This window comes from Salvelinus fontinalis, chromosome 23, assembly GCF_029448725.1.
Source record: "Salvelinus fontinalis isolate EN_2023a chromosome 23, ASM2944872v1, whole genome shotgun sequence".
Classification (NCBI taxonomy): Eukaryota; Metazoa; Chordata; class Actinopteri; order Salmoniformes; family Salmonidae; genus Salvelinus; species Salvelinus fontinalis.
The window spans coordinates 31,038,663-31,182,841 of NC_074687.1; the positions used below are offsets into that span (position 1 = coordinate 31,038,663).

Here is a 144,179-nt window from a genome sequence, read left to right on the forward strand (position 1 = left end):
AAATGCTAAATGTTTTTAGGCAAAAAAATATATATAAATATCCTATGTTGTGCAGGATTGTGAGGTTATGTTGAAGATAAAGACCTGTTAGAGATGTGAACATATAAAGTAAAACTTTTTCTAACACATGGGAATGATAATTAGCCTAAGTTTGTAGACACATCAAAGAGGCGTCACTACAGACACGGGGTCGATCCCGGGCTGTATCACAACCGGCCGTGTTCGGGAGTCCCATAGGCGGCGCACAACTGGCCCAGCGTCGTCCGGGTTAGGGTAGGGTTTGGCCGGGGTGGGCCATTGTAAAATAAAATTTAAAAAAGAGAAACCGACGCCTCTTATAGTCCTATGTCCAAGCAACCAAAACAAAAGAAAACCACACTTTTTGAAAGATTCAGTGTCATTGTTGCTAAACGTTACATCGGAACATTCCACAACCATATTGTAAAACACTACACATAAATCTTTCAGGAGAACGTCCTACAGCAAGACAATGTTTCCAAACGCAGTTGTTGGAATGTTTAACAGTTCCAAAAGTAGCCTATCCTTGTTGGAAAAGTAATGACTCCAAGATCACAAAAGAAAGCATGATTTACCCAACCATATGGAGTTATGAAAGATTCCATTTCTGAAGCCCCACGCTTGGACTTCCTTCAAGAAGAAGCAGATGGCCCAGATGACAGCGAAGATGCGCATCCTCCTCCTGAACAGAACAGAGCTGTGCGCTGCGGGTTGATATCCTCTCGCCAGCTGCTACCGCTCGCGCTGTGCTTGCTGCTCATCTGGCGACTGGCCTTTTAAATAGACTGCCCCAGCGGAGCGCTCTGCCAAATCGAAGCGTCAAGGTAATGAGAATACGTTGCCCAACACTGAGAAGTGACCATACATAGATTTATGGGAATTTACCAGTGGGGGACCATGGCCTGTGTTGGATTTAAAAGAGTCTGTGTCAAGCATTAAGACATGATAGGTTATACAGATGTTTAATGTGTCACTGACTTTATGAGTTAAGGCATAAAGACATCCATATTCATCACAAAACAATGTGTTCATGCAAAAGAACACACTTCTTTAATCATTTTTTTAGGCCTATAGGGGACACAATGGCTAAAATGTCCCCATTGATGTTTCAGCTACCTTATCACCCTCTTTGGTCAAGTGCCACTTAACTAAAAAAATACCTGGTTGTCAGTGGCAACTGATTAATAGAGGGTAAGGTTATCTGATCTTCTGCTTTATCTTACCAAGGCTTAGACCATAAATATTCACAGATTTATTGCTGGAAGTATGTTGTTGAAGGGTGCACTTTAAAAAAGGATGTGCTACTGTATGAAAATAACATTTCCATTTATCAGGTTGCCTAGATAGGTTTCCAAAAAAGTTGATATCTAGTATCTCAGAGGTATAGGAGGCACAGAGGCCTATTTGGGGTGTGGGACTTTCTTTCATGCTAACCAGGATAATTACTGCAGATCTGATGTCAATAGATAAAATGGTAACATATATATCCTGGTATTTAAAGGCTAAAATGGTGGGTATTAGAAAATTATCTGGGAATGATCTGTCTACCAATGCTGCTTAGAAAGGCATTTATATACGGTCTAAGAACCTTTCCCTTCAACCATCAAGATGAATCTTTCTATTGGTTGGTATGTTAACACTAACATATAAATAATATCAGGCCAGTATTTTCCAGACCAGAGAACTTTGAACACTGCTGGCTAAGAATGAGGCCGTTTGACAAGGTTGTTCAAGACTACTATGATATTCAAGTGTGGGTTATGCTATGATATTCTTTGGGTTATTCTGACATTCTGCAATTGACCAATTTTTCAGTATTCAGCAATCTCAGCATAATCTGAGTTTGAACTTGTTGGAGTCAGCGCTGAAGGCAATGATGATTCTTCTGAACTGGTTCCAGACAAGTTACAAGAAATGAGCTGAACCTTCTCAATTCCCCCAAGTGTCTCTTCCATTTACACCCACACATGGAAACTCTGGCTCAGACACAGTAATTGCCATATTGGATACTGTCGAAATTTTAAAGGACTTTGATCATCGTTATATATAACATACAGAACCATTAACCACAATTACTCACAGCTTAGGCAATAAAGTTGAATGGTAAATGATCTGCCCTGTTTACATTTTTCATTGAATTGTGTGTTTTGTAACAGTTTGCCTTCAAAATTGAAAGGATCAGTACTGGTATGTGTTATCCTCAAACACAGAATCTCAGAGATAACATGTCATTAAAGTGTTGTAATTACATGATTATTATAAGATAAAATTAATTTGACACAAAAAAAAAACTTTAGGTCTTAGTTTCCAGCTGTTTTCAACAGGCAGAAATCCTACTAAGGTTGGTCTCTATGCGGTATGAAACTGAGGAGCTGGTCTCGCTTTGCCAGACATCACACTGTATACTCTTTAGAGACTGAGAGGCTTGAGAAGACACTTAAACACCTGGGGGTGGGGCTACTAGAGAGTCAACTCTGACCCCAGTTGAGGGATTTGGATCCTTTGGTACAAGTAGGGCGGTGGTAAGGGCATGGTAGGTTGTCTGACCACTGCTGTACTCAATGGTGTAAAGTACTTAAGTAAAAATACTTTAAAGTACTAATGAAGTCTGTTTTTGGGGTATCTCTACTTTACTATTTATACTTTTGACAACTTTTACTTTCACTCCACTACATTCCTAAAGAAAATAATGTACTTTTTACTCCATACATTTTTCCTGACACCCAAAAGTACTTGCTACATTTTGAATGCTTAGAAGGACATGAAACTGGTACAATTCACACACTTATCAAGAGAACATGGTCATCCCTACTGCCTCTGATCTGGTGGATTCACTAAACACAAATGCTTGATTTGTAAATTATGTCTGAGTGTTGGAGTGTGCCCATGGCTATCTGTAAATTTAAAAAACAAGAAAATCATGTTGTCTGGTTTTCTTAATATAAAGAATATGAAATTATTTATATATTTACATATACTTTTGACACTTAAACCAAATACTTTTAGACCTTTACTCAAGTAGAATTTTGCTTGGTGATTTTGAATTTTACTTGAGTCATTTTCTATCAAGGTATCTTTACTTAAGTATGATAATTGGGTACTTTTTCCACCACTGACTGTACTACAATTTACCCCTGTGCTTGCCCTCACTATACTTTCCCACAGTCCCTAATGTCCTTTAAATCTCAGTATTTTAACCGTGTTAAAACTATATCCACCCTCCATTCCTACAAATACACACACAAGGACAGCTTTTTAAATACTTGTTAATTCTCTGATTCTCCCATTCTCTCATTCTCTCACTATGTCATCTTGTGCTACTTTGGGTCATAAGACAAATGCAGTGTCTCATGTATATCTGCAGTATGTGGTAAACAGATTATGTAACTGTATTATAATTATAGCCTCCCACACGGTCTGGTAATTGGGTGTGTGTGACAATTATACTGTACAATATTTACATCTCACTACATGTCAAACACATTCTAGGCTTGACACATTCTAGGTTCTTTTCACCATCCGGACTCCCTCTGGCAGGGCCCGTGCGGCCATTGTGTACTATAGCCCAGTAAAGCCATGACAACATGAAACACAGGAGGTCGGGTGTAGAAGAGAGAGGGATAAGGGAGTCTTTGTTTGCAGGCTGCTTTTACTGTGTTGCAGCTCCATGACTTAACATCCTGCCGTCGTTGCGTGCCAAACTGGTGGTGGTGCGCTGTCTCTCTCTTTCACATTTTCTCTGTTGGTTCACAACACACAGTCTGCAGCTTGACACATACCTGGATTCAAATAGTATTTGTTTTCTTTCAAATACTTTGAATGTTTGATTCAGCCTGCTAGAATGCCTGGTGGGAGTATTCAATTGTTTCCATTGTGCCAGTAAAGCTGAATCTAGCGCATCTTAAGTATTTGAATGAAAACAAATATTATTTGAACCCAGGACCGAAGACCATATGGCATGCGGACAGTGAGTCAAACATACAGAATCCTTTCTCTATAGTATATTATTAATCCACCAGGCCAAGGCCGGTCCCTCTGTGTTTGCCATCCCGGATGAGAACATGGGGGATACTGTAGCTAAAGACTCATCTGCCATAGTGTGGTTTTTCCAAGAGAGGAATTCAACAGAAAGTCAGCAGCAACTTGTCTTTTGACAGATTAAATTCCTTTTAACACATGTATAATAATATACATTTTTTTAAGATCCTGGGTTGTATGATGCAAATTCATGTGCAAAAATGTAACACAGGGCAATGGGTGCACATGTGCTTTCCCTCAAACTTGTCAGAGGTTTATTTTCTCCAGACCATCTGTAACACTGCCAGTGGCAGACGTTTAGAGTTGATGTCCGTGCACCCGCAAAAATCTAATTAGCATAATAAAAGAATCCCCATAAAAATCTGTCAGTTTAAGCTATCTCAATCCACTATATCGTACCTCTGCATCTGCGGTGAAAGGTGACAGAGCTAGAGCCGTGTTTTGTCATAAAATAGTCTGTAGCGTCCGAATGGTTGGGCCTACAAATGATTATTCTATTGCTCTACGTTTTGCTCTACAACCCCCACAAGCTTCTTGGGTCTGAAGTCGATAACCTGATCTGTCACAGGTCAGGTTTTCTCCCTTGAGTGTGCTACTTGAGGTTGCCACTGGAGAGCACCCTTTGGTTACTTCTAGTATCCAAGCAGCAATCAGACATTTGTTTCAATTGGCAAAGCTTCACCCAGGAGATGAGGGTTTTTGATCACCCCATCAGTGGCGGGAATGCTGCTCAAACACTCATTGTGCTTCGGCAGTGCAGCCGGAGCGTAGCTGATTACGCTGTTGACTTTTGGACGCTCATCGCTGAGAGTGGTTGGAATATAGAGACACTTCAATCAGTCTTTCTGAACAGACTCCGCGAGGCCCTCAAGTACGAACTAGCTTCCCGGGACAACCCTGACACTCTGGAGGAGATTATCATTCTGGCCATCTGGATTGACAACCGGCTTCAAGGGGTTCCGAGTTGGTTCGAGTGTTTTGTGCCTCATTGAAGGAGTCGATTCTTCATTTGTTCCACTGCCGTATGCTGGGCCAACTTGTCCTGTACCCCGTCAGGGTTCTTAATTTGGCTATGGTTCTCCTTCATATCCTCCGAGAGGAGGGCTGTATTCTCTCTCAGGTCCAGAGACTGCAGCAATGAACAGTTATATTGAGGAGGCGCTATGAGAGGAAAGGAACTATGATGTTGGCAATCAGGAGCTTATTGTGGTCAAACTGGCTTTGGAGGAGTGGCGGCACTGGTTGGAGGGCTCGGAACATCCCTTTACGATTTGGACTGACTACAAGAACCTGGCCTACATCCAGGAGGCTAAACGCCTCAACCCCCGACTCGGTTCAGATTCACCTTATCTTACCGTCCGGGGTCTAAGAACGTGAAGCCGGATGCCCTTTCTCGCCAGTTCCCCAGCTTCAGTGAGGATCGCCCGCTTGAACCCATCATCCCCAGGTCGCTCATCCTCGCGCCGGTGTCCTGGGCTATAGAGACTGTAATGAGGGAGGCACAAGGTAGGGAGGCAGTTCCAGACGGCTGTCCACCTAACATACTTTTTGTTCCTCTTGGGGCACGGTCCAAGGTAAATCAGTGGCATCACTCATCGCGTCTCACCTCACACCCGGGAGGGCAGCGAACGCTAGAGTTTTTGAGGAGGTGGTTTTGGTTGCCCTCGGTGGAGGCGGACACTCGGATCTTTGTGGCTGCCTGTCCGACATGTGCCTGGAACAAGACTCCTCGTCAGCAACCTCTGGGGCTTCTTCATCCACTGCCAACACATTCTCAACCCTGGTACCATCTCTCTATGGATTTCATCATGGGCCTTCCATCCTCAGAGGGACACACAGTCATTCTGGTCATTGTGGACCGCTTTTCCAAGGCGGCACATTTCATTCCGCTGCCTCAGCTTCCATCTGCCTGTGAGACTGCTCAGCTAGTCATTCAGCATGTTTTCCGCCTTCACGGACTTCCTCTGGACATAGTCTCTGACCGGGGCCCCCAGTTTGCCTCCAGATTTTGGAGGGCATTCTGTACTCTTCTGGGGTCATCAGCCAGTCTGTCCTCAGGTTATCACCCTCAGTCCAATGGTCAAACTGAGTGGGTGAACCAGGATCTGGAGACCGCCTACGATGCTGTGTGTCCGCCAACCCCGCCACTTGGAGTCAGCACCTTCCCTGGGAGGAGTATACACACAACTCTCCAGTGTTCCTCCACTGGCTTGTCACCATTCCAGGTGTTGTACGGTTACCAGCCCCCCCCTGTTTCCAGATCAGGAGATTGAAGTGATGGTTCCGTCCGCTCAACGCCTCATCTCTCATTGCCGCCGGACCTGGAAGAGGGCTCGGTCAGCGCTCCTGAGGTCCTCAGCTTAGGTTCAATGACAGGCCAACCGTCATTGCCGCCCGAGTCCCCTCCTGCGTCCAGGACAGATGGTCTGGTTGTTTACTAGGGATCTGCCTCTATCTGCCTCTGGAATCTAGGAAGTTGGCTCCCCTATACGTTGGGCCATTCACGGTTCTACAGTGCTTTAATCCAGTGGCCTATCGCCTTCGTCTTCCCTGGTCCATGAGGGTTCATCACACCTTCCACATCTCCAAACTCAAGCCTGTGGTGTTCTGTCCTCTGGTTCCGGCCACTCGGCCTCCACCTCCGTCTTGCATGATTGCAGGACAGCCAGCCTACATTGTGCAACGTAACCTCTCCAGTCGTCAGTTCCGGTGAGGGACACAGTATCTCGTGGACTGGGAAGGTTACAGGCCTGAGGAACGTTCTTGGGTTCCGGCCCGGCACATTCTGGACCCCGGACTCATTCAGGACTGTCACAGGTCAGGTTTTCTCCTTTGAGTGTACTACCTGAGGTTGCCACTGGAGAGCACCCTTGGGTTACTTCTAGTATCCAGGTGACCTTGATTGGGCTTATTGGGATCACCTGCTGGATGACTATTTAGGTTCTTCTGTGGACTGGGCCAGTTGCTCAGGTCTCATGATTTGTTTAGTGTTCTCGTGTTCCCTTGCGTTGTTGTTTTGCTTTGAAGACCTTAAGTAAATACTCTAAAATAACATAAAATTGCCTAGAAGGCCAGCATCCTGGAATCGCCTCTTCAATGTTGACGTTGAGACTGGTGTTTTGCGGGTACTACTTAATGAAGCTGCCAGTTTAGGACTTGTGAGGCATCTGTTCGTAAAAGTAGACACTCTAATGTACTTGTCCTCTTGCTCAGCTGTGCACCGGAGCCTCACACTCCTCTTTCTATTCTGGTTAGAGCCTGTTTGCGCTGTTCTGTGAAGGGAGTAGTACACAGCGTTGTACGAGATCTTCAGTTTCTTGGCAATTTCTCACATGGAATAGCCTTCATTTCTCAGAACAAGAATAGACTAACGAGTTTCAGAAGAAAGTCCTTTGTTTCTGGCCATTTTGAGCCTGTAATCAAACCCACAAATGCTGATGCTCCAGATACTCAACTAGTCTAATGAAGGCCAGTTTTAATTGCTTCTTTAATCAGTTTTCAGCTGTGCTATCATAATTGCAAAAGGGTTTTCTGATGATCAATTAGCCTTTTTAAAATGATAAACTTGGATTAGTTAACACAACGTGCCATTGGAACACAGGAGTGATGGTTGCTGATAATGGGCCTCTACGCCTATGTAGATATTCCATTACAAATCAGCTGTTTCCAGGTACAATAGTCGTTTACAACATTAACAATGTCTACACTGTATTTCTGATGAATTTGATGTTATTTTAATGAACAAAAACAATGACATTTCTAAGTGACCCCAAACCTTTGAACGGTAGTGTACATGTCGGTTGTTTTGCTCCGGGACGACCACAGACCTCACAAAACTAATCTGAAGGTCCCCAGGTACCAGTTAAAAAAAAGTTTGGAAGTATATATGGAGACTGTTTAGTGGCAAAAATAAGGGGTTAAATACATGTAAAAAATACATAAGTTTCCTGATCTATCTTTCAGATATATAGGACAGTCACCTCAGAACAAACTTCCTTTTTATTTATTATCTGTTGTTCCATGTAGTGAATCTGTTATTCAATGCATTTGTATGGTCTAATAGCGGTAAAGCCAAAATACAATTTTCATCAAATCATTTTTTTCTTTTTTTCTTTGATACTTCAAGGGGTCTTAAAATTACAAATGAAATAGATAAATTATCCTTGGTATGATCTTAAAACAATTCCATATTGGGCCGGTTTCACAGACAAGGCTTAAGCCTAGTCCCAGACTAAAATGCCTGTTTGAGCTGTCTTAACTCAAAGTGACTTGCACAGACTTATCTTAAAATAGTTGTAGATTTAGCCTGTTCTGGACTAAACAAAGCCGATTGCAAGAGGGAGGATTAGAGCTACTCCAGGACTAAATTGAAGCTTAAATGAATCCTTCAAAGAGGGAGGTTTAACTTCTGCTTACAACTCTTTGTGAGGGAGCATGGGCTATTTGGAATATCTAAATGAAAACCAACATGCACTACAGAGGCCAGCCACACAAGTACCTGTGGATAGGAGTAATCCATTAAATTACTTTCAAGCTTTTCGAGACCGCTTTCATATGTACAAAGAAAATGCATTGGAGACAATATATTTTCTTGAGCCTAGACTTTCCTCTCTGTCTAAAAGAGAAAGGCCTTTACCCAATTCTCTCCAAGTTCTGATCACTTTGAGGATTTTGGAATCTTTCATTGTGAAACTGGTGATTTGTGTGGTGCCAGTGAAGCAACTGTGTGTAGAATAGTTCACAACGTCTGCAGGGCCATTTGTGAACTGAGGAGTCTTTACATCAAGTTTCCTGATGCTACTGACCAAGCCAACTATAAAGTGCAATTCTATAAATATGGGCACTTCCCAGGAGAGATTGGCTGTATAGATGAATGTCATGTTCCCATTAAGTGTCCATCAACTCCTGATGCTGAGGAGTACAGGAACCGTAAGAACTGGTTTCCATCAATGTTCAGGGTGTCTGCACTCCTAATTTAGAGTTTTCAAACATTGTTGCCCGTTGGAAAGGTGCAACTCACGATTCAAGGATTTTTCTCACCTCTTCATTGTGTGCTGAGTTTCAAAGAGGTGACAGAGGATATGGTCAGAGTAACTTTTTATTCACTCCATACATAAATCCCACAACAGCTGAGCAGCAAAGATACAACACAGCTCATATCCGCACGAGAGCGATGGTTGAGCGTATGTTTGGAGTATGGAAAAATAGATTCCAATGTTTACGCAATACACTTCGTTTCAAGCCAAGAAGATGCTGCAAGGTGTCATTGCTACAGCTGTGCTGCACAACTACCTGAAGCGGCACTGCTGTCCTCCGATGGAAGGTCAAGATCAAGCAGATATGCCCATGGCTGAGGCAGGCAATGACCAAAGAGGACTTGCACACAGAGTTGCTTTCACATTGCAGCATGTCAACTAGATGAGATACATTTTAATATGGAATGTATTCATTATGGCTTATTTTTGCTTTGATAATGTTGGTTCTGTACAAAATTCAAATAGTGTGCAGCAAAATTAAATGAGTGACTAAATCAAGGCTGGTTTAAAATGTAGTTTGTGGTGATTAAAATATTCTCACTCATGTATATCCAAATGACAAAAAATAAAATGTTTTAATCATAATTGTCTCATTACTGTATAATTTTTGGATCATACTGCTCTCTTCCAACTTCATATCCAATTTAACCTGTATAATTCTTATTTTCATTTCATGTTCTTCCTTCAGATATTTAATTTTATGCTCATGAAATTCTCTGGCTAACTTTTCATGCATGGTCATTTTTTTTGTTCTCTGCTGAAAGGTGGTGGCAGCATCTTCTCTCAGAGATGCTATAGCAGATGGAGGGTACACACTCACTGTGCACTGGCTCTTTCAACCTGTTCAGATTCCCTTCCTCTGGAAAAAGAACACAGTTAGAAGCACAAATAAACTCATATGGTCCTTAGAATGAAAGAAGAATAAAGATTGACACAGACAGTGGAATATATTTACCAAAGGAAGTAACCAATTTACATTCTTTGGTATATGTACCATTTGTGCTCAGTTCTTCATCTGAACTGTCCAAATGGTCATCGTCTGGTATACCATCCAGAGGTTGCTGGTGCCCTATTACTCCAGACAGCAAGTCACTAAATTCATCAGTTTTGTCTTTTTTTGGTGGTCCACCACCAGTAAATCGCTCTCTTCTGATCTCTTAATTCTCTTTTTTAAAGCCAGTTTAAGGTTCTTCCACAGAGTCTATAAAGGCAGATATCATTAAATATAAGTGATGTCACAAAAATATGAATATGAGAAATACTGATATAATGAAGATATTTTACCTGAAGTTGCTGTACTCTTCTTGTGTTTACATTTTCATTTGCATTGAATTCACTGCAAATTGCAGCCCAACCACTCTTTTTCTGTTTTAGTAGCGTTTTTTCATACTCACTAAAGTTTTTTCAACTTATTATTTTTGCCTCTGCCATTGTCTCAAGATTCACACCAGTAATGGTGTTTTCTATTCCAGTCCAGGTTTTTATGAGCACCATTAGACCAACAGCATGTGCTCGTACTTAACATAATCAGGTTTAACCCAGGTGTTCTCATTTAGGTTTACTTACCTTACTCGAGGACTCCATAGTCTCCGACTAACTAAGCCAAGTTCATGAAATCTACTTAAATGTCCTAGTTTAAATAGTACACATTAAGGACTACTCCTAGTGTAACAGTATAACTTTAAACCATCCCCTCGCCCCGACCCGGGCGCGAACCAGGGACCCTCTGCACACATCAACAACTGACACCCACGATGCGTTGTTACCCATCGCTCCACAAAAGCCGCGGCCCTTGCAGAGCAAGGGGCAACCCTACTTAAAGTCTCAGAGCAAGTGACGTAACTGATTGAAATGCTACTAGCGCGTACCCGCTAACTAGCTAGCCATTTCACATCCGTTACACTCACCCCCTTTTCAACCTCCTCCTTTTCCGCAGCAACCAGTGATCCGGGTCAACAGCATCAATGTAACAGTATAACTTTACGGCGTCCCCTCGCCCCGACACGGGTGCGAACCAGGGACCCTCTGCACACATCAACAACGGTTGCCCACGAAGCATCGTTACCCATCGCTCCACAAAAGCCGCGGCCCTTGCAGAGCAAGGGGCAACCCTACTTAAAGTCTCAGAGCAAGTGACGTAACTGATTGAAATGCTACTAGCGCGTACCCGCTAACTGGCTAGCCATTTCACATCCGTTACACTAGCTTAATCTAAACCCTGTCTGGGAGACCGGCCCATAGTTTAGTAGAACCCCTCCCCTGGTTTAGATTATTATGTTAACAAAAGTATCAAGCACTTACTACTACTTCACTCCATCCAGTAGATGGCAACAAAATACACTTTATATTAGAGTGTGGGGAGTCAGTCATTAAACATTAGGTTACTCCAGAGATGTCATGTACTGTAATGTCCAGCATGTGGAGCCACATGATAACAGATATCTGCCTGCCTCACTGGAGAGGGCTACGGCATGGTTTTTGCATGGATAGTTTTACATCTATTCTCTATCGTATCTGTTAGGTCGATCTACACCTGTCATTTCACTCCAAGGACATATAAGTGAATCTGATATGAACTAAGACACAAATGGTCAGGATAATGCTGCCTAACTCGGGTCAAAGGTTATGTTACCGCTGTGTTAGTTTAACTGGACCTGTTTGATTGTGTGTGTGTATTTGGGTGTATCTGCGTGCATGTGTGTCAACATCTATGAAAGTAGATGTAATTAATGTAATTTATCGCTCACATCTGGAATGATGCAGGCAGACAATACAAGCATTCACAAGCAGGGGGACAATTCAAATTAGCAAAAGCATGACGTTCTGGTAAAATAATGTGCTCGTTATGGCTCACAGGGCCTTTGTGATGGATATTTGTAACATGCTTTGTTGAACACTACATCATAGTTGGCATGATGGGCCTGGGCATGGGAGCACAGCGGGATAAGCATGGAAGCGTGTGGATGCCAATGGTGTGGACAGGAGCCCGGTGATGATTGGCACACACTGCCTGCATGCGTGTTAAAACCTCCTGGTCCCTCTATTGTCTTTGGTACGGACATGGGAACTAGGCCATAGTTTACAGAGTATTTACATCACAAAGAGATGCTAATCCCTACTGAACAACCCTTCTTACTGCAGAACCTTTTTCCCCTGGACCCTCCAAAGCTGTGAAGAAGAGAGAAAGCTAGCTATGCTTGCTGCAACAGTTGCATGACCCTGTCAACGTTTAATTCCAGAAGAATGGGTTAATAAATTGGCTTAATTATATTATTACAGTAGCTTAGTTTGACTTCATGGGGGGTCTGACACTATTTCCAATGTGTCACATAATTGTTCATTGTGACTGGTCTAGAGAAAGGCCTTTGTGCTGCTGAAACGTCAACATAAAACCCTCAAATATATCCCTTTTTTGTTTTGTTTCTATAGTACAGTATGAAGTTCTATAGTGGATAAGCTTTACTGTGAAGTGTTCATCTTCATCATCCTCTACACCCCTTAAACTGAACTCTGGACCTCGGCCAGTTCCACTGCGTTTTTTCATTGTTGCCCTCTAATCAGGGACTGAGTTAGACCTGGGACACCAGGTGTGTGCAATTAGTTATCAGGTACAACAGAAAACTAGCAGGCTCAGGACCTCGTAGGGTAAGAGTTGAATTACCCCCCCCCCCTCCCCCCCTACAGCATCGATAGGACGTAAGTGTTTTAGGGCATGTCCAACTCATTCTGCGGAGGGCCGAGTGTCAGTGGGTTTTCGCTCCTCGCTTGTACTTGATTGATGAATTAAGGTCACTAATTAGTAATGATTTCCCCTCACCTGGTTGTCTATGTCTTAATTGAAAGGAAAAAACAAAAACCCAGACACTTGGTCCTCCATGGAATGAGCTTGACACCCGTTTTAGGATAGTGACAACTATAAATCAAATCAAATTGATTGGTCACATACACATATTTAGCAGATGTTATTGCGGGTGTAGCGAAATGATTGTGTTCCTAGATCCAACAGTGCAGTAGTATCTAACAATTCACAACAATACACAGACATGTAAAAGAATGGAATTAAGAAATATATAAATATTAGGATGAGCAATGTCGGAGTGGCATTGACCAAAATACAGTAGAATACACTATATACATATAAAAAGAGTAAAACAGTATGTAAACATTATTTTTTTTATTTATTTTTTATCCCATTTTCTCCCCAATTTTCGTGGTATCCAATCGCTAGTAATTACTACCTTGTCTCATCGCTACAACTCCCGTACGCGTCCTCCGAAGCCGTACTGCTTCTTAACACAGCGCGCCTCCAACCCGGAAGCCAGCCGCACCAATGTGTCGGAGGAAACACCGTGTACCTGGCCCCCTTGGTTGGCGTGCACTGCGCCCGGCCCGCCACAGGAGTCGCTGGAGCGTGATGAGACAAGGATATCCCTACCGGCCAAACCCTCCCTACCCCGGACGACGCTATGCCAATTGTGCGTCGCCCCACGGACCTCCCGGTCGTGGCCGGCTGCGACAGAGCCTTGTCGCGAACCCAGAGACTCTGGTGGCGCAGTTAGCACTGCGATGCAGTGCCCTAGACCACTGCGCCACCCGGGAGGCATGTAAACATTATTAAAGTGACCAGTGATTCCACGTCTATGTATATAGGGCAGCAGGCTCTAAGGTGCAGGGTTGAGTAACCGGGTGGTAGTCGGCTAGTGATGGCTATTTAACAGTCTGATGGCCTGAGATAGTAGCTGATGCACTTGTATTGACCTCGCCTTCTGGATGGTAGTGGGGTGAATAGGCCATGGCTCGAGTGGTTAATGTCCTTGATGATCTTTTGGGCCTTCCTGTGACATCGAGTGCTGTAGATGTCCTGGAGGGCAGGCAGTGTACCCCCGGTGATGCGTTGGGCAGACCGCACCACCCTCTGGAAAGACCTGCAGTTGCAGGCAGTGCAGTTGCCGTACCAGGCGGTGAAACAGCATGACAGGATGCTCTCAACTGTAAATCTGTAAAAGTTTGTGAGGGTCTTAGGGGCCAAGCCAAATTTCTTAAGCCTCCTGATGTTAGAAGCACTGACTGGATACATTTAAAAGGTGTTAGAATGGGAGAGAGTTGACTTTGTGTATGTGCTTTCCCCTTTTTTGATAAGATACATTATGACAGATAGTTGAGTGATGAGTTAGAGTTGTTAAGTGGAATTTCCTCCCGAGGAATAAAATGGTAGTGTCTTGCTTTTGAGAAGCTTATTTAACATTCCTCTAATTCCAGTCGTGTCAGTGATTGTCAGTTATTGACAATCACGGAGTGCAGTTTGCCTGGCCCCAACCAAACTGATGCATCACGTGGTCGGGGCCCCATGCTGTTAGTGCAGTTAGCAACAGCAATGAAAATAGCAGACACATCCAGATGGTAAATAGCTTGTGCTGCGAGTTGTCTTTTTAGCATCCAGTGTTTCTTGCGGTCAGTGCTCTCCCTCAGGCTGTAAGGATTAGAGACGGTACTGGGTCATCTTGACACATCTGAGGTGAGATGGGAAGTGGAGAAGAGGAACAAGACAAAGAGTGGAGGGCTGGAAAGAGGATGTGTAGTCTAAAGAGAGCAAAAACATGAGAAAGAGGAAAGGGAGCAATACAGACAGCAGAGAAAGAAAAACGAAAGGGGGACATATGTGAATGAAGAATAGAAACATGGTAGAAGTCTAAGGTCAGCTGACCAATGGGAGCAGCTTCAGGTTTATCAAAGTGTGATGAGCGGTAAGGGGATGGGTGCATGGAAGACACACTTTCACACCACTAGTCTGCTACCCTCCTCCAAAATACACACACACACACACACACAGATTTCCAAGCTTATCTACTTCACTTCTCTACACACTAAAGACTATTGTAGGAGCTCCCTCCCTGCTCACAATAACATTGGAAAATACATTTCAATGATGTAACAATGATGTAATGCCGTTTACATCTAACATCTTATCCAGCATGCATTTCCCAATCATGTGCACTGAGGAGTGAATGGTATCTATCAGGAGTCACTGATGTATTGGTTCCATTACCATTGACTTCTATTTTCAACAACCCATTCATTGCCCCTCCTTATACCCCTCCAGACCCACAGTCAGTCTACATCACACTCCGGGCCAGCTCGATTGTGCTTAATTAAAGTATTGATTGTGTTAACAAGGCTAGATTTCCAGTCCACAGAGGCTACCTGCTGATTGGGCCTGATCATTCTGAAGCCTTAGGCATTATTTCCTTTACTGTTCAACAAACAAGTGCACTGACTGTACTGGAAGTCCCTATAGCCTCCATTTTAACTGTGCCCTGTGTCCCTGTTCAGAAGGCAGAGATACTAAATGAACACGCTAACCTACTTTTTCCGACAGCTGAAACCTGGACTGAGGCTGGGCCCTGCCTCGCGGGGGATTAGGCCCCCACCAAAACACCAAGAGGGGGGGGGGGGGGGGATTTATGACCTCACTTCAGGCTGAAATAACAGCCCCTCCAGTCCCATAGACATGTTCCATATCCCAGCGTTAGTCCCACCCCGTTCCCTGTATACTTGGGATCTTCCAAACTATGAAGTTAGCAGGGAAATAGAATGCATTTTCCAGCTCATGTGAACCATCAAGTTCTCGGGAAACTGAATAACAAATTGTGTGAACACATATTCCATGTGTTTATTGACATTACTTTGGGTTATTAGTTCTATGAGTCTTATTTGCAGCTCTGAAAAAAAAATCTGAATTTATGCAACTAATTTAGCTGCTAAAATACAAATCTGGGTTAGCTGAGGAGAGAAGCACATGGTGAGGGTTGTCATGGGCGACAGCAGAAACCAAGATGTAAATGACAGAATCAAAGGGATACCAGACCACCTTTCCTCTGTGTTTCTGTATGATGGCAGTAGACTGCTGCTTATTGGTTGAGAGTGAGAACAGATGTGTTTGAACACATGAACGCACAGACACAGCTTCCCTGGCACCTGAGGTCTAAGCCAAAGACAGACCCCCAATTCATTCATGCCTCTCTTAACATTCAGTCACCCTCCAATACTAGCAGTTCATTTCGCTCAAAAAATAACAAACTGGCTGTTTATTTTTGTTATTTGGAAATATGCTGCTGCTAGGAAGTATAGTTTCATGATTTATGTACAGGTGAAACTATGCATAGGAAAACAAATACAAGGTGGAGGATTCTGGACAAGGGTGGGGGAAATATTGCAAGAGGGTCACCATGGGAGTAAAAGTCAAATAAATGGGATATATTTGCTTTTAAGTCATCCATTTATTGCTGTTTTGTGAATACCTGCTCTGTGTGCAGAATGACATATACACATAGTAGTGTTGTAAATCTATTGGTTTCTAATGGTGAATTATCAATGCTGTACAGGAAAGGTCTGGGCTAATGCATTTCCTCACATGGTGCCAAGACACACAAGTAAGCAGATTGTTTTTATGGGATTCTTATTGCGTTTGGCACACACACATCCGTAAACGTTAGTGCGCACACTCTTTTCATCCATCGTCTCCCGCTCTCTCTCGCACACTCTCAAGCCCAGCTCACCATCACAAAAAAGGCCATGGAACACATTTAATGAGAAGTCTTCCCTCCCATCTCATACTGTAGCCCTTTCATAACTCCAGTGGCATGTTTTAGCCTGCTTCTTCCTGTTGGAATGGGTGAGGGAGAGTTATGTCCCATGTCAACAGAGCTTAGAGACGTTCCCTGTCTCTACGCCCACCCACACTCACAGTGCAAGTAATGTAGCCATGACAGAGAGCAGGGTTATTCCAGTCATACTGAATAGTAGCCTGGTCCCAGATCTGTTTGTGCTGTATCCAAATGTATCTATTTGTTTGGCAATGACAATAGGTGCTGACACGGCACAAACAATAGATCAAGACTAGAGAAAGAAGTGCATATGGAGTGTAACAACAACAATAATACAAACACAATGAGAATAGATGGAGATTCTTAGTCACTTTGAGAGTCTCCTAATAATATCAACTATTGTGCAAAACAAGGGTAAGAAAACTACTGCTCTTTTAATGTTAGTACCATGATGCCAAAGTCCACAAAAAAATGTGATGTTATTATCTCATAAACCTGAAAATCTCCTGCTGATGTACATTAATTCATATTTCCATTTGTTATGAAGGAGGATGCATAGTGAGTGTCAGGAAAGACATTTTTAAGAGTAAAAAAAAATATACATACAAATATAAGTCGATGCCTTGGCTGTCTGTACAATGAATATTGCTGTTTATGTGAAGGAGATGTTATGGTTTATGACAGCGTTTCCCAAATTCGGTCCTCGGAACCCCAAGTGGTGCACATTTAGTATTTTTCCTTAACACTACACAGCTGATTCAAATGATCAGAGCTTGATGATTAGTTGATTATTTGAATCAGCTGTGTAGTGCTAGGGCAAAAAACAAACATCTGCACCCTTTGGGGTCCTGAGGCAGAGTTTGGGAAACCCTGCTTTGTGATGTGAGGTTGGCAATTTAACACAAATTGTCAGTGACAGATAGGGTTTCATTGTTCTGTCTACATAGTTCATTCTGCTTATATAACATCCACTTGTTAGCTAGAGAGATGACGCAGAGGATCACAGATTATTGTCTCTGTCCTCTAAACAATTTCCAGACCAGGAGAATGTTGTTGCTTGTCCTCTGGGCTGTATTCTACTGACATCAGTAAATCATACAGAGCAGCCTAGAGCTTTAAGTCATATCTCATTACTTCATGGCAGTTGGTCACTTTGTTTCTCCTCAGTCAGAGAGAGAAAAAAGTAAGGCCACAGTCCCCAGAAACAATCCAGACTACTACTTTTACTTCTGTTTGTCATGTCCTTGGCAGATCAGATAGATGGTTAAGTTTATTTAATCATTTCCCACCCCTCCTGGTTCTCTACTTGGACCGGTCCTGCCGTGCCCCCGCCCCACCAACACCCCCATGGGGAGGTGGTCAGTGGGCTGCTCCGTTGTAAGACTTGCCATACATAATGAAGTCTGTCTCTATTGGATGGCTGGAGATGTGCTGCTTGTAGACGGGGTTGGAGGCCTTGAGAGAGATAGAGATGAAAGACAGCGAGAGAGAGAAAAGGGGAGAGAGTAACAGAAAGTTTGAAAAATTGGTCAGTTCATTAACATGCACATGTTGAGGCAGGATGGACATTTAAGCTACAGCCTCAGAATTTTGGAACAGCTCCTGATGAGGTGGCGGATGGTCTCCTGAGGGATCTCCTCCCAGACCTGGACTAAAGCATCCGCCAACTCCTGGACAGTCTGTGGTGCAACATGGTGTTGGTGGATGGAGCAAGACATGATGTCCCAGATGTGCTCAATTGGATTCAGGTCTGGGGAACGGGCGGGCCAGTCCATAGCATCAATGCCTTCCTCTTGCAGGAACTGCTGACAGACTCTAGCCACATGAGGTCTAGCATTGTCTTGCATTAGGAGAAACCCAGGGCCAACCACACCAGCATATGGTCTCACAAGGGGTCTGAGGATCTCATCTCGGTAGCTAATGGCAGTCAGGCTACCTCTGGCGAGCACATGGAGGGCTGTGCGGCCCCCCAAAGAAATGCCACCCCACACCATGACTGACCCACCGCCAAACCGGTCATGCTGGAGGATGTTGCAGGCAGCAGAACGTTCTCCACGGCGTCTCCAGACTCTGTCACGTCTGTCACATGTGCTCAGTGTGAACCTGCTTTCATCTGTGAAGAGCACAGGGCGCCAGTGGCGAATTTGACAATCTTGGTGTTCTCTGGCAAATGCCAAACGTCCTGCACGGTGTTGGGCTGTAAGCACAACCCCCACCTGTGGACGTCGGGCCCTCATACCACCCTCATGGAGTCTGTTTCTGACCGTTTGAGCAGACACATGCACATTTGTGGCCTGCTGGAGGTCATTTTGCAGGGCTCTGGCAGTGCTCCTCCTGCTCCTCCTTGCAGAAAGGCGGATGTAGCGGTCCTGCTGCTGGGTTGTTGCCCTCCTACGGCCTCCTCCACGTCTCCTGATGTACTGGCCTGTCTCCTGGTAGCGCCTCCATGCTCTGGACACTACGCTGACAGACACAGCAAACCTTCTTGCCACAGCTCGCATTGATGTGCCATCCTGGATGAGCTGCACTACCTGAGCCACTTGTGTGGGTTGTAGACTCCGTCTCATGCTACCACTAGAGTGAAAGCACCGCCAGCATTCAAAAGTGACCAAAACATCAGCCAGGAAGCATAGGAACTGAGAAGTGGTCCGTGGTCACCACCTGCAGAACCACTCCTTTATTGGGGGTGTCTTGCTAATTGCCTATAATTTCCACCTGTTGTCTATTCCATTTGCACAACAGCATGTGAAATTTATTGTCATGGTCACAGTTTGATTTCACAGAAGTGTGATTGACTTGGAGTTACATTGTGTTGTTTAAGTGTTCCCTTTATTTTTTTGAGCAGTGTATTATTCACAATGATGGCCTAGGAACAGTCGGTTAACTGCCTTGTACAGGGGCAGAACAACAGATTTTTACCTTGTCAGCTCAGGGATTTGAACTAGCAACCTTTTGTTTACAAGCCCAACGCTCTAACCACTAGGCTACCTGCACCCGCATATGGGGTTCAACCAGGACTGTTACATTTGTAACTTAATGAAGACATTTTAACAATGGAATTTAACCTATTGTTAGGAAAAAAAAGATGGAAAAAATGTAGAATGAATCATGCAATATTAGGCCTACTGATTATTTCTCAGTATCTACTTGCAAGCTACTGACAGCCTGTGAGCTACCGGACATACATTTTTCTGCAAAGATGCAACCTTTGGTAGACTGATGAAAGGCTACTCTGAGTCAGTGGGTGAATCTCAATTGCATACTTCTCATATCTCCTCAAACCCCATTGAATGAGAAAGCCAGAGGTCCCTATCCTCTGACCTTTTCCTCCAATGTGTTTTGAGGAGAATGGGAGAGGGGATGCAAGCAATTGAGATTATCTCATAGGCTGCGATACAGTTTAGCCTAACCAGACCTGCACGTGCTCATCATGGTTCTTATAGGCAAAGTGAAATGACAAAATTGCATTCTCTTGTTTCTTTAACTCTCATCGTAGTTCTTGTGTGGTTTTTATTCATACTTAAATGTTTTATTATATTTTCTAAACTCAGCAAAAAAAGAAACGTCCTCTCACTGTCAACTGCATTTATTTTCAGCAAACTCAACATGTGTAAATATTTGTATGAACATAAGTTAACAGACATAAACTGAACAAGTCCCACAAATGTGTGACAAACAGAAATTGAATAATGTGTCCCTGAACAAAGTGGGGGTCAAAATCAAAGTAATAGTCAGTATCTGGTGTGGCCACCAGCTGCATTAAGTACTGCAGTGCATCTCCTCCTCATGGACTGCACCAGATTTGACAGTTCTTGCTGTGAGATGTTACCCCACTCTTCCACTAAGGAACCTGCAAGTTCCCGGATATTTCTGGGGGGAATGGCCATAGCCCTCACCCTCCGATCCAACAGGTTGGTTGCCATGGCTCTTCGCTTGCCATGGCAGAACACTGACATTCCTGTCTTGCAGGAAATCACGCACAGAACGAGCAGTATGGCTGATGGCATTTTCATGCTAGAAGGTCATGTCAGGATGAGCCTGCAAGAAGGGTACCACATGAGGGAGGAGGATGTCTTCCCTGTAACGCACAGCGTTGAGATTACCTGCAATGACAACAAGCTCAGTCCGATGATGCTGTGACACACTGCCCCAGACCATGACAGACCCTCCACCTCCAAATCGATCCCACTCCAGAGTACAGGCCTCGGTGTAACGCTCATTCCTTCGGCAATAAACGCGAATCCGACCATCACCTCTAGTGAGACAAAACCGCGATTTGTCAGTGAAGAGCACTTTTTGCCAGTCCTGGTCCAGCGATGGTGGGTTTGTGCCCATAGGCGACGTTGTTTCTGGTGATATCTTGTAGGCCTGCCTTACAACAGGCCTACAAGCACTCAGTCCAGCCTCTCTCAGCCTATTGCGGACAGTCTGAGCACCGATGGAGGGATTGTGCGTTCCTGGTGTAACTCGGGCAGTTGTTGTCATCATGTACCTGTCCCGCAGGTGTGATGTTCAAATGTACCGATCCTGTGCAGGTGTTGTTACACGTGGTCTGCCACTGAGGACAATCAGCTGTCTGTCCTGTCTCCCTGTAGCGCTGTCTTAGGCGTCTCAGTACGGACATTGCAATTTATTGCCCTGGTCACATCTGCATCATGCCTCCTTGCAGCATGCCTAAGGCACGTTCACGCAGATGAGCAGGGATCCTGGGCATATTTATTTTGGTGTTTTTCCAGAGTCAGTAGAATGGCCTCTTTAGTTTCCTAAGTTTTCAGAACTGTGACCTTAATTGCCTACCGTCTATAAGCTGTTAGTGTCTTAATGACCATTCCACAGGTGCATGTTCTTAATTATTTATGGTTCATTGAACAAGCATGGGAAACAGTGTTTAAACCCTTTACAATGAGGATCTGTGAAGTTATTTGGATTTCTACGAATTATCTTTGAAAGACAGGGTCCTGAAAAAGGGACGGTTCTTTTTTTGCTGAGTTTATATTATTAGTATTACTACATTGTTGGGAAATAGCTCAAGGTAAGAATATCACTGTACTGTTTTACACCCGTTGTATCCTGTGCACGTGGGGAATACAACTTTGAAATACATATTTGTTCCTACCCCAGTTCCCACATATGGCTTCAGTGGTATGATACATGGAAACTGTTCCAAAAGTACATTAGATGTACACCACAATGAGATGAAAGACAACAATACATTCCACAACTTGGCATTTCAAATGGGATGTGCTTATATCCTATCCTTCTCATGCAAGTCTCATAACTTATATAGACCTACTCTTGTCCCAAAACAGTCATCACAGCAATTCACACAGCCTTTCATTTGATAGATAGTGTAATAGATAGTCCTCATTGACTTCCATAACTAATGTGGCTCAGTCACATTTGAATTCAAACTGTTTATATGTACAGTGCCTTCTGAAAGTATTCATACCCCTCCTTGACTTATTCCACATTTTGTTGTGTTACAGCCTGAATTCAAAATGTATGTATTTTCTCACCCATTTATCTACACACAATACCCCATAACGACAATGTGAAAACATGTTTTTCGATTTTTGTTGATCATTTATTGAAAATGAAATACAGAAATATTTAATTTACATAAGTATTCACACCCCTGAATCAATGCATGGTAAAACCACATTAGGCAGCAATTACAGCTGTGAGTCTTTCTGAGTAAGTATTGAGCTTTCTACACCTGGATTGTACAATATTTGCCCATTATTCCTTTTCAAATTCTTCAAGCTCTGTTAAGTTGGTTGTTGATCATTGCTAGACACCCATTTTCAAGTCTTGCCATAGATTTTCAAGCTGATTTAAGTCAAAACTGGTACTAGGCCACTCAGGAACATTCAATGTCGTCTTGGTAAGCAACACCAGTGTATATTTGGCCTTTTGTTTTAGGTTACTGTCCTGCTGAAAGGTGAATTAATCTCCCAGTGTCTGGTGGAAAGCAGATTGAACCAGGTTTTCCTCTGGGATTTTGCCTGTGCTTAGATCTATTTAGTTAATTTTTAAACCCCCTAGTCCTTGCTGATGACAAGCAAACCCATAGCATGATGCAGCGACCACCATGCTTGAAAATATGAAGAGTGGTACTCCATGATGTGTTGGATTTGCCCCAAACATAACAATTTGTATTCAGGACATGAAGTTAATTTCTATGCAGCATTACTTTAGTGCCTTATTGCAAACAGAATGCATATTTTGGAATATTTTCATTATGTACATGCATCCTTCTTTTCACTCTTGCCATTTAGGTTAGTTTTGTGTAGTAACTACAATCACTGCCATTAAACTCTTGAACTGTTTTAAAGTCACAATTGGCCTCCGGCAATGGAGTTAGGAAGGACGCCTGTTTCTTTGTTGTGAATGGGTGCATTGATACACCATCCAAAGTGTAATTAATAACTTCACCATGCTCAAAGGGATATTCAAGGTCTGCTTTCTTTTTTGTGAGGCATTGGAAAACACTCCCTGGTCTTTGTGGTTTAATCTGTTTGAAATTCACTACTCAACTGAGGGACCTTACAGATAATTGTATGTGTGGGGTAGAGAGATGAGGTAGTCATAAAAAAATTCTGTTAAACACTGTTAATGCACAAAGAGTCCATGCAACTTATGTGACTTGTTAAGCACATTTTTACTCCTGAGCTTATTTAGGCTTGTCATAACAAAAGGGGTTGAATACTTATTGACTCAATACATTTCTGCTTTTCATTTTTTATTCATTTGTAAACATTTCGAAAAATATTATTCCACTTTGACATAGTGTGTAGGCCAGTGACATCAAAAATATTTATATTCAGGCTGTAACAACAAAATGTTGAAAGAGTCAACTTTCTGAAGGCACTGTAAATCACTGTTATAAATAGGATAGTCATCCTCCTCACCATCTCGTAACGTGCGCGGCAGCGTGCGCTCTGGAAGCGGGCAAACTCCCGCCGGTCGTGCACGGTGATGACCAGCTTCCAGATGGCTAGCAGCACAATGCCCACCAGCAGGATACTGCCCACCACCGCCAGGAGGACCGTCATGGCATCCGGCGCTGCGCCACACTCTGGAGACGGGAGGGGAGACAAACAAACAAAGATTATTAAAAAGCAGATATACACAGGAACTAAGAAAATGCACAAAGAAATATATAAAGAGACATATACACTGAACAAAAATATAAACACCATGGTCAAAGTGTTGTTCCCATGTTTCATGAGTTGAAATAAAAGATCACAGAAACGTTCCATACGCAGAAAAGGCTTATTTCTCTCAAATGTTGTGCACAAATTGTTTACATCTCCGTTAGTGAGCATTTCTTCTTTGCCAAGATAATCCACATTTTCAAGGGGGGATGCAATTGCAGGAATGTCCACCAGAGCTGTTTCCAGAGAATAGAATGTTAATTTCTTTACCATAAGCCGCCTCAAGAGTGGTCTATGGTCTATGGGGTTATGGTATGCGCAGGCATAAGGTACGGACAACGAACACAATTGCATTTTATCGATGGCAATTTGAATGCAGTTACTGTGACGAGATCCTGAGGCCCGTTGCCATGCCATTCATCCACGTTTCAGCATGATAATGCATGGTCCCATGGATCTGTACACAATTCCTGGAAGCCGAAAATGTCCCAGTTGTTGAATGAACTGCATACTCACTAGACATGTCACCCATTGAGCATGTTTGGGATGCTCTGGATCCACAGGCCACAATCAACAGCCTCTATGCTAAGGAAATGTGTTGCGCTGCATAAGGCAAATGGTGGTCATACCAGATACTGACCGGTTTTCTGATCCACGCCCCTATCTTTTTTTAAGGTATCTGTGAAAAACAGATGCATATCTGTATTCCCAGTCATGTGAAATCCATACATTCCTAGACAGTCCTAGTTAATGAATTAATTTAAATTAACTGATTTCCTTATATAAACTAACTCAGTAAAACCTATAAAATTGTTGCATTTATATTTTTGTTCAGTGTGATGTGTATATATATATATATATATAATATTATATAAGAGAGAGGGATAGATAGGAATATAGACAAAGGGAGATGCAAGAAAGAGTCAAACAATTATACAGAATAGCTGTTAAAAAACAGATCTAATATCATAACCCAATTGTCCAATAGAGTGCATGTCCACAAGAGGCCTAGACTGACACTCTCCATATAATAACAAACAGACATGGTATACACTATTTCATACTGCAACACATGGCCTTCTCTGTTATTGTTTTATCCTCCATTTCTTTGAATGTGAAGAGAAGCAGCTGGCTGATATGTTATGTCCATGTCTTCTGTAGCAGTACTGACCTGGCTCTTTGAGCGCGGTGAGGACTGACATGCCATTGGCGTGTTCAGAGTACATGAACTTCATCACACACTCGTTCTCCGTCTTGTACAAGCAAAGGACAGCGTTTGGGTCATCCGTTTCTGTAAGAGGACAAAAAAAGAGATGGGCACTGCTGAGACAAGCAAGAAAAAAGCTGGCGAAACTTACTGAGAGAAGAAACGAAGACAGAAGAAAGAAAACAAGAGAATGGTGAGAGCTCCAACAACACAACAATGTGGGAAAATGTATCCAGATGCATTGCTTTATTGTGAAATCACTCTTGGATAAGGGATTGATCGCATTCCACAGTAAGGACAGAGCCATTTGCTTTGCTTTTTTGTACTTGTTTTTGTGAACTCTATCATTCAAATATTCTAAATGCCTTGGGGACTGAGGAATTAAACTAGCTCTAACCCCCTCCACCGTCTTCCATCTCCCCTCGATTCCCTTCAGCCTCTTCTCCCCTCTGCTTTTTCGGCGGGAGAGAAGTTTCCGGAATGTACATGCAGAGTCTATTAGGGGAGGTCAGATGGTTGGAATAGCAGAGTGAGAGAACGCAGTGAAACAGAGCAGATCTAGGACAGTGAGGGCAGAGCGACAGTGAAGGGAGGGCCTTAAGATATAACAATCCCTTTAAATCCAGAGCCCATGGTGCGTCTGAAACGGCACCCTATTGCAATCTCAGCATCACAATGTCCCCACAAGCAACATTATCATATTAAAACATTCCTAGTTAACTATCCCCCGCAATGCAAAATGCTGAAGGGATCCAGACAGACCAAACCCTGGGACTGTCTATGTTCCACTTAAGACCTGTGGGTTTTAAAAGACAGCACGTGATGACAGTTTAGAGTTATGGGTGCAGGTAGAGTTACATGTTTGTTTAGAGGGTGAGGTATTTGGGGAGTAGGCAGGGGGCATCATGTTTTAATGGGGCTGCATGTCTTTGAACCAAATGATGGGTTTGGCTGCATGGCGCTGCCCGTTATTATAAGCTGCTACCTGGAGGACAGAACAGAAGAGGTCCGTCCGCTCTGCCACTAGAGACCCAGACTGACACTCGCCAGAAAATAACAAACAGACACTCACTCTGGACTGGAGAGGGTATATTTATTTTCATAAGTAATTACAGATGAGGCATATGGGCGTGTGTGTGGGTTGGAGAAGCGTGCGTTACTTTGGTCTGAGCTAACCCGTCAGAGCAGCTGGGTGATGTCACATTAGCTAAAACAGCTCAAACGGTACGTACACCGTGTTTTGGCAAGGCTGTGCACAATAAGAGTGGGAGAGAGCTAATAAACTAGAACAAGGGAAGACGTCTGTAATGCATCAACAACAAACTGCTGCAGACGCTAATCACAGATGTTGATACTCCTCTGTGTGTGTGTGTGTGTGTGTGTGTCTCTCTCTCTCTCTGCTGGCCGGCTGATATTAGAGAGGGGAACCACAGTCAGTCAGTGTTTTGTTTACTCACTAAGCGTTTCCACAGTGATGATCTCGTCCTTGCATAGCCGCTGGCAGGTCTGGTTGTCGGACAGTCTTCCGGAGTCGAAAAGCCGGCACTCGATGCATTCCCTGGAGTGGAGAGAGATAGAGAGATAGATGACAGAGCGACAAGAGAGACCGTGCGTGGCATAATTACATACATCATACATGCCGTGTTTACAGGAGCACAGAGGTGACCAGGCCTCGAGTTTAAGGTCAGTTTATGGTCACGGGTCACACCCAAAATGTTCACCTTTCACCTCTGAAATGAGAGCCATGTGTGAGTATAGGAGCATGCTGGGAGGGTACAACTGTGACTGATAGCAACACATTCCCTGGGATAGCCTGCTGATACGCTCTGCTCCTGATATAGGATGAGTGATTAGAGTGAGGAGTTTGGGTCGTAAACCTTTTGCTTTTTCGGGGGACGCCAATGGAATGGGAGCCGTCTTAACATCTTTCTGAAGCGCAAATCATAGTCCACAGTCGCTAAGACACGATAGTCTGGCATCCCATTGTGATATAGCTGTGTGGCTCTGAGACTACCATTGATGGGGGGCGCGCAGCCCAAAAGCGCACATCCTCACAATTCCCAACCAAAGCATCTCCGGTATGCCCCTCCTATTAATTTAAAAGAGTTGACAGTTGGACAAATTGCATGAGCTGCCCTGAGAATTAGAAAATATGGAAAGCCAACTGTCTAATATTCCTGGAACACTGCTGTGCATCCGCGTACACGTTTGGTACTCTGACAGACCCTTTACAGAAATCATCTAGACAGTTATACGCGTCTTAAATCCTTTTTGTACCTTAATGTATGGTAATGGTTGATATGCGTCTTACCATGATAGGTCAAATCACAGCTTCAGGTGCACATTAGAAACCCCTGGACACGGTTTACCCTGCTCTCCCTCCCTACTCTTCTTCTTGCCTTCCCTCTTTCCCTCCACACATCCCTTCTTATCTGTCCCGTACCTTTTGGTGCCACAGGCATCGGGGCAGGTGGGGCATTTCTCGCAGGTGTCCCCGAAGGCCCCTGGTTCTGTACACTGGCAGTGCCCGCACGCACAGCTGCCTCGCCCACTACAGATCTTCCCGTCATCAGACACACAGGAAGACGTGTCCATGGAACAGTTACAGTTGTCTCCGATGTAGCCCGCATGGCACTTACACTCCCCACAGTGGCACTCTCCGTGACCTGAGAAGAGAGAGGAGGTAAGGAGGGGGAGACTATGAGGACAGTCATCACAGACACAGTTTCAAGCGGTATTAAACACAGGTCCATATGGTAGAGCCAAGGAGCTTTAAAAAGGGGCAATATGCAGTTGATACATCTTGAAGAATATAACTATAAACGCTTAGTTCAACTGTCGAACCCCATCAGAACGCAAAATAAAACGTGTTTATATCCAATGTTTGTAAACAAAGTAAATGTAAAACACTGTATATCCTCAAAACATGGTTAAAACTATAATTTTGATATCATCGATGGTCTGTCCTTGACATGAATTTGAGCATGGACACATTTCTCCAAGCCCGGCGGGAGGACGCTTTGTTATTGTTTTAACTGCTGATTAGAGAAAAGAAAAAAAACATACACCTACACATTCTACAAAAGGACATTCTAACTGGGAAGAATGTTTCTTAATGTTTGAACAATCTATAGACAATACAGCCATTCACAATCATTCGGCTTAACCCAAATTGTTATGGATCGCAAAAGCTGTGTTCTTCCTTGCCCCCGGGCTCCCGAGTGGCGAGACGGTCTAAGGCACTGCATCTCAGTGCTAGAGGCATCACTACAGACACCCTGGTTCAAATCCAGGCTGTATTACAACAGGCCGTGATTGGAAGTCCCATAGGGCGCACAATTAGCCCAGCGTCGCCCGTGTTTGGCCGGTTTAGGCCGTCATTGTAAGTAAGAATTTGTTCTTAACTGACTTGCCTAGTTAAATAAAAAGGTTACATTTGATTTCATCAGTCATGAACAACTGGAGTACTTTCAATGATTCCAGTTGGGACTTGGGTCTCTAGAACCAACAACGAGCATGCAAGCCTAACAAACAGACATTGGAAGCAGCCCAAGGTGAAGCTAAGCCTTAAGGGTGTGATGTCAGAGTGGAGTTAATCACAGATCAAACACTGATTTGTCTTAGTAGCGGTCGTGTGTGTGTGTGTGTGTGTGTGTGTGTGTGTGGGTGTGTGTGTGTTGGGGGGGCCTAAGGGCAGATCTCACAGTAACAACACACAGTCGGCTGGGTTCTTCAGACAAGAGAAATAACACCGTAAAAGCTTTATCAAAGTAAAACATTTTTTTAAAGAAAAGCTTGTTGTGCATATGGACAATTTCTGGGATCTTTTATTTCAGCACATGAAACATGGGACCAACACTACATGTTGTGTTTATATTTTTATTCAGTATAGGTAGAATAGAGATCTTTCCTAATCCAGGTGTTTTAGCCTAGTCCCCTCTAATGGCAGGAGAATTCCACTGGATTTAAATATTAAGAAAGCCTAATACTATAATAAACTTTAAAGATTGAACAACATGGGGCTAACTAACCAGTCTGAACATTGCAGCAATCACAATGATGGTAAACTGCTAGCGTACAGTGTGATGTTTCATCTATGGAGCCGTTTTTTAAAGCTTGTTCTAGAATCTACAGAAGGATTCCATTCTGTTGTGGTACAGTAGAGATGTATGCCGACTGACAGACAGGGCCTAGAGAATGTGGAACGCCTAACAAATGTAATTAGTGCTGTCTGAGTAGGATGTTCACATTGTTTTAGACACACTACACCCTTAAATCATGGTAATAAGGATTTCGTGGCTAATTGAAGAAAGTAATTTTGCTCATAGATTATGCATATATGAACTACACATCCAGCCCAAAGTGAGAGGTTTAAAAAAAATACTTTGTCACCAATGTACCAGAACATGTCTTAATAGGATTTGTGTTGTTTTTAAGGACCATATTTTAAGAGGTGGAAAAGTTGAGTCTGGTCAGATTAATCATCCCTGTGGTTTATGATCATGTCTTTGCCGCGCCCAACAACGGTCACTGATGGCGGCCAGTAGCACAACCAGGGTGTGTACCTCCTGGTCCCGGTGGCTGAGTCACTGTGAACGAGCCCTGGGAACATGTCTTTAAACAGAGGGCATTGCTGGGAAATTCATAGTGTGAGTGGCAATGTTACAGTAGATCAGGGCTTTCCAACCCTGTTCCTGGAGAGATACCATCCTGAAGGTTTTTGCTCCAACCCTAATCTAGCGCACCTGATGTGAATAACTGGCTGGTTGATAAACTGAAATCAGGTTAGTTACAACTGGGGCTGGAGTGTAAACCTACAGGATGGTAGCTCTCTAGGAACAGGGTTGGAGAGCGCTACAGTAGATTCATCTTGGAGGTTTGTTTGGGTAACGCTCACTTGACTGTCTACATGACACACTGACTACTGCCTCGTGGCCTCTACGATATTGTTTTCAAACACTGAGGCATGTCCTAACATGCTGCGGTTTCCCCTATTCCCTCCTTCTCAATATTGTGTGGGCGTCTCAAATCAAAGTTTGTCACATGCGCAGAATACAGTGCAGACCTTACTGAGAAATAGTTTTGGTAAGTCGGGTAGGACATCTACTTTGTGCATGACACAAGTAATTTTTCCAACAATTGTTTACAGACAGATTATTTCACTTATAATTCACTGTATCACAATTCCAGTGGGTCAGAAGTTTACATTCACTAAGTTGACTGTGCCTTTAAACAGCTTGGAAAATTCCCCAAAATTATGTCATGGATTTAGAAGCTTCTGATAGGCTAATTGACATCATTTGAGTCAATCGGAGGTGTACCTGTGGATGTATTTCAAGGCCTAACTTCAAACTCAGTGCCTCTTTGCTTGACATCATGGGAAAATCAAAAGAAATCAGCCAAGACCTAAGAAAATAAATTGTAGACTTCCACAAGTCTGGTTCATCCTTGGGAGCAATTTCCAAACGCCTGAAGGTACCACGTTCATCTGTACAAACAATAGTATGCAAATATAAACACCATGGGACCACGCAGCCGTCATACCGCTCAGGAAGGAGACACGTTCTGTCTCCTAGAGATGAACGTACTTTGGTGTGAAAAGTGCAAATCAATCCCAGAACAGCAGCAAAGGACCTTGTGAAGATGCTGGAGGAATAGGTACAAAAGTATCTATTTCCACAGTAAAACGAGTCCTATATCGACATAACCTGAAAGGCCGCTCAGCAAGGAAGCCACTGCTCCAAAACCACCATAAAAAAGCCAGACTACGGTTTGCAACTGCACATGGGGACAAAGATTGTACTTTTGGAGAAATGTCCTCTGGGCTGATGAACCAAAAATAGAACTGTTTGGCCATAATGACCATCGTTATTTTTGGAGGGGGAGGCTTGCAAGCCGAAGAACACCATCCCAACCGTGAAGCACGGGGGTGGCAGCATCATGTTGTGGGGGTGCTTGCTGCAGGAGGGACTGGTGCACTTTGTTAGCGTTCGTTCCTGTTTCCTTGTCAATCATTGGTTCATTGGTGAAATTAGCATTATGACAATATCTTTAATTAAATCATTAAAAAACCTTTATTAATGCAATTGTAGACAGAAGTTGACAATCAGTAACATAGCACGCATGTTTCCGAGTAAATTCTGCATCAAAGAAAAGGTCCCATGTTATTTTATCAAACCCGAAATACAGCCCTCGTGATGTCACTGCCTACGTCATTATCTTTTACTCATGAGACCAAAACCAAAACCATAATGCGGATATATTGAACCAATATCAATACATCAGTCAGGAAGTTAAAGCTTTGTCGCAAATGGGTCTTCCAAATGGACAATGACCCCAAGCACACTTCCAAAGTTGTGGCAAAATGGCTTAAGGACAACAAAGTCAAGGTATTGGAGTGGCCATCACAAAGCCCTGACCTCAATCCCATAGAAAATTTGTGGGCAGAACTGAAAAAGCGTGTGCGAGCAACGAGGCCTACAAACCTGACTCAGTTACACCAGCTCTGTCAGGAGGAATGGGACAAAATTCACCCAACTTATTGTGGGAAGCTTGTGGAAGGCTACCTGAAATGTTTGACCCAAGTTAAATAATTTAAAGGCAATACACTCAATTAGTATTTGGTAGCATGTAAACTTCTGACCCACTGGGAATGTGATGAAATAAATAAAATCTGAAATAAATTATTTTCTCTACTATTATTCTGACATTTCACATTCTTAAAATAAAGTGGTGATCCTAACTGACCTAAGACAGGGAATTTCTCCTAAGATTAAATGTCAGGAATTGTGAAAAACTGAGTTTAAATGTATTTGGCTAAGGTGAATGTAAACTTCCGACTTCAACTGTAGGTCCTGGATGGCAGGAAGCTTGACCCAGTGATGTACTGGGTCGTACGCACTACCCTCTGTAGCGCCTTACGGTCAGACGCCGAGCAGTTGCCATACTAGGCGGTGAGGATCAGCATGGCAGACTTGTTGCTTACCCTCACCACCTGGAGGCGGTCCCTCAGGAAGTCCAGTACCAGTTGCAGGGGGAGGTGTTTAGTCCCAGGGTCCTTAGCTTAGTGATGAGCTTTGTGGGCACTATGGTGTTGTATGCTGAGCTAAAGTCAATGAAGAACATTCTCACATAGGTGTTCCTTTTGTCCAGGTGGGAAAGGGCAGTGTGGATGTGATTGAGATTGCGTCATCTGTGGATCTGTTGGGCCGGTACGCAAATTGGAGTGGGTCCAGGGTATCAGGGAGGATGCTGTTGATGTGTGTGTGTGTGTGTGTGTGTGTGTGTGTGTGTGTGTGTGTGTGTGTGTGTGTGTGTGTGTGTGTGTGTGTATGTGTTTGTCTGTGAGAAAAAGAGTGTTTTTAAATAACAGAGTGAGGAGGCAGAAAGCCTAGAACATGTCAATGAGGATCAGTAGAGCTGGTTTAATGTCAGCTGGTGTAAAATGGACCAGGGAAGTCAGGACTCAAAGCAGTACAAGTATTTCCACTGATAGCATCTAGACAATTTCTCTTCTGATTGAAGGTCAGTACTGGTGTGGAATCATCATCATGGTCACACAGCCCTACTAATAATCCTTATCCCTGAATGACCCTTCACATCATTTGGTTGGTTACTATGGGCATACAATCAGATAGGGCTACAGTACATCTAAAACTCTATGGGTCCGATTCTCCATTGGAAATGGGTCACCAACAGACATGCTCTTTATCTAGCTGCAGACAGAGTTCACTGAGAAAGCATACGGGTAATGTAGCAATACATTATAAAAATACCCAACTGTACGTAACTAGCACCCATTCCATAATCGTCACCTAATTCCACTCACACCCTGAAACAGATGTGCATTTGGCATAATGCATGGGTACTGGTCTGGTGCTGTTAATCATTGTAGCCTTGTACTATTGTTGTTATTCAGCAGTTTATATTTTGCTTATCTTTTCCCCTCTAATGACTTGGTCATCCTGACATCCAGGCCAGCACGCCAGGCAGAGAGATCAAACAGAGGCTGTGTCACAAATGGCACCATATTCCCTATTTAGTTCACTACTTTTGACGAGGGCCCATCAGGATGCAGACTTGGGGATGCAGGCTTATCCTCAGATAAACCGAGCCATAATGAGGGAAGAACCGAGCCATAATGAGGGAAGAACCGAGCCATAATGAGGGGAGAACCCGAGCCACTTCATCCCAGTCAGACAAGCTTGGCATGCTGCTGCAGAGGCCATTCCTCCCAGCTCTGCAAGCTCTCACTCTCACCCCCCCCCCCGTCTCTCTCTCTCCTCTGTCAGGATTCAGGTCACTGAGTCAAGTTAATGCACATCTCGCATCACTGCCATTCTGGCTAAAGAACAGCTCTCTTTCTGACAGAGAACAACAAGCGAGATACAGGCAGAAAAGGAACAACCAATGTTTCGTCTATCCCTTTCACAGCCAAAGCCCAGCTTAGCTCAGTCCAGGGCACTAAGCCAAGTCAAAGCAACCAAATCACACGTGTGGGAGTGCAGATCTACCAAGCCCCAGAGAGAGAGTGAAAGTCATTCAAACAACTGAAGTGGCAGGTTGGGCTGAGTGTGTTGCTGCCTCCCTCCCTCAGGGTTAGCACTGAAAATATAGGCCTGGAATATTTTTTTTTTTATTATTATTTTTTTTTTACCGTTATTTTACCAGGTAAGTTTTATTATTTATTTTATCGTTATTTTACCAGGTAAGTTGACTGAGAACACGTTTTCATTTGCAGCAACGACCTGGGGAATAGTTACAGGGGAGAGGAGGGGGATGAATGAGCCAATTGTAAACTGGGGATTATTAGGTGACCATGATGGTTTGAGGGCCAGATTGGGAATTTAGCCAGGACACCGGGGTTAACACCCCTACTCTTACGATAAGTGCCATGGGATCTTTAATGACCTCAGAGAGTCAGGACACCCGTTTAACGTCCCATCCGAAAGACGGCACCCTACACAGGGCAGTGTCCCCAATCACTGCCCTGGGGCATTGGGATATTTTTTAGACCAGAGGAAAGAGTGCCTCCTACTGGCCCTCCAACACCACTTCCAGCAGCATCTGGTCTCCCATCCAAGGACTGACCAGGACCAACCCTGCTTAGCTTCAGAAGCAAGCCAGCAGTGGTATGCAGGGTGGTATGCTGCTGGCAGGTGATAAGGTGATATATAGGTGAAGTATAGGGTTTCAATGTGTTGAGTATAAGGTTGGCTGATTGGCTGACTTCAGAGCAGGATAATAGGGAACCTAAGAAGTGCTAGAGAGGCAGGTAAGTGTGGGTTAGTTAGAGAATGGTCGATGCACTGTTGGCCTATGGATTTGTAAGTGCGATAGAGTGGAGAGATTCAACTGTAAAACAAATGAGAGAAATGTAAAGTTTATGCAGGCCGCTTCATAAGAGGCTCCAAAATAAACAAAGTTTCCCATACCGAGTTATTACTGAAGTTTGGACCAACTGCTGTGTTCCCAAATACAGTATTTCCTGTTGCCAGAGACTGTCTAAACTCCTGCTGACTCACTGCCCTCTGTCCTTCTCACAACACACAGACAGACACACAGACAGATCGAGAGAGAAAAACACAACAGGAAGAGAAGGAATCATTCAACTTACTTAGAACTGCTGTGAGCCTGGGGCTGGTTGAAAGCGGCAACTGTAGCTCTCTACTGCTTTTGATTCTGTTGCTCATATGGACCAAAATAGTATTTTAAAGAAAGAAAGTACAGCTTTAAAAACAAAATGGGTCACTAAAATGTTAAGCCCCCCATCTGAAGAGTAGAAAGATTTTAAACATCTGTTAAAAGCAAAAACACTACATGGACTGCACAACACGAGTCCCATGTTGATGACACACAAATGTGTTGTTGCTCATGTCAATAGAAAGCATACATGACGTCATTGACTTGACAACAGTCATTTCTATGGGTTTAAAACGAAACAGAGTGCATATACTATCCACACAGAACGCAACCACACACACAAACTATTATTTGTGCGTCTTTTCACAACAACTCTGTCTTGGCTTCCTGCTCTGTAGAAGGACCCTAAAAAACTCAAACCAAGATTACACATCCCCTATCTGGAGTTGCCATGGCCACACAGGGATACTAGAATCTTCCCATGCTGATAGTCAGACAGAGACTTCTACCAGAGGCAGTGACTCCAGTGTAGCAGTAGGAAACACACTTTCTGAAGTTCCTTCTCTCAGTTGAGCACAGTGATGTGAGGAATGAGGATAGGTAGTCACTGATGGGGAAAAGAAAACATTTGGATGATGTCAAACCTCGGCCCAGGGTGGAAGGGCTGATTCATGCTAGGGCTGAGATGGAGAGAGATTGAGGAGAGGAAGCAAGTATTATTTTATTAAGTAAGCCAATAGGTAAGGATGGAAGCTGGGCCCTGCTGCGCTCGAGTGGTATGGCTAATTGATGGAGCCGAGATGGAGAATGAGATGTAAAGAATGGACCTTGCTGCATTCCACAGTGTCCCAGACTAAAGCTATAAAGACATACTGTATACTGGAGTCATAGGCGCCTGTTTAAAGCTGGAATCCTTAAACGGTCAGTTTGTTTGGGATATTACAACAGACGCGCAAACAGCGAATACTGTGTTTATCCCCTCTGACATCATCGAACGCGTAATAGAACAGCAGATGATGATTTTTGACCACCCTGCTCCACGCACCTCACCTCCGTTATGTCCTCAAAGCAAAAACAATAACAAAGGTGCTGGGCCGGATGTGCTGCTGTTTACCCTAATGCGGATTCCATCTTTAAACTTCTTTATAATCTCTTTTCTAGATATGGGAAAAGGCCTTGTCATGGATATTTTTTTATATAACCTTTATTTAACCAGGCAAGTCAGTTAAGAACAACATTTTTATTTTACCATGACGGCCTACCCTGGCCAAACCCTCCCATAACCCTGACGACGCTGGGCCAATTTTGCGCCACCCTATGGGACCCCCGATCACAGCCGGGTTGTGATACAGCCCGGGGGTCGAACCAGGGTCTGTAGTGACGCCCCTAGCACTGAACTGCAGTGCCTTAGACCGCAGCACCACTCGGGAGCCCCTTATGGTGGAGCATCTTGATGTACAGTAAGAGAATTAGTAACAGGTTACATTCATCCCTCTTCAAAACGTCTGTAAAGTACAGGTGGAGTCAGAGTCAATCATGCTATCCTATTTTAGAAGATTAAAAGACAAAGTGAGAACTACTGTCGTAGGTTTGAAACCCGATTTCAAAGAGCTACAGGCATCCATTATTATACTGGGCCACTCCCTTTGCTTGGGAAGTCTACTGCCTCAAATGATCCCTTTGAAAGCAGAACAATATCACCATAACCACACGGCTTAATTATGTTTTCAAAAGAGGTTATATGTGTCGCAGTCGCAGAGTACAAAGAGCTGGTCTCTACAATCCAAAGACCTGGCTTCAGATGGAGTAAGCGACTCATTTTGTTGTCCAATATCAAAGTAGAACAAAAAGGTAAACAACGTTCCAATCCCAGCATGTATTTGGTCTGTTTGACCTCAGTCCAGGGTTATGCTATGGTGGTTTGTGGTTCCACCATTTGTTTTGCATGGTTAATTTATAAAGGACCCTGTTGTGGAGACGCAAACAAACAATCTGCCTGTACACAAGTCTTTGAGGAGATTGGAACTTATTTTGTACAAATGCAGGCGTTGAGTTTCTGGCTGCTGTACAAACGCACCATCCAAACCCAACAGAGAGAAGAAGTCAGAGCACAGCTGCCAAGAGGCTCCAATGTAGAGACATTCCCAATTCCCCATCACAACAACAGAGCACAGCATTCCCAGATGGTTAGCACGCTGCCAAAGAGTACAGAGATGGTTTCACAATGGGGGGAGAAAACAACAAAAACTACAGGGGGGAGAGAGAGACTCTAAGCTCTGCAAAGTGTCAACAATGTGACAGAGGCCTCTGTAAACAGATCAGCCAGAGCTCTTCCACTTCAGTGAAGCAAACTTAGCTGAGATTTGATATTCACACAATACATTTCAATCCCAAAGTTCATTCATTAAAAATTATAAACTTTAAAAAACTCAGCATATGGGCCTCCCGGGTGGCACAGTGGTCTAGAGCACTGCATCGCAGTGCTAACTGCGCCACCAGAGTCTCTGGGTTCGCCCCCAGGCTCTGTCGCAGCCGGCCGCGGCCGGGAGGTCCGTGGGGCGACGCACAATTGGGCTAGCGTCGTCCGGGTAAGGGAGGGTTTGGCCGGTAGGGATTTCCTTGTCTCATCGCGCTCCAGCGACTCCTGTGGCGGGCTGGGCGCAGTGCGTGCTAACCAAGGGGGCCAGGTGCACGGTGTTTCCTCCGACACATTGGTGCAGCTGGCTTCCGGGTTGGAGGCGCGCTGTGTTAAAGAAGCAGTGCGGCTTGGTTGGGTTGTGCTTCGGAGGACGCATGACTTTCGACCTTCGTCTCTCCCGAGCTCGTACGGGAGTTGTAGCGATGAGACAAGATAGTAATTACTAGCGATTGGATACCACGAAAATTGGGGAGAAAAGGGGATAAAATTTATAAAAAAATAAATAAAAAAAATCAGCATATTTTGGGGGTTTATAGTGACATTACTAAGATATTTCGTAGAGTGGGGTCTATGCTACGACCCCAGGCCTTCAATCAGAAGTCAAAAAACCAAGAGGTAATACCATTTTCCTGAAAAACCTGGTCTGAAGAGGCATTATCCGCTGCTAATCCGCATGTCCTCTGTAGAGAAGGGCAGGCAGGCAGGCAGCGGAGCAGGCAGGCAGCGGAGCAGGCAGGCAGCGGAGCAGGCAGGCAGCGGAGCAGGCAGGCAGCGGAGCAGGCAGGCAGCGGAGCAGGCAGGCAGCGGAGCAGGCAGGCAGCGGAGCAGGCAGGCTCCAGCACCATAGACTAGTCAGAGACACACGGGGCCTCCCTCCTGACTCCCAACACCTCAAGGTCAGTGCTGCTCATATTTGTTGCTGTTACATTGGGAGAAAAAATGCTACCTTTGCAGTGGGGGAATGGTCATTAATACAGTTTTAGCATAGGGAAATAACACATTTTATTAACTGTTTTGAGGAAGGGCAAATCCGCCTTGCCGTGTCCTATGAGGTGGAACAGCTAAAAAATCACAGAATAAGAGTGAACGTTGACACTGACAGCCGTGTGAGGTAGAGAAGTAGAATTTTGACGGTGTGACTTGGAGACAGAGGAAAACGCCGGCCGAGTTGAGAGGAACGTGTTATGTATGGTAGGACTGTGAGTGAGTGAGCCAGAGTGCTGCTATGGCCTAGTTTAACAGAAGAGCCTGGCTGGGCCTGGGAGAAGCTAATGCTTTCTGTCAGTGAGAGGGAGGGCAGTAGTGTGTGTGTCTGTGACAGTCAGACCCATAGTGCTCTGCCATGCTCCTCTAAGCCAGGCACTGTAAGGAGTGTGTGTGTGTGTGTGTGTGTGTGTGTGTGTGTGTGTGTGTGTGTGTGTGTGTGTGTGTGTGTGTGTGTGTGTGTGTGTGTAAAAGAGAGGGTCAGCCAGGCGCTGTCAACAGCACAACATCTGTGCTACTCTCAAAATCCAGAACATAGGACAACGGTTCAACAGATAAACACAAACCAGAGGAGAAGCAGCGGCACTGCCGAGTTGGACCGATGATCCTCGCAGAAACAGAGGTTCAAGGGCCTCCCGGGTGGCGCAGTGGTCTAGGGCACTGCATCGCAGTGCTAGCTGCGCCACCAGAGTCTCTGGGTTCGCGCCCAGGCTCTGTCGCAGCCGGCCGCGACCGGGAGGTCCGTGGGGCGACGCACAATTGGGCTAGCGTCGTCCGGGTTAGGGAGGGTTTGGCCGGTAGGGATTTCCTTGTCTCATCGCGCTCCAGCGACTCCTGTGGCGGGCCGGGCGCAGTGCGCGCTAACCAAGGGGGCCAGGTGCACGGTGTTTCCTCCAACACATTGGTGCGGCTGGCTTCCGGGTTGGAGGCGCGCTGTGTTAAGAAGCAGTGCGGCTTGGTTGGGTTGTGCTTCGGAGGACGCGTGGCTTTCGACCTTCGTCTCTCCCGAGCCCGTATGGGAGTTGTAGCGATGAGACAAGATAGTAATTACTAGCGACTGGATATGACGAAAATTGGGGAGAAAAGGGGAAAAAAAAAATTTAAGAAAAAAAAGAAGAAAAAAAGAAAGAGGTTCAAATGTTACCAAGGCCTAATATATCCCTAGTCAAGGGCCCAGGAAGGAGCTACAGTTGAAGTCTGAAGTTTACATACACCTTAGCCAAATACATTTAAACTCAGTTTTTCACAATTCCTGACATCAGTCAGGAAGTTAAAGCTTGGTCGTAAAATTGCTTCAATATATCCACATAATTTCCCTTCCTTATGATGTCATCTATTTTGTGAAGTGCACCAGTCCCTCCTGCAGCAAGCACCCCCACAACATGATGCTGCCACCCCCGTGCTTCACGGTTGGGATGGTGTTCTTCGGCTTGCAAGCCTCCCCCTTTACCCTCCAAAAATAACGATGGTCATTATGGCCAAACAGTTCTATTTTTGTTTCATCAGCCCAGAGGACATTTCTCCAAAACGTACAATCTTTGTCCCCATGTGCAGTTGCAAACCGTAGTCTGGCTTTGTTATGGTGGTTTTGGAGCAGTGGCTTTCTTGCTGAGCGGCATTTCAGGTTATGTCGATATAGGACTCGTTTTACTGTGGATATAGATACTTTTGTACCTATTCCTCCAGCATCTTCACAAGGTCCTTGCTGCTGTTCTGGGATTGATTTGCACTTTTCACACCAAAGTACGTTCATCTCTAGGAGACAGAACGTGTCTCCTTCCTGAGCGGTGTGACGGCTGCGTGGTCCCATGGTGTTTATATTTGCGTACTATTGTTTGTACAGATGAACGTGGTACCTTCAGGCGTTTGGAAATTGCTCCCAAGGATGAAGCAGACTTGTGGAAGTCTACAATTTATTTTCTTAGGTCTTGGCTGATTTCTTTTGATTTTCCCATGATGTCAAGCAAAGAGGCACTGAGTTTGAAGTTAGGCCTTGAAATACATCCACAGGTACACCTCCAATTGACTCAAATGATGTCAATTAGCCTATCAGAAGCTTCTAAATCCATGACATAATTTTCTGGAATTTTCCAAGCTGTTTAAAGGCACAGTCAACTTCGTGTATGTAAACTTCTGACCCACTGGAGTTGTGATACGGTGAATTATAAGTGAAATAATCTGTCTGTAAACAATTGTTGAAAAACTTACTTGTGTCATGCACAAAGTAGATTTCCTAACCGACTTGCCAAAACTATAGTTTGTAAACAAGAAATTTGTGGTGTGGTTGAAAAACGAGTTTTAATGACTCCAACCTAAGTGTATGTAAACTTCCCACTTCAACTGTATATATGGTTCTAGGTTTCTCAGTTACCAAGGGCACTGTGGAGTATGGACCCAGATGTGACACACTAGTCTAGTGGAGGACTGTTCCTTACCACACAGTTGGCTCAATTCACCCCTTTTCTCTAGCTAGGGCCTGTCTCCCAAACTGTTCCCATATGCTGCCCACTGAGCTCGAACATATTATTTTTAGTCCGCTCTGATGTGGGTGCCATTCTGTATGAGTTAATGTATTGTTCTGTATTTTAGTCTGCTCTGATGTTCCTTCAGCACAATAGGAGTTATTAGACATGACAATTTCTTCTCCTTCAAGACAGTATCACAACAACTGACCCGTCTGTGCCTCTCTTCTCCATCGGAGGACAACAGTAACACAGTTCTCATGTTGTTAAGCATGCAGGCAGGCCAAGACAAGCTGCCTCTTGTATGCTGAGTCAAGCTTGGGTCGTCATCAGCAATAACGAAAATACAGTCAAACTTCTGTAAGATGTGTGGGGTAGGAGACGTATTCAAATAACTACAGTCACTACGGCTACATTAGATGACTCTACATTTAATTTAAGCTATGCTTAGGTTTGTGTGCAGAGGATTTCATATTATTTATAATAACACTACTTTGAAATATTCTGTGTCAGTGAAAACAATATTTGATACAGTGCAGACCAGACCATAGACAAACCTCAACTGTGAAACAACCAGTACAAAGAGCTCTAAAAACCCTAAAAACACACACACACACTCAGTAGAGGGATGGTTGCATTCTAAATAACTACTGGCATTGACTGTTTTGTCCCGAGTCAGCACAGATGACAAACATCACATGCCTACTGTACCAGTCACCAGACAACAGCAATTACAGGGCATGAAAATAATGTTTAGGCCTTTGAACTGGTCAGCTGATTACTCACCACCCACAACCCCCTATGAATACTCTAATAACACTGGGACCAAAAGCTAATAAAGAAAACACCAAAGGACAAGTACAGCTTTGCAACCTTATGATTATCATACACACACACCTGGCAGGGTTAGAACCATATTGCTGGATTTGATTCTATAGTTAGAACACATGAAGTAAACCGTGAACAGTTTCACAGGTCTATAACCTGGCTGTCTCTATCATTTACGGGTGCTGGCAACATGGTGTTCATGTTATTGAGTAGGCATTTGACACACTCTGGTGTGTGTGTTTGACATGCTAAGGCAGCATATTTCTTTCCCTCCTCAGAAGCCTGTGCTGACCTTTACACCACAATATATTCACTCATCAGGAAACACATGGGAGTGATGGGACTTCCTCTAACATGAACAGAACAATAGTCATAGGTCAAAATAATGAGCTAATTGCCTCTCAGGTCCCAGATCCCCTTTTACCGCAACACAGGAGGATCATGAATGGGAATGTACAACATCTCGGCATGCCCCGAATGCGCTTCTGTGTTAGACAGGATTCTATTCTGGAGGAGGAGCAGTGATGCCGGGAGCGTTGTGTCTGATCACAGAGTCAGAGGTAGAGGCTGCCAAGACCAGCAGAGAGAGAGAGATTTACTGTATTCAGCCCAGCCAGACGCCTCAGAGCTCAGACAGACAGACACCATGGAGTGTGGCACCGACCGTACTCACCAGATCTGGTGGGATTCAAATAGTATTTTTGGAGAAAACCGTGTCCATCTTGCACTCAAAGTAGGTTCAATCATATGCTCAAAGTATTTGAAATATTTCTAATACTATTTGAACCCAGTAGGTCTGGTACTCGAGGGAGAAAAAAACCAGGCACATGAATACATCCATCTATCACAAATCTACAGGCCTGCTCTCCCCCTCCTCTCTCTCTCTCTGGGAGTAAACACTGACAGTGTAAATTGGAAAGTAGTCTCCTCTCAGGAGTCCACTACACAGCTCAGAGCCTGGAAGAAGGCTTTCCTTTCCCCTTCCTCCATTTATTTCCTTTATATAGCACTCTGACCCCAGGTGCCATAGACCTCCAACAGTAACCACCATTTATACAGCTGTGGCTTGTTATCTTCCTCCAAGCAATTACAGTCTTGTTCCAACCTGACCTGTATGGAGTTCTGGAAGGCTCCAGGCACCACCCAGAATACAGCCACGTCATAAAGACAGAAGAGTTCAGAAAACGTTTTTAAAACATGTGTTGAGCCGACAAAATAAAAAGCAAATACTGTTAACTCTTCCCACCTGACGTTTGGGGTGAACATAAAGTCACTCACTTTGCTCAGGTGCAAATGCTTTAATCTGCCGTTAAGGGATTGTTATTAAACTGTGGTGCAAATTACACCTTAAAGTGACACGCCATAAGAGAGAATTCCTTCCCTAACAAAGGGCCAATCCTAACCTGAAGTCGACAACAAGCAACTAGGAGCTTGATGCAAATCCATCAGATGACATATGCACACTTATTTCAAGTTATCAAATCAAATTATATTTGTCACAGACTTGGTTAGCAGACATTAATGCGAGTGTTGCAAAATGCTTGTGCTTCTAGTTCCAACAGCGCAGTAATATCTAACAATTCCCCAACAACTACCTAATAATCACAAATCTAACAAGTATTCTAACAATTTCCCAACAACTACCTAATACACACAAATCTAAAGGGGTGAATGAGAATATGTACATACGGATGAGAGATGGCCGAGCGGCATAGGCAAGGTGCAATAGACGGTATAAAATACAGTATATACACGTGGTATGAGTAATGTAAGAGAGTTATTGGCAACTTGCCCAGAGCTCCACACATATAATGTACAGTAGGAGTAGCATGAATAACAATGACCTTTGGTAGCCATGGCAATCACAGCTGCATACATGTATCGACAAAGAGGTGAAGTCAGTTGCAGCCATTGTAATATAATTAGATATATCTAGAGAAGGGGAGTGTGATGTGTGGATTCCAGAAACTACACTATTCTACTTCCTGCCTGTCCTGTAACCTCAGATCCTTGACATGATGGAAAACATGGAAGAACATGCCCTGTGGGCCACAGTGGTTAATGTGTACAGAGAGGTCCTGCGGGAGCAGTGTTTAACCCTCTCACCACTACAGAAGTACATTGGACAAAAGAGAAGCTCTGAGATGAGATCTGACCCCATTTTCTGTCTCACGTGTTCTCTGCATATTTCACTAAATATTTCAGTGTCTCTCCTCTGGAAGCCCAGCAGTATGCATGTTCCAGGGTGCATCCCACATAGCACCCTATTTCCTATATAGTACAGTGCACTTCTTTTGACCAGAGCCTAATGGGCCCTGGTCAAAAACAGTGCAATATAAAAAGGGGGCTATGTGGGACGCAGCCTCGGAGTACCACTCATCAAATACATCAAGATGGTGCTGAGAGAGCTGTAGGTTTCCAGCAGCAACACCTGTAGTGCTTTGAGGGGAATAGGTTCTTTACTACACGGGGAGGGAATCCTTGTATCTGAAGTAGTTCTATGGGGCAAGAGAGGCCCCAAACAGAGCAGGCATGGGAAGGAAGAGAGTCTTGTATAGTATTTATTAGTTAGAGAGAGTGGAGGAAGGACAATCCTGGCTCTTTATCATGGTCAGGCTCAGTCAGGTTTGAGGGGGGTTGAGGTGTCATCCTGTGTTTGCTTTGGGTCAGGGGGCTACTAGCCTACTGAGCAGCAGTAGGAACCTAGGTGCTGTAGAGCTAGCTTCCGTCTAGCAAGGGAGAGGGAGATATGGGGTGAGGGACAAAATCCAAACACACACGGAATGATGCACACGCACGCATGCTCATATGATAGGCACATTTCTGCGCACTGCTGAGCTTCGTAGTGAGTTTACATGCTGGGCTGTCTGCCAAGCATTAACCCAGAATAGTTTGACTACTAATTGCTGTGTGTTCATAGAACTACAAATAAAAACACTAACCGACTCCACAGCTGTGCCAAAATGTTTAATGAACTGCTGCTTCAGCCTTGTAGAACCTGAGATCCTGTTCAAACTATGATCCAGTCAAAAATATCAAAGTGATTGAGTGAAATCAGACTACTACTGGGCAGTGAGTAGGTGCTACAGTAGGTAGTAGCAGGAGCTACAAATCATGATGTTATTGGGACATCTTGAGTACCAGTATTAGCTTTGTTTCAACTTGTCCATGTTCCAGCTATCGCTGCAGGCTTTTCATACAATCAGAGTAGGCCAGACAGCAGTACCGCAATCTAAAAATGCATTTTCTATTAGCGGTGTCTATAAATTAAAGAGCTGAGGAGGAGAATAGAAGAAGCTGTAGGATATAGGACGGCTCCACAACATTTTGACCATCAAGCAATAAAACCAAAGTGCTTGGATTTGCCAGATGTTTTGCAAACACAGGACTAGTTACAGTCTACGCTAACTATTTTGCAAAATAGGCCAATCATGTCAGAGAGAGATTGGAAGCCCGCTAAATGCTTTCATTTCAATAAGGCAAAGTCACAGTCGTGCCAGGCACACACACATTAATAAACACATGTTCCCATTTACTGTGTCAAACCTCCATCTGAGGCTGACAATTTATGAGGAGAAGGGGTTAGCGGGTAAAGTGCAAGTCTGGAAAACAGCCATGCTATTTCTGCCGTTTGGTGCTATTGAGTGGTTAGATTGTTACCGATAAGCAGCTGTAGATGTGTGACAGAGCAGAGGACCACAAAGTCTACGTTTACTGAGGCCTCGTCAAAAGCAGCCGACACAGACTTAGCTGATCCATGCGTACACAGAAAGACCCAAAGAAAGAAAGTTTACTGTTGCCTCTATGAACATATTTTAACTCCCATCCTGGTAATCACCCTTTCATACTTTACTGTAAGTGATACAAAGACTAATTCTATCCATACAGTACCCATCTATCTACACCTACTTAATCCTTCAGATATCCTGACAGAGACTCAGCACAGGCCTTAGGGCAGAGAGTCTAGTCTGGCCTTGCAGAAGACACTGAGGTTACGAATGTATGAGAATACAGAGTGTCTGAGCACAGGTCAGCAGACCAAACACATGCACACAGCGTGGCCCTTGTGGGAGGTTACTGACACCACTCCTCCCCTATCCTTGCTCCTGCCAGATCTACTAACTTCAGAGACTGATTAATGCCCCTGACCTTCATTCTACAGGCCACCGTCTTAGTTTCACAAGAACAGGGTTGCCCTTGCACAGCCATAAGAGGTTCGTTGACTGTAAGCTCAGTATCACACAATCAGCCCTGTCCAGAAACAACCACATAACCTCTAGGCACCATTAGTTCCGTACATCAATAGTGAATATTCCCTCTATCCTATCAGAGGGTAAGGTGGACCGTTGTCTATAAGCATCTCCCCACAAACACACGCATCCCACCAAACCAATTGAAACCCTTACACTCAGTGAAAGACACTGGAAGCAGTGGAAGACAAGACCCGCAGTGTTTCATTCCGTTTATCTAACCAGGTGCAGAGATACAGCAGCTTATCAGTGAAGAGACCAAAAACACATTTAGGAAAGGTGAGTGAAGAGACCAAAAACACAGTCTCTCAAACTATTTCTAACTATCAACTTCAAATTAAGCTGTGAATAGCTAACCTCTATGTCTGAGCTTTATTATTAGCAGTTTGGCCATTTTGTGGGATAAATTACTATTATAGTGGATATTTACAATATTGTATTGACCTATTGCCAACTACATTAAATACACCAGTTGATTGAATCACGGGTTCGATGTGGGTGTAATTGGTTCAGGCATGTACAGCTGATGACACAGCCACACTGACAGTCACTGGCCAGAAAAACCAGACTGTAGGCGGTTAGGCTCTATGGGAGGTTTGGCTTGGTGCTATATTATATCACCACAGCACCAGGCAGCACAGACATGACAACAGCAACAGCTGGGTGTGGAGCGTGCCTGGCTTCCATCTATCGGTCCTCCTCACTCTACTCAGAGGGCCAGGGCAAACAAGAGCATGGCTGCTAAAGCTATCAAAGAAGGAATCTAGGAAGAGATTCCTTTCCTCCAAAGAGCAGAAGGAAACAACATACTCAAAAACAGTAGGTAGTGAAATAGTGTTGGTAAAAGCTACATAGCTACATTCCAGAAACACAGAGAGGACAGTACAGGTTGGCACAGTCAAATATCTGTGTATTTATAACTGCAGTAAAAAGATTCTGGTAAAAAAAAAAAGAATCATTGTGTACTGTAGTAGTACTACGATATAACCTCAGAGCTCTATTTACAAGAAGAGTGGGACCCACTCTTGTCTCTCTCCACAGCTGTCTTTTAGTGAGTAAGCAGGAACCAATATTCTTGGTTCCTGGTCTGGTGTGCATTTTGGCCGTGACACAGTAATCAGATTAGACGGAGGGAAGCATCAAGGAGAAGGAAAAGAGTCAAGGCCCTAGTAAGAAGGAGCCGCTTCCTGTAGGCCTGGCTGCTACACTGGTCTCTAGCCTGACCCCCTCAGCCTCATGTAGGCCTGGCTGCTACACTGGTCCCTAGCCTTATCCCTGACCCCCTCAGCCTCATGTAGGTCTGGCTGCTACACTGGTCTCTAGCCTAACCCCTGACCCCCACATGTAGGCCTGGCTGCTACACTGGTCTCTAGCCTAACCCCTGACCCCCTCAGCCTCATGTAGGTCTGGCTGCTACACTGGTCTCTAGCCTAACCCCTGACCCCCTCAGCCTCATGTAGGCCTGGCTGCGACACTGGTCTCTAGCCTAACCCCTGACCCCCTCAGCCTCTTGTAGGCCTGGCTGCTACACTGGTCTCTAGCCTAACCCCTGACCCCCTCAGCTTCATGTAGGTCTGGCTAATACACTGCCGCGCAGAAGAAATATCAGAGAACCCAGAGAAGCACGAGATTGAACTTCACACAACTTTCTAGAGTTTTCCCCGTTAGTTAACACTATCAATATTTTCCTTTACTGTGGTAATTGTAATCGAATCAATGCAATATTAGTCACTTTCAAAGCAACCTACTAAATCAAGTTTTATTGGTCGCATACACAAATTTAGAAGATGTTATTGCAGGTATAGCGAAATGCTTGTGGTCTATGCAAGACTTAGTATGCAAAACTAACTACGCAAGAGATTGTTGTAGGCAGAACGCATCGGAGTAGAATTCTATTGCATTGACAAGCACAACTCAGGCTGGCCCGTACTCTACACAGACCGGTGTGCCATAACTAATCAGAGCTGCAGTAGGACTATATGCAAATATGCTATTACTATATATGGATCTGTGCCATTCACTTTGAACTGGACTGTTTTTACAGCATGAGCAGTCGTGAGTAGATACAGTGATTTGATTCAGAACAAGCGTATCAAAACAACAAGATAAACTTCAAGATTTCTTGCAGACAATGCGGTTATCATGAAAAGGCTGGGAGAATTTAAATGCTTTGAGCTAGAAATGAGAACCCACCCAAGGACAACGCACCAATTTATTTCCTCTTTAATAATGACCAATGCCTTCCGGCAGTTAATCAGTCTGGATCCTGCAGTTCAATCCAAACCAGCTTCTCTTCCTAGCACAACACAGAGCAAATGAGCTGCTATCATCACAGCGTAAGCAATCTAACCTATTGCACAATACTGTTTACATGGCATGTAACAGGAGGAGAATGGGACTCTGTACAGAGTCTGAACCTCCCCATAACCATTAGTGGGTTTAGGGGACCAATGGTGGTATACAGAATTATTTTACAACACTGTTTATTACACGATTAAGTAACAGTGCCAGAGAAGTGTGGGAGAGAGGACATTCATTCAGATTCATTAGGAACTCATTATAGACTGAGCCAACCATGCACAGCGAGGAGGTGTGTGCGCACGCACGTGTGTGTGTGTGAGAGAGAATGTGGGGGGCCACAGAGCACACTGGACTGTTAAGATTTAATTACTACCCCACCCCTTCCAGTTATCATCCTACCCTAAGGGCCTACTCATGGTCCGACCAACCGACAAACAAATGGTCCATTTTGTGTTTGTCCACTGCTTGGTCCTGCTGACTAAACGAAACAAGGCATTTTAACTGAGTATAGACCCATGCATTGTATTTGGCAATACACAAGGCACTGAGCAGGGCCTCTGTTACAAAGCTCCCTCTGTGGTTTGGTGGAACAGCCGTTAGCTTGGGGATGAGCCAGGGGCCCTTGGCCAACATCCAGCAGGTCTCGACCCAAAACGCACAGAGGCTACTTGGACTGGACCCGATGTTCTGGGAATCCAATAGGACAGCCTGTTTAGTATGTCACTAAGTTGCTCCCAGCTAGCAACCCTGCCTGCTGCCCAGGACAGTGTGAGAGAAAACTAGGGCATGGGCTTCAAAGCAAGCAAGACCCTCAGGCAGGAGAAAACAGGATTTGTGGTCAACATCAGCACATGCACATTTAATCAATAGAGCACATGAATAGTTGGGGAGAAAAAATATTGGTGGTCTGGATCTAGAATTCATTCCTGAATCCTGCACACAGCCACCCCAACTCTCCAGGGTCCCAAAGCACCCAGAGAACACAGCTCAGCTAGAGATAGTAAAACATGAACTGCACAACGAACTGGCTCCCAACAGCTGTTCCTGAGCACTTTACCTTTCCCGAAGAAGAAATTCAGAATCAAGAGACATTTATCATAAAAAAACATCCGAACATGTATGGTTTAGTATTAACACACACAAAAAGTACCCTTTCACACACAAAAATAGTAGAAGACCTGCAGGGCTGTGTTCAACGCTGCACCACGAACAGGCTGCTTTTCCTCTAATAAATGCAGGTTGACGTTTATTGTCATGAGTCTTGCATTGGAGGCAGAAAGAACTAAGTGGTTTCCACTACATGGGCATGCTGCAAAGTACAAATTGGCAATAAAAATTCATGAAAAAAACACTAGCTTTTTAGTCTTCATTTAAGGTTAGGCATTAAGGTTAGCAGTGTGGTAAAGGTTAGGTTTAAAATCAATATGACGTTTTGGTAGTGCCAGCTAGTGACCACTCTGCAGAGCTGCCTCCAGTACATGAGTCATCTCAATAAATGCCAACCTGCCTAATAAACACAGACCAGAGTGATGTGGTAACAGACCCTGGAAACAACATCCCACCTGCTCACTACTATCGTACAGCCTTGTAGATCAATAAACATGAATTGAATGCGTCTCTTAGCATCAACATGACAGCACAAGCCAACTTAGACACACCCTCAACAGCGACACAACAAGGACTCGTGTTTCTGCACATGTATCAGGTACTGTACGAAGCACTACTGTGTATGTCTGAATCATTTATGTTGTACACATGCAGAAGTAGAGAGGAGATCCAGCAATTTGGAGAGCAAAGTAGCGGCAGTGCTCCCTTCTCTTTGCACACCTACCTGAGCAGAGGATGCCCTTGTGTCGGGCGCAGGAGAAGTCGTCACACTCGCAGAAGGTCCCGTAGATCTTCCCGAACTCTGACTCGTAGCAGAGGCACTGGTTACAGCTGCACTCCCCTCTCCCACCACAGATCTGCTTCCCCTCCTCCTCTCTACAGGCGCTCAGGTACTTGCTGCCAGCCTCGCCCTCCTGGCACTCACAGCGGGCTCCCAGGTAGCCCGGGTCACAGCGGCAGGTACCACAGGTGTACTGTCCGATGGAGCTGCAGCGGCTACTGTTAGCCTGGGTCCAGTCGGTGCAGCCACAGTCACAGCGGTAGTCCACTGACACCTCCAGACGATCCTTGAAGCCCACAGGTTTGATGGTGAATCTCTGCTGGGTGCCAGGGGCGGGGCAGCCCCTAGCGTCCACACTCACGTTGAAGGACACCTGGAAGAAAGAAGAACAGTACAACAGGGTTAGTATATGGACTGGAATTACACAAATTGCCACAATTTGAGAATTTCTCAATCAAGGAGTTTTAAACAAACCTACGTCATACTCATAACTGGATTTTAAAATGGTCTCAATCTGGATCCATCACAATTACACCATCTACCTCCAGATAAACCCATTTTGCTCATATTAAGGCTTGGCTGTGATCTCCATTTGACCTGCAAGCTGTGTTTATACATGTGGAATTATCTCAGAGAGAGAGAAAGCGCGAGAGATCGAGAGAGCGATCAGAGGAGAGCGATCAGAGGACAGTTTGTGGCTTTGAGCCAGTTAGTTGATTAATCACAGCCAATTCAAGCAGCAGATGACACAGACAAGACCTCCACCCATTTGATTGCTCTGGGGAAGGAAGTCTGAACAAGACAGAACCTCCACCCTCCCTTTAGATTGGCTTGTCTCAACAGTTACGTTGATTGGAAGATGGTGCTGCAGTGGATAGCAGATGTTTTATGGACTCCGGAATAATTCTCAAATATTTGTTTTTTTTATGCTGAAAAATATTTTTAACACCGTCTCCACCATCATTTGTTATGACTGAAAATAGCTTTTGGACACCAGGGGCCAGACACACCAGTTGGGTGTAAAAAAATATATAAATAAAAAAGTCTTAAAATGCTAGGTCAGGTGTATCTATGTCCGACTTTGGGATCGGAATTTACACCTGCTGCACCAACCAAAAAGACTAGTCGTAGCTAAATCCAGCGTAAGCAATGATTAAGCAATGCACAAGATTTGATGCTTCATAATGGTGGTTGCTAGGCAGCACCCATTACTAGGCTGTTACTGTTCTCGTGGCAGTTTTAAACTTTGCGAGGCATGTCCCATCACTTCAAAGCCCACCCACTATGCATGCATGTTGTTTTCTTAACCATACCTTGATGGATCAATCAATCAATAATTACTGTGGAATGAATATCACTGAATGATGAAGTTATTGGATAAAGTAGGCTAATGCTATTGAAGGCATTTATCATATTGTTGCTTACTGAAACTCCCAAAGTCATTGAACTTTTTTCAATACTTTAAAGCAATAGCCGTGTGGTCAACTATAATTTCAGCCCCTTATCATTGGGACAATATTATCGCGCTGTTTTATGACAAGCGTGGGGAATAGTCTTTATAAATCAATCGTCAAGATTTTTGTTTACCGGAATGTCTGTTTGGATATTTGATTATAATTAGGCTGGGAAAATGTTAGTCAAATTGAGGTCAGTGTTCATAATGATAATCTAGTCTAGTTTGCTCATCTAACAGCATTATCAGAACATTTTGCTAGCATGTTATGTAGTCTAAGGTAGCCTAGTATAAACAAGTGGATTATTTTGCTCCTCACTCACGTAGTAGCCTAGGCTATAGTGCCTTCAGTAAGTATTCACACCTTGACTTTTTCCACATTTTGTTGTGTTACAGCCTGAATTTAAAAATGGGCTCAATTGAGATGTTTTGTCACTGGCTTAAACACACACACACACACCTCCACTTTGACATTATGGGGTAGTGTTTTTAAAATCTTTTTTTTTTTTTTTTTTTTTACAAATGAATAAAAATAAAAACATATGAAATGTCTTGAGTCAATAAGTATTTAACCCCTTTGTTATGGCAAGCCTAAATAAGTTTAGGAGTAAAAATGTTCTTAACAAGTCACATAATACGTTGCATGGACTCACTCTCTGTGCAATAATAGTTCTTAACATAATTTTTTTATGACTACCTCATCTTTTTACCTCACACATACAAGTATCTGTAAGGTCCCTCAGTTGAGCAGTGAATTTCAAAACCTCGCAAAGAAGAAAACCTTCTTTAGATGGGAATAAAACGTTTTTAAAAAGCAGACAGTTGCCGGAGAGGAAGGAAACCGCTCAGGGATTTCACCATGAGGCCAACGCTGACTTCAAGACAGTTACAGTTTAATGGCTGTGATAGGAGAAAACTGAGGATGGATCAACAACATTGTAGTTACAAACCTAATTGACAGAGTGAAAAGGAAGCATGTACAGAACGAAAATATTGCAAAACATGCATCCTGTTTGCAACAAGGCATGGGGCTCCCGAGTGGCACAGCGGTCTAAGGCACTGCATCTCAGTGCAAGAGGCAACACTACATTCCCTGGTTTGAATCCAGGTTGAATCACAACCGGCCGTAATTGGGAGTCCCATAGAGCGTTGCACAATTGGCCCAGCGTCGTCCGGGTTTGACCGGGGTAGGCCGTCATTGTAACTAAGAATTTGTTCTTAACTGACATGCCTAGTTAAAACTTTCTTTTTTAAAAAAATAAATGTACCTTTAAGTCATACTGAAGAAAATGTGGCAAAGCCATTTACTTTTTTGTCCTAAATACAAAGTGTGTTGCATTGGATTTACCCCAAACATATTACGGAGTCCCAATCCCCATATTTTCAAGCAAAGTGGTGTCTGCATCATGTTATGGGTATGCTTGTAATCGTCAAGAACCGGGGAGCTATTCTTCAGGATAAAAAATAAATTGAATGGAGCTAAGCACAGGCACAATCCTAGAGGAAAACCTGGTTCAGGACAGTTCTCCTTTCAGCAGGACAATAACCTAAAACAAGACTAAAACGACACTGGAGTTGCTTACCAAGAAGACAGTGAATATTCCTGAGTGGCCAAGTTCCAGTTTTGACTTAAATCTACTTGAAAATCTATGGCAACACCTGAAAATGGTTGTCTATCAATGATCAACAAATTTGAACAGCAAGTTTTTGAAGAATTTAAAGAATAAATGGGCAAATATTGTACAACCCAGGTGTGTAAAGCTCTTAAAGATTTACCCAGAAAGACTCTCAGCTGAAATCGCTGCCAAAGGTGATTCTGACATTGACTCAGGGGTGTGAATACTTATGTAAATGAGAAATGAGCTATTATAAAAGTGGAGGTGGCAGCTCATCTATTAGTTTTCTAATATCTGATCAGACACATTTTGCATGCTGTAATGTAGCATAAATCAAGTGTATTATTTTGCTATTGACTCGCGCATAGGCAACTCGAAAAGCCCGGAGGTTGTGAAATATGAACACGACTCACATCCTTTAGAAAATATAGATTGTTCTTTCATGGTATGTACAAAAAAGAATAGCATAGTCCCGCCTCCCGACCAGGCGTAGAGTCTATGCCCAGGCACAGCTCATAGAAGGGCTTACGCCCAGGCACAGCTCATAGAAGGGCTTACGGCCAGGTGATGCAACAGGTATAATATTTACGTCCACGTAGAGCATGTCGAACGTAAAGATACGACCCATTTACAACCAACTGGTGCAATCGGCCCCAGATGAGCGATCACTAACCCGCGATCCATGTCATTTTTACTGGTTATTGTTATTCACTGTATTTATTCCTCGTGTCACCAATTCTATTTTTTATCTTTAACTCTGCATTGTTGTAAAAAGACCCGGAAGCAAGCATGTCCCTGTTAATCTACATCTGTTGTTTCCGAAGCATGTGACAAATAACATTTGATTTGCAGCGCATTACTGTTTCCATCTCTGTAGCTCAACTGCCACAGCAACCATCTCCAGTGTGTGTGTGTGTGTGTGCATGCGACTGCCTGTCGTAGATGAGGCAGTGTGTTATTCTTTGTGGTTTCACTCCCTTTAGATGGGATAATGGTGTGAATTCCTCCAGTTAAACTGATACTACCATGAATCTACAAAACTGCAATGTACAGTATATATGTCAGTTGACATATCATCACCTTCCATATAACCTTTGGCGCATTGGAAAACGCTCTGAGGCAAAACATCTTTAAAACTGGGTAATTCTGCCCAAAGAAAAACACAAGGACCGACTTCAATAACATCAATTAGAATACATATGAAATGTGGTTAACTTTTCAATACATAACAGAGCTCTGGATGAGAGCATGGATACGTTCAACCACAGAAATATTTGAGCATAGAGAAAAGCTAATCTGTGGCAGCTGTAGGGGTATTTCAGGAAGGATGTCCTTCCATGACGTAGGTCTCATAAGGTTCACTCTTCCACATCATTCTCTTTCTCCCAGTGGTTCTCGATGAGTGAAGAAGCGCACACACACGTCTACAGGTAGCCTATGTGCCCTTTGGCAGTGTTGAGCCCAGAGGGGTCATTGGAGGTGGAGAGGCAGGGATGTGAGGGGGGAAATGCTGTGCTTTGTAGTTTATCTCCCAAGACTGAAGGCCATAGCCTTCTGGACTGCAGCCCCAAAGCCAAACACTCAGATGCTTGGGCCATGTTGATGTTGGCAGCAGCTCTGCACGCAACGATCTGAGTCTTCAGGAGAGAAAGAGCATCGGCGTGTCACTCAGAATGAAGGACCTTTCGCTCTCTCTCTATGGGTCTCCTAGGCCATCAATGTCTTCCATCTTCCCTTCCTCTTTCAATGAGAAGTGAACATCAACAGGCTTAGTGGTGAAGAGGTCATAGTACCATAGACCCTACTGGGTGAGCCGCTGACTAATATGAAACGCTGTACAATATGAGTGTGTGGCTGTGTGTGGAGTAAACACTTATGACATCAACCTGCATCATCTGTCCAACCCAAACCATTGATCTAGTTAGTAAGTGATGAATGTCTGTAGGTAATACAGAAACACGAGTCAAAAAAAAAATACATCAATAACAAAGCTATTGTCATCCACAAGCACAGCATGGCAGAAGAACAGGACATGAAAGCAGAGTTGTGGTATGTTCCTGCTGAGTACTAGATAAGCCTCCAATCAGAGTCCACAGGAAGGAAGGGCCCACATAACACATGGAAGAACTGCTTGTCTGCTGTTTGCCTCTTCCACTACAGCACAGTGCTCTTCCTAATGAGGTAATGAGATTTAGGGGAGTGAGTCACGAGGAACCCATCTCCTTTAACCATGTGGCTCGTTAGGGAAACTAGCAACCATGAGATAAAGCTGCTGGATAAAAAAGGCAGGGAACCAAATCCCAGGACATTACTGCTGTGATTGTGAGAGAGGGATGGAATGGAGGAGTGGAACGGAGAGAGCAGCAGATGAATCACCAAAGTCTGTCTTGAGTCAAGTATTCAACCACTTTGTTATGGCAAGCCTAAATAAGTTCTGGATAAAACATTTGCTTAGCAAGACACATAAGTTGCATGGACTCACTCAGTGTGCAGTAATAGTGTTAAACGTAACTTTATGATTACCTCATCTCTGTACCTCACACATACAGATAATTTTAAGGTCCCTCAGTCCAGCAGTGAATTTCAAACACAGATTCAACCACAAAGACCAGGGAGGTTTTCCAACGCCTCACAAAAAGTACACGTATCGGTAGACAAGACATTGAATATCTCTGAGCCTTGTGAAGTTATTAAATTACACTTTGGATGGTGTATCAATACAGTACACCCATTCACTACAAAGATATAGGCGCACTTCCTAACTCATTTGCCGGGGAGGGAGGAAACCACTCAGATGACGCGGATGCTACGCTACAGGACTGTTTTTCTAGCACAGACTGCAATATGTTCCGGAACTCATCAAATGGCATTGAGGAGTATACCACCTCAGTCACCGGCTTCATCAATAAGTGCATCGACAACGTCATCCCCCACAGTGACAGTACGTACATATCCCAACCAGAAGCCATGGATTACAGGCAACATCTGCACTGAGCTAAAAAGGCTAGAGCTGCCGCTTTCAAGGAGTGGGACACCACTCCGGACGCTTATAAGAAATTCAGCTATTCCCTTAGACGAACCATCAAACAGGCAAAGCATCAATGCAGGACTAAGATTGAATCCTACTACACCGGTTCTGACGCTTGTCGGATGTGGCAGGGCTTGCAAACTATTACGGACTAAAGAGAAACCCTGCCACGAGCTGCCTAGTGACGCAAGCCTACCAGACGAGCTAAATGCCTTTTATGCTCGCTTCGAGGCAAGCAACACTGAAGCATGCATGAGAGCACCAGCTGTTCCGGACGACTGTGTGATCACGCTCTTCGTAGCTGATGTGAGCAAGACCTTTAAACAGGTCAACAGTCACAAGGCTGCGGGGCCAGACGGATTACCAGGACGTGTACTCAAAGCATGCGTGGACCAACTGGCAAGTGTCTACACTGACATTTTCAACCTCTCCCTGACCAAGTCTGTAATACCTACATGTTTCAAGCAGACCACTATAGTCCCTGTGCCCAAGAATGCGAAAGTAACCTACCTAAATGACTACCGCCCCGTAGCACTCACGTTGTTAGGCATGAAGTGGTCATGGCACACAACGATGAGAGCCTATAGGGAGGTCAGAGACCTGGCAGTGTGGTGCCAGGACAACACATCACCAACAAACGATCATGGTCCAAACAGACCAATACAGTTGCGAAGAGGGCACGACAACATCTTTTCCCCATCAGGAGACGGAAAATATTTGGCATGGGTCCCCAGATCCTCAAAACGTTCTACAGCTGCATCAGAGAGCACCGCCTGGTATGGAAACAGCTCGGCATCCGCCCATAAGGCGCTACTAGGGTAGTGCATATTAGAGATCGACCGATTATGATTTTTCAACGCCGATACCGATTATTGGAGGACCAAAAAAGCTGATACCGATTAATCAGACGATGTTTTAATTTATTTGTAATAATGACAATTACAACAATACTGAATTATTTTAACTTATTTTAACTTAATATAATACATCAATCAAATCAATTTAGCCTCAAATAAATAATAATGAAACATGTTAAATTTGGTTTAAATAATGCAAAAACAAAGTGTTGGAGAAGTAAAAGTGCAATATGTGCCATGTAAAAAAGCTAACATTTAAGTTCCTTGCTCAGAACATGAGAACATATGAAAGCTGGTGGTTCCTTTTAACATGAGTCTTCAATATTCCCAGGTAAGAAGATTTAGGTTGAGGTTATCATCGGAATTATAGGACTATTTCTCTCTAAACCATTTGTATTTCATATTGACTTTTGGATGTTCTTATAGGCACTTTAGTATTGCCAGTGTAACAGTATAGCTTCCGTCCCTCTCCTCGCCCCTGCCTGGGCTCGAACAAGGAACACATCGACAACAGCCACCCTTGAAGCATCGTTACCCATCGCTCCACAAAAGCCGCGGCTCTTGCAGAGCAAGGAGAACGACTACTACAAGTCTCAGAGCGAGTGACGTTTGAAACGCTATTAGCGCGCACGCCGCTAACTAGCTAGCCATTTCACATCGGTTACACCAGCCTAACCTCGGGAGTTGATAGGCTTGAAGTCATAAACGCAGGAAAGTGCTGTTTGAATGAATGCTTACGAGCCTGCTGCTGCCTATCACCGCTCAGTCAGACTGCTTTATCAAATCATAGACTTAATTATAACATAATAACACACAGAAATACGAGCCTTAGGTCATTAATATGGTCAACTCCGGAAACGATCATTTCGAAAATAAAACGTTTATTCTTTCAGTGAAATACAGAACCGTTCTGTATTTTATCTAACGGGTGGCATCCATAAGTCTAAATATTCCTGTTACATTGCACAACCTTCAATGTTATGTCATAATTACGTAAAATTCTGGAAAATTAGTTCGCAACGAACCAGGCGGCCCAAACTGTTGCAGATACCCTGACTCTGCCTGCAAAGAACGCAAGAGAAGTGACACAATTTCCCTAGTTGAATAATTGCCTGCTAACATGAATTTCTTTTAACTAAATAGGCAGGTTTAAAAATATATACTTCTGTGTATTGATTTTAAGAAAGGCGTTGATGTTTATGGTTAGGTACACATTGGTGCAAATGGTGCAACATTTTTTCCGCAAGTGCGCTGGTTAAATCTCCCGTTTGGCAAAGTAGGCTATGATTCAATGATAAATTTACAGGCACTGCATCGATTACATGCAACGCAGGACAAGCTAGATAAACTAGTAATATCATCAACCATGTGTAGTTAACTAGTGATTATGTTAAGATTGATTGTTTTTTTATAAGATAAGTTTAATGCTAGCTAGCACCTTACCTTGGTTCCTTGCTGCACTCGCATAAGAGGTAGTCAGCCTGCCACGCAGTCTCCTCGTGGAGTGCAATGTAATCGGCCATGATCGGTGTCCAAAAATGCAGATTACCGATTGTTATGAAAACGTGAAATCGGCCCTAATTAAATCGGCCATTCCGATTAATCGGTCGACCTCTAGTGCATATGGCCCAGTACATCACTGGGGGAAAGCTTCCTGCCATCCAGGACCCATATACTAGGCAGTGTCAAAGGAAGGCCCCCAAAAAATTGTCAAAGGCTCCAGTCACCCAAGTCATAGACTGTTCTCTCTGCTACCGCATGGCAAGCGGTACCGGAGCACCAAGTCAAGGACCAAAAGGCTCCTTAACAGCTTCTACCCCCAAGCCATAAGACTGTTGAACAATTAATGAAATGGCCAATCGGACTATTTACATTAACCTCCCCCCACCACCTTTGTTTTACTGAGTGGTACTGAGTACTACTCTCCATATTTTCAAGCCTAGTGGTGCTGCATCATGTTATGTGTATGCTTGTAATCGTTAAGAACTGTGGAGTTTTTCAGGATAAAAAAAGGAATGGAATGGAGCTAAGAACAGGCAAAAATCCCAGAGGAAAACCTGGTTCAGTCTGCTTTCCACCAGACACTGGGAGATCTATTCACCTTTCAGCAGGACAATAACCTAAAAACACAAGGCCAAATCTACACTGGAGTAGCTTACCAAGAATACTGTGAATGTTACTGAGTGGCCGAGTTACAGTTTTGACTTAAATCTACTGCAAGACCTAAACATGGTTGTCTAGCAATGATCAACAACCAATTTGACAGAGCTTGAAGAAGTTTGAAAATAACACATTGGCAAATGTTCTACAATCCAGGTGTGGAAAGCTCTTACAGACTTACCCAGAAAGACACAGCTATAATTGCTGCCAAAGGTGCTTCTACAAAGTATTGTCTCAGGGGTGTGAATACTTATGTAAATGAGATATTTCTATCTCAATAAATTTGCCAACATTTCTAAAAACATTCACTTTGTGATTATGGGGTGTTTGTTTGTCCATTTTGAATTCAGGCTGTAACAACAGCGTGTGGAATATGTCTACAGGTATGAATACTTTCTAAAGGTACTGTACACGATCTTATTTTTGTTGCAGAGAAATGCAGATGAGCTTCATGATTTACATAAATTCAGTGACAACCCACACTAAGACACAATTATATTAACATTGCACTTTTCATGTAGCATAATTTTGGTCAGCTAATAGTCTAAACACGGATCAAGCAACATTATGGACTATACTGGTCAAATTAAGATCCTACATCTATATGGGAAATATTTAGTACTCTTTAAGGTTTGAGAGTGTCGCAGTGAAAGGAAGGTGGGCTTAAGTTTGTACACTGGGTCTAACACACATTTGTTACCACGTCGTCTTTGTTCGTTAAAATCGCATCTGGTTTCACCAACCCTTCTTTCTCTAACTTTTGTAGTGAGGACATTGACATGCAGCTTCAGGCCCCAGAGCAAGGCTGCAGCCAGAGACCCTGTGACTGACACCTGGGAACTTTCCCAATTCCTCCTCCCTCTATTCCTCGCGTCCTCGTTCCTCACCTTTTTAGGAGGACAGATTAGCACTCAGACGCCTGCAGAGAAAATACCCCCGCTGCAGAACAAAAGACAGAGTTAGACCCATCACCCTGGCCATGCAGAGATGTGATTCCCCCATTCACTACTATTATTCATTCACCCTCCATCCCCACACACCATCCTTATTTCCTACATTCAATTAAGACAAATAAGGAATCAGTGAGGGAGACACTGGGGCTTTGGGAAGAAGAATTCCACAGGGTCGGATCTCTGCGTGGTGGAGTGTACAAAGTAGCCCCTTGCTGAGCATTTCAATAGATCCTGTACAAATCCTCATTGGGGCCTGAGGATTTGAGCAGTGCAGAATTCAAAGCAATTAAGATGTGCAGTGATCTCACGTCACCTGACCTTTCTTAGAGTTTTGTTTGCTGAAACAAAGGAAGAGAAGAACGCATTCCATCTAAAATGGCAAGAACATGTTGGAACCCAATTAAAAAGCCAGCTAAAATATTATTCCGATGCCAAATTATTATCCCCCCCCTATACGTAGGTCTACTCACACTAAAATGCTTTCTGTGGAGGCTACTGATGCCACATCACCCATAGACTACTTCATCCAAAGCCATCCAAAATAGCTTATTTGGAGGGCTGTTTGGAAAGCACAACTGATTTCCAATTGCAGTGTTCAGAAGCCAAGAATAAGTTGAGTCAGTTCAAACTCCCACTGCTATCCCAGGAAGAGGGTGACCCTTGCCTTGAGAATGGCCAGTATCTGCCGAGACAGCCGTGTGTTGACAGAGTATGTGTGTGTGTTGGTTGGAGACAGGACATTCTGGAGTCCCAGAGAAGGGATGGACACCATGACTAATATTTTTTCCAAAACAGACAGAAGCATTTTTGCCACCCCCAGTTTGCTTTCTTCCAAGGGAAAGAATATGTTTGCATTATTTCAGTCATGGTCTGCTCATATCAAATACATTAAGCAGGGTCAAATTTGAGCGCACACATATGTTAACTGTTAAAGAGAGTAAGCAAAGCAACAACATTGTTGTTCTCTCACTCAATCTCTCTTTTTCTCAGAGTCTAAGACATGGCCGATATCGCTCCTTTAGTCTCCCGGCAACTGCAGTTTAATTTAACCAAACAGGAACTGCAAACTGAAGAGGATTGAAAAGTCACACTGTGCTGCCAAGTCACAACTTTCTTTCTTTAGTCAGTCATTCGCTGGCTGGGTGAATGATATCCATGATATTCCTGTCAGTGTTGCCGAGAGACATGCCACTGGGCTAACTAAGCCCTAATGCAAATACCCCATGATGCATCTGTCCACAGGCTGGAATTACATCCTGTTACAGTTGTGTTGCATCGTTCACATGTTGTCCATGACATGACAGTCAGATCACCTGTACATTAGGCAGGCTGGGAAAGGTTCACTAGTCACTATCAGGCAAAGCTGCAAACTACAAAGACCTAAAGATCTGATTTTATAACCAACCCTAACTTTTGATGAAGACCAAAAAGCGTATTTTCGTTTATATACATTTTCACGATATAGCCAATTTTGACTTTCCAGCTTGGCCTGATAGTGCAAATCCATAGGAAGCCAGGAGGTCTGAGAGACTCACCGTGTCTCCGATCTTGAGGTCGGCACACTTCCTGAGGCCTGGTAGGGGCTGTCCGTCCTGACAGGTGGCCGTGAAGGACAGACTGAGGTCTTCAGGTTGATCCCACACAGTCAGCTCCACTTTGGACCGGATGTTCTGGAGGGAGGACACACAGACAGAGAGAGAGAGAGAGAGATTGGATGAACTCACAGATACATATGCCTTGAACACAAAAACAGACAGAGACATATACAGATCAACAGACACACACTTATGAATAAGTACTTTGACATTTGCATCAAAGTGGTAAATATGTAATATATTTGAAAACTAGACAGATGGTCCACTGGTCAACTATCCAAACAAGTCTGAGCAAAGACTCCTATCAATACGAACCGTTGATTAATGTGCACTGTCCCTGTAAAAATAAAATAAACTCAAACTCAATAGATCACATGAGCATTAAAGTATGTCTGTATATTAGAGCTGGCACAGAGGTTCCCTGGTGGTTTCCATACTATTTGAATGTTAAATGCTTCCAGTACCCCTGGCACTGGATCCACTCAGAAGCACCACAACTCAGCATTTTAGAATGAAACCAGTAAGAGCCTGTTATTTAATCTGTTAGCAGGCAGGGTGGAAAACAGAGAAAAAGATAATTGGAAAGAGCGTAAAATGCCTTGGTTAAGCAAGATTTATACAGTTCATTCTGTCTTTTGTAAACTTCCCCCAAACCCACAGCGGTTCGGTTGGCATGGATGGATGTGGAGCGCGTGCGTGTGTGTGCCATAGCGTGGCTTTGCTGCTACATGCCAGCCTTATCTGTACTTTATTTGCGTGTTCACTCCAGCGCATAAAAGCTACAGAACTGTGAAAGGGGGTAGTCAGAATCATGACCGACTGACAGATACCCATGATTGATCTATGCCCTGTTTTGGCCTGTATTGGAAAAAGAACACAATGAACTGATAACAAAATGTGTTGAAATACCTAAATGCTTACCTAAATATACAATTATGATAGAAACCAAATGTGGTGCCATCTGCCCATTGTGTAAAGTGAATAGAATGTAGGCTACTTGGTATATAGGGGTGGCAGGTAGCCTAGTGGTCAGAGCTTTGGGCCAGTAACCGAAAGGTTGCTGGATGACATCCCTGAGCTGACTAAATAAAAATCCCACTGTTCCCTGGTAGGCCGTCATTGTAAATAAGAATTTGTTCTTAACTGACTTGCCTATTAAATAAAGTTTTTTTTTTATTGTTTAAATTATTATTATTTTTTTTAAATACCATTATTATCAGTTGTAGACTCAACTCGTGTCCTTAACTACGCAAAATCAAGTTGTAGTTCCTCTCAACCACAGAAGGAAAAAATGCTTGACAAAAAAAAACACAGCTTTATTGGAAAATATTTTTGGGGAAAGTTAACTAAAAACAGGCAAATACTTCGGTTTTAAAAAATTCAAAATACATGGAGAAAGAGATTGGTTCTTCCCTTAAAATGTTGTTTTCTCTCAACTAGTCAACAAAAGTGAATTATATAACTGCTTCCCTGCAGTGCATTAAAGGCTAAATCTGCCATTTCAACAGTCTGACTGCCACTTTGTTTGGTAAGCTGAGGTATGGGGCTAGAGAAATGTAGCCAAACCACTCTCAAATCACAAACTGTGACTTCAAGATCCCCAAATAGCCAAACCAGAGCCACAGTGTCAGAGTACTTACTCAGTGATCTATGGTCAGGTTTTAGTCAACAGACCACAACACAATAATACAAGACAGGATGATTCCATGCTTTGAGAATGGATTATGAGAGAGTGTCTTCTGTGACAATTATAAACACTAACGTCAAATTATAATTCAAGACCATTTGAGGCCCCTGCTTAACTTTGGTAGAACAAAGATTATACATTTATCATGACCCATAAATTGAAGATTGGTGGTTCTATTTTTTGTTGATCTTTCCATAAATGTGAATTGTAAACGAGGACAAGATGTAAATCTCCTAGCACACGAGTCTATGGCCGTTTGTGTTTAAAATACACAAGAATCCCTTCTAGAACCCTTTTCAGGCCCTTTGAAAACCCTTCCTTCAAATAACTGGAAGAATGGAATCTATTTCCTGTATGGAGGGGACTGGGGAGTAGCAGCACAACAGTGTCTCAGGCAGGATTTGCACCATAAACCTGCTTCTTCTTCAGTAACCATAAAGTGCTAGTGCAGAGTTAAAGATAGTGCCGTAGTGTGAGCCAGGAGTAGAGTAAACCCCAGACCACCACAGCAAATAGAGGGGCAGGGTGAGGGTCTCCATATCACCACAGAAAATAGAGGGGCAGGGTGTGGGTCTCCATATCACCACAGCAAATAGAGGGGCTGGATGAGGGTCTCCATATCCAATGCTAAAGCATAAACATTCAACACTTCCTCTTGTCCTCTAGAGACCGGGGACATGTTCAGTAGGCCTCACAGTTTTGCAATGGAAAACAAAAATGACGGGTTCAGGCTATACCGGTCTGTTTCCCGGTTTCAAAACGTGTTCAGCCAACTGTCAACCAACATCCATTTCAGAAGAGGACCGCTGAGAGACTCTCTTTCCCTCTCAAGCGCGCGCACACACACACACCCTGTGCTCTAAATGGGAGAGAACGCTCCTTTACTTACATTGTAGGCGTTAACAATGAGTTGGATGATGTTCTTAGAGTCCTGATCCAGAATCTCCACTGTAGTTCCAGGTATCAGTGCTGTGAAATTCTACATAAAATTCAGATATTATTTTTTTAATTAAAAGAAACAAATATAACAAAGCAATTAACACAATATCAAAGGCTACCATACCCACCGAAGTGTACACACCAACGCGTACACACTATACACACAGCTACTCTCAATCCTGAACATAAACTTATATAACAAAAAAAATGTACCTTGTAAATGACATAGAGCCTTTTAGTCACAGCGAAGATGAGATAGATGTTGTTCTCCGCCAGCTTCTCTCCCAATAGGGCCAGAGAGGGATAGTCCTGCAGACAGACAGATAGATATGCATGGAAGAGGATGTTAGAGCCATTTCAAGTTCTCATTAGTTTAGCTTCTAGCTCACGCAGGGAACGGAAGTCATTGCTCCTCTGACTCCAGTGTTGTCTTTACATGAGTCCCCTGACATTTCATTTTTCACCAGCAGAAAGAAGTCAGAAGTGATTTAGACATATTTATTTACAGCTCTGCACAAGAGCTGTGGATTGAGGAGCGAATCCTAACTTCCACTTAAGCCAAAGATACACTATAGTCAAGGCATGACCGAGTGAAAATGTTTAAGCATTTAAAAAGCAATCACTTTATCTCAATCAGATTTGAGATTTTTTGTCTTCATTAGCCTTTATCATTGTGTACATACGAAACAATCAACAGTGAGATTTACAGTTGAAATGAGCCGCGAGGTTCACCGGTTTTCCTGAAAAACACAGTGCTGTCCCTGTTACAATGATGTTATAGCTCTAGAGTAACCCTGTTACAATGATGTTATAGCTCTAGAGTAACCCTGTTACAATGATGTTATAGCTCTACAGTAACCCTGTTACAACGATGTTATAGCTCTACAGTAACCATGTTAATGTTATAGCTCTAGAGTAACATTCCTAATCCAGGCACTTGTCATCTCCCGTCTGGATTACTGCAACTCGCTGTTGGCTGGGCTCCCTGCCTGTGCCATTAAACCCCTACAACTCATCCAGAACGCCGCAGCCCGTCTGGTGTTCAACCTTCCCAAGTTCTCTCACGTCACCCCACTCCTCCGCTCTCTCCACTGGCTTCCAGTTGAAGCTCGCATCCGCTACAAGACCATGGTGCTTGCCTACGGAGCTGTGAGGGGAACGGCACCTCCGTACCTTCAGGCTCTGATCAGGCCCTACACCCAAACAAGGGCACTGCGTTCATCCACCTCTGGCCTGCTCGCCTCCCTACCTCTGAGGAAGTACAGTTCCCGCTCAGCCCAGTCAAAACTGTTCGCTGCTCTGGCACACCAATGGTGGAACAAACTCCCTCACGACGCCAGGTCAGCGGAGTCAATCACCACCTTCCGGAGACACCTGAAACCCCACCTCTTTAAGGAATACCTAGGATAGGACAAAGTAATCCTTCTAACCCCCCCCCCCCCCCCTTAAAAGATTTAGATGCACTATTGTAAAGTGGTTGTTCCACTGGATATCATAAGGTGAATGCACCAATTTGTAAGTCGCTCTGGATAAGAGCGTCTTCTAAATGACTTAAATGTAAATGTAAAATGTAGAGTAACCATGTTACGATGTTCTAGCTCTACAGTAACCATGTTACGATGTTCTAGCTCTACAGTAACCATGTTACGATGTTCTAGCTCTACAGTAACCATGTTACGATGTTCTAGCTCTACAGTAACCATGTTACGATGTTCTAGCTCTACAGTAACCATGTTACGATGTTCTAGCTCTACAGTAACCATGTTACGATGTTCTAGCTCTACAGTAACCATGTTACGATGTTCTAGCTCTACAGTAACCATGTTACGATGTTCTAGCTCTACAGTAACCATGTTACGATGTTCTAGCTCTACAGTAACCATGTTACGATGTTCTAGCTCTACAGTAACCATGTTACGATGTTCTAGCTCTACAGTAACCATGTTACGATGTTCTAGCTCTACAGTAACCATGTTACGATGTTCTAGCTCTACAGTAACCATGTTACGATGTTCTAGCTCTACAGTAACCATGTTACGATGTTCTAGCTCTACAGTAACCATGTTACGATGTTCTAGCTCTACAGTAACCATGTTACGATGTTCTAGCTCTACAGTAACCATGTTACGATGTTCTAGCTCTACAGTAACCATGTTACGATGTTCTAGCTCTACAGTAACCATGTTACGATGTTCTAGCTCTACAGTAACCATGTTACGATGTTCTAGCTCTACAGTAACCATGTTACGATGTTCTAGCTCTACAGTAACCATGTTACGATGTTCTAGCTCTACAGTAACCATGTTACGATGTTCTAGCTCTACAGTAACCATGTTACGATGTTCTAGCTCTACAGTAACCCTGTTACGATGTTCTAGCTCTAGAGTAACCCTGTTACGATGTTATAGCTCTAGAGTAACCCTGTTACATTGATGTTATAGCTCTAGAGTAACCCTGTTACATTGATGTTATAGCTCTAGAGTAACCCTGTTACATTGATGTTATAGCTCTAGAGTAACCCTGTTACATTGATGTTATAGCTCTAGAGTAACCCTGTTACATTGATGTTATAGCTCTAGAGTAACCCTGTTACATTGATGTTATAGCTCTAGAGTAACCCTGTTACATTGATGTTATAGCTCTAGAGTAACCCTGTTACATTGATGTTATAGCTCTAGAGTAACCCTGTTACATTGATGTTATAGCTCTAGAGTAACCCTGTTACATTGATGTTATAGCTCTAGAGTAACCCTGTTACATTGATGTTATAGCTCTAGAGTAACCCTGTTACATTGATGTTATAGCTCTAGAGTAACCCTGTTACATTGATGTTATAGCTCTAGAGTAACCCTGTTACATTGATGTTATAGCTCTACAGTAACCCTGTTACAATGTTATAGCTCTACAGTAACCATGTTACAATGATGTTATAGCTCTAGAGTAACCATGTTACAATGATGTTATAGCTCTACAGTAACCATGTTACAATGATGTTATAGCTCTAGAGCAGTGGTCACCAACCTTTTTAAGCCTAAGATCACATCCTAAGTCCAAATGTAAATCAAGATCTACCACTTGCAAAAAAATACTAAAAAACAAGGCCACAATGTAGTTCCACTTTGACATTCTTTATTTTGTTACCTGTCAGTCACAAGCAAAGTATTCATGTAATTATACAAGTAGTATAATCAGAAGTGCAAATATCATTCAACTTTTTATAACAGTCATGTTAAATGTTTCAATATTTCCACAAGCCTATTACTCATTCACCATTCATACTGTATATAACCTCAATAATCAGTCAATTACAGGCCTAAGCCAATGTACAGTACTGTTTCACTTTCCCTTTTTGAACATAGAATACAGATATCCTTTTGTAAACAATAGAGCCTAAAACAGATTCTCAACTGGCAATACTCACTCAGATGGGATGGATGAGATCCCCCTCCCACACACACATTCAATGTGATGGCTGTGATTGCACACTATCAGCAAGTGCTCTGTAGTCTGGCTCATAGTTTGACATTGCAAGTCTGACACTGTCTGTGAGATGTCTATTAGTTAGACAAGAACTGTTCTTTGACTTGATTATTTTCATCTGTGAAAAAGCCATCTCACAGAGATATGTTGATCCTAAGTAGGCGTTCATCTTAAGTGTGCCATTGTTTACAAAGCACCAAAAGTCTGTCTCTTGATCTCGGTTTCAACTCGATATAATTTTGCACTCCGATTGGTAAAGCAAATACTTGCTGGAATTTGGCGGACATCTCCTAACTCTCAATGGGGAGGAAAGGGTTTGAGATAAATGCAACAACCTCCCTTATGTCATTTAACTCCTGAAAACGCCTGTTGAATTCGGGAGAAGCGTGGAGAATCAAGTCACCGCTCGTAAATGTCCTCACCTCTTGTACTCCCTTTTAATGCCAGTTTCTCCAGGTGGGCACAGAATTCATGCGAGAGAAAAGCATCTGTTTCCGATGTTTAGCGACATTTTCTTTCGGTTTGGGAAGTGCACTAGCCTTCCTTTCCTCAGCTGAGAGGCCCACACACCCACCTTGGCCTTAAAAGGCATTGACAGCGCTGATCATGCGTGCCACGTCTTTGTCTTGTCCCTGAAGCTCATAGTTGAGCTCGTTCAGTTTTGCAGTTAAGTCCGTGAGGAAGTCTGGCAGCCATGCATCATCAGACAGTTCCTCATTTCGTGACTCCAGAAATGATTTGATCTCGGGCAGCAAGTCTACAAATCGCTGCAGTACTTTCCCGCGACTCAACCTCCTTACGCAAGCGTGGAGAATCAAGTCACCGCTCGTAAATGTCCTCACCTCTTGTACTCCCTTTTAATGGTAAAAGAGTGAGAAAATCCTCCTTAGTAGTTTAATCCTTAAAAGCCATGCGAACAAACACAATCAGCTGTGCAGTCATGTCCTGGGATTCGTCAAATTTCAGCGAAAAGCAATCAGTGATAAATCCTTGAGCACTTGTTGATTCCCGTCATCCGATAAAGACTCTACCCTTCTTGTCACAGTGGCTGAGGAAAGTGTTTAATAATAAATGAATAAAAACTGGCACACTTCCGATAGCATTTTTTAATGTCCTTTGTTTTTTAATTCAAATTATTCTTTGAATAACGTCTCGGCAGCAACCGCCATTGCCTCCTTGTATATCTCTCCATCTGTGAACGGTTTCTTATGTTTAGCCAAGAGATGGCTGGCACAGAAGGATGCCTCTGTTGCAGCCTTACTTTAACCTTTCGGTTTGGTAAAAAGCGACTGCTGTGCTTTCAATAGACTTGAGCTGGTCAATTTTCTTCAAACAAAGCATGCTCTTTAGCAGGTAAATTTCTTTGACCTTGGGGTGGATGGTGTTGTGGTGCAGCTCCACATTATTCCCTTTTGCTAGCGCTACAGCCTGGTGACAAATCAGACAAATCCTTTTGTCCTTAACGACGATGAACAGAACATCGTGTTCCCATTCTAAATGAAAATTATAAGTTTTTTGCTTTTTCCTTTGTGCCTCCGCCATCGTTTGATAGCATCAACAACAAGTGCCTGTGCTAGTTAAGGCGGGAGTCAGGGATTTCATTTGTCAGACATTAAACCTAGAAACTATTTGATTGGCCAGATATAGCCCTCCCCGCACCTCGACCACCATAGCTACACACAGGGCTCACACATGACACATTTGAAATTCAATTCAAAAATAATAAAAACATTGGCATTTGATTTTTTCCCCCCTCTGATTTTTAAAACTCCTCGCGATCAACTTGGAATGCTACCAAGATTGACTTGTCGACTGGTTTGGCGCCACCTGCTCTAGAGATATAACATCATTGTAACATGGTTACTCTAGAGCAGTGGTCGCCAAACCCGTCAACAAGTCGATCTTCAAGGCATTCCTAGTCGATCACCAAATATTTCTGTAGAAAAGCCAACAAACTATAAAGGCTTGCGCTCCTTTTTAAATCGTGTTGAGTCGTTACACTCATCGTTACACGGTGCACTCTTGATTCAAAAGTCCTGCGCACCGGGTAAGCAAAGTGTTCCCATGAGACAAACTCCGCCTACCCGGCAAATCTGTGACTAAATCGAGTGCACCTACTCTGCTGCCCGTCGCATAGCTCAAATCACCTTGGCTACGGAGCTTCCATGACACGAACCCAAACCGGCTGCACGCGTGCGCCATTGTGCATAAATGTATTTTGTCCCCCCCACATCAAACGCGATCATGACACGCAGGTTAAAATATTTGTAACGACCCTGGGTTTATAAGCGCGGAAATCGACTGCCGCACGAGCATGCTTTTTGCGTGCTCATGCTTTTTAAAGTGCATTACCGCCACCGACCTCGTTCGTCTTTCAGTCACCCACGTGGGTATAACCAATGAGGAGATGGCACGTGGGTACCTGCTTCTATAAACCAATGAGGATGGGAGAGGCAGGACTTGCAGCACAATCTGTGTCACAAATAGAACTGACTTCTATTTTAGCCATTGGCAACACAGACGCTCGTTGGCATACAAGCAGTTTGGATGCAATAATTGAATAATATAGATTCCTACATTTATTTTGCAACACTTGTGCACGGGACACAAGCGGTGTAGTCAGCTTGTGACCCTGGCCACAGCCAAGTTTAATAGGCTACTAGCCTACATAAGATTTAATAACTTTTAAAACCATGACCAGAGAGATTGTCAACAAATACAGCAAAGAGATGCTGCTTTTATGAGTGAGTTCATGTTTAAATTTATATTCAGCACGTCACTGTTTTTATTCAAAACTATTACAAAAAGGCGCTTCTCTGTAGTTCCGCTCGGGCTGCAGCTGCAATGAATGAGTAGCCAAGTATCAATAGCCCTGCATTTTATTATTATTATTAGCAGCTCGTGTCGATTTTAATATTAAAGAATATTTAACTTTCTCTGGTCATAGGAACAACATGATTTTGTGCATGAGGCAGATGCGGTGCGACTCGAGTTTCGCCATCAGGTGGAAGACAGTGTCCCCTTTCTCTGGTCAGTCTCACCGGAGGAAAAGATTCCAAGTCGGAAATTCGTGCATCTTTCTAGAGCTCCGACTTTTCGACCTGAAGATCACTGACGTCGTCATTTGACCTCGTTGACCATCAGATGCAGGTACCATCAGATGTTATAGCTCTACAGTAACCATGTTAATGTTGTAGCTCTACAGTAACCCTGTTAATGTTATAGCTCTATAGAAACCATGCCTCGTCTTACCATCTTGGTGGAGCTGCTGTATTCGTTCTTCTCATTCATGTGGCACTCCCCATCATGGGGCTGGACCAGACCTCCCAGTTTACCGTCCAAGGCCAGGTGAGGCACATCATCTGTGGCAAACACCAGCAGGTGGAAGGCCTCCTTCCTCCAACCTATCCTCTCCTGCACAAGGGAAGAGATGGTCACTTCACTGAAAGTTTTAGAGACACCTAACTGAGGTGTAAATTAAAGCTAATTTATGCTTGATCCGTAAAATGTGGCATACGGAGGCATGCAGAGGCTAAATCAAGCTCCGTTCCGCATCGCATTGCGCCTCTCAAATTCTGTAACAATGCGGAGTGCTCCGTATTGACATGATTGGTTGATGATAGGTGGGGGCAACTTCTTTCACAATAGCTCTGCTCCGGTAAGCACAAGAAGTATAAAAGCCCTGACGTCTGCATCGCAGTAATTGCTGAATGGCCAATGCAGATGTTGGATTGACCATGCAGCGCCTTTTAGTCTCCTCCAGTTTACAGTAGGCAATTATAATTTTTTAAACACCTTTATTTAACTAGGCAAGTCAGTTAAGAACAAATTCTTATTTACAATGACGGCCTAGGAACAGTGGGTTAACTGCCTTGTTCAGAGGCAGAACAACAGATTTTTACCTTGTCAGCTTGGCGATTCGATCTAGCAACCTTTCGTTACTGGCCCAATGCTCAAACCACTAGGCTACCTGCCGCCCTATGTAGTTTTGTACTTTGGTAAATGCACAGGGGATCAGACCATGAAATCAAGACAGAAATACAGGCTTGATAACAACAAAAAGAGACAAGTTCATTCTAACTGAACCTTGATAGTTATTGATAAATTATGATTGATTTGAGATAACTGTACTATAAAGCCTTTATAAAAAAGTGTTTAAATATTTTACAATGTAAAAAGAGCTTGGCAAAACACAGCTGACAAAAGATCCCAGAAATGTTCCATACAAAAAGTGTCTCACACAAATTCTGTGCACAAATGTTTACATCCCTGTTAGTTAGCATTTCTCTTTTGCCAAGATAATCCATCCACTAGACAGGCATGGCATATCAAGAAGCTGGTTTAACAGCATAACAGGTGCACCTTGTGCTGGGGACAATAAAAGCAACCAACATTTTCTGTTTGTTTTGTCACAATGCCACAGATGTCACATTTTTTGAGCGTGTAATTGGCATGCTGACTGCAGGAATGTCCACCAGAGTGGTTGTCAGATAATTGAATGTGCATTTCTCTACCATAAGCCACCTCAATTTCATTTTAGAGAATTTGGCAGGATGTCCAACCGGCCTCACAAACGCAGACTACGTGTAACCACGCCAGCTCAAAACCTCCACATCCGGCTTCTTCACCTGCGGGTCGTCTAAGACCAGCCACCCAGACAGCTGATGAAACAGTGAGCATGCACAACCAAAGAATTTCTGCACAAACTGTCAGAAATCATCTCAGGGAAGTTCATCTGCGTGCTCGTCGTTCTCACCAGGGTCTTGACCTGACTGCAGTTCGCTTCATAACAAAATTCAGTCAGCAAATGCTCACCTTCGATGGCCACTGGCACGCTGGAGAAGTGTGCTCTTCACGGATGAATCCCGGTTTCAATGGTACTGGGCAAATGGCAGACGTGTGGGCGAGTGGTTTGCTTATGTCAGCGTTATGAACAAAGTGCCCCATGGTGGCAGTGGGGTTATTGTATGGGCAGGCATAAGATACGGACAACAAACACAATTGCATTTTATCGATGTCAATTTGAACGCACAGAGATACCGTTACGAGTACCCCGAGGCCGATTGTCGTGCCATTCATTCGCCGCCATCACCTCATGTTGAGGGATGATATTGCACGGCTCCATGTCGCAAGGACCTGCACACAATTCCTGGAAGTTGAAAATGTCCCTGTTCTTCCATGGCCTACATACTCAGACATGTCACCCATTGAGCATGTTTGGGATGCTCTGGATTGACGTGTATGACAGCTTATTCCAGTTCCTAATATCCAGCAACTTCACACAGCCATTGAAGAGGAGTGGGACAACATTCCACAATCAACAGCCTGATCAATTCAACGCGAAGGAGATGTGTCTTGCTGCATGAGGCAAATGGTGGTCACAACAGATACTGACTGGTTTTCTGATCCACTCCCCTACCTTTTTTATTTTTAAGGCATCTTTGACTAACAGATATCTGTATTCCCAGTCATGTGAAATCCATAGATTAGGGCCTTATGAATTAATTTCAATAGACTGATTTCCTTATACGAACTGTAGATCAGTAAAAATTTGAAATTTTTGCATGTTGTGTTTATATACTTTTTCAGTGTAGTAGGGAGTTGTAGTTGCCAACAGGCCAATATTGTACATAGTTTAGCGCAGCAAACGTAATTAACTACAATGACTAGAATCTATTGCGCACACGCTTACTTGTCCGGTCTCGGTATGTGTGGAGCAGACAAGGAGACCTACCTCTGACTGAGACGGAGAGAATTGAGAACGTGCAAGAGGGATAGAAAGCATACCTGAAAATACATGATCTAAGTGATTAATAGTTGGTATTCAGCAGTCAGAAAAGTATGCCTTATTTACTTTGAAGAACTACGAAAATAGCGATTTTGTCAGAAAGCCTAGGCAGCAGCTGCACAGAGATGAGATTATTTGGAATGGTCATCAAATAAAATAAATGTTTTATTAAAGTATTGTGAATAAATTATGATTAATAAGTGATAAGCAGCAATGGGCAGTCAACCATCATGGACCTTTTAAAAAAATGATTCTGTGTTGTTACAGCATTCAACCCACATAATGCATTTAATGTCTAACCGAAATCGACCTCAAAATGCACTAATCGCTCTGCACTAGCTGTAAAGAGAGTCTTTCCTGCCCCTATAAAACACTATCACTTCATCATTATCATTACAAGGAAACTATCACTTTCCACAAGCTTGACAACCACATACATAAACAAGGAGAGTAGCAGGTGTTTTATCCAGAACAAGGTCATTATCAATGGAAAGCAGAGGTCAAAAAAAGAGTAGCAGCAAAGAGAGCATTAGTCTCTTAACACAGTGCTGAGTAAGGGCATAACACTAAACAAGCCTGACCTTACACCAGTGTTTAGGCATAAAAAGGCATCCATTTGTGATGCCCAGTATATTATGTGCCGCAGTACCCAATAGAAAGAGATGTGGGTTGGCAGTTGGCATACAGGGCCCTTTCTGAATAGCATGCTGGAATGCTAGATACATGCAACAAACCTGCCATGCTTCAAGTGTGTTTTGGCTGGAGTTGTAGTTAGTATGTATGACAGTCATGCAACCATGCCCATCTGATGTATATTTTGTTTTACAGGGAAACAAAGAGGCACAGATTTAGCTGAATATTCTACAATGGTCAGCAATGCAAATGATTCATTAGTCAAAGTAATATTCTGACAACGTAACTGAGTGAAACAAACATATCAAGAAAGTATTGGCGCAACCGCAAAACAGACTGCCTATCCAAGTTTCTGTTACACCAAATGACATGTTAGAGTTGGGAGGGAGTCATTCTCTTCCAGTAAAAACTATTAACTCCCGCTCAGCCAACAGCGCAACACTGTGATATGACTGGGCCTGTTTCTGTTAGTGAGTGGTCTCCTTGTTGAACAAGCTGCACCTGACTAGACATCCTGTTCAACCACCAGGTGCTTTGAATTAACAGACTCTATTAACCCCAAATAAAGTCTCAATTGTGACTTTTGTTCATTAAGCACAAAATGGGGGGGGGGGGGGGACGAACAGAACAGGGAGGGACTACCTACACTTAGTCAGTAATAAATGCTCCTTTTCGTATTCCATTGTGTGTGCTACTGAACACAACCAGGGCCTAAATCCATCATGTCTACCTGACTAACAGCTCACAGGAGAAAACCTAAAGGGACTTGACTGACAGAAAACCTGGTCCTGATTGGTTAGGGTTAGGTCAGGGTTAGGATTAAGGTTTACGATTAAGGTTAGGGTCAGGGTTATAGGTTGGCATGCCAGCCAGTCACATCCCATTAATCACACCCCGGTCTCAGCTCACCTTACAGACGGCAGCCTGTAGGATGGCGTCGAAGCCTCCCTCCGGAGCGTCCCTGTTGCGAGACACCATCTGTTTCTGCACCTCCTCGTTGAAACGATCCACCTTGTCAGTCAGGGAGAGGAGGTGGCGGAACCCGAAAGAAGGGACACAGTTGGGGAACAGCTTGTATCTGTGGAGAGGGAACATTTTAAATAAAATTATGCTATGTATGTAACAGACCTGGGTTAAAATAGTATTGGTTTTCTGTGTTCGATTGAGCTTGTCTGGCACAGTGGAACCAATGAAATAGTGCAAACCCTGCCCATTTGGCACCTCCACACAGGCTCTCATCCAGGCAAACTATTTCAAATACTGTTTCAACATTGATCTGTTGGCTACATTTAACATGATATAATGCAGTTTCCTCAAGAGGAAGACCTCAGTGACATTCTAACACACAATTCATCCTGGAGGAAACATATCCTTTGGGGCACTTGATTGTTTTGGCAAGGGCAGAGTTGTGTTGAGGACGAGAGACCCAGACGGCATAATCTGTCCTCTGCCCCTTTAACGTTTTCCTGCAGTACTGGCTCTTTGACTGACACACAGTCCACACACAGGACCCAGGGCATAACCTAGTTGGGCAGTGATGCGTGATGATGGCACTAAGTAAGTGCGGCGTAATCTCACCTCCGGGGCAAATGTGGTGTGTGATGTGTGGGCGGCTGCTTTCAACCTCTATGTTCAATTCTGTTCCCTTTCAGCCTGCCTGCCTGCCTGCCATCATCACCATCCACAACAAGCCTCAGCATCACTTGGTAAAGATGAACAAAAATGACTATTTAATTCAAATACTGAGCTATAGTGTATGCTCAAAAACATTTGGAAATTAGATAATACTAATACAATTGCTTAACAAGTATCATTTTTTCCTCCAAAAAGCTAGGGGTCAAAATTGACAACCCTGTTGTCTATATCCTGGTACTGGGTAAAGTTCATGATGCCGTTAACCTTAATAAGGGCCTCACTCCAGCGGAAGCAAAATAGCCCCATAATATCAAAGATCCACCACCATATTTTACAGAAGATGTGGGGTTATTTTCTTTTCTGCATTCTCATTTCGATGCCAGACCCACCACTGGTGTGCGTTGCCAAAGAGCTCTATTCTCATGTCATCAAACAAATGTAAATGCCTGGAAGTTTGCTAAACGGCATTGGCACTTGGATTGGTTAATGGCATCATGAACTTTACGCAGTACCAGGATATATGGTCAGATGACATGAAAATAGAGCTTGAATTGAAGGCAGCAGAAACAGACCCAAACAGACCCAATGTGTTCTTCAACTCATAAAACATTTTAGAAAAAAGCTCAGTACAGTTATCTTCGCAGGGTGAGGCATTGTTCGCTGCAGCTAGCAACTTGAACAAGCTGCAAACACTCTGGACAGTCTTCATTCAACGACTCAATCATGGACACTCTTACTGACAGTTGTAGCTGCTTCGTGTGATGCATCTTGCCCTTTGTGCTGTTATCTGTGCCCGATGTTTGTACCATGGTGTGTTGTCATGTGTTGCTGCCTTGCTATGTTGTCGTCGTAGGTCACTCTTGCTGTGATGTGTGTTTTGTCATACATATACACACACACCTATTTATTTTGTTAATTTTTTAAATACCAGACCCAGGAAGCCTTTTGCTAGGCCGTCATTGTAAATAAGAATTGGTTCTTAACTGACTTACCTAGTTAAATAAATGAAAGGTATTGAAAACAGGGGTGTCAATTTTTACTCCTACCTTTGAAAAGAAAAAAAGATGACTTCTTAAACAATCTCTTTTTCTACAGCTCAGTATTTGAATAATTATTGTATACAGTCATTTTTCTAATCCTCATTGAGGGAGTCTATCATTTCAGACCAGAGTGGACAGGGTCAATTACCTCTTTCACAGAAAAATGATCCTGAACTGTGAATGATATAAGAAGATATAAACTGGTTAGTGAACTGACACAGTCTTTCCCTCTCTCACACTACTACTCTAGTTTTAGAGGAAGACCTTCTAAGCAGTGCCCTCACTTCCATTTTAGTAGAAATACAGCACCTTGACATATATACTAAAATATTGATATTACACTTGATCCTAGATGAAATCCACAAAATCACAACATGAACCCAAATTATTTCAGCTGCACTCCTTATTAGATTCACAAATCAACCAAAAACACATGAGCGTGCTCTTTGCAGTCAGTAACAGTGCCCTTCCTCGGTTCTCACCCATTGCAGGGGTTGTCCTGGTACTTGGTGGCCGTGTAAGAGAATGGTGACATGTTCTTGTCTACGAAGGAGCCAAATCCCAGTCTGAAGTTTGAGGTGAGTTTCCTCATCTCGTCAGCCAGCTTGGTGCCCAGGTTCCTGATGGTGTCCAGGTCATCCTTCATGGACAGAGACAGGTCCATCAGGTAGTACAGGTCAACAGGGTAGTCCTCCACCTGACGCACCTGCACCTCGAATGATGTCTGGTCACCTAGCGGGAGGGGGAAATTGATTTGTGCCATTGCTTTGATAGGTTTACAAATCAAACAGCATCCTACATTTTCCCTGTACAGTGGGTTGACTTAATATTTTCTAAGAAAATAGTGGCTTTTCCCCCAATTATACTGAACAGAAATATAAAACGCAACGTGTCAGTCCCATATTTCATGAGCTGAAATAAAAGATCCCAAAAAGGTTCCATACCAGTGGCGGCCCATCATTTGAGAACCACATTGGGGGGGGGGGGGAGACTTGCCTGTTTTGGATGTTATTTTGGCATTAACACACGTCACATATCAGTTTGCAAACAATGTAAAAAAAATATATATATATCATTGAGTTAATAAAGCCGCATACAAACATGGTCTCTTTTTTGTTTTCTTGAGTAAGGCAGAGAGTGTTGCGCAGTGTTCTGTCACTCATCGAGCACACACACACACACACACTACGTCACCGCCAAGCCTAAGGGTAGAGCTAGAAAATGCTATCCCCTTATGTGCTGCCATAAAGTTACATAAGAAGTGTCCATCCAAGAAGGCTCAAGGTGAGAACTTGTTCTCAACTGGCCTACCTGGTTAAATAAAGATGAAATATATATATATATTTATTTTTTGAAAGGTTATTTGCCACAGTTAAAATGACATCATCTACAGTAGCTTTGATTGGACAGATCATGTCAACATCATACTTTCAAAATCTTAGCTAACAGTCAACATGAATCAAGTCGAAAATCTACTGCAAATCTTTTTTAATCCTTGTCATATGAAGAGAAATAATGAAGAGAAATTATAGATAAAACGTATCAGTGCTCATCAGCCATTGGACATAAATATTACAAAACAAGTTGGAAATCGCAAATTCAACAATGCGTGGTTTGGAAGGAATCAGTAACAGTGGCTAACTGCAAGCATTGCAAAGCAATCACTAGCCTGGTATTCAGTGGCTGTGTGGTCCCACATCTGGGATTAAGGGGCACATTTCCAAGTTTAAAATGATAAACTTTTAACATTGGCCATGCTGTCAATGAAGGATGATTTGTGCCGCGCTCAAAACAACTGTTTACTTGGAACGGCAAAATCTGACTTTAGTTAGTTCAAGACAACTGGGAACTCGGGATAAACAAACTACGACTGGGAAATACCTTTAATCTAACTTTGAATTGTAAATCCAGCCTCTTTCTAGAGCTACGAGCGGAGATCAATGACGATGATTCAACCTTGTTTTTTCCCCCCGAGTTCCCAGTGGTTTTGAAAGCACCATAAATACAGAGAATGCCAGACTACGATGACAAAATTTGCCCACGAAGGACCGCCGCACCACCTTCCTGTTCAAGTGAGCACAGCACAAGGGGAGTCCAAAAATGTATTGTATGTTGCTGCATAAATTATGTAATATGCCAGGGAGATATGTATACTGTAGCTTAGAAAGTAATACTAAGCGTATGTTGTAAGATCTTAGTAGCCCATGTGCGTCAACAATTTTTTTTTGTCTATTTAACCCTCTTAATTTCACCTATTGTTCTGACTTGGTGGTGCACATGTAGCCTATAACCTGTTTTAGAGAAATGTAATCATTGAATATTGTAAGAGCTTTCATTGTCTGCTTTATATGCCCTCTTTATTTATCCTACGGTTCTAACTTGGTGTACAGGGAGAACACTAAGAACGGCCCATGTTCTGAATTCTGTTGCTGTACATTTCAAAAGTGCTAAACAAATAGTTAGGACGGACGTAGTAAGTATATCTCGCTCATTAATGTCTTAGTCGAAATTAAGGATGGCCTCATCCGCTCGTCATCCCCTTATGCCATAGTTTGTACATCTCAATTGTCATTATATACCACATTTGTTTAAGCAAGTCAGCCATGTTTTTTTTTCAAAGGCAGTAAATGAGGCTGAATTAAACTGTTTCGCTGCCAGACAAGACTTCGCTGATAGCCAGGTGTAGTGGTAAGATGTTGGGACAGCTTTATGTAGGCCGTTATAGTGCAATTCATGTATTGTTTAGTGTTGTGGCTTTGCTGGCATGCATCCCACTTATATGTTTTTGCCCCACCAAGATTTACATGCTAAAATCGACACTGTTCCATACACACAAAAAGTTTATTTCTCTCAAATTTTGTGCACAAATTTCTTTACCTCCCTGTTATTGAGTAGTTCTCCTTTGCCAATATAATCCAATCCAAGTGTGGCATATCGAGAAGCTGATTATACAGCATGATCATTACACAGGTGCACCTTGTGCTGGAGAAAATAAAAGGCCACTCTAAAATGTGCAGTTTTGTCACACAACCCAATGCCACAGTTGTCTCAAGTTGAGGGAGCGTGCAGTTGGAATGCTGACTGCAGAAATGTCCACTAGAAGTGTTGCCAGAGAATTTAAAATGTTCATTTCTCTACCAATGCCGTTTTAGAGCATTTGGCAGTCCGTCCAACCGGCCTCACAACCGCAGACCATGTGTAACCACGCCAGCCAGGACCTCCACATCCGGCTTCTTCACCTGCGGGATCGTCTGACACCAGCCATCCGGACAGCTGATGAAACTGAGGAGTATTTCTATCTGTAATAAAGACCTTTTGTGGGGGAAAACTTGTTCTGATCGGTTGGGCCAGCATCCACAGTCTGGCTGCTAAGTGGGTGGGCCTATGCCCTCCCAGTCCCACCCATGTATGTGCCCATGTCTGTCATGTGAAATCCATTAGAACCTAATGAATTTATTTCAATTGACTGATTTTTCTAATAGAAACTGTAACATGTTGCGTTTATATATTTTTGTTCAGTAAAGATATGTAAACAGTGTTCCATATACAGCTCATGTCTCTCCAACCTTTGGTTCAAACACTGTTACCTTGGCAACACATTGTGCTCTGAGAGGGTTGATTCTCTGTGCTTACCTGGTCTCATACTGTGTGCACAGTAGCCAACTTGTCTATCATTGTCATGACATAGGCCTACATGGCACAAAAAGACTGGATCACTAGGCTAGGACTTACCTGGTCTAAGACTCAGGGAGATCTTCTGGGGCATGATCTGGATAACATCATACTGGGTAGGCCCGGAGCCTTTGGAGCTGAGGGGTTCGCTCTTCACTACCATGGTTGTGCTACTAGGACTCTCTATGTTATGGGCCTCACAGCCTCTCTTCTGTAGGTTCTGACTCAGGTCACATCGCGACGTCAGGGTCCTCGCCCTGCCAAACTCCTGAGGGAAGAACAAACTAATGACACCTGTCGTGCAATGTAAAAGCTAGAGTGCACACTTGTCTGCCTCTCAGCTTTAGTTGAGCATTGGTAAGCGAAATTAAAGGATAGGGGGAATCTTGTACATTTTTATTTTTGTGAGACAATTGTAGGTCTGAAAGCAGGTGTAGACAATCCACCATATACAGAGAACACCAATAATTCCAGAACTGCACAGGTGCACTCCTACATCCCGTTGGCTCATTAAACATGCTCAGGAGTGATGATAGCTTTTCGCTTTGCATGTGAACTCTAAACAGTACACAACAGTATGAGAGTCCTCACCTCACACTAAAACAGCTATTGGGTTCAGTATGTCACATTTAGAAATTTTGTGAGAGTATTACTAATCTTACCAGCACAGTGGTGCATTGTAAGTAAACCTAACCCTTTGGATGAGTGAGGCACATACATGCCCTACCTCTTGCGCGCACCAGGCGCAGCTCGGAGAGATGAGGAGGCATTCTTCACAGGATGTCGCGCTGCCACTCATACAAACATTGAGTCCTAATGAGAAAGTAGTAAAAGTAACCAAACAGAATCTCTGGAACAGTGTTGATCATTCATTACATTAGATTTCCAGACAATAAAACTCACGAGAACATACATGTAATACACACACATTTCGTTTTTTTTCTTATTCAAGCGCAGGTGGAATATGGAAAATTACAATTTAGATAATTTCTTCCACGTCAGCGTGAAACATAGTGCTTAAATCGATTCAAAGGTCTATGATCGAAGATCTTGGTTTAGAAATAGCCTTTATTATTCAAACATGGATTTACACTTCAATGCAACGTGTCAAACATTTGAAATAGATTGACAACCACAACAGGATATTTAGTTCTCACACGGAAACAATCGAGTGTGTATGGCAACATTGTTGCATGAATTTCACGGCAACTATAACAATTGTCCCACTTTTAATACACTATAACAAGCGACAGCATACGAAAACTAGTCTTCTAGAGCACTTTTCCGTGGATTACAGCCAGTATAGGCCATTAAGAACACGTTTCGAGAATAATGTTTTGCTCCTCAGTTTCAAGAAGAAAAAAATACTTTCTTACCTTGTGCAACATTGTGAATAAATATTTCCAGAACCATGCAGCCAAAGGCTGTACGGTACACCAACTGCCATGGGCGCCACATAATTTCCTCGCAGTGGGTCCGATATTCAAAAGTCTATGTTTGTGAAGTTATGGCACTGAAGTCGGCAGTCGAACCTCACTTTAGATCCAGGTTCTGTCTGCTCGGTCGGTGAAGACTACTAAACCACTCTCTTTGTCCATTTGAACTCCAGCAAAGCTAATCGGCCTCATAATGTAAACGCGACCTCCAAACAAACATTACAATTCATTGTCCTTCTGAAGAATTCCGCACAACAGGAGCGAAACAATATTTTTCAATGTTGGGTTTAAGGAGTCAAATGCTGTGATTTTTGCAAGTAGTTATGCAGAGCCAGTTTACCATGATGTCCGGAGTTCACTCATAACGGACACCATTGGTTATTGTTTCCCATTACTTTCAAATGGTTATGAGCCCTTATTTTTGTGCAATAATTAACTGTCAAAATTAGTTGAAAGTAGAAGTTCGGTGTAAATGTAGAATATAATTTCAGTTTACTAGAATAGTTTTTCCCTAGCAAATGTGTGTTAATCAGTCTCTATAGTTGCGAATCCAGCCGCTAGTCTCCGCCCATTCATTAACCCCATAGAGATAGACAGAGGAGATGTCTCCATATCGGTGCCATTATAGCGCCTGTGACAGCATGGGCGTCGCTATTGAGGCTACAACCAATAGGAACCCCACCCAGCTTACTACTTTAAAATGGCGGAAGCACGGTGGAAGCCCTCAATGGCGCTACCCATGCTAAAATGGCCTTTTGGCCACTAGAGGCCTCTATAATTTTCTATGGTTAACCCTTTAGTTTGTTAACCACCTCAGATGACTTCAACACTTTGCATTGACACAGATAACAGACACATATCCATGTTTGCCAGGCTGGGCAACAACAGTCATTATAAACGGGGTTGTTCGAGCCCTGAATGCTGATTGGCTGACAGCCGTGGTATATCAGACCGTATACCATGGGTATGACAAAACATTTGTTTTTACTCCTTTAATTACGTTGGTAACCAGTTTATAATAGCAATAAGGAACCTCGGGGTTTGTGGTATAAGGCCAATATACCACGGCTAAGGGCTGTATCCAGGCACTCCGCGATGCGTCATACATAATAGCAGCCCTTTGCCGTGTGGTTGCCATAGCATAATAGGTCACAATTAAGGGTTTACTTGACTGCCATTTGAGGGGAATAGGCTAATTGAGAATATTCAAAAAGGTTATTGGCCCAGTCTAAAAATGTATTATCCCAGCAAGTATACAGTTAATATATTGATGGAAATATGAGCAGAAAGCTAAACAGTATAGTTTCTTCCACAACAACTGTCTATGCTTAGTCAATGTAACCTAATCACCTGTTGAGCACATTCAGAAGTCACTTGTCTCTGTTAAATTATGTTACCACACGTTAGATACAATGGAGCGTGCATAGGGTCTAGGTGAACGGAAAGGCACTGGAGCAACGAACCGCCCTTGACTGTCTCTGCCTGGCCGGTTCCCCTCTCTCCACTAGGATTCTCTGCCTCAAACCCTATTACAGGGGCTGAATCACTGGCGCTCTTCCATGCGATCCCTAGGAGGGGTGCGTCACTTGAGTGGGTTGAGTCACTGACGTGATCTTCCTGTCTGGGTTGGCGCCCCCCCTTGGGTTGTGCCGAGGCGGAGATCTTTGTAGGCTATACTCGGCCTTGTCTCAGGATGGTAAGTTGGTGGTTGGAGATATCCCTCTAATGGTGTGTGGGCTGTGCTTTGCCAGTGGGTGGGGTTATATCCTGCCTGTTTGGCCCTGTCCGGGAGTATAGTCGGATGGGGCCAGTGTTTCCTGACCCCTCCTGTCTCAGCCTCCAGTATTTATGCTGCAATAGTTTGTCAGGGGGCTAGGGTCAGTCTGTTATATTGGAGTATTTCTCTCTTACCCAGTGTCCTGTGTGAATTTAAGTATGCTCTCTCTAATTCGCTTTCTTTCTCAGAGGACCTGAGCCCTAGGACCATCTGCCCTGAGGTCTCCTTGCTGTCCCCAGTCCACCTGGTTGTGCTGCTGCTCCAGTTTCAACTGTTCTGCCTGCGGCTATGAAATCCCTGACCTGTTCACCGAATGTGCTAACTGTCCCAGACCTGCTGTTTCAACTCTCTAGAGACAGCAGGAACAGTAGAGATACTCTGCATGATCAGCTATGAAAAGCCAACTGACATTTACTCCTGAGGTGCTGACCTGTTGCACCCTCTACAACCACTGATTATTATTATTTGACCCTGCTGGTCATCTATGAACATTTGAACATCTTGGCCATGTTCTGTTATGTCCACCCGGCACAGCCAGAAGAGGACTGGCCACCCCTCATAGGTTCTGGCCTTACTAGGGAGTTTTTCCTAGCCACTGTGCTTCTACACCTGCATTGCTTGCCGTTTTAGGCTGGGTTTCTGTTCAGCACTTTGACATCAGCTGATGTAAGGGCTTTATCAATAAATGATTGATTGATTACTAATGATCGGGGAGCTCATGTAACCAGCACCGCTTTAACATGCGCAGTAATACCATATGGTTTACACCTCACTGGCCTGGCTCAGTAGATTATTCAGTCTAGTATTCAGCGATCAACAAAACCTGGAAGCTTGCACCACCTGCTGGCCTTTATCATGCAAATTCTCACGTTTCAGTTAGAGAGATGTATGCCTATGCATGTTATACAAGCACATCAAGGCCAGCTGGGGCTGAGAGAAACTCAAAATTCACAATCCACACAACATCCCAAACTAAAGTCTCTTTTATTAAAGCAACAGTATCCAAACTGAAATTATACATCCAACAGGCAGACACCAGCTAAGTACAGTGCCTTCGGAAAATACTCAGTGGTGGATGCATCATGTTATGGGTATGCTTGTAATCGTACAGGACTGGGGAGAATTAAAAAGAAAAGAAAAAAATAATGGTGTTAAGCACAGGCAAAATCCTAGAGGAAAACCTGGTTCAGTCTGCTTTCCACCAGACACTGGGAGATCAATTCACCTTTCAGCAGGACAATAACCTAAAACACATGACCAAATCTACACGAATTCCTTACCAAGAAGACAGTGAATGTTCCTGAGTGTCTGAGTTACAGCTTGAAAATCTATGGCAAAACCTGAAAATGGTTGTAACAAAGACCACCAACCAATTTTGAAAATAATAAAATGGGCAAATGTTACACAATCCAGGTGTGCAAAGCTCTTAGACTTAACCAGAAAAACTCACAGCTGTAATCACTGCCAAAGGTGCTTCTGATAGTATTGACTCAGGGGTGTGAACACTTATGTAAATGAGATACTTCTGCATTTAATTTTCAATACATTTGAAAAAAATTATAATCTAAAAACATGCTTACTTTGTCATTATGGGGTATTGTGTGTAGATCTATTTAATCCATTTTGAATTCAGTCTGACAAAATGTGGAAAAAGTCAAGGGGTATGAATACTTTCTGAAGGCACTGTAGCTTTGTCAATAACAGTATTCTAATACTGAAAGGGTGGCCAAAGGGGAAAATCGTAGAATCTGGAAGGATACGCGAACTACACTTCCAGACATAATTAAGCAAATTGTCCTGTTGAGAACAAAACATTTTTTTTTTTTTTTTTTAAACAACCTACCCTGATATCCAAGAACAACATTTCAGGTTTTCAGATTTATTTAACTGAAACAGAACATAACATTCTGCAAAACTCCTTTGCAATTCTACTGTGATTTGAATTAAGTTAACAAGTAAATTGTAATTTAACAATTTGCAAACAAACAATTTAAAAAAAAAATATTTACACATTTCAGGTTCAAAAGTAGATAATTCACTAAGTATTGTAGCAAAAGAGTAGAGTAATAACATTACCTATGTGAGGAACAAACAAAACAGTGGTTAAATTGTGTACTACATTCAAGTAAATCAAAAGCCTGGCTTTGGGAAAACCTGTGTTTCAATAAAGGCAAATATCAACAATAGAATAGGAAGTGGAGTCCTTATCGTGTCAGCAGGTCAGAGGTCATGTTAACAATGGTCTTGAGAGGCAGGCCGCTGAGGAACCCCTGGTGTTTGGCCCTCATCTCCAGCAGGGCGTCAACAATCCTTTGCCTCCCCGCCTCTGGGTGGCGCACTGACAAACGGGCCATCAGTGTATCGAAGCTACCCATGGTGGCGTAGTGCTGGGGCACACAGGTCCCCGACGCCGTGGGGGAGTCACACACGGTGGTCCTCTTCTGGAGGCTGAGCTGCAGGGGCTGGAGAGAGACACCAGACGAGAACAGAGACCAAAGACATGAGAAGCAATCATTATTGACCAATCAATCTGGGAGCAATCCACGCATTGCAACAGGTTGAAAACAAATAATATTCCCATCTACAATCCCTGACAACAAAACAAACACTGTAGAGAACCTAACCATCAGAGGGGTGGTGATATGGGTGTTTTTCCTCTTGGAGTCTTGGGGGCATGGGGTGTCTCCAGAGGGCCCTGCCTTGGTGCTGGCTGAGGGACCTTGCTGCTGCTGGGTTTGCCGCCCCTGACCCTGGCTCTGGCTACCAGTGTGGCTTGGGCTGCAGATGTGTGCCACATGCACCGTGTGTCCATGCATACTACACCCGTCCATTTCACTCACTGCACTGTCAGCCATCTTTGGACCACTCACAGTCACTATGGCAACTCTGCATGGAACAGAGAGAGATGTTAACATTGACATGTACTCCATTGCTTCATGTGAGGGGACAATATCTTTATACAAAAGTCTGTTGATGTTATTATATCGAAATCTTGATGTAACAGTTAAGTTGCCTTGGAACGCTTATACATTCCTTAACTTAGTTTCATTCTACAGGGTCACTGGTTTTATTTTACCGGAGGTTGTTGCTGAAGGTGGAAATGCTCACTTCAGATGCCTGATACTTCTCAAACCAGAGCATAACTTCTCTCTATGAAGACAGACAGGAGACTTATTAGGGTCTGTTGGCCCCTGGTGACCAAATCACTCTAACTTTCCCATTTTTATCCCAGATTCCTTACATCCAATCTCCTTGCTTCCTTTCAAACAGCATTGGAGAAGAAGGTCCAAGGGACGGGACCTTGGACCTTCTCCAAAACGTTTGACGCAACGGATGTAAGGAATTGAAGAAAGATCGAGTTAAAGACATTGTCACATGCTGAGGCTTACCTCTGTTACATCACTGGGTAGGTCTGTGACGCACAGGAAGGAGCTCTGATCCTTCTCCCCAACGACTCCTAAATAAATATGAATGAATGTTTATGAACATTGCTTATGAACTTGTTAGGTGTGGGTTATGAATGTGTTATGAAATCCTTATGTACCGGTAGATAGTGTGAATGAAAAATCTTTAGGGGTATGTCTGTCATGCGGCTTTTCCCCCTCAACCCTATTCTTGCCATTTCCTTCCTCCACCAGGACCTCAGCCAGACCTCCTTCCTTCAGCACTACACAATCAGGCTCAAGGTCCTCCTCTGCATCAAACCACGCCTCGCTGGAGTTGTGGTCTTTGGTTCCACCTGTTGAGTGTGAGAGTTCGGAAATCCAGGTGGATCGGAACCAGCTTTGAGAACACTGTAGTGCAACACATTTTATGTTTATACATTCAATGAGCCAATGTGTTTGTATCGATCCCTCCCTATTCAAATAAACCATTGATGAATGAATAAACAGGTCTCATTACCTGGCCTGGGCCTCCGGTTGACCTCAGGCTGCTGGTGTCGGAGGATGATCGCCTTCACAGACCTGCAGTCCTCAGCCTTGGGGTTACCAACAGGCACACCAACAGGCCCTTCTGCCTTGATTCTGCCAACCATCCCATCATCCTGTCCAAGGACTGATAAAACAGACTGGGACACCAGTCTGTTTAACTCTCCATCACCACCTAGACTGACGTACTCGACGCGGGCATCCTCTACCTGCAACTGCTGGGAGCTCCTACCTGAGGCACTGGAGGATAGAAAACAAACTTTTAAAAACAGCCAACTTCAATCATTCATTCATTCACTCACTCATTATTCAATTCGTCAAATACCTACTCAGACAGAGCATTTCCCAAAGACTCGTCAATTATCTGAAAAGGGGAAAAACAACCATGAGATCCACCCTGCATAGTACCAACAAGATGTACTGAGAGGAAGGAAGGGCACCAGAGGGAATGTACATGTTGGGGGACGTAGCTGGTCCCTGAGGTGATCCTCTGGGAGTCGACAGACAGGGGTCTGAGCTGGTCCAGGGGTATACCTGACAGGACCTGTCTCCTCATCTCTCTGTAGTCTACCTCCAGGACCTGCAGCACCTTCACCAGGCTCTCAGGAGGGCCCTCAGTCCTACAGGGCAGGGGGGTGGGGATATAAACTCAGCAAAAAAAATAAACATCCTCTCACTGTCAACTGTGTTTATTTTCAGCAAACTTAACATGGGTAAATATTTGTATGAACATAAGATTCAACAACTGAGACAAACTGAACAAGTTCCACAGACATGTGACTAACAGAAATGGAATAATGTGCCCCTGAACAAAGGGGGAGTCAAAATCAAAAGTAACAGTCAGTATCTGGTGTGGCCACCAGCTGCATTAAGTACTGCAATGCATCTCCTCCTCATGGACTGCACCAGATTTGCCAGTTATTGCTGTGAGATGTTACCACACTCTTCCACTCTTCTGGGACTGTGACACCCCCCTAGAACATGACGGACCCTCCACCTCGATCCCGCTCCAGAGTACAGGCCTCGGTGTAACGCTCATTCCTTCAATGATAAACGCGAATTCGACCATCACCCCGGGTGAGACAAAACAGCGACTTTTTGCCAGTCCTGTCTGGTCCAGCGACGGTGGGTTTGTGCCCATAGGCGACGATGTTGCCGGTGAGGACCTGACTTACAACAGACCTACAAGCCCGCAGTTCAGCCTCTCTCAGCCTATTGCGGACAGTCTGATTGCCCTGGTCACATCTGCAGTCCTCGTGCCTCCTTGCAGCATGCTTAAGGTACGTTCACGCAGATGAGCAGGGACCCTGGGCATGTTTCTTCTGTTTTTTCCCCCAGAGTCAGTAGAAAGACCTCTTTAGTGTCCTAAGTTTTCATAACTGTGACCTTAATTGCCTACCGTCTATAAGCTGTTAGTGTCTTAACGACCGTTCCACAGGTGCATGTTCATTGTTTATGGTTCATTGAACAAGCATGGGAAACAGTGTTTAAACCCTTTACAATGAAGATCTGTGAAGTTATTTGGATTTGACGAATTATCTTTCAAAGACAGGGTACTGAAAAAGGGACGGTTCTTTTTGCTGAGTTTACATACTGGAATGTCAACATAGGAATAATATAGCGTTTTTTTCCTGCATCCAGATTAAGCCTTTCCTGGACTAAAAACAAATGTTAAATTAAGAGGCTTTTTAGAGCGTCCATAACAGGGCAAGTGTATTCAACAGCTACATGACCATAATAGTGCCTAACTGAATGATCAACAGGAGAGATGCACGATCAGATAGACATAACACTAACAGACACATGTCCAATGATCTTTTAAACTCATTGAATAAATCAATGAGTTTAATTGTGAGGTGCCCGACTGTCTCCTGTCCCTTACCCTGGACATAAATTATGTATGACAGTTCTGCACAACTTTGTAAGGTGCCAAGCTGTCATATCTCCTGTCCCTTACCCCTGGAACAGACGGTCTCCCTCAGGTGAGGTGTAGTAGCGTCTCCAGCAGTGCCTTTGGCACATCCCATACTGCAGGGCCAGTAGGCTCAGCTCTGCCCGCGTGGCACGCTGACCACAGTCACATTCACCACGGTCCGCATTGTCGCAGCCTCTTCCATCTCTCAAACTCACACCGCCTGCAGAGCTGATACAGGCAGCAACAGACATAGCCATGGTCAGCACATCAGCAGATAGAATAGAACCATGGAGATTTTCACGATCTAAGAAAAATCTGAAATGGACGTATAACATAACAGAATTAAGTGTCCAAAATACCTCGTCATTTGCTCTTTCAGCTCTTTCAGTTCCTCTTGAGAAAATTTCAGCTTGATGAATTCCTTAAAGACATTTAGATATTGAAGAAATGTATTTCAGTAAAAAGGAAATCTGAATGACTATAAATATTACAGGAGGAGCATTAACTGTACCTCAGTGAGATACTCCAGGTCTGCCATGTGGACTTCAGTGATGACAGACTTGTCAGTTGTAGCTGTGCCCTGAGTTTGTGTGTTCTGGTTGCAGCCTGTTAGACTGTGGTCAATACCAACCAACACATCATGTTTAGCGAAGGCAGGCCACGTATTTGTCGAATGGTCGGCTGTGCTCAGTCTGGCTTCTGTGACCCGTGAAGGCGAGAGATCAAAAGTCTGGTTCAGATTGACTAGAGAGAACGCAGACATACCGTTCTCATGCTGTGTTGTGGTCATGACGGCCGCCGCTGCCCCACCAGGGCTTATTGACATGAAGGATTCCTCATAGATGGACAGCTCCTCTTTCTTCAGGGTTTGGGGTGCACTGAGACTCTCTCTAGACCAACCGGACTGGTTCTTCTTGGTTTGACCTTGTGGGGGTGTCAGGTTTAAGTCAGGTGTCCCCTCATTACTTGCTTTATACATAAGAATACTCCCATCCTCTTTCATGAGGCTCCGGTAGTCGACACTGTTATTCTCTAGCTCGCATCTTGAGGCCTCTTCCTCATTTGCTAGGTTGCCGGGGCAGTTGTCGTAGGTCCAATCACAGTACTCGCTGCGGTCTCCAGCGCAGGAAGACACCATACTGGCTTCAGGTGGCTCCACCTCCACTGGTCTGCTAGGCTGCTCAGTGCTCTCCATGGTGGCCATGAGTGATAGTGAGTCGTCGCGGTCCTGCTCCGCTAACTGGCTGGTGTTGATGCTGGTGTCGTTCCACTCTGTGCGGTCCATCCTAGTGCTGTTGAAGCTGTAGTACTCTGGAGGAGTCTCCCGGTCCAAAATGGGGAAGTCTGCCATCTGGTCATGCATGGATATGGAGTTGGCCATGGACTCACCTTCCTGGCTTTCGATGGTAGACTGGCTCCTGTTAATTCCTCTCTGGCTTTGTATCTCCAGCTCCATATCCAGAGAGAAGCTAGTCTGGGCAGACGGATCCTTATATACCACCACACTACTGCAGTTGTTGCCATCCTGCCACCGCCCTTCCTCCCACAGCTGTGAGAGCAGCTGGACCTTGGAGAAGTGCGCCTCCTGTTGGCCTGGAGAATCCTCTGTGGCTCCAATATGGCCGCCACTGGTATCACCACAGGCTGACTGGAAGCTATCCTGAAGGTTGACCAGACAGTCCACTGTTGTGGATGGGAAGGTAGTAGTAGTAAAGGACTGAGGCTGACATCCCCTGAACTGCTGCACTGCTCCTGCTTCCGCCTGGTGGTGGACTTGGACTGACTGGACTCCTCCGTGCCCTGAACAGTTGAACAGATTTAGCTCCTCCTTCACGTTGTTGGGAAGAAGACCTAACTCTTTCTCCTCTTCTATGAGGAAGACAACAACATGGTTGTATCAAAATAAAGAAACAGAGCTAAAGGCAAACAACTTATGCTGTGGTGATGAAATCAATGTAAATGTGGGATTCATAAAGTACTGTTACTTAACTGCTAGTGTGGAATGAGAGACATTTAATATTACCCATTGACTGTGCACTAGTATACGACTGACTATGAATGGGCATGTTCCTTCCAAGATAACAAATCTGTCCACACAAAGCAAATATAACAGTCTATGTTTTGAATTATGATTTTAAACCACACCTGACTGGCATGCCGGGATCTCCTTCTGGATAGGTGTGCTACAGCGTCGGCATATCTTAGCTCCTGAAGAACAACTGGTTCCACAGTTGGGACACTGAATCACACCATAGAATGTGGGCCTTCTGGAACTGAGAACAGCAGAAACCATGCTAAATTTATGACAATTGTTATTTTTCCTCTAGTCAACTACTGGTTGTAGAATCACACCTGGTGACCAACAAATGTAGTTATCTGAATTGACAGGAGAAAAAACATACTTGTTTAGGTTTGAAGACATCGTCTGTGTAACAGCAGGCGGTTTCCAGCAACCTCTCACCTGTTCTGTACACAAAAGAAAAAATGTAACATCAAATATAAAGTGTTATAAAATTATAATACAACTATTAATATACAGAGTAAAGACAGTTTACAGGTATATGTAATTATGATATGTAGGCTATTCTTTTTCTGGGACAGTGGTGTACCGCAGTTTCACAAGGCCCCCTGCAAGGTTTAAGGGGCCATGTTCTCAGAAAAATGTATTGTAATTCTACACATTTTGCCATGCGATAGAAAGAAACACCTGCCGTTTTAAAGCACATTTCCTGCAATTCTACACATTTTGCCATGGGGCAGAGAGGAAAAATGTACATTTTTATAACTAATCTCATGATATTCTACACATCGTCATGAGGCTGAAAGAAAAGTTTGCTGTTTTAAAAGCTAATTTCCTGCTGTTTTAAAAGCTAATTTCCTGCTAATCTACACATTTTGCCATGAGGCTGAGAGAATTTTGCCGTTTTAAAGCTCATTTCCTGTAACTCTAAACATTTTGACATGGCTTATGTGTTCATATGCTATGAGCACTGGTACGCCAGTGCTCAAGGATAATTCAACCAGGGTTACAACAGAAAACCGTTAAAGTCAAGCAGAGCCATAATTCACGTTTCACATAAACCAGTTGTCTGGCTACGTTCAGAGCCGGATGCCTCTGCAGAAACCGATGGAGTCCTCCTTCCTCTGTGGAACAGAAAGTTGAAAGGGAAAGACAATGAATACGTGGCTCAGTTTTCACTGAGACTACAGAAAGTAGGCTGTCAATAGGATTCATATTTTACAGTCAATTGGTGGCCCTGGAGAGGGATTCTATACAAGTGTTTTGTAATTTGATGGCAAAACCATAACGACACTATTGGGAGTTTTTGTTTGTCTATTATACAACCTTCCCTGGTCCCTACTGTACCTTGTATGAGCTTCCTGTCCTCCACAGGCAGAGATAAGTACCAACCCAGCAGCTTGGGGTCTGTCAGCTCCAGGAAATGGGTGACTTTCACCAGGTCAAACACAGACCTGTAACATGCAGAGTTAGACCTAGGTTGCTTCCCAATACTCCAAACCTCTCCCAAAGTATGCACTTGCACACTCCTATTCTTGAATTTAAAAGCATTGGCTTGGTGTAAGTGTTGGCTGGACAGAATTTCCACCATTATTAAACCCATGAAAGGGAGTGTGTGCAAGTGCACACTTCAGCAGAAGGGTTGAGAAATGGGATGCACAATAGACTTTCATGTTCATGATTCTCACATTACAGCATAAAGAATGTGCTGGGACTAATAGACATGCTCTATACCTGTTGAGAAGAAATTTCCTGCAGTCCTCTATCGACAAAGATGGAGGGTCTATTGAGGTAAAGGCACATTATTAATGCATGTCATTTCCCAAGGCAATGAGGGAGAACACAAATGGTTTGGACATAATATTATTTTGTAATGAATTTGGAAAGCTCAAATTAAAAAGTGAAAGTGCATTCCATTGGTTATGAGTTTTGGGTTGCAAGAGGAAGCATCCCTCTTGTGCTTAATTAAAAAAAATATTTTAACATTTTTCTCCGCAATTTCATGATATCCATTTGGTAGTTACGATCTTGTCTCATTGCTGCTACTCCCCAATGGGCTCAGGAGAGGCGAAGGTCGAAACATGACCGGACAAGCCGCGCTGCTTTTAAAAAACACTGCTCAACACCCATAAGCCGACCACACCAATGTATCGAAGGAAACACCTTTCGACTGACTACCGAAGTCAGCTTGCAGGCGCCCGGCCCACCACAAAGAGTCACTAGAGTGTGATTAGCCAAGGAAAGCCCCCGGGCAAACCCTCCCCTAACCCCGACGGTGCTGAGCCAAATGTGCACCGCCCTGTGGTGCTCCTGGTCATGACCAGCTGTGTGACAGCCTAGGATCGAACCCCAGGCTTTAGATTCAGTGCCATAAGGCGTCAGCATACTTCAGCTCAGCTTGCACCTAGCCGAATGAGTGTGCTTGCATACTCTCTTAAAAGACCTTCACTTAAAAAAACAGCAATAATACTGTTTGTCCATTTTGAGACACCACAGCCAGTATACACTCCCTCAAAATAGTCAACTAATCTAAGATGACTCAAGAAATCTAAGTCGTGTAATTTTACATCTATGATGTTTGATGCAGTATTTCAATGAAAACATTTGCATGAAAACGAGTCTCATTGAATGACAGACTTTGAAAAATACCTACTGTTGACCAACCACCAACTCGTTTTCATGCACATTTTTCCATTGAGAAATACTGCATCAAAAAGATTAGTTGTAAAATTGTAAAAGTCCCAAACAAACAAAAACATAATAATAATATATGCACAAACCCTTCCGAACTGTTCTGGCTGGGAAGCATGGAACAGACACCTTTAGACCGCTGCACCACTGGGAGGATGGGGTTTTAAAAAGTGGTTTTAAAGCTGCAATTTGTTATTTTTTGGTGACCTGACCAAATGCACATAGAAATGTGAGTAATAAATCTTTCATTCTCATTGGAAGAAAGTCAAGTGAGAGATCTGTTCTATGTGCTCTATTTCTGTACTTTCATTTTTGCATATTTTACTTTTTGTCTTGTACACCAGTTTCAAACAGCTGAAAATACAATATTTTTGGTTTAATTAAAATATATTTCACAGCGGTTTAGTATAGTACAATGATTATCCAATACTTGTTTTGTCACAAACGAAGTTTGGCAAACTATTATAATTTTTGCAAACAGAAAATGGCGGCGCGATTTCTGCATACTGCATCTTTAAAAGCACTTCCCTCTGACTTACCAGCCAACCCGTTCATTGCATTTTGAAAGAAACGTTGGTCACAAGGTACCATATGCATCTGAATCATCCCTGATGCATAGGGCGTTTGAGAAATATCTGATGGACGCTGTGGCTCCGGCGACAGAGACAACGGCATGAGCATTGGGAAGGGATACCACATGTTCTGAAAAACATACATCCAACTATCAGATGGAGCTGATGCACTTTGACGAAGGCCATAAATTAATAGATGCGGTTTGAATATATGTGGACATGACTAGTCATTTAGTTATTAACTAGCATTTAATAACTAACATCCCCACGGCATTACTAAATATAGCCTAACGCAGCTAAAAACTATTTTTACAGGTGTTTGCAATACATTAAAAGCAGCAACATTCTTTATAGCGCTAACAAACATAATTGGAACGAAGAATATCAACTAGTTTGTCGATAAATATTGACAATTTATCATGTGTCAGTTTACCTTGGTCGAAGTGGGAATATGGTGTGAAGCGATTATTTAATACGTTGCACGTGCACGCCACCTGTCGATTTATTTTGACAGACAATCTGGTTCTTCGACACCGAAACGTAATTATAGGTTTGCTACTGTTGTTGTACAACAAGTGAGGTGTGCTATGAATCAGAGACGGAAGAGGAAGCAAGACACCTCACCAGCTGGGTCTGGTCTACTTAGTCAATTAACTAAGTAAACCAGACCCAGCTGCTATTACATTTGGTGTCTATGGGAGACACACTCAGTTAAGGAGACCGGAACTGACAATTTTTTTCAATGGTAAACGGCCTGTGTGAACTATCTTCATTTATCCACCATCTTTGCTATGAAACTTTTTTTCTTTGCTATGAATTTCATGAGCAAAAACATGTATGGAAATGGTAAGAACTGGAAAACGGAAGCACTTTCACTTTTTAAAGTGGCTAGCTAGCTGGCGGTTTCTTTGACAGACATATTAATTCATTTTTACCACGATTTTTATGATCCTAGCTAATAGCTAGCTAATCAAATGCAGCTAGTTGGCTGGTTTATGTTTGTCCTTATGGTTAAAATAATGAACTGGCAAACATTTAGCTAGCTAGCTAACGTTAGCTAACACTGTCCGTTGTTACTCACATGGTGATGGTGTTGATTTTAGCACTGAGATCTGCACAATGAAACATCCAAATTTCCAATTACAGTCCTGAGTATTAATTGTATAATACAGTTTTGAATTACCTAATAGATCATCATTCAATCACGATTTTCTTATTTTTCAGCTAGCACGTGTTGCTGCCCACCGCCCTCTTTGTAGATGTAGTAACATCGCTTTTCCACTGGAGGGCTGTCAAGGTTCAATGAAGTGGTAGTACAATACATTATCCGTCGCAAGGTGTGTGTGTGTGTGTGTGTGTGTGTGTGTGTGTGTGTGTGTGTGTGTGTGTGTGTGTGTGTGTGTGTGTGTGTGTGTGTGTGTGTGTGTGTGTGTGTGTGTGTGGTGTGTGTCCACAAGGTGAAGTCTGTTGTGTAATACAGAGGATCAAGGGCAGTGTGACAGCTCTTTGAGAGAGATCAGGATTGGGTCTAATCAGGGGTGAACGTGAGGATCGACACCTTTCGCTTTTTCCCTATATCTGTTCCTGTATCCTACTCACTCGTATTTTAATTGACCTTAATAGACCACATTTCATCATTAGTTGTATTTCACGAATAATAATCGGTAGATAACCCAAAGAAAATATCTTGTGTTGTCCCAATTGCTTTTAAGTAACGTATTTTAATGTCAAAAAGAGAAATTGCCTGTTAGTGTTACATCATATTTATAACATTGTCTAAATGTTCCTATCAAACATTCCTCTTCACAAACCAGGAACCACTGTGAGTTAGGGTGTCTCCTACCGCTCGTACTGCATGAAAGCAACAAACTACAGTGAGTCCTGGCCCTGTGGTGCTGGACTAAAACCTCTATATGCATTAGTTGTCTGTCTGCCACATCTTGTTTCTTAGAGAGGGGATCAATTTTGATGCAGTAATTAGCTGTCTGTATGGTCAAATGTATGTTGATGTTGGAAATTATTTCAAATACTATTTGAACCCAGGTCTGCTATTTGGCCTGCACTATTATTTCCAGGGAGGATTGAAGTGGGCGGCCTGAAAGTTAAGTGGCTTTCTAAGACTGGACATTTCCACAGTGATGTGACATCTGATCAGCCTCAATCTGATCACTGCGTCCTCGGTAAGTGGCTCAAGCCCATCAAATCGGGATCAGTGCTAAAACCTGATTGAGTGAGAGAGAGGGTGTGAGGGTGAGGGAAGATTATTAGAGACAGAGAGATAGCTGGAAGGTACATTGATAAGACTTTGGTCAGACATTTATGAAAATAAACTAGATTTTATTTATTTACTGTGTAGAATAAACAGAATCTGTGGTGTTATCTTTTGAGGAGGCCTACCACTGCACTGATTATAGTCAACTACCTTCGCAAGCAGGTTTTCCAAGAAAGTTCCAAAACAATCCCCCCTACTCATCTATTTTACATAAAGAAGTGCAACTGTTCTTCCGATGTAGTTCACAAACAGAGTACTATAGTTTAGGACCATTTAGCAAACCTGTACATTTCATACATTTGACATGAAAACAAAAAGAGTTTCTATCTTGTATTGTTTTACCTCACACTGGAGAATTGTTTTTGTGAAAGAATTACAAGCTACATGTGAATTACTCTCCACGATACACATGAAGTAGGCCTGGTCTCCTTTTGCGAGTCCCTATAGTGGCTTAGAGATGTAGGCTAGTGTACCGGAATGTAGTGTATGTTATATAGATCGTCGGTTCTCTCCTTTAAAACTGTGAAAATGAATAATTGAAACTCGATGGATTGATAACCTAACATCCGTGCAGTGTCTAGATTTTGAACTCAGTCAGAAACATACAGTGGGGCGAGCACCTACAGTGTAGCAGAGTTGATTAAATAAACATCAGTTAATGGCTAAGTGATGCTCCATACCATCAGGGCAGGCAGACTCCGTGCCATTTGGGATGCAGACACAATGGGCTCATCAGCAAACCCCACTAGCTGCCTAGATGCAGTTGATCGAAGGGCCATGTGAGTCCCTCTGGGACCCCCAAAGGGCCTTTAACAGCAATGAGAAGCACTCTTCTCTCTTTTCTCTGCTCTTCCAATCGATGGGGAGAGAGAGAGAGAGATGGAGAGAGTGATGAGCCAGACAAGTAATGGAGGGCAAACCCCTCTCTGGCCCTGACACACTCTGCGCTTTTAAAGAGCCCTTGATTAACAAAGAATAAAGAGCTGGGCACAGTTTGTGCTTGGTCTCTGTCGAGAACATAGGAACTACGTTTCCCTGTTTTAGCCAGTATGAGTAAAATAACTACTATCTGTAAATTTCTCCTGTCCTAAACAGGTTCCTGTAATGCTAGATTATTAATTATTTGTTGAGGTTTTGCACGACTGTCATGAAAGCATGAATCTTTAATTCATAGAAAAAATTGAAATATTTATTAATACACAGGTTGCTTTTTTGTTGCATAATTTGTCAGGCTTACGTGTTTCCTGCATCATGTTTCTTTGCGTACTTCCCTACGTAAAATGTACAAATATGACATGAATATGCTAGTACTGTATTTAAAAATATGGTATTTTCAAGACGACCGTATTGTAAACCAACTCATGAAACTGCATAATCACTGAAAAGCAGCTATTGTTTGTCCTTGTACAGGCACAGGCTAAGGGAATGTCTTACTACACAGAGTTAAAACTAGCCTGCTTGAGGAAAAAATTAAATGACCACTTCCAACTTTCAAGAATTCTTCTGACATGTCGTCATACCAGCCTAAAAAAGGGCCAAACAAACTCACTGCCCTTATTCATTTTACTTATTTAACCAGTAACAAGTGCCACTGCTTTCCACAGAGTCCTGGTATATTCTTTCTTCAGTGTTGCTCAACCAGTTGCAATGGGAGTCAAGGGTAATCTTTAACAAAGGAAATATCAAACAGAGAAAAGGCATGTGACTTGTCAGTAATTAGCAAAGCCGAGCACAGTGACCTTCAGTGCAGAACATCAGCTGACTGTGGCTTGAGTCCCAAATGGCCCCCATTTCCTATATAGTGCACTACTTTTCCTGACTGTCTGCATACCAAATGGCCCCCTATTTCCTGTATAGTGCACTACTTTTTCCAGAACCCTGGTCAAAAGTAGTGCACTATATAGGAAGTAGGGAGCCATTTGGTACGCAGTCTGTCAGTGATGAGGAAACAGGCAGGGGCGTCATGTACCCCAAAAATCTGAGGGGGCACAAAGTATGTGGGGTGGGGGGCAGAGGGGGGACTACACCCCCTGTCCCTCTAGAGCCATAATCATGCTTAATTCTATGTAAAACATATTTGCTGTCTATCTTCCTGACTGGTGGTTCTTTTGAAGAAACAAAATATGGATAAAAGATTGAAAGGAATGTCTTATTCAGTACATTGTTATTGCTTGATTTTCAAAAGTCTACCAACCTTGCCAGCAGGCATGGCAGCTAAGATAGTACATCTAACTTGATTGATAGCGTCAAAAAAATGTATTTACAGGACAAATCTGAGGGGCCACATGCCCCTGTCCCCCCTATAGGCATGATGCCTCTGGGAACAGGAAAGGGAATGAGGACACAACAGACCAGACCACAGGAAGTGAAGCAGAAAGGACATTTTATTGTACCCAGTACAGATCATTATAAACTCAGTGTAAGTAAGGTACACATTGTGAAGAGGGAGAGAAGGTGAAGCCTATACAAGTGCAGACAACCCTTGGTCAGGTCAGGGGAAAAGACTATAGGTGGATACACACATATCTTCATCTGAAATGACACCCTTTTCACTATATCACTGAATGTACAAAACATTATGAATACCTCATGACAGACTGACCAGGTGAAAGCTATGATCTCTTATTGATATCACGTGTTAAATCCACTTCAAAATCAGTGTAGATTTGTTTTTTAAACTTAAGTCAGCAAGTCAGTTAAGAACAAATTCTTATTTTCAATGACAGCCTAGGAACAGTGGGTTAACTGCCTTATTCAGGGGCAGAACGCCAGGTTTTTACCTTGTCAGCTCAGGGATTCGATCTAGCAACCTTTCGGTTACAAGTTCAACGCTCTAACCACTAGGCTACCTGCCGCCCCGGTGAAGGGGAGAAACGGCTTAAAAATCCTTCAACCTTTTTAAACAATTGAGACATGGATTGTGTATGTGCCAGTCAGTGGGTGAATGGGCAAGACAAAATATTGAAGTGCTTTTGAACGGGGTATAGTAGGTGCCAGGCGCACCGGTTTGTCAACTGCGGCGTTAGTTCTTTTTCACAATCAACAGTTTCCTGTGTGTAGCAAGAATGGGTCACCACCTAAAGGATATCCAGACAACTTGACACAACTGTGGGAAGCATTGGCGTCAACATGGGCCAGTATTCCTGGGGAACACTTGACACCTTGTGAAGGGTGCAACTCAATATTAGGAAGGTGTTCTTAATGTTTTGTAAACTCAATGTATATAGTATACTTTTGACCAGGGCCAATAGGGCTCCGGTCAAAAAGTAGTTCACTATATAGGTAGTAGTGTGTCATTTGGGATGCAGACACACTGTATGAACCCCAGTTATAATACCCCTTTATAATTAAGACAATATTATTGTGCTTCACCTTTTCATTCACCAAAAACAGCCTCTAAAGCAAACTGTCTGCAGTAATAGTCGAGTCACAGGGATCCTGATTTTTAATATTTTTTTTAAGATGCATACGTTGTTATAGGCAGAACTATACAGGCTTATACAGTAAAATCAAAACAGTTGCAGACTTAGCAAAAATATATATTTATATAAGTTTGTATTTTTCCCCATTTAAGAAACAAAACATGAACAAAATGCAGAGAAGTTTCACAATCTGCTTCTTTGTCCAGAGTAGAGTAAAGCGATATGTTAGTGGACAGTTTATTTGTTTGAATACACCGTCATGCAAAGAGAAGCAGAAGTCTCTTGTTGACAATCTGTGATTGGCAGAAAGGAGTCCAGGGAACGGTGTAGAATTTCACCCCTTCGCATGCAAAGTCCTGAACAATGCCATCCTTGTGCATCTGAGAAATATAGTACACTCACTGCTGAGGAAACATCAAGCACCCAATAAAATAAATTAAGATTTGACCTTTTTAATAATAACTTTAGGCATTTCTAATTCAAAATCTCTTTAAAAATATTCCTGCAGGACCTATTTTTTTTTATTTTAAGGTGGAGCCCTGATTAGTCAGTTACAACTGAGGCAATATAAGGAGTGAGTTTATGAAAAAAAGAAATGGTGTGGAGTGTCACTATAACGGAGAATGTCTGATGGCCCAGAGTCCGCATCCAACATTCACCCCATTTCCTTTATACTGCAATTCTTTTGACCATAGACTGGTGGCTTTGTAAAGTAGTGCTCTATATATAGTGAATAGTGTCGTTTCAGATGTAGCCACAGCTCAGAGCCTGGAGCTTCACGCTAATAGGGCACTCACAGGTAACCCAGCAGAACAAACATTAAATAATTACACTGGATAAAAACACAGCCAGGCCGGCATTAAACAAACAAAACGTAGGCCTCTGGTTGGAGGAATCCATCTAATCTGAAACCATAGAATGTCCCAGTGGGTTAGAGCACTACTAGGTCTAAATCTTTAACCAACTGTAGAAAAGCCAGCATACCAACAGACATTTCTAGACTAACCTTTAAGCCTACAGAAACAAATAGGTCTGGAGTTTTTTGCAAATTAAAGTCCTTGCTTACACAGATCTTATTGTTCATATGTGGCAGAAAATATATAATTATGGGGGACAAAAAAGGCAACTATAGAATAGTGCTGCATTTATATATTTTGTCAGAATTAACTTTTAAGATACTTATTATACTCTTAGAAAAAGCAGATTGTCAATCAGAATTGTTACAATTCTTGCAGTCTGCGCAGAGACCTATCTGACAGTCCTCCGGCATGTTGTCATCATAATGCAGCCCCTGGCCCTCCATCACGTCCTCTCGGTCTCCATTGCAACAACAACGCCACCTCGCCTTAAGTCGGCGGAACCACTGGAGTCCATTCCGCACTTCCACGGCCCCCCTCTCTTGGTACAGTAGATGATGCCAGAGAAGGTGGTTGGTGCAGGTTTCTCCTCAGTCGTTTTCAGGGGGAGGGAGGGTTAAATTAATCTGTAAGATCGGAGGAGTAATTTAGCGGTAAGAGGAGGGAGGTTTCAGGTTTGATAGTTTTTTGCTCAGCCTCAGCCGTTTGATCTCTGGGTCGGGTTTAGTAGTAGGGGAAGTACGTGTCAGTAGCCGTAGCCATCAGGGAAGGGTAGGCCTCCTACACACTGCTCCCCAGAGTCCACCAGGTAAGGGGTGTTCTTGTCGTAGTGGGTGAGAGGCAGGGTGTCGTCGTCTACCTGACCGCAGGGCAGACTGTCTGGGTCGGCCTTCAGGTTGGGCCTTTGGTTGTCAGGGAAGGCCATGGAGAACAGGGCCTCAGGGTCACACACAAACTTGTACACATACCTTTCACCAGCCACCTGCAATAGAACAATCAGAGGAGAACAAGTTAGTTTGACCCACAGAATTAAATATAACACAATAGTTAACATATTATACGTAACTATGGTTAGACCCTGCGGAACTGCAGCATCACCCCTCCAAGGTTTATTCAAGTAAGCCAATAGCTAGCTTGCTCCAAAGGCAGCTTAATGCTGTTGCTAAGTAGAAATGGGGAAGGATAGAAAGGGTGAACCTGCCTTTACCTTCTGCATGATGCCCTTCTCGTAGTAGTAGCGCAGAGAACGACTCAGCTTGTCATAGTTCATGGCTGGCCTGTTCTTCTGGATGCCCCAGCGGCGAGCCACCTGAAGACAAGACAGAAAATACTGTCAGTCACAATGCCTGATTGAACATCTAAAAAAAGACAAAAAAAGTTGAGTACGCTAGCTTTTAATAGTCTGAACTATTACTAGGACCAGGGCACAGACCAGACCTCTTAAGTCATTGTAGAAGATTAGCTCAAAAAAACAAAACAAATCGCCCATGTTTATCAATGTAACATTACAATAAAAATCAGATTTAAACAAAACATCTTCCCAACGGACCTCTTCAGGCTCTATTAGTTTGAACTCCATGCCCCGGCCTGTCCAGGCGATGAAGTGACCGTTGGCCGGGTCGTCCAATAGGGTGACCAGGAACTGCCAGAGCTGCAGAGAGCCGCGACGCTGGTATGGAGGGCAGTCACGGTACACTGAGGGCTCTTGCTTGACCTTCCCTGTGAAGAGGGGGAAGATATGTATCTGTGAGAACTCTACTCCACCACAGTCAGCTACAGGCTGGTGAGACAGTGAAGTGGAGCAGGCTGCTCATTTTACACCTGCCTGTCATCTCAGCTGCTCAAAGGAGACTTTCTACAGTTCTTCTTCTTTAGTCAGTGATGCAACAGACATCCTAATAAATCCTGTCCTTTCAAATGCTGCCAGCAGTGGAACAGAGAGAGTCCTCCATGTGCTGCGTGTAAAGCCCCCCCCCCCCAGGGTGGAATGAAGCTCATGCTGCGCAAAAGGCTCTCCCATCCAGAAGAACAGGCCAGCAAAAGGCTCTCGCATCCAGAAGAACAGGCCAGCAAAAGGCTCTCCCATCCAGAAGAACAGGCCAGCAAAAGGCTCTCCCATCCAGAAGAACAGGCCAGCAAAAGGCTCTCGCCCAAGGACAGGATCCAGGGGTGTGAAAGTATATATTTTTTTACCTTCAAGTCTGTCAGGAACCACACAGGTATCGTCATAGTACAGGTGAAGCTCTCTGAAGGAGAAACCTGTAATATGAGAGAGATATTAGCTAGGGCGTGGGAATACGGCCTCCATTTTGCTGTGGAAGCCAGCTACTAATGTTCTAGGGGGACTAAACTGCTCACAAAGCAATATAGCCGGGCAGCCTCCCAAGAGTGGAAAATTCTGTTGAGCTAATATCATGCAGTGCTGCGGAGCGGTGTTGAAATGCTCACAGTGAAAACCTAAACAGGACTCGTTGATAGATGCAACATCCCGAGAGACATCATTCTAATGTTGAGCTCTACCATCCAGCCTGCCCTATTACCCAACCATGCAGCACTTTAACAGGGAAATATGTCCCAACAGGGTCAACGGCTACCAAGGCTTTGAGAGAGTTTCCCTTGTTTTATTAGCTGCTATTCACACACACCTTCCTAGTAATGTTTTTATTGCAAGCGCTCTAATAAATACGATTTACAATGTTTTTATCACATGTTAAATAAACTTGAAACCCTCCTCTGCTAAGACGGGAGAACGGTTACAATAACTTACTTTCATGGTTGTTTTGGTAGAAGGTCCCTGCTCTTCCAAATGTAGACTGACAGATAGGCACTTCTGTAACAGAGAGATAGGGGAGAAGACAGGTTACACTGACTGCCTCTTTCCATTCCCATATACACACACACACTAAACAACAAAAACCTCTGCCATGAGTATATTTGGCCGCTGCCCTGGTCGCAGGCTAGTAAAGAGAGATCATACATATTTACTAGTAAAGGGAGCTCTTACAGTAAATGGATACTGCTTGTATATATGTGTGTCGCTGGGATATGTTCGGTTTCTGTTCGAATTGTGGCGCAAACTATTCAAGTTGCCTTTGTGGTCCCACCCATTCACGTGGTTGGTGACATGAGGATGAACAGTGTGGGAAAAAAAGCTTTACTTTACTGTTCTACCTGCTGCTGCAGCACTTCCTCCTCTTACACAACTGGCTTTGACCTAGCAACCAAACAGCTGGGCTGTAAATGTCCACTAGCTATCCCACCACATCTGTTGGAGCGGGCTAAGCCCTGATCAGAGCACACTACGCAGCACGCAACAGGCCTCGCATGTCCACTGAGCTCCCAAATAGGATTACCCAGCGGCATTAAGACGGGTTGGGCTTTCAGATATTAAATCACGACAATCAAGCCCCGCCCCCTTTAACTACTGTGGCGGAAGTGAAGTGTTCCTACATTTACTGTCCTCTGCTGAGGAGCAGATCTTTATTACACTTCAGGGCCATTTCTACAAAGCGTGATAGGAAACTGTCACCACCGATAAATCCACTATAATTGAGAATTTCAATAAGCATTTTTCTACGGCTGGCCATGCTTCCACCTGGCTACCCCTACCCCGGTCAACAGCACTGCACCCCCCACAGCAACTCGCCCAACTCTTCCACATTTCTCCTTCTCCCAAATCCAATCAGCTGATGTTCTGAAAGAGCTGCAAAATCTGGACCCCCACAAATCAGTCGGGCTAGACAATCTGGACCCTTTCTTTCTAAAATTATCTGCCGAAATTGTTGCAACCACTATTACTAGCCTGTTCAACCTCTTTCGTGTCGTCAGATTCCCAAAGATTGGAAAGCAGCTGCGGTCAACCCCCTCTTCAAAGGGGGGGACACTCTTAACCCAAACTGCTACAGACCTATATCTATCCTACCCTGCCTTCCTAAGGTCTTCGAAAACCAAGTTAACAAACAGATCACCGACCATTTCGAATCCCACCGTATCTTCTCCGCTATGCAATCTGGTTTCAGAGCTGGTCGTGGGTGCACCTCAGCCACGCTCAAGGTCCTAAACGATATCTTAACCGCCATCGATAAGAAACAATACTGTGCAGCCGTATTCATTGACCTGGCAACGGCTTTCGATTCTGTCAATCGCCACATCCTCATCAGCAGACTCGATAGCCTTGGTTTCTCAAATGATTGCCTCGCCTGGTTCACCAACTACTTCTCCGACAGAGTTCAGTGTGTCAAATCTGAGGGCCTGTTGTCCGGGCCTCCGGCAGTCTCTATGGTGGTGCCACAGGGTTCAATTCTTGGACCGACTCTCTTCTCTGTATACATCAATGATGTCGCTCTTGCTGCTGGTGAGTCTCTGATCCACCTCTACGCAGACAACACCATTCTGTATACTTCTGGCCCTTCTTTGGACACTGTTAACTAACCTCCAGACGAGCTCCAATGCCATACAACTCTCCTTCCGTGGCCGCCAACTGCTCTTAAATACAAGTAAAACTAAATGCATGCTCTTCAACCAATCGCTGCCTGCACCTGCCCGCCCATCCAGCATCATTACTCTGGACGGTTCTGACTTAGAATATGTGGACAACTACAAATACCTAGGTGTCTGATTAGACTGTAAACTCTCCTTCCAGACTCACAAACATCTCCAATCCAAAATTAAATCTAGAATTGGCTTCCTATTTCACAACAAAGCATCCTTCACCCATGCTGCCAAACATACCCTCGTAAAACTGACCATCTTACCGATCCTCGACTTCGGCGATGTCATTTACAAAATAGCCTCCAATACCTTACTCAATAAATTTGATGCAGTCTATCACAGTGCCATCCATTTGTCACCAAAGCCCAATATACTACCCACCACTGCGACCTGTACGCTCTCGTTGGCTGGCCCTCGCTTCATACTCGTCGCCAAACCCACTGGCTTCAGGTCATCTACAAGACCCTGCTAGGTAAAGTCCCGCCTCTGCTCACCATACCAGCACGCGTTCCAGCAGGTATATCTCACTTGTCACCCCCAAAGCCAATTCCTCCTTTGGCCGCCTCTCCTTCCAGTTCTCTGCTGCCTTTGACTGGAACGAACTACAAAAATCTGAAACTGGAAACACTTATCTCCCTCACTAGCTTTAAGCACCAGCTGTCAGAGCAGCTCACAGATCACTGCACCTGTACATAGCCCATCTATAAATAGCCCAAACAACTACCTCTTCCCCTACTGTATTTATTTATTTAGCTCCTTTGCACCCCAGTATTTCTACTTTGCACACTCATCTGTCAATTGTACCATTCCAGTGTTTTAATTGCTATATTGTATTTACTTTGCCACCATGGCCTATTTATTGCCTTTACCTCCCTTCTCACCTCATTTGCTCACATTGTAAATAGACTTATTTTTCTACTGTATGTTTGTTTTACTCCATGTGTAACTCTGTTATATGTGTCGAACTGCTTTGCTTTATCTTGGCCAGGTCGCAGTTGTAAATGAGAACTTGTTCTCAACATTCCTACCTGGTTAAATAAAGGTGAAATAAAAAATAAAATAAAAAAAAAGTTTAATCTAGTACTGTCAACTCAAGTTTGAGCCTGCTACAGCATAATATGCTCTATCCAATTGCAACACATTGGTTGTCTTAGATGGCACGGATTCCATATAGAATGCACCAATTTTGACCAGAACCCAAAAGAAATGCACTAGATTGGGAATACAGTGCAATTTCAGACATCCGTTATCTGGTGAGCTGTCCCAACCAGGAGAGCCTTATGATGGTGGCCATGTCCATATATTGAGATCAATGAGATGGGTACATGTAGTTCCAGAAAATAAATACATACATTTACAAAATGACCAGGTAGGTGACCTGGAAGGCAACACAAATCATGTAAGAAATGGTCTTGGTTCAGATCTCTAGGAGAAATGGTACACAGTGAATGCAATACAATTCTCTTCTCAATAATTGATTATCAGTATCCCCCCCCTCCTAGGAGTCTTAACATGTTCGATACCTATGTGTCTCAGAGAGCGAATGTTGTGACGAGCCTCCATGAAATACACAGCCACAGGGTTCCTCAAGGTCCTGACTCCTGATATTACTCCTGTGTTCTGCTATTCTAGTTTTCAAAGCTCGTTTAATTTTTCCTAAATAGCATAGACCACAGATATACCTGATCAGGTATATCACATTTGTGGAACACGTAATGATGCCCTTAATTTTAATAGCCTTGCCCGTAATCGGGTGATTGAACAATTGAACATTGTGCATTTGTTGGTAAAGTTACACTGGGTACATCCGCCACCTCTATAGTTACTGCACATGGTGTAGAAAAGGTAGTACGTAGTGCTGGTGGAAGACCTGATGTTGGGGGCGCGTCTGAAGACTACCCGCGGGGGCTCTTTAAACGTCTTTTCCAGTTGTGGATCAGTGCTCGATGTGCCAGTGTTTTGATGTGGTCGAACGGTTTACCAAGTGGGGAGGATTGGGTGTGAGGCTGTCATCCTGGGTCATATTTTCATAATGTTCCCTTGCGTCGCGCAGTCATTCCTCTGGGTAATCCCGCTGTCTGAAACGCTCATCCAGATAGTCGGCTTGTTTGTCATGGTCACTGTACTACATATCCTGCATATGCGACTATTGGCTGATGGGGAGGCTCTTTTTTAGGGGTATGGGGGGGGGGAGGTGTCTCCACAACTGGGAATTCCTGTATAGGTCCATGCTAAAGACACACCCCTCCCTCAATCTGAATGTCAATTTTCTTTTTTATAAAGTTGTTTAAAATGTACATTATAGAAAGAAAATCTACAAAAGCAGGAATATTTTCAGTCAATGGAGGTCACAATAGGTCTCCATGGTGGCTTATCCATTTGTTTTTCCACCCACCATGTGTCATGTCCATAATGGTTATGCGAGGTGAAATGTGTATATTTTGGGATGTAGACACTGTTTTGACCTGACGAAGAGCCGTTTTGGATCATTGTCAAAAGCAGTGAATTGGGAGCTTTAACAGTGTACGGGCCTTCTTGTTCTTTACTAGTATTCTTTATTAGCCCAGCACCTGTTTAAGTATGAGCGTATGGGCTATGCCTATATACACAAATCCATCCAGAGAGAGAGAGAGAGGGAGACAGAGGCTGGGCCAGTGAGCCTTTGTTGATGTACGTATTTATAGGCTGTAAGAAGCTTAGCATTACGTCACTGACCTCTCAATCAAAGCTGAAAGGGAGAATGAGAGGGGGACAGTGCAAAGCTGGCCTGGGCAGAGGGAAGGAAGGAGAGGTGGGCATTGGTGGCAGAAGAGGGACAACAGCTGGGGTGCTACACAGAATTGTTCTTATTTTGCCACCTTACCTATAGGTAAATAGTGTTGGATTGTGTAGCTAAGACTTTTGGGATGGGAGACAACTGCATCTGGCAAGTGAATCTGCATACGTAATTTGAAATAATTTCAATGTAATGGTAGTAAAGTTCATACTTGCATACTAGCTCCCTCTAAACACAGCGTAGCGACCCAAATCTATCCTAGGTAGCCCTATACTAGTGAAGTATGTTTCCTTGAACCTGACGGACCTATTTACCTTTTGGCAGAGCCTTAAGCCGGGCTCAGAGATTCATGTTTACTGGCCTGAGGGTCAGAGAGCAGAGTGATTTAAGAGCCACGCGGTCATGTGTGTTATGAGTGTTGACAGCGCTGTGCAAGGCAAGAGGGGTTTTAACTAACTCTCCCAGGACAGCAACCATAATCAGAGAGCCCCAAGGTTGTGTCCGGCTTACCCATCCTCCTTTCCTAAATACGCATGTCCTTTTATGGAAGGAAAGGACTGGTGGAAGAAATAGGGTGGAAACTTGTGCTTACACCAACCTAATACATTGAGAGGAGTGCTCAAGACTCACACCCTCAACCCGACGAGAACCCCGTGGGTCAGCTACAACTTATGACCCAAGCCGCCTTGGGTCAGACCGAGCCAGAGCAGCCTGAGGTAGCCGGCCACTCACCAGAGTCGAAGCAGAAGTCCCGGGGCTCCTGCTTGATGGCCATGGGGTGGAAGGCAGCCTGAGAGCCCATGGAGGGGACACCCTCCTCGGTGTAGCGGGGGTCCAGCAGCTCTTGCTTGAAGCCATGTAGACCAGGGACCAGGGGCTCAGACATCTGGCGGTGGTAGGGAGGCCTCCCATCCCTGGGCAGGGTGCTGTGGCTGGGGGCCTGCTGCTGGGCCAGGAACTGGGGGCGAGCCTGGCTCTCAGAGGGAGGGAAGGGGAGACACGGCTCCGACATCTGCCTCTGGAACCTGGGGTGGAGGAAGACATGGGAGAGGGTGGTTGGATGGTGATTATTAATGAAAGCTGTTGATATAGAAGAAGAAAAAAAACTGAACAGAGATTGAATGAAAGTTTAAAATATTCAAATGAACTACTCATGGTTATTGATAAACCATTGCTTAAAACTGATTTAGAGTGAATGAAAACTGTTGGTGATTAAACTGTTTTTAAACACAGTGTAAGAGTCTCTTGAACTATTGATGAACTGTTGAGAATTCCAGCTTTAGACCAAGACGCAGGACACACAATCCACTCAGGAGCCAAATTGTCTCACTTATTGCAATCAAGCCAGTGAATACACTCTGTAAATGAGATGTTGGGGGCAGGTGTCACTAGCTAGCAGATATAAAAAGATTCTCCAGTGACAGTAAGACTCCCTTTTCTAGACGGAGCTCATTGGCCTGGACACCACAGAGACACGGCCAATGGCTTCTGGCTGCACATTGGTTCCACATTACTGGCTGGTGATGACATGCCCTGCGTTCCAACACATCCGACCAGGAGTCCTGTCACAGGTGGTGTGTAAGGGGACGAGGGTCATTCTCACGGGGGTCTGGTTTAGACAATCTCCAAAAGAGGAGTCTGTCACACTACCAGTGACCTGCCACCCGTGGACCTTCCTCATCATAAGTGCACTTCCCCACCCCTAAAGTCAGCATTAGTGAAAGGTCACAAGGCCTGACACTCTCCACTGAGCTTGGTGTTTAAATGGCACATTGTGTCTCACAGGGCAATGGAAACATGTGAGCTCATGTCTCCTTGAGATAGATGGGTGTGTACATTTAGAGCAGTCAACAGAGTAGAGATATACACACACGCTCATTAGTTTACATGTTAGTAAACACATGGATGGAGTTCTTCACCGGTTGGTCAATGTCGGATGTTTAATCTCCATATTCGGAATATTTACCAGGGGCAATAAATCACCTTTTTCCAGGGTAACCCGGTATTTAAAAAAAACAGAAGTGTCATTCAAAAGCATATCAAATCAAATTTTGTATCACATGCGCCACATACAACAGGTGTAGACCTTACTGTGAAATGCTTACTTACAAGCCCTTAACCAATAATGCAGTTCAAGAAATAGAGTTACGAATATTTGCAAAATAAAAAGTAACAATAAGATTACATAACAATAGCGTGGCTATATACAGGCCCGGTTTGGGATAAGTTGGACCGCAGCGTGCTGGAAAAGCAGCCAACAAGTGCTCAGCATGTGGGAACTCCAAGGCTGTTGGAAAAGCATTCTAGGTGAAACTGGTTGAGAGAAAGCTTTGCACAGTGTTGGCAGTCATCAAGGCAAAGGGTGGCTACTTTGAAGAATCTAAAATATTTATTTGTTTAACACTTTTGGTTATTACATGATTCTATGTGTGTTATTTCATAGTTTTGATGTCTTCACTATTATTCTACAACGTAGAAAATAGTAAAAAGAAAAGAAACCATTGAATGAGGTGTCCAAACTTATGACTGATACGGTATATCTTTACAATTAAAAAACATGACCCAAAAGCCAGATGGAGATGGGTAAATTAGACACAGCAAGTCTTTATATTACTGTAGCATAGACTATGCTGCAGCAAATGTAAGCCTACCTGTCACAAGAAAGAAAGTTACCATGATGAGATGATATTGTAGGTCTACATGCATTGTGAACTGTACTCCATACTCAGGTGGGTATCTGTCCCCACCCTGAGGTCTGTCCCCACCCTGAGCGTTGGCAATTCATCATGCAGAGGCAGTAGGGAAGCCAGATTTAGACATAGCATATAATTTAACAGTTCCATTTCACACCATGATGTTAATATAAATAATTTATTATAATACACTGGTTTCAGTTATTTATCCCAGGAAAAGGGAGTGGTTTTGGGCGGTGAAGCCCAGTAAATCTCAGTAACCGGGTTCCCGCCACTCAACCCTAGTGAGTTGTTGCAGCGCAGCATGACAGGACCACTCACCTGTGCTCAGGGCTGTAGGTACCATCCTGACTGAGGTGTGAGGGTGGGCAGGGCACTGCGAAGGGCGGGCTCTGGCTGTGGAGTGAGAGCGGCCTCTGCTGGCTGTGGGCGGAGCCGACTGCTTGGTTGCCAGACTGCCCATGCTGCAGTGGATGTGGCCCAAGCACCTGGTTCTGATTGGGTATTTGAGGGGGAGGAGTCTGCTCACTGAGTGGGTGTGTCCCTGGGGTGTTGGTAGAGCTGCACAGTGACACAGGTGTAGAGGGAGGGGTCAATGGCTTGTAGCCCAAACCGGGTTTCCTCTCATAGGCACTGTGGAGGGAAGGAGATACAGACAAAGACAGACAGAGGGCTTGGGTCAGCATGGTGATAATCCTGGACTCTTGTCTTGTTGGTGTGGGGAAAGGATATATAAAGTGTATATATATATAAAGTGTATATATATATATATATATACTGCTCAGAAAAATAAAGGGAACACTTAAACAACACAATGTAACTCCAAGTCAATCACACTTCTGTGAAATCAAACTGTCCACTTAGGAAGCAACACTGATTGACAATAAATTTCACATGCTGTTGTGATAATGGAATAGACAAAAGGTGGAAATTATAGGCAATTAGCAAGACACCCCCAATAAAGGAATGGTTCTGCAGGTGGTGACCTGATGGTGGTGATGTTTTGGTCACTTTTGAATGCTGGCGGTGCTTTCACTCTAGTGGTAGCATGAGACGGAGTCTACAACCCACAAGTGGCTCAGGTAGTGCAGCTCATCCAGGATGGCACATCAATGCGAGCTGTGGCAAGAAGGTTTGCTGTGTCTGTCAGCGTAGTGTCCAGAGCATGGAGGCGCTACCAGGAGACAGGCCAGTACATCAGGAGACGTGGAGGAGGCCGTAGGAGGGCAACAACCCAGCAGCAGGACCGCTACCTCCGCCTGTGCAAGGAGGTGCACTGCCAGAGCCCTGCAAAATGACCTCCAGCAGGCCACAAATGTGCATGTGTCTGCTCAAACAGTCAGAAACAGACTCCATGAGGGTGGAATGAGGGCCCGATGTCCACAGGTGGGGGTTGTGCTTACAGCCCAACACCGTGCAGGACGTTTGGCATTTGCCAGAGAACACGAAGATTGGCAAATTCGCCACTGGCGCCCTGTGCTCTTCACAGATGAAAGCAGGTTCACACTGAGCACATGTGACAGACGTGACAGAGTCTGGAGACGCCGTGGAGAACCTTCTGCTGCCTGCAACATCTTCCAGCATGACCGGTTTGGCGATGGGTCAGTCATGGTGTGGGGTGGCATTTCTTTGTGGGGCCGCACAGCCCTCCATGTGCTCGCCAGAGGTAGCCTGACTGCCATTAGGTACCGAGATGAGAACCTCAGACCCCTTGTGAGACCATATGCTGACACATGCACATTTGTGGCCTGCTGGAGGTCATTTTGCAGGGCGCTGGCAGGGCACCTCCTTGCACAAAGGCGGAGGTAGCGGTCCTGCTGCTGGGTTGTTGCCCTCCTACGGCCTCCTCCATGTCTCCTGATGTACTGGCCTGTCTCCTGGTAGCGCCTGCATGCTCTGGACACTACGCTGACAGACACAGCAAACCTTTTTGCCACAGTTCGCATTGATGTGCCATCCTGGATGAACTGCACTACCTGAGCCACTTGTGTGGGTTGTAGACTCCGTCTCATGCTACCACTAGAGTGAGAGCACCGCCAGCATTCAAAAGTGACCAAAACATCAGCCAGGAAGCATAGGAACTGAGAAGTGGTCTGTGGTCACCACCTGCAGAATCACTCCTGTTTTGGGGGGTGTCTTGCTAATTGCCTATAATTTCCACCTTTTGTCTATTCCATTTGCACAACAGCATGTGAAATTTATTGTCAGTGCTGCTTCCTAAGTGGACAGTTTGATTTCACAGAAGTGTGATTGACTTGGAGTTACATTGTGTTGTTTAAGTGTTCCCTTTATTTTTTTGAGCAGTATATATATATATATATATATAAATAAATAAATAAATAAACGGTCCACACCTGTAGCTGTAAAGGCACTTCTCTCCGTATGGCATGAGACTCCTGTCCTGGCTACAAGGAGAAAGCTCTTTGGAAGGACTCAGTTCCCGTTTAATCTTGGTTTGTGGGGGGCCATGAAACATCACTGAGGAGAGAAAGAGGACGAGGGGCAACACATCAAACACTGCTATAGCTAATTCAACCCATAAACAGTGAAGATAATCAGTGCTTATTCAATATCCTCGTTGATCATTTTCAATGGTATGGACATTGGACAGTGTCTTGTCTTGTCTTCTCCCTTCCACCAGCACTGTGAGCCACTTAACCATTTGTCACATGTTAATGACAGCTGACCCCACATAAAAAAAGTAATATGGTACAAAAATTAGTATTCACTGTAGTGTTTTTGCAGACTAAGTGAACTGTAGTATTTACAGTTCACTATAGTATAAATACTGTAGTATAAACTATAGCAAGAAATGTAGTGTTTTTGTTTTATTATCTTTGACATGGAAGTGGAGAATTTCTCCTTCAGGAAACCAACTGAAGAAATACTAAAAGAGCACATTTTCCATAACCTGTAAGTAGGTAGGACTGGGGTCTGAATGGATAGTACAGCGCTTCTGCTCTTTCTATAACCTGTAGGTAACACAATATTTGGTTTATACTTGGCATGTAGGTTTCTCACTTATGGATGGCACAAACTGCGATATGGAGGAGGGCAGGGTATTTGTAAATTATATACTGTAGTATTTACCCACACTTTGTCCCGAATGGCACCCTATTCAGTGCACTACTTTTGACCAGGGACCATAGAGCCATTTGGGATGCAGTCCCAGTCAATACCCATGAATCAGTGTGGCCGTAACTCAATGATTTTCCTCCCCTCACTGTAACCATTAGCCCACTAGATCTCCAGTCTCACATCGGCTCCCATTTCCGGCGCCACATAATGGGGTAGTGAAACTGGATACCCGGGCGAGAGGAGTATCAGGAGCTGGATGCATCACCCTAAACCTGGGGCTGATGGACCAGGGACAGGAGCGAGGGAAACAATAGGCACATGAGCCCAACTCCCTGCATATGCATGCTATAGAAGCCCAGAGCAGGGCAACATGCAGTAATGCATCAGGAGAGAAAGACTGTATAATGGGTGGAAAATGGGAGATTAGGGCACTTTCCCCCCACTTCTAGACAGGGGGTCGAGATGATGGGAGGGCAAGGCTCAGTACAGTACAATGCAGGAGGAATGTGTGTGCAGCGCATTGGCTGCCATGTGACGGCCGGATGATTGCAGGCACGGCAGGGGCCACATGGAGCTGGTGAATAGAAGGCCTGTGAGAGTCTGGCCCCCTGCCTGGCTAAAGGGGTTGCTGCCAATCACATACGCACACACATTATCCCGCACGCACACTCATTATCCTGCACGCTTACAAACGCACAGCTATGTCAAGAACTATACTGCAGAAACCACAGTGAACAAACTGTCGTCCTACAGTCTACTACACACCCTAGCATGGGCCTCCCTATCTAAACACACGTGATGTGACTGCATCAACCTCAATAATATAGTGCAACATCTCAGCTTAGCGATCATTACATTAGAACACGCTAGGCTACCATGTAGATCAGGATCCATACACTAACAAAGACTGAGCAACCACGTCCTGTCTCTGCCGCCACAGACAAAAACAAACTGTAAAATACACTCCATTGAACATAACTCAAATATTTCCCTTGGCTGCCATATAAAGGCTCTGTACACTGCAGACAAATGGGAGAAAGTGGAGCTGTACAGAAACTCTAGGAGAGGAGGTGGGAGAAAGACTGGACGGACTCTTTTGGATAAAGGTGGGTAGACCCATTCCAGAAGCTGCGTGTGAGTGCATGAAAGTGTGAAATCAGATGAGCTTGGCTCATGTGATGCCCCATGCCAATCGCCTGATAACACCCCCCAAAAAATGTGTGTGGGGGGGGGGGGGGGGGGGGGGGGGGGGGGGTCTATTCCCAGAGGAAAGGGGGTTGATTGAGGGAAAGAATGAAGTCAGGACCTGGCAGAATGAAAGCAAGAAAGAAAAGGCAAGCAAGCAAGATCTTGTCAGGGGTTGTTATCTTAAAGATGATGAACCCAGTCAATGTAGCAGAATAAAGACTTCAAGAGCAAACTGAGTAAAACTTTGAGGGCAAATGGCTCGTTCAGTGAAGCAGTTTAATCCTGCAGGCCTAGGTTGTCAAGCACAGCAATAGTCCCAAGATCAGATCTAGCTACATTGTGTGCTTGGGGGCACTTGACACAGTCTCTGACGTCTGCAGAATACTCAGACGTTTGACAAAGTTGGCTGAGATTCAAAACAGCATGGATACCTAGATCCAGAAGACACACGGCTCTGGCTGGATCCCACATCCCAGCCTGGTATAAATAATACATCTCAAGTACTCACAGCTATCCGACTGGAAATCTGGGACAAACTGTTCGTCATCAGGTACCTGGGCTGTGGAAGGAGAGAGAGGAGAGTTAAACAAGTGGATACTAACTGGGCCCCTGCTAGGTGAACAACATTGGAACAGTCAATCTCATCTTAGTGTCTTGATTCAAAAAGAGCCAAAGCTATTTTGTTCAACCCACCGGGGGGGAACTAAGTTGGGCGTTACTTGAGCACTTTAAAACAGGGACTATAGTTGTCACAATCTCAAAACAATGAACTAGTCCCTAATGAATTCACCTTTGTATTACTGGTGTTGTGGACCAAAGAGGTTAACTGTGTAATAAGAAATTGAATAAAAATGAAAAGGTGAGTTTAAAGAAGTGTTGTTATAAGTCTAGAACAATTATTGCTTTCTCTTAGTCAGCAAAGTGGCTCATTCATGGGACTTTGCTCTACTTGAGTGCACAGAAAGAAAACCGTAATATTTAAAGTGATGAGCTTAGTTTAATCGGTAATCTGCCCAATTTCTCGATGCATCTTAACCATCTGTTGGGAATATAATTAACCACCCAAGACATTTGACCAATTATCTCACACTTAGCCTTATTTTCTAAATAGTAGCCTTATTATTCTGCATGCACAGAAGGCAGCTACTTCAGAGGAATTGTAACACTTGTCCAAAGGCGTCAGATATGGATAGTTTTAATTAACATAACCAATGTCTACCAGAGGGCAAATGATGTTAGGTGATGCTGAGAGCAACAGAATACATCAAAATAAATTCAGCAGAAGAGGAAGCATTCAGTATCAACTCTGTGGTATACGTACAAGATAACTTACCTTCTGCAATCCAAATCTCCTGTAACTGGCTGAGGTCTTGGAACAGGTCTGCAACAGATACCAAATTTAAAAAAAAATGGATATGCTGTGACAAGGTCACAAAGGGGAATGAAGTTGTCCAATTACCTTCCGTGTCCTGGGCGAGTTCTGTGTCTACAAACTTCCTTTTCCTGTTGTCGATGACTGGTCTGCTGTATGGTTCCTCCACATGACATTTCTGCTGCAATGATGAAAACACAACCAACATGTTAGTGCTGTCTGTGTCACTCAGAGCCATTTATGTATATAAATGGCTCTGGTGTGACTGATGATTGAGACTGAACGCCACGTCCCATCCAATCCACTTCTAGCTGGAAAGTTGACAAGCCTAGATCTATGGCTCTCTTCCAATATCCACATTAGAATATCATTTATAATACATGGCAAATACATTCTGCATTCCAAGTAGTATGGACATGTAGATATTGAATTGGAGCTTATGATGATGTCCATGCTTAGGATTGATAAAGAGAACCATAGAAATAGAATAACTAGAACCAGCATCAAAATCAATGGTTCTAGTAATTCTATTTCTATGAAGATCACCAGACATGAGGAGCATTCTTACATTGGGTGGGACCATAAATGGGACTTGCTGGTCGTAGAATCGGTCCATGTTATCTGGGTCTCCAAATGTTCCCAGAAAAAGGTATTCGCTTTAAAGCGATAGCACGAGGGTCACCTTATGTACTAGCTGTTCAACTGTGGACGAAACATAGAAACATGTTTAGATCACAACTCTTGAGTACTCTGGGAGTCACCTAGTTTATCCTTCACTCATATAGACAGACCTGTAAGCAAGCTGAAACCTTACTACCGAGCTATCATCAGCACCCATACAATAACCCCCACCCCGCTTGCTTTTAAGTGAACATGCTGGTTAAGAGCATGCACAATGTAAATACACTCTGTAGTTGTGTGACTTATGTAACTCTTACATAAGGCAAAGCCAACCGTATGTGCAGGTGATTACAAGACTGCAATAATAATCAGCTAAGACTGAGCTGGGAAAACTTTCAAGGATGGGTCTTAGCCCTATACCTATTTGAGGATACTGCACTGGGTGGCCATGTGTTGTATGAACCACAGACGAGTGTCACTGTACAGTGTTTTACCCCAAAACAACTTCAGACAGTGGAGAACAGTATTAGACAAGACATAAAAACAGTCTATAAATAAAAGTCCAATGGAAACGGCTCTTTACCATGTCACCATTCACCATTTTTTTTAGATGCCCTTTAAATATAAAAATGTAGTACAGCTGTCGTGTCCACTGGGCATTGTGCGCTAAAGCACGTTACAGTGAAAAAAAGAGAAAGTCTGGGAATAGAAAACAGTAACATTAGCCTACATGTCCTTCCATTCCACACGGATACTTCTCGCGCTCTAAACCTCCTCAAGAATTATACGAGTCAGTCACTAGACTTTAACCCTCCTTTATTCTGACGAATAAAGGCATAGCTGGCCAATCATTAAAGCGACATATAGTAGCAACCCATTGAAAAGATGCATTTAGTAATGCATACAATGTGCGAGTCCAATAGCGTACACCATGAAGCACATTTTGACAAGTTGTGAAAACAGTAGCATTAGGTAATGGCCCATATCTATTCCAAAATAGGTGATCACAATTTAGAATAATAGCCTAATAAAATTACCATTTAAATGGAATTCACGCCTTCGATCATATAACTTCTGTAAAAGCTCGGGAGTGGGACATTGTCGGCAATCAAAAAAAGCAAGACAAATCACTTGATAATTATACTATAAGCTACAAAAACTAATGCAATTAAAACGCTTTTGGTTTCAAATAGTTACTGAAAAAACATCCTACTAAAAATCTTAGCTATTTTATAAAAGCAAATTGCAGCTAATAGGAAATTAATAACATCCTACCCAAGACCCCTAGTACCCCCCTCTCTCTTCACGGAACCCTTGTTTTTGTCAATGAAGTGAAACTCGATCCGTGTGGAACATAGAGAAAAAACCTGACCTCTCCATTCATAAAATCACAAACAGCCGATCGACCTCGGAGATAAGAAAACTAAATATGCAGACTCAGATAAAGGTACACGCAAATACACAGCACAATTTAAAAACAGGAATATAGTGCATGGCACAACTTAATACAAAGCGAAAGAAAATGGTTGCTAAAGTAAACGCTTTCTTGGAGAAGATGGCGATCCGTTTTAGCCCATGGCAGAGATCTAAATTTGCTGTTGCATGCACTCGTAAACTTATGGATATAATATATCGCTACAGAGGCCTATTCAGCCAAAATGAAAATAGAAAGAATTAATATATTACTCACCCTGTGCGTGTTTCAATTCCGTTACAGTATGGAAAGAATGCAATAAAAAAATCCACAAAAGACACTAACGTCGTCTGTCTCCGCTTAGTGATCAATTTATGAGGTCCGTCCGACTCCCAAAACTTGACTGAGCCTATAGTTAATGGACGGTTAGTTTTCCCTGGGGCTCGAGTAGGCTATACAGAGAGGCACACGCTTATTGGCTCATTGGCATTGTCCTTCAAGTAAGTAACCAATGGGTATCTTAAACTCATTAATTATGCATGAAGTGCTCAAGGACCAATCGTAGCGCAGGTCCGTCCTATATTTGTGAATGGCTGGGTTTCATTCATTATTTTTTTCAGTCAAAACCGCTGAGGGACAGCTATATAATAAAAAAATGTTTTGGTCACATACACATATTTAGCAGATGTTATTGCGGGTGTAGTGAAATACTTGTGTTCCTAGCTCCATCAGTGCAGTAGTATCTAACAGTGCAGTAGTATCTAAAAATGATTCACAACAATACACCCATATCGAAAAGTAAAAGAATGAATTTAGAAATTTATAAATATTAGATGGAGCAATGTCGGCGTGGCATTGACTAAAAGTAGAATATAGTACAGTGTATACATATGTGATGGGTAAAGCAGTATGTAAACATTATTAAAGTGACTAGGGTTCCATTATTAAAGTGGTCAGTGATTCCAAGTCTATTTATATCGGGTAGCAGGCACTAAGTTGCAGGGTTGCGTAACCGGGTCGAAGCCGGCTAGTGATGGCTATTTACCAGTCTGATGGCTTTAAGATAGAAGCTGTTTTTCAGTCTCTCGAGCTTTGATGCACCTGTACTGACCTCGCCTTCTGGATGATAGCGGGGTGAACAGGCCGTGGCTCGGGCGGTTGATATCCTTGATGAGCTTTTTGGCCTTCCTGTGACATTGGGTGCTGTAGGTGTCCTGGAGGGCAGGTAGTTTGCCCCCGTTGATGCGTTGGGCAGAACGCATCACCCTCTGGAGAGCCCTGCGGTTGCGGGCGGTGTAGTTGCCATACCAGGCGGTGATACAGCCCGACAGGATGCTCTCAATTGTGCACCTGTAAAAGTTTGTGAGGGTTTTAGGGCCAAGACAAACTTCTTCAGCCTCCTGAGGGTGAAGAGGTGCTGTTGCGTCTTCTTCACCACACTGTCTGTGTGGGTGGACCATTTCAGATTATCAGTGATGTGTACGCTGAGGAACTTGAAGCTTTCCACCTTCTCCACTGCGGTCCTGTCGATGTGGATAGGGGCGTACTCCCTCTGCTTTTTCCTGAAGTCCACGATCAGCTCCTTTGTGTTGTTGACATTGAGTGAGAGGTTATTTTCCTGGCACCACACTCCCAGGGCCCTCACCTCCTCCCTGTAGGCTGTCTCATCATTATTGGTAATCAGGCCTACTGCTGTTGTGTCGTCTTGATGATTGAGTTGGAGGCGTGCGTGGCCATGCAGTCATGGGTGAACAGGGAGTACAGGAGGGGGCTGAGCATGCACCCTTGTGGGGCCCCTGTGTTGAGGATCAGCGAAGTGGAGGTGTTGTTTCCTACCTTCACCACTTGGGGAGCGGCCCATCAGGAAGTCCAGGACTGATTTGCACAGGGCGGGATTCAGACCCAGGACGGCAAGCTTAATGATGAGCTTGGAGGGTACTATGGTGTTGAATGCTGAGCTATGGTCAATGAACAGCATTCTTACCTAGTTATTCCTCTTGTCCAGAGGGATAGGGCAATGTGTAGTGCCATGGCGATTGCATCATCTGTGGATCTATTGGGGCAGTATGCAAATAGAAGTGGGACCAATTTGTAAGTCGCTCTGGATAAGAGCGTCTGCTAAATGACTTAAATGTAAATGTAAATGTCTAGGGTGTCAGGTAAGGTAGAGATTATATGATCCTTAACCAGCCTCAAAGCACTTCATGATGACAGATGTGAGTGATACGGGCGATAGTAATTTAGTTCAGTTACCTTTGCTTTCTTGGTCACAGGAACAATGGTGGACATCTTGAAGCAAGTGGGGACAGCAGACTGGGATAGGGAGAGATTCAATATGTCCGTAAACACTCTAGCCAGCTGGTCTGCGCATGCTCTGAGGACGCGGCAAGGGATGCCGTCTGGGCCGGCAGCCTTGCGAGGGTTAACACGCTTAAATGTCTTACTCACGTCTGCCACAGAGGAGAGCCCGCAGTCCTTGGTAGCGGGCCACATCAGTGGCACTGTGCTATCATTAAAGCGGGCGAAGAAGGTGTTTAGCTTGTCTGGAGCAAGACTTCGATGTCCGTGACGTGGCTGGTTTTCCCTTTGTAGTCTGTGATTGTTTGTAGACCCTGCCACATACGTCTCGTGTCTGAGCCATTGAATTGTGACTCCACTTTTTCTCTCTACTGACGTGTTGCCTGTTTGATTGCCTTACGGAGGGAATAATTACACTGTTTGTATTAACCTGGCAATGGACAGTAGAAATATACAAACCCATGGTTGCGGTTTTACTTCAACCAAGTGTTTGTTTGTATGTTTTTGCCAATGACAGATAATCATTGTGATAGTTTAAACCAGGTAATATTAAAATGATCGAACATGGCGCAGTTTATGCACAGCTACTATCCTGCTCGATTTGTGCCTTCACAAAATTAAACGACAATGTTCTGTCATGCATTTATAAAATGACAAATGGAAAGTGGCCTGTGCATCTTGCCCGATTTAATTTAGGCCATATGGCACATTACGCACTGCAGCGGAGCAGTGCATTCTATGTCAGGACATACATTGCAACATTGAAACATTTGATCGTGTGGCCCATTGTCTCATGGCAGCTTTGATGTCAGCAACTGGCAAAGTGAACAAAACTTTCAGTAGTTGGAAAAAGTAATGTGCAGTACATGCGAAGTGGAAGTTTTAATTGTGGCTTTCCCCTGTCTCAGTTTGCATATTTGTTCCTAAAAGCAAGTCAATGTTTTTTAAATGTCAGCAAGTCCATATTTTTCAAATGCCACTTATGCTTAAATTGTGCATGCTACTTGAAATAAGCCTATAACCTTAATCTAGCGAACATAAATCAGGCCTGTGCTCCAGTTTGTCTGTACCGAAAACATAATCAACCACAAAACCACCCAGGTTTCAATTAATTAATTTATCTTCTTTTTTTTATTTTTAAATTTTATCCCATTTTCTCCCCAATTTTCGTGGTGTCCAATCGCTAGTAATTACTACCTTGTCTCATTGCTACAACTCCCGTACGGGTTCGGGAGAGACGAAGGTCGAAAGCCATGCGTCCTCCGAAGCACAACCCAACCAGCCGTACTGCTTCTTAACAAAGCGCGCCTCCAACCCGGAAGCCAGCCGCACCAATGTGTCGGAGGAAACACCGTGTACCTGGCCCCCTTGGCTGGCTCGCACTGCGCCCGGCCCGCCACAGGAGTCGCTGGAGCGCGATGAGACAAGGATATCCCTACCGGCCAAACCCTCCCTACCCCGGACGACGCTATGCCAATTGTGCGTCGCCCCACGGACCTCCCGGTCGCGGCCGGCTGCGACAGAGCCTGGGCGCGAACCCAGAGACTCTGGTGGCGCAGTTAGCACTGCGATGCAGTGCCCTAGACCACTGCGCCACCCGGGAGGCCCCAATTAATTTATCTTCAATCAATCTTATACAACCTTACCAAATGACTAGGCTACAATGTAAATTACAGAGGTACTCTTATTACTGTAGATTGTATGTTACAATCGTATATAAATCCAGAAGGGAGCCACATGTACCCTGTGTGATGTCCAGAAACGAGTATGGCTGTCCGGACTGACTGTGGCAAAAAAATTATGTTGGTGACCAGATAGAAGCCTTCACATAAACTCAGCTTAAATGAATGTGTGAATTCTGATTTTAAATCCAGGTAAATAAAGGAACTCAATGGAGACAAACTTCCTTGACATCCTTTCACTAGAGCTCTCCACAGCTCACTCATGTGAGCGGAGCCAAGGAAACAAAATGAGATACATTTAATAGAGCAGTCGAAAAGTTCACAAGCGAGTTAATGAGTTAATGTAATGTAATCATGTTTCAATTTATCAATTGTATTTTGAATATTTGTATTGAGAATATCGATGTATGCAGGCTGACTTTATTCATGTGTGCCTTTGTCCCACAAACAAAGATACAAACATAAGATGAGTTATTCATGATGATTTGTTTTGTTTTAGGAGGGGGAGGTAGGGGCTGGGGAGGGGGAGAGAGGTGGGGGTGGAGTGGGAATGGGGTGCACCTACTGAGAAGGGGGAGGTAGAGGGGAGATGGGACGGACAGGACAATTATTTACTTTTTATTTCATTAACTTGTTTATTTTTGGTTTGTTTTGTGTTTTTTCCTGTATCCATGTTGATTTTTTTTTACTGTTTTTAAATTCTTTATCTATGTACTTTTTGAATATTATTGCCTGTCTGTGATTTGACCCCAACACAGGAAAAAAAAGAAAGAATAAAAGGTTGGTCACAAAAAAAGTAGTAAACCATTCTCATTATCATCTGTATATAAACCTAAACCCTCTCTTTAAAAACGCCAATGAGGAACATATGGGGAATATCCAACAGCTGTTATGTAAAACAGAATCCCTAAAAGCCAATAGCTGTGATGTAGCACTTATAAGATTGGAGGATGGACATGAATAGTATGAATAGGTAAATATACTGCATGTATAGTGGAGTCTTTGTTGCCTGGCCCTAAGGTCTGGGGAGTAGAGGTTGACTTACAGTAGAGGGTCTTTTAATTATTGGCCTGTATGTTCCTCTCTGTTGGGGCGGATGTGGTGGGAGGTGTGTGTGTGTGTGTGTGGGGGGGGTGGGGGGGGGAGCTAGCGGGGGCATTGTTCGAGAGCGAGCAGAATGTATTTGTATTCCAATTCTTTTCTTAAATAAATGTGACACACACAGTGACACATGCCACATTGGCTGTGTTTACACAAGTAGACCAATTTTAATATTTTTTTTCACTAATTGGCCTTTTGTCCAATCAGATCAGCTCTGAAAAATAATTGGGTTGACTGTGTAAAAGCAGCCAAAGACTGCTGTGTGTGTACAAGTACAACCCTCTCCTGAAGGACCTCTGTGTCCGAGAGCGTCCATCTTGAGGAGGCCTACAGTGAGCAGCATCATTCCCTGTCCCAACTTTATGTGTGACACAGATCTCTGCTCCTTATGCTATGTGAGCTAATCCAGCTCTTCTTCTTCCCACACACACAGACACAAAGTGATGTCCCAGTAACTCCTGCTGGTATACCAGGGAGGTGTGTGTTTGATTGATTGTTTATTAGGACCTCTTTTAGCCCACAATGGGACAAAATATAGGTACAGTAACATTCATAACATACAGTATTGAAAGTATGGAAGCTGTTCTTGAGCAATAGCCTTCATTAAAGCCTTATCAAATCTGGGACTCAGTCTTTCCTTCAGGGTCCCTTGTTAGGCCCATCTCTCATTCCTGACTTCAGCTAACTAGGTCCCCTCACAGCTGAAACATTGCTGGATCACTCTCAAATCTTAATATTTGAATGTCTTCATGGCAGTTATACCAAAGGGAATGTCTGACTGTCAATATGCTATTTCCAAGATAATAAAAAAAATAGAAAAATCAGTGTCGAGGTCAAATGATGCTCTCCGCGACGCCAGACAAGATGTAAAATGTCTTGCCATGCTATTAATAGCTTCACAAAAACTGCGTCCCAAATGGCACCCTATTTGCGATGTTGTGAACTACCTTTGACCAGGGCCCATGACCCAGAGCCCCACAGTGCACTTAAAGGCAATAGGGTGCCCTTTGGGACGCGTCACAGAGAGATAATTCCTGCCTCATTATCGCAGCTTGTGTGGCGAAGAGAAGACTCCCAGCCAAAGGCTCCTCTGTCTCTGTGGGGCGTACAAGTTGAATAAGTACAGTATGCATTTCAAATGGCACTCTATTCTTTATATAGTGTACTACTTTTAAACAGCGCCCATATATAAGGAATAGGGTGCCATTTGGGACTCAACCAGAGAGAGATCTTCTCTCCTTGCTCTCGCTTTCTGCTCAAACGCCTGTCTCTGTGTCTCTGCTGGAGAAGAGTAATTAAACAATTACACACCGGCGAGAGGAGAGAGCTCTCCATATGTTAATGCGTACACTCCTCACAGTTAGAAGACCTTGAAAAAGGAGGCGAGAGGAAAAAGCACTCCACTTAGCACTCCAAATAGCCCAGCATTCTTTATGTTGTATTCATTAGATAGTTTGGGGTTCTCAGTGCAAATGGCTGTATTTTAAATATTAAATGAATGTGAGGGCACAGTATGGGGTTACTTAAGAGGTACACATTTAGGCTTCATAACTCCTTCGAAGGCTGTAAGGGGAAGTAAACATTTTGGTAAGTTTGGTTCTAGGCTTATTTGCTTTAAAATCATCAAATTTGGAAACAATCACCTCAGTCATAGGAAAAACAAAGCTGCATTTTATGGTGGGCTGAGACGAGAACAACCTGTGTGTGTGTGAGCATGGGCCCGAGGTCTTGAGAGGGGAAGGAGCATGGCTAGAGGGGTGGGTGAAGGAGCAGTGTGTCATGGGTGTGGTGGGGGATATGGGTCTTCTGCAGTTTGGTCATTCAATCACATTAGTCATTGGCCGTGTTCGAGAGCATCAAAACGGTGATGTATCACAGGTAAATTGTGACTGACTGATCTACAAATAATATTAAGTAGTTATTTATGATGCAAGGTGATTTGTAGATCAGTCAATCTCGACTCACCTTTAAAGTTGGCTGCAATGTCAAACGCTCCCATTGTCTCTTCACTCTGTTTGACAGTGATATGGGTGTGTTCCTTAGTGTGCATTTCACTGATTCAGTATAGATATATCAATATAGATAGTCATTTTAGCAGTATCTCTGCTTCACAACAGTCTAAAACAAAAGCAAGTTATAACAGTTTGACATTCATTTGTGCACCTCTGTTCACAATAAGGATCCAGAATATTTGTCTCTGCTATCATCTCATGATGAGTGCCCTGCGTTGTATCCGTAGCATTTCTCCTGCCACACTAAGTGGTCCTTATCGTCAACATAACAGCTCTACAATATCTGATTACATTTAAATCCAATACATTTAAGTAGAAGACAGAGCCAGGTAGGTGTGCGTGTGTGTGTGTGTGTGTGTGTGTGTGTGCGTGCGTGTGTGTGCGTGTGCGTGGAAATGTTGTAGAGAATAGAATAAACATCCCATTGGACCATATCACCAAAACAAAACCCAACAGAGTGCATAGCATATTCAACCTCTGTTTATTTGATAAATCTTTTGTCCATCAAAATGGAGGATGCCAACATACAGCTAACAAACATACCGGCGAGGAAGAATGACAGACAGTAGACGCAGCTAGGGCACAAGATGAGAATATTGATTCACAGGCCTCTTTTTGTCCAATCACAGAGAGGGAGTGGGCGGGGGGGGGGGGGGGGGCTACTGTCACTGTCTGCCCTTGATCCTCATTGGGTGCTACAGGCGTATGGATAGCTACATACCACACTGACCCTGAGGGGGTAAACACCACAGAACTAGAATAAGTAGAACGGGCCTCCCCATTCAAGTCAATGATGCAATAATGGGAGGACTGGCAGCCATTTTGAGTGTACCCATGAATTTAGCAGTCAAATTGCTTTTGTCAAATGTTCCGAGCCCTTTCTATTAATTATATTTCTATGGTAAACACAACAGGCCTATGGGTTTATACATACATGTAGAACATCACACTCAGGAATGAAATGGACTGTATGCATGGCTCTACTGCATGTGTCCTGGCCACTAGTGTCACTCAATACTGTTAGTTAATCTGCCCATGCCTAAGAATAGGATTGCACCAATAACAGTGACAGTACGATAAACCTCACTGCCTATGTGAGTCTCTAAAGGTGGAAATAAAACAAGGTCGGAAGCGGGAGCGACAGTGGAGACAAGGGGATAATAGTTACACATGGGGAGGATGGTGACAAAGACTGTCTTTGGCTCCATTCCAATAATGCCAACTGAAATACTACTTAAAATGCAGCAACGTATTGGCCATATTCTAAATGGTATGCTTGCGTGGATATGGGAGCCTTTTTTGTGCCCGGATGTCTCAATTCAGTGGAAGAATGTAGATATAAGTGATTAATTAACTACACGATCCTAATTGTAATAGACTGTGTATACTATTATCATAATTGGTTTATTTGATATACCACAAACACCCCCTTTAACCACCACTCAAACTCCCTCCTCTAGGTCACCTCAGAGGTAGCCTCTGCCGAGTTCCCAACAACTGGATGTTCCGGTTTTCAGTGGAAATTCAAAACACCTGTGACGCGATTTCCGCTTCTGGACATTAGCAAGGCGACACTCCATCTTAACTCCTCTTCCACATTTACTGGATTGGTTGAACAGTGCAGAAGAGAACCTCCCCTGACAGTTTTCTTTTCTTCTTGTCAAGACCAGTATGTAGGGGATCTAGTTTCAGGCGTTTCTTTTACACCTCCTACATTATGTTACCTCAGAGGCAGCGTGGTTTCAACAAGTCACATCACATCATGTACATCAACAAAGACAGTGGCCACGGCCACACACTATGGCTATGTTTATAACAGTGGATGCGGTGCAGTACATAGAAATCCCTGCTGCATCACGGTGGACAACTTACTGGTGTCGTCCCAAACGGCAGCCTATTCCATATACTGTACATTACTTTTGACCAGGATCCGCCAAGGGACACTCTGTCAACAAGAAAACGGATGTCTTCACACCGGCCCTCCTACTTTTTAAAATGATGAGAGACAACATTCTACAGACGTCGTTGACAACCTGGTCTAAACCAAATCCTCTTAGAAGTGGATGTAGTTGGAAGTGGAAGAACACCATAGGCAGTGATGGTACAGACCAGGTGGGTAGTTGGTGATGTCAGTGAGTTATTGTAACACAGAGTAAGAGGAGATAGTCACCATCATTATTTGACTTGTTTCTATATATTTTTTTTACTCCTTCTAAGTCAGTGGCTTGTATTGCAATTGTGCTGTTGTTGTGTCCTGGCAGAGAAAGCACGAGAGAGCCACTCCTTTTGTTTGTTTGTTGGTTAAGGCTATTGATCATTTCTGATGACCGGAATTGGAGATGAGTGGTGACTGGTGAATGACACAAACATTGATGATTGATATAGCGTCTGATAGGATTAAGTTCTGTGGTTGTGATGTCGTGTCGGCGTCTCTCTTCCATCTCCCGATGATGAATCACAAAATGGCCGCTTGGCAATGGTGTACATTTCTCCTGGAAAGTCTCTCTATTTGACCAAGACAAGCCATCACTGTCATTTTCTAGCACAGAAGTATCAACATGCTATGCTAGCTACCAACAGGGAAAGACAAAGTAAATACACAAGGTCATGGGTTTTTAAGCAAAGGATTGGTTGGGGGGGTTGAATAGATAATATGACCCGACAGCAGGACAGGTCCTAGCTTGAGGGAGGGGGTTGCAACAATCAGCGTGGTCTCTCCTCAAGCAGACAGACATTTCTTTCTGTCTCCTTTGTTTCAGCAGGCATGCGGTGGTGAGATAAAATATATAATCAAATATCTATTTACACATAATTATAACTGTTTAAATTTAAAATCATCCTTTTCCCATTAATGAAAAGTAAACTGTAAACATGCACACTTTTTACTGAGTCGCCTCGATCCAGGCTCCGTAAGGACTACACACAAAAATGTGTCCAATGACCGTCGACCAATGATGCTATGTTAGAATTGTAGAGGTGATGTGGTCATTGAAATGTTTCCCATACGTACTGGTTAGAGGTGTTGCAGGGTCAGACAGACCCTGTTGTCCACAGAGATAAAGACTGTGTCCCAAATGGCACCCTATTCCCTATATAGCGCACTACTTTTGATAGGGTTTTGGTCAAAAGCTTTACACTATGTTAGGATTAGGGTGTCCTGGGACTAAACCACTGTTTTACCTCTACCCAATGGTCATTGGACATGTGTCTCTGTTTTAGTGGGGCCTGGACACGAGAGTCTCGGCTCAGTGTGGTTTTAAAGGGAACTCGGGGCGAAGACATCAAAGCCTCGCCCCGTGAGTGGTGCTCTGGTGAGTCCTAATGGCACCATATTCACTACCCAGTGCACTACCTTTGACCAGGGCCCAAAGGGAATAGGGTGCCATTTGGGACAAACACTCAGTGTACCATGGAGGCTCACTCTGCCCTCACCCCCCTGGGCCCTGCACCCTAACCCCTACATCCTACGGTATGAGGGTGCTCGACACCAAAGGGAATGTGTTGTGAACCAGCCCCAGACAGTTATTCAAGTGACCCACTGAAGAACACTGATCTGTATGTACTCTTCTATACTATCCCACTGGGCACAGATGTCAATTCAATGTCTATTCTACGTTGGTTCAACGTCTATTCCACGTTGGTTCAATGTGGAACAGATGTGGAAACAACATTGATTCAATCAGTGTTTGCCCAGTGGGATGCCTCAAAGCTCTACACTAATAATATATTATTAAAAACAGAAAAACTAAATCTGTTGTTCTGCCCCTGAACAAGGCAGTTAACCCACTGTTCCTAGGCCGTCATTGTAAATAAGAATTTGTTCTTAACTGACTTGCCTAGTTAAAAACATTTTTTTTTTTAAATAAAAAAAATGTATGTGTATGTGTAATACACAGAATATACAAATACTGTATCTGCACATATATAGCTGGCCACTGTTGTTGGGACAGTAATATTTTCATACGGGTAGTGGTATATCTTAGTCGATGAATACCACATTCTGCCACACGGGTGTCTTGCCTGTTCAGCTTTTGCTTTTAGGTTTGACTCCTATGTGTGATTTTCAGTTCAGCTCATTTCAATCGATAACATATCTTCCTGTTGCTTCAATGGTACCATCCAGCAACAAACATGATTTGAATAACACCCACCATTTTATAGCCAGCGAGCCCTCATCACTGGCCTCCTAGTTTTGCACTATTGGACACTTCACATTGCGAGCTAATGTTTTTACACTGTAATTAGGAATAGTGTTTCACAGGATAGATCCTCCCGAAATAGCAGGTTAAATTTAGTTCCTGTCCACGCTATGGTAAATCAGACCCCTAAGGCCTGGGGCAGTCAGGGCAGGCTGTTATATACCAGCACTAGCTAGCTGAATCTATTTCAATCTCTAAAAGTCTTCTGGGACATCTGTAGCTGGATGAGGCTTGTTGATTCAACCTATGGATGAGGCTTGTTGATTCAACCTATAGATATCCTACTAGGCAGCATGCACTACTGCTTATTCAACCTAAAGCTATCCTAGTGTGCACTTCTGATTGGGACTTCTCTCAACAGTGATACATGTAACATTACAGTAAGGACCTACCCAACCTCCTTCAGTCTCCTCTCCCTCTACACTGAACTCTGCTCTTATAGAGGTCCTACTGGGCTCTTCTGATTGGGCAACAGACTTATCTCACATTCTCTACAGTGATATATATCTCGTCCACTCCTCACCCCAAACTCCTTTGGTCTTCTCTACACTGGGTTTCTTTCTTCAACCTATAGCTGATCCTACTGGGCACTTCTGAGGGGGACATGGGACTCCGCTCTCATCTCACGTCGCTACAGTGATGCATATAAGTAAGGTCCACGTCTCTCTCCAACCTCTTTTGGTCTCCCCTGTACACTGGGCTCTGTTCCACTGATCTGGCTCGAAGGACCAATGACCTTGCCATTTGGAGGAGAACAATAAAACCAGTCTAAGTTGAGGGCCTGTGTGACTGAGTCTCAGAGGGGTTTATACACTTACTAAGATGGTGGGTGACCTGTCTACAGTATGTGAATAAGCCACATGAAGATAAACAGACAAACCTCCAGTCCTTGCCATCTGTTTGACCTGACACCAGATCAGCTATTGATATTCTACAAAACTAGGCTAAAGATGGTTGTTGTGAGCAAATATGCTGGGGGGAAAAAATCCCTGCATGTTAGTTTGAGTTTCCCATGCTTCCCAGGCCATTGTTACTGTGTGTTTTGTCCTGCTGCCACCGTCAAGCGTAAACGAAGCAGTCAATAATAGATGATCTCTTTCCGTTTCATCTCTCAGGCAGTGCAGTGTTCTGTGCCGTGGAGAGACACTGGAGTGAATACTCTACAAGCTCTGATCCATTATTCAACAGGCTCCTCAAAGAGAGAGGAGAGCTTGCCACACACACACACACACACACACACACACACACACACACACACACACACACACACACACACACACACACACACACACAGACACACACACACACACACACACACACACACACACACACACACACACACACACACACACACACACACACACACACACACACACACACACACACACACACACACACACACGCTGTATGTCAATCATCCCATCCCTTGCTCTCTCTCTTTTGCGCTCTTTCTTTTCTTCTACTCTTCTCTTCCCATTTCCCCTTCTGCTGCGTCGCTCTTTGTCTCTCTCTCTCTTTATGTGTTTCCTTATCACTCCATCTCTCTATCCCTCCATTTGAGAACCAAGGCAGTATCCTAGATGAACCTATATGCTGCTGGCACTGTGTTTTGCCAAGGCAGTGTGGCATTACTGATGGGGCTGGGGCTGGGGCTGGGGCTGAAGCTGAGTTTGGAGCTGGGGTTGACTGAGCTAGTGTGCCAGTGGCAGGGTCAGAGTTCAGAGTTCACAGGAAGTTCTAGAAGCTAGAACATGGATACACAGGAAGTGGTCATTACACTGAGAGGAAGTCAGTTCATTCTGAAGTGGTACTGTAGGTCCAAGGGGCAATGACTTGGTCTGTGGACCTATTGAGTTGTCCCGAGGGGTTGGTGAATGTGTTTGTGAAGAGGGGGGAGTTTGAAGTGTCCTCCTCACTCATAGTCCCGACTTCTGTTGCGTCTCTTGAAGAACAAGAAGGGGGTCTTCTGAGGAGGGCCCAGTAGCATGGGAACCTGGTTCTTATGTGTGATCTTGATCTGTAAGGGGAGGAGGGACAAGATGAAACGATATTCAACAACTCTTGTAGGACAATGGAAGTTTGCTTCTGAAACCAATGTGCCTTCATCTGTAGGAGGGAGGGACAAGAGAACATTTGACCAGGAAGTGTCCAGAAGTCTGGTCCTTCTTTTCTACTTCTAAATCCTTAACATATAAGATACACAATGGTATTTTACCATAATTTCCTGCTAAAGAAATAGCCAGCTTTTCATGCTACCCCACAGATAGAAGATTCACTTTTCAGAGCAACTATCTGACCTTGAAATCCAAATAACCAACAAAGAACAGAACACAGAACACTGTGCCTCAGCTCAGCCTGACATCCCCGCAGGTTCAACTGTATAAAGGAGGATGGGGCGCTGAGGTTTAGGGTGACACTTCTTTTCTCAACACTATTTAAACTGAATTGTTCTATATATAGCAGAGGGCATTTTGCTGTTACTACGTGATGTGTGAATGGATTCCAGCGAGCATTTCCTCCTCCTCTAATGACATAACCAGTCAGTGGTCCGCTGTGACAAAACACTGTTTCAATTAACACAGCTGTCACAGTGAAGGTGGGGAGTGTGATGGAGAGGGATGGAGGGAAGAGAGAAGGAGAGAAGGAAATTGAAAAGGCATAGGGAGCAGGAAGGGAGGCAGGTGGAGGTGTAGCGTGGGTGTAGGGTGTGTGTTAGTGTGTGTGGTGAGTCTCTGACCGTGCATGGGGGCTGCATCCAAGGCTCCCCATCGATCTGCATGGGCAGCAGCCGGGATGTCCTGTGAGTAGAGAGATAGGGGGTCAGAGTCAGATCACATGCACCTCTGAGGCACGATCTTCCCATTCACACTGTCCATACCATCCCAGGACCAGAGTCAAACACTGCTGTCTTTGTTCCCACGAGTCCTTTTCCCAGACAGGCCCCCACTCTAAACTAACTCACAGACCCCCCCCCCCCACACACACACACACACTCACACACAAAGATAGTTTAAGCCTGTCATGCATGCCTCTCCAGCTAGGGAAACTCAGTATGGGAGAATGACTGATGGATGTTATTTTAATTCTGTTCTCGGAAAATATTAAGGGTAGGCTGAAACAGGTGAGGGGAAAGCTTTGACTGAGTCCGCTATAAAGTGTACTTTAACTGGCCTTACTGTAAATGTTTAATGGAGTGGGAACTGCTAGAGCAACAACAACATGTGAACTAATTCCACTTTTCTAAAACAGATTGGTTGGTTGGCATATCCAAAATTGGCCTGAGTGCCCTCAGACGTGTGAAAAAGCTAATTCTTCAGGCCATGATGGCCAGCCTCTCTGTGGCTGTAATGAGTGAGTCAGCAGGTCAATGTTCTGTTTACTGGACACAGAGGCTCAGAAGAACCTTCTGTTTTAAAGAGTGTGAAGTGAGGAAGAGAAGGGAGCAGGAGACACTTCTGTCTGCGGGACTCAGCTCTGGTTCTGGTGACGGAGACACAACGGGATGGAAGTGGGGAGAAGAAGGGAGGAAGATGGGTGGAGGGATGGATGGAGGGACAGAGGGGATAGTAGCAGAAAGGGTCCTGACCTGATGGTGACATTAGCACACTGGGCCAGTCTGCGGCCAGCACTCTTCAGGCCTGAGTAGATCTTCCCCATCTCCATGGCCCCCTCCAGACCCACCACCTCTAGCAACTGGTCGCTCAGGTCTGGGAGAGGGAGAGGGAGATCAGTTAATACTTTCCGAGCAAAGAAAGAACAAAGCAAATGGAGAATGGTAAAGTGCATTAACGAGTTTGGAAGAGTTTTAGTTAGTTCATAGAAGGGCACAGCTAAAGACAGGCTGTAGTACTTCTTTTTTTTTAATTTTATAATATATATATATTTTTTTCCCCCCAATTTCGTGGTATCCAATTGTTAGTAGTTACTGTCTTGTCTCATCACTACAACTCCCGTACAGGCTCGGGAGAGACGAAGGTCGAGAGCCATGCGTCCTCCGAAACACAACCCAACCAAGCCGCTCTGCTTCTTAACACAGCGCGCATCCAACCCGGAAGCCAGCCGCACCAATGTGTCGGAGGAAACACCGTACACCTAGCGACCTGTGCACTGCGCCCGGCCCGCCACAGGAGTTGCTAGTGCGCGATGAGAAAAGGATATCCCTACCGGCCAAACCCTCCCCTAACCCGGACGACGCTGGGCCAATTGTGCGTTGCCCCATGGACCTCCCGATCACGGCCAGCTGCGACAGAGCCTGGGCTTGAACCCAGAGTCTCTGGTGGCACAGCTAGCACTGCCTGGCTGTAGTACTTTTGGATTGTGGCCCCTATTTTTTAAATAAATCAAATCAAATGTTATTGGTCACATACAGATATTTAGCAGATGTTATTGCGGGTGTAGCGAAATGCTTGTGTTCCTAGCTCCAACAGTGCAGTAGTATCTAACAATACGCACAAATCTAAAAGTAAAAGAATGGAATTAAGAAATATATAAATACCGGATCGAGCAATGTCGGAGTGGCATTGACTAAAATGCAGTAGAATAGAATGCAGTATATACATATGAGAAGAGTAAAGCAGTATGTAAACATTATGTAAACATTATTAAAGTGACTAGTGTTCCATTATTAAAGTGACCAGTGATTCCAAGTCTATGTATATAGGGAAGCAGATTCTAAGGTGCAGGGTTGCATAACCAGTGGAAGGTGGCTAGTGATGGCTATTTAACAATCTGATGGCCTTGAGATAGAAGCTGTTTTTCAGTCTCTCTGTCCCAGCTTTGATGTACCTGTTGAGGAACTTGAAGCTTTCCACCTTCTCAACTGCTGTCCCGTCGATGTGGATAGGGGCGTGCTCCCTCTGCTGTTTCCTGAAGTCCACAATCAGCTCCTTTGTTTTGTTGACATTGAGTGAGAGGTTATTTTCCTGGCACCACACTCCCAGGGCCCTCACCTCCTCCCTGTAGGCGGTCTCGTCATTGTTGGTAATCAGGCCTACTGCTGTTGTGTCGTCTGCAAGCTTGACGATTGAGTTGGACGCGTGCGTGGCCACACAGTCATGGGTGAACAGGGAGTATAGGAGGGGGCCGGGCACGCACCCTGGTGAGACCCCTGTGTTGAGGATCAGCAAAGTGGAGATGTTGTTTCCGATGTTCAGCACCAGGGGGTGGCCCGTCAGGAAGTCCAGGACCGAGTTGCACAGGGTGGAGTTCAGACCCAGGGCCCCAAGCTTAATGATGAGCTTGGAGGATACTATAGTGTTGAATGCTGAGCTATGGTCAATGAACAGCATTCTTACATAGGTATTTCTCTTGTCCAGAGGGATAGGGCAATGTGCAGCGCGATGGTGATTGCATCATCTGTGGATCTATTGGGGCGGTAATGAAATTGAAGCGGGTCTAGGGTGTCAAGTAAGGTAGATGTGATCCTTAACTAGCCTCTCAAAGCACTTCATGATGACAGAAGTGAGTGCTACAGGGCGATAGTCATTTAGTTCAGTTTGATTTCTTGGGTACAGAAACAATAGTGGACATCTTGAACCAAGTGGGGACAGCAGACTCGGATAGGGAGCGATTAAATATGTCCGTAAACACTCCAGCCAGCTGGTCTGCGCATGCTCTGAGGACGTGGCTATGGATGCCGTCTGGGCCGGCAGCCTTGTGAGGGTTAACACGCTTAAATGTCTTTCTCACGTCGGCAACGGAGAAGGAGAGCCCACAGTCCTTAGTCGGTGGCACTGTGTTATCCTCAAAGAGGGCAAAGAAGGTGTTTAGCTTGTCCGGAAGCAAGACGTTGGTGTTCGCGACGTGGCTGGTTTTCCCTTTGTAGTCTGTGATTGTCTGTAGACCCTGCCACATACGTCTTGTGTCTGAGCCGTTGAATTGCGACTCCACTTTATCTCTCTACTGATGTATTTTTATTCATCCTCTCGTTAAGAATACACACATCCACAAATGCTTATGGTTCAGGAACTTTAGATAGCTAAAGAAGGTAATTAATGCCTTCATAAAGCACACAGGAAATATATTTTCCACATACAATTTAAATAGATTCTTCAACTATTCAGGTCTGTTTTCTTCCTCTACTTTCTACCCACTACAATCTCAGTGTCTCTCATTTGCTCCCTCTCACTCTCTGTCTAACTAAACCATATCGCCAGTTAATCAGCCATGTCAGTGTGAGCAGTTCTCAGGTGCTCCTGAGCTGATTAACAGTGCAGGGCCTGTGCTCTGCCAGCTGACCACCTAAAGATATCCTGCCTAGTTTATCCACACAGAGAGAGCTGAGCCTGCCTGTGTGTCTGCAATAGTGAATCACTGGAGCCATCCTCAGCCCAGTGAAGGACATACACACGCGGACACACGCACAAACACATACACACACAGCACTGAGCGGACCATCTCAAAGGGTCCCGTGCCTAATTTCACTCCTGTCTCATACAAGCCCTAACATGCAGAGATAACTGTTTTGACTGACTAGGTTATAGTCGAATTGTGACAGTGTGTTTGTGTGTGTGTGTGCAGTCATGCCTGTTTTGACTGTCTAGGCTATAGGGGAACTGTGACTGTGTGTGTGTGTGTGTGTAGTCATGCCTGTTTTGATTGACTAGGGCTATAGGCGTGCTGTACGGCCCTTGGCAGTTTCACATCGCTGTCACCCGAACCGTTCTGCCTTTATGCAACAAACAGGAAACGGTCGCGTGGCTGCTTTATTCGAGAGGGAGGGAGGAGACGACTGGCTTGGCTTGCACAAGGGATCTGATGCAAGCTGAAGCTCGTGTGAGATGAACTGTCTGTACATTGGTGGTGAACACTTAGTAATGTACACAAAGGAAATGAGATTACTTCCACAAAAGTCTGTGAGAGGTCAAAGTGGCTATACATTGTTCTCACTAAAATGATCTATATCTCGAGCACAGCTGAGCAGACGAGACAAAATACACACACCAGTGTGAAGTTTTGGATTTTGACTTCTTTGGAGTTTATGCTTCTTTTAAGTTAGATTTTGACTACTTAAAGTCTTTCTAAACATATTTGCTGTGCTGCATTCTGTGGGGTTACCACATAAAATACAGGTCATGTATTCCATTTAAAGAATTTAGGCATTTCGTGCTTCACGCTAGATGCTGTTAAAGTTCATATGGGAATAAGTCTCTCGCACTCTTAAATATTTTAGATGACAATTTAACAGCAAATGACAGATGAGGGATGGGGTGAACCATTCAAAATAATCAAAGGTAAAACACAAATAAAGATGCTGGCTCCACAGCATGACAATTTACCTATGGGGTTAAAGCAAATAAAGCTGTAAAGTATCATTAATACACTGGGAACTACATACACACAGTGTAAGCCTACAGCGAAATCTGATGTTTAATGTACTTCTGCTTCGACTTTAGTTTTCAGAGGGAGTCATCCTAAATACATTTTGTGGTCTCAATTCTTTCTACACAACTGAAATGATGCTTGGGCTGAGAAAGCTGTATTTGACATGCACAGAAAATAACTGATTGCTGTGAGAATAGATCTGGGTTTAAAGAGGGGACAAAACACCGTTGCCATGGGGACAAATAGCCCTGTAGCCTCTCCCCTTTACCCCTGTGCCCCGGGTATGTGCCCACTCATCAGTTATGGTCACACCGTCCTTAATCAACCAGCGGGGAAACCATCCTAAATCAGTCAGCGCAGGGGAAATCATCCTAAATACAAACATCCCCCATCCCTCTGCCTGCCTGGCCTATGGGGGCCATTTTGTGCTCCTGTGCCCTGGATGCCCACTGACTGAGCAGACATGGGACACATCCTAAATACAAACACCACCATCTTTCTGTTTCCCTGGTCCACTGGGGACATTTAACCCAGGGCGTCCCAGTGGTGGTGGCTATTTTGTCAGCCAATGCCTCGTCCTTCCACAACCCAGGGGACTAGACCGGAGCACCAAGGACGCGTCCTAACTAAACCCTCGGCTTGTGTCCCACATGGCACCCTATGCCCTAGGGGTCTACTCAAAAGTAATGCACTATTTAGGGAATAGGGTGCCATTTGGGACGCACACTCAGGCTCAGTCCCAGTAGTTTTTCCAAGAAAGAATAATAGGATTGCGATCCATTAAGAGAAAACTGGGCATGAATAGCCCTGGATTAGTGGCGGAGGGACTAGTGACACTATGGACGCTACGCAGGCACTAGTACATACGCAGGCTTCACATGACAGATGGGACTCTACAGGGACTGGACTATCCAGAAACAGCAGAGCTCTTCTTGGTACATGAGATGATTTAATAAGAGCAGAGCTGAGTAAATAAACACATACAGAATATTCAACCAAATAGAACATGTTCTATATCTAATAGCTGGATATATACATTGCCTAATAATTATATAGCAAAATGTTAGAAATGTTATACAAATGTTAAATATTTACATATTGTATTATGTTACTTTTGTGAGAGAGAGAGGGAGAGAGAGAGAGAGAGAGAGAGAGAGAGAGAGAGAGAGAGAGAGAGAGAGAGAGAGAGAGAGAGAGAGAGAAGAGAGTTTGGACACACCTACATTGGAGAATAGTGAAGACATCAAAACTATGAAATAACACTCATGGAATCGTGTAGTAAACAAAAAGTGTTCAACAAATATAAATATATTTTAAATTCTTCAAAGTAGCCACCCTTTGCCTTGCTCATCCCAAACCATCTCAATTTGGTTGAGGCCAGGTGATTGTGGAGACCAGGTCTTCTGATACAGTACTATATCACTCTCCTTCTTGGTAAAATAGCCCTTACACAACCTGGAGGTGTGTTTTGGGTCATTTTCCTGTGGAAAAACAAATGGTAGTCCCACTAAGGGAAAACCTGACGGGATGGCGTATCACTGCAGAATGCTGTGGTAGCCATGCTGGTTAAGTGTGCCTTGAATTGTAAATAAATCACCAACAGTGCCATCAGCAAAGCACCCCCAAACCATCACACCTCCTCCATGCTTCACGGTGAGAACAACACATGCAGAGATCATCTGTTCACCAAAAATCACAAATTTGGACTCATCAGACCAAAGGATAGATTTCCAACAGTCTCATGTCCATTGCTCATGCTTATTGGCCCAAGCCATTCTTTTCTTATTATTGGTGTCTTTTAGTAGAGGTTTCGTTGCAGCAATTCGACCATGAATGCCTGATTCACACAGTCTCCTCTGAACAGTTGATGTTGAGATGTCTTACTTGAACTCTGTGAAGCATTTATTTGGGCTGCAATTTCTGAGGCTGGTAACTCTAATGAATTTACCCTCTGCAGCAGAGGTAGGGCTATCTTCTGTTTACCACCCCTACCTTGTCACAACACAACTGATTGGCTCAAACGCATTAATGCCAAAAGATGGCGCCGAAGAACATGGGTGACGTTTTACATTCTCCCAACCAATTGTGCTATTTTGTAAATTTTTTTGCGTTTGTGTAACTTATTTTTTTACTTATTGTGTACACAATGTTGCTGCTACCGTCTCTTATGACCAAAAATAACTTCTGGACATCAGAAAAGCAATTACTTACCGTGGACTGGAAGAAACTTTTTCCTTTAACGAGTCCGATGAGCAGGATATCCTGCTTTCACTGGAACAGGCCCAGATCCACGCCTTTTGCGTGAAGAAAAGATGCCAGAAAAGGGGCCGCAAATGGCTGAATGAAGATGCGGACAATATAGAGCTAGCGGGATTTTCCATGCACCGACAGAACAGAGACGCTACCTCTGGTAAGACAAGGGGTGGGGGTGTGTGTCTTTTTGTCAATAACAGCTGGTGAGCGTTGTCTAATATTTAAGAAGTCTCAAGGTATTGCTCGCCTGAGGTAGAGTACCTTATGATAAGCTGCAGACCACACTATCTACCAAGAGAGTTCTCATCTGTATTATTCGTAGCCGTCTATTTACCACCACAAAACGAAGCTGGCACTAAGACCGCTCTCAACCAACTCTATAAGGCCATAAGCAAAGAAGAAAATGCTCACCCAGAAGCGGCGCTCCTAGTGGCCGGGGACTTTAATGCAGGCAAACTTAAATCAGTTTCTCCAAATTTTTACCAGCATGTCACATGTGCAACCAGGGGGGGGGGGGGGAAATCCTATACCACCTTTACTCCACATACAGAGATGCATACAAAGCTCTCCCTCCATTTGGCAAATCTGACCATAATTATATCCTCCTGATTCCTGCTTACAAGCAAAAACTAAAGCAGGAAGTACCAGTGACTCGCTCAATACGGAAGTGGTCAGATGACGTGGATGCTACACTACAGGACTGCTTTGCTAGCACAGACTATAATATGTTCCGGGATTCATCCAATGTCATTGAGGAGTACACCACCTCAGTCATCGGCTTCATCAATAAGTGCATCGATGACGTCGTCCCCACAGTGACTGTACGTACATATCCCAACCAGAAGCCATGGATTACTGGCAACATCCGCATCGAGCTAAAGGCTAGAGCTGCAGCTTTCAAGGAGCGGGAGACTCATCCAGAAGCTTATGAAAAATCCCGCTATGCCCTCAGACGAACCATCAAACAAGCAAAGCATCAATGCAGGATTAAGATTGAATCCTACTTCACCGGGTCTGACATTCGTTGGAGGTGGCAGGGCTTGAAAACTATTACGGACTACAAAGGCAAACTCAGATGCGAGCTTCCCAGTGACGCAAGCCTACCAAACGAGCGAAATGCCTTTTTATGCTCGCTTCGAGGCAAGCAACACTGAAGTGTGCACGAGAGCACCAGCTATTCTGTATGACTTTGTGATAATGCTCTCGGTAGCCGATGTGAACAAAACCTTTAAACAGGTCAACAGTCACAAAGCCGCTGGGCCAGACGGATTACCAGGACGTGTACTCAAAGCATGCATGGACCAACTGTCAAGTGTCTTCACTGACATTTTCAACCTCTCCCTGACCAAGTCTGCAATACCTACATGTTTCAAGCAGACCACCATAGTCCCTGTGCCCAACGGAAGCTAAGGTAACCTGCCTAAATGATTACTGCCACGTGTCACTTACGTCGGTAGCCATGAAGTGCTTTGAAAGGCTGGTCATGGCTCACATCAACAGCATCCTCCCGGACACCCTAGACCTACTCCAATTTGCATACCGCCCTAACAGATCCACAGATGACTCAATCGCAATTGCACTCCACACTGCCCTTCCCACCTGGACAAAAGGAACACTTATAAGAGAATGCTGTTCATTGACTACAGCTCAGCATTCAACACCATAGTGCCCACAAAGCTCATCACTAAGCTAAGGATTCTGGGACTAAACACCTCCCTCTGCAACTGGATCCTGTACTTCCTGATGGGCCGCCCCCAGGTGGTAAGAGTAGGCAACAACACGTCTGCCACGCTGATCCTTAACACTGGGGCCCCCCAGGGGTGTGTACTTTGTCCCATCCTGTATTCCCTATTTACCCACGACTGCGTGGCCAGGCACGACTCCAACACCATCATTAAGTTTGCTGACGACACAACGGTTGTAGGCCTGATCACCGACAACGATGAGACAGCCTATAGGGAGGAGGTCAGAGACCTGGCCGTGTGGTGCCAGGACAACAACCTCTCCCTCAATGTGAGCAAGACAAAAGGGGGTGATCGTGGACTAAAAGGAAGGCCCAACAGGCCCCCATTAACATCGATGGGGCTGTAGTGGAGCGGGTCTAGAGTTTCAAGTTCCTTGGTGTCCACATCACCAACGAACTATCATGGTCCAAACATACCAAGACAGTCGTGAAGAGAGCACGACAAAAACTTTTCCCCCTCAGGAGACTGAAAAGATTTGTCATGGGTCGAGAGCATCCTGACCGGCTGCATCACCGCCTGGTATGGCAACTGCTTGGCATCTGACCGTAAGGTGCTACAGAGGGTAGTGCGAACAGCCTAGTACATTACTGGGGCCAAGCTTCCTGCCATCCAGGACCTATATAATAGGCGGTGTCAGAGGAAAGCCCATAAAATTGTCAGAGACTCAAGTCACCCAAGTTAGACTGTTTTCTCTGCTACCGCACGGCAAGCGGCACCGGAGCGCCAAGTCTAGGACCAAAAGGCTACTCAACAGCTTCTACCCCCAAGCCATAAGATTGCTGAACAATTCATAAAATTACCACCGGACAATTTCAATTGACCCCCCTCCCTTTTGTACACTGCTGCTACTCGCTGTTTGTTTGTTACCTATGCATAGTCACTTCGCCCCCACCTACATGTACAGATTACCTCAACTAGCCTGTACCCCTGCACACTGACTCTGTACCTGTACCCCCTGTATATAGCCTCGTTATTGTTAAGCTTATTGTGTTACTTTTTATTTTAGTCTACTTGGTAAATATTTTCTTCTTCTTGAATTGCACTGTTGGTTAAGGGCTTGTAAGTTAGCATTTCACGGTAAAGTCTACACTTGTTGTATTCGGCGCATGTGACAAATAAAGTTTGATTTGATTTGAATTAACTTTAACACAGCACACCTGTTAATTGAAATACATTCCAGGTGACTACCTCATGAAGCTGGTTCAGAGAATGCCAAGACTGTGAAAAGTTGGGATCAAGGCAAAGGGTGGCTACTTTGAAGAATCTCAAATAAAAAAATATATTTTGATTTGTTTAACACTATTTCATAGTTTTGATGTCTTCACTATTATTTTACAATGTAGAAAATAGTAAAAATAAAGAAAAACCCTGGAATGAGTAGCTGTGTCCAAACCTTTTACCGCTACTGTATATATCTCAATCAATTCATAACTTCTGTGCATTTACTAATGACACAAAATTTGGAGTTATTCTGGGTGAGGAAGAAATCACAAATGTTCCTGCCAGAACTATTTACATTGTATATAACTTACAAGTTATACACAGTGTAACCATCATCCATGTACATTTTGTTTTTTATTGTTCATTTTTTCATAATCATATTTGTATTGAATTAAATGTATCAACTAAATATTACACAATACAACAGCAGTAGTGTTGTACCTGTATACATGATTATTATAAACTGGATTTCATTATCCTCATTGCATTTACTGAAATGCTCTACCACTATACGGCTTTGGCAATATCTACAAATTGTATTTTAAGCCAATAAAGCAATGCGAGAGAGAGAGAGAGAATCACCATGATACTTTTTTCTCTCCTCTCCAATGTTTCCCGCTCCATCAGATCTGAGCTGCTGTACTGCAGCGCTTCGACACAATGAGGTAGAACTAATAATAGAGCAGAACAGAGCTCTTACATAACACAGAAACCCAGTGCATTGTGGGATGGTTGGCGGGTAGCTGGCCAAACGACTTTTGCTCTTGCCGTGCCACGGGCAAACACACGCTGGGTATAGTACAGTAATGCTCAACAATTAGGTAAAGACTAATGTGATGCAGTGAAACATACTGTTCACAAAACAGTTCAAAGGACTACATTTTTAAATGGGATGTGTGTGTGAGAGAGAGGAGAAAAGGAGAAATATGAAACAGTTCTACAAAATAATGTTTGAGGATTGTGATCAGTCCTTGGCAACTAGTCCTGCTATTCTCCACACCAGTTCAATAGTTTTCATAATGAACCACTTGGGTACAATTGCTTTGATGATACTATGTGTAGATGTGAACCCCCTGAGAACAACCAGAACAGCCCCTAGGTACAGTACTTGTTCCAATAATTGCTCTGGTATTTATTTATAAACTAGTGTGTGTTGTTGTTTCCTTCCTCTGTCCCCTAGCTCCTGGCTCAGTCCGGCTGTCATTGTCTCAGGGTGGCCGCAGTGGAGGCCGGAGTGAGGACAGATGGTCAAGAGGAACTAGACCCCACCGTGAAACTGTTACTCCGGTAAAGTAAAGGTGCGTGGGCAGTAAAGGTGTGTGGGCAGGTGTGGCCTGCTTGGCCTGCTGACAGTAAACAGGAATGATACACATACCCATTATTAGCTCCTTTCCTCCGCTAACCTAACCTTTCCTACGTCTTCCTTTCTCGCATGCTGTATATTTATACAC

At 43.8% G+C, this 144,179-nt stretch overlaps 5 protein-coding genes and 1 long non-coding RNA gene across 16 annotated transcripts in view; all 6 read right to left on the reverse strand.

Annotated features, from left to right (window-relative positions):
- The window catches only part of LOC129821116 (tumor necrosis factor-inducible gene 6 protein-like), a 9,009-nt gene extending 8,242 nt beyond the window's left edge, over window positions 1-767 (reverse strand). Inside the window, exon 1 of the mRNA XM_055878425.1 lies at window positions 594-767. Within this exon, the coding sequence (XP_055734400.1) occupies window positions 594-693 (100 nt within the window). The 5' untranslated portion in view covers window positions 694-767. The remainder of the gene's footprint in view (window positions 1-593) is intronic.
- Window positions 768-9,136: 8,369 nt separating this feature from the next.
- LOC129821118 (uncharacterized) lies at window positions 9,137-15,547 on the reverse strand. The gene is made up of 2 exons (XR_008754273.1): window positions 10,087-15,547; window positions 9,137-9,951 (listed from the first exon to the last, which is right to left on the reverse strand). It is a non-coding gene; the product is annotated as an uncharacterized LOC129821118 (long non-coding RNA).
- An 802-nt stretch (window positions 15,548-16,349) lies between these two features.
- On the reverse strand, window positions 16,350-82,406 carry LOC129821117 (integrin beta-5-like). Of its 3 annotated transcripts, none has more exons than XM_055878429.1 (15): window positions 81,747-82,406; window positions 81,098-81,183; window positions 80,431-80,635; window positions 77,181-77,430; window positions 74,933-75,101; window positions 70,855-71,016; window positions 64,336-64,431; window positions 64,073-64,162; window positions 61,437-61,571; window positions 49,778-50,207; window positions 27,504-27,726; window positions 26,518-26,618; window positions 25,025-25,144; window positions 23,608-23,774; window positions 16,350-18,151 (listed from the first exon to the last, which is right to left on the reverse strand). In XM_055878429.1, the coding sequence occupies exons 1-15, from the start codon at window positions 81,826-81,828 to the stop codon at window positions 18,056-18,058; spliced, it is 2,412 nt and encodes an 803-aa protein (XP_055734404.1). In that variant the 5' UTR covers window positions 81,829-82,406; the 3' UTR covers window positions 16,350-18,055. The 3 variants fall into 3 exon arrangements, with proteins under 3 accessions (XP_055734404.1, XP_055734401.1, XP_055734402.1); XM_055878426.1 differs by having other exon boundaries at window positions 80,431-80,638; window positions 81,089-81,183; XM_055878427.1 differs by having other exon boundaries at window positions 80,431-80,638; window positions 81,747-82,405.
- Window positions 82,407-84,548: 2,142 nt separating this feature from the next.
- Window positions 84,549-95,368, reverse strand: LOC129821119 (RNA-binding protein 44-like). 3 transcript variants are annotated; one of them, XM_055878433.1, is made up of 18 exons: window positions 95,144-95,368; window positions 94,678-94,840; window positions 93,182-93,230; window positions 92,795-92,901; window positions 92,497-92,571; window positions 91,830-91,893; window positions 91,573-91,700; window positions 89,939-91,296; window positions 89,787-89,848; window positions 89,470-89,655; window positions 87,967-88,132; window positions 87,842-87,876; window positions 87,487-87,752; window positions 87,128-87,322; window positions 86,973-87,040; window positions 86,660-86,733; window positions 86,208-86,469; window positions 84,549-86,045 (listed from the first exon to the last, which is right to left on the reverse strand). In XM_055878433.1, exons 2-18 carry the CDS (start codon window positions 94,835-94,837, stop codon window positions 85,788-85,790), a joined length of 3,513 nt encoding a protein of 1,170 aa, XP_055734408.1. In that variant the 5' UTR covers window positions 94,838-94,840; window positions 95,144-95,368; the 3' UTR covers window positions 84,549-85,787. The 3 variants fall into 3 exon arrangements, with proteins under 3 accessions (XP_055734408.1, XP_055734406.1, XP_055734405.1); XM_055878431.1 differs by having other exon boundaries at window positions 87,842-88,132; window positions 89,939-91,227; XM_055878430.1 differs by having other exon boundaries at window positions 87,842-88,132.
- A 3,980-nt stretch (window positions 95,369-99,348) lies between these two features.
- Window positions 99,349-119,404, reverse strand: LOC129821120 (ETS translocation variant 5-like). 4 transcript variants are annotated; one of them, XM_055878434.1, is made up of 13 exons: window positions 119,171-119,404; window positions 117,428-117,561; window positions 116,947-117,040; window positions 116,809-116,868; window positions 115,996-116,046; window positions 113,576-113,699; window positions 111,543-111,854; window positions 109,261-109,553; window positions 104,029-104,091; window positions 103,455-103,520; window positions 102,811-102,980; window positions 102,463-102,570; window positions 99,349-102,243 (listed from the first exon to the last, which is right to left on the reverse strand). In XM_055878434.1, exons 2-13 carry the CDS (start codon window positions 117,473-117,475, stop codon window positions 102,007-102,009), a joined length of 1,626 nt encoding a protein of 541 aa, XP_055734409.1. In that variant the 5' UTR covers window positions 117,476-117,561; window positions 119,171-119,404; the 3' UTR covers window positions 99,349-102,006. The 4 variants fall into 4 exon arrangements, with proteins under 4 accessions (XP_055734409.1, XP_055734411.1, XP_055734410.1 ...); XM_055878436.1 differs by having other exon boundaries at window positions 116,821-116,868; window positions 119,171-119,394; XM_055878435.1 differs by having other exon boundaries at window positions 102,469-102,570; window positions 119,171-119,389.
- Window positions 119,405-126,452: 7,048 nt separating this feature from the next.
- LOC129821121 (diacylglycerol kinase beta-like) overlaps window positions 126,453-144,179 on the reverse strand; it is a 162,436-nt gene continuing 144,709 nt past the window's right edge. For all 4 annotated transcript variants that reach the window (XM_055878439.1, XM_055878440.1, XM_055878438.1 and 1 more), the window contains 3 exons: window positions 133,773-133,893; window positions 132,924-132,984; window positions 126,453-132,203 (listed from right to left, as the gene is read on the reverse strand). In XM_055878439.1, coding sequence (XP_055734414.1) covers window positions 132,099-132,203; window positions 132,924-132,984; window positions 133,773-133,893 — 287 coding nt within the window. In that variant the 3' untranslated portion in view covers window positions 126,453-132,098. The remainder of the gene's footprint in view (window positions 132,204-132,923; window positions 132,985-133,772; window positions 133,894-144,179) is intronic.

Excerpts from the sequence above, each read along its gene's own strand:
- LOC129821117 (XM_055878426.1), bottom strand. The coding sequence starts at position 81,828 with ATGTGGCGCCCATGGCAGTTGGTGTACCGTACAGCCTTTGGCTGCATG. Across the intron at positions 75,102-77,180 it reads CAGGACAACCCCTGCAATGG|ATACAAGCTGTTCCCCAACT; the intron begins GTGAGAACCGAG and ends CCCTCTCCACAG. Across the intron at positions 71,017-74,932 it reads TACAGGCTGCCGTCTGTAAG|GAGAGGATAGGTTGGAGGAA; the intron begins GTGAGCTGAGAC and ends TCCCTTGTGCAG.
- LOC129821119 (XM_055878430.1), bottom strand. The coding sequence starts at position 94,837 with ATGTGGTATCCCTTCCCAATGCTCATGCCGTTGTCTCTGTCGCCGGAG. Across the intron at positions 91,894-92,496 it reads ACAACTGGTTTATGTGAAAC|AACAGGTGAGAGGTTGCTGG; the intron begins GTGAATTATGGC and ends TTTTGTGTACAG. Across the intron at positions 87,041-87,127 it reads TTCATTCACACTATCTACCG|GAGTCGTTGGGGAGAAGGAT; the intron begins GTACATAAGGAT and ends ATATTTATTTAG.
- LOC129821120 (XM_055878434.1), bottom strand. The coding sequence starts at position 117,475 with ATGGACCGATTCTACGACCAGCAAGTCCCATTTATGGTCCCACCCAAT. Across the intron at positions 113,700-115,995 it reads AGATTTCCAGTCGGATAGCT|TGATGTTTCATGGCCCCCCA; the intron begins GTGAGTACTTGA and ends TTCTCTCCTCAG. Across the intron at positions 102,244-102,462 it reads GCATCATGCAGAAGGTAAAG|GTGGCTGGTGAAAGGTATGT; the intron begins GCAGGTTCACCC and ends GTTCTATTGCAG.